This window comes from Scyliorhinus canicula, chromosome 7, assembly GCF_902713615.1.
Source record: "Scyliorhinus canicula chromosome 7, sScyCan1.1, whole genome shotgun sequence".
Classification (NCBI taxonomy): domain Eukaryota; kingdom Metazoa; phylum Chordata; class Chondrichthyes; order Carcharhiniformes; family Scyliorhinidae; genus Scyliorhinus; species Scyliorhinus canicula.
Window position 1 is genome coordinate 75193197 of NC_052152.1, and position 144179 is coordinate 75337375.

At 47.3% G+C, this 144179-nt stretch overlaps 1 long non-coding RNA gene across 1 annotated transcript; it reads left to right on the top strand.

Annotated features, from left to right (window-relative positions):
* The first annotated feature begins 15971 nt into the window (after positions 1–15971).
* On the top strand, positions 15972–92994 carry LOC119968616. The gene is made up of 3 exons (XR_005461154.1): positions 15972–16010; positions 22786–22999; positions 92761–92994. It is a non-coding gene; the product is annotated as an uncharacterized LOC119968616 (long non-coding RNA).
* Positions 92995–144179: the final 51185 nt, after the last annotated feature.

The window sequence follows — 144179 nt, forward strand, 5'->3', positions numbered from 1 at the left end:
TAACAACATGGGTGAGGTTAGTTAATGGCCTGCGATTTGCACTTATGGCCCAGCCAACTTTGTATTTCTGCCTTTTAATACTGATGGGGAGAGTATGTCAAGTTGTTGAATGTAAACACTTGTAGCGCAAGGCCAATCTGTTTTGGTGCCATTGGTTGTGTTGTGTTATGCTGCTTTGGATAACACAAGCTGCTACTTGATGCAGTCTTAACTAAAGGATGCTCCAGACTCTGAAATGAGTTCAACGTGTTTATTGAACTATTAACACAGTTCTCAAATGAGTTTGACTCTCTGCTAATCTAACTGTAGCAACTCAGTCTAACTGTACCAGCTTGCTCTAAGCCACGTGCTGGGGTGGGTGCTGCTGATCAACCCTGTCTAACTCTTAGATGTCTGTCTGTAGAAAGAGACCGGGTGTGAGTGCCTCCTCTCTTTTATAGTGTTTATGTCATGCCCCCTTGTGGTGATGCCACCTCTGAGTGTCCTGACTGCACATTGGTTGTGTCCTATTCTGAGTGTTCATTGGTTGTATGTTTGCACATCATGACATCTCCCTTTTTAAAAAAGTTATATATACATGTGAATGTGTCTACCAAATGTGACTGACTGAGGAATGCAGAACAGAACAAACAAAACAAATGTTCATAAGTCCAGTCTCTGAGGCTTGCGTCTGATCCTTGTCGTCCGCCGGAGAGGTGGTGGAGGGGATGATGGTGTCTTGACAGGCGAGAGGGAGGCATGACTGGCGGCCTTGTGGTTCGAGGTGTCTGGAGGTGGCAATGCAACATGTGGAAATGGGGGGGGAAAGTGGTTGTGGGCAAGCAACTTTTTGCAGTGCCCTTCGATTCCTTTGCACAATGGAGCCATCAGCCATACGTATGACATAGGATCCGGGCGCGGCCTGTCAAACAACGACAGCTGAAGCAGACCACCCACTATCCGGTATCTTGATCCTGACTGTGTCTGCTGGAGATAGCATGTCCAGATCGGTGGCATGTGCGTCATTGCCCTACTTCTGGCTGTCGCGAAGCTGCTGCATCTTCTGCAGTACCGGGAGGTGATCAAAGTTGGGGAGGTGTCTGGCTAGAAGCGTCGTTCGCAGGTCCCTGTTCATCAGCAGTTGAGCTGATGACATGCCAGTGGACAAGGGAGTTGCCCGGTACGTAAGCAGTGCAAGGTGTATGTTGGAAGCGGAGCCCGAGGCCTTGCGGATGAGCTGCTTAACGATGTGCACCCCTTTTTCGACTTTGCCATTGGACTGCGGATAGTGCGGACTGGAGGTGACATGCCTGAAATTGTAGCTCTTGGCAAACGTGGACCATTGTCAACTGTGGAAGCACGGGCCATTGTCGCTCATGACGGTGTTTGGGATGCCATGGCATGAGAATGTCTCTTTACAGGCTTTGATGACGGTCCATGAGGTGAGGTCTGGCAGCTTCAGCACCTCAGGATAGTTCGAAAAGTAATCGATGATTAAGATATAGTCGCGACCATTCGCGTGGAATAGGTCAATGCCTTGGACCACGGAGAGGTCTCTAGGTCATGTGGTTGGAGCGTCTCCTTGCTCTGTGCTGGTTGGAACCTCTGACAGGTTTCGCAGTTCAGGACCATACCCGTGATGTCCTGGTTGATGCCTGGCCAGTAGACAGCTTGCCGGGCCCTGCGTCTGCACTTTTCTATGCCCTGGTGTCCCTCATGAATCTGCCGCAGCACCATGCTCTGGAGACGTAGCGGGATGACTATCCTGTCCAACTTGAGCAGGATGCGGTCGATCAGCGCCAGGTCGTCCTTGAGGTTATAGAATTGAGGGCATTGCCCTTTCTGCCAACCATTGCTGAGGTTGTGGATGACTCGCTGTATCAGGGGTCTTTGGCCGTCTCTTCTCGGATGAGAACGATCTTCTCATCTGTTGCCGGGAGAGTGCTTGCACACAGATGTACCTGCAATTCAATGTGCTGGATGATCTCCGGTGGTTCACTGGGTGAGTTGACGGAGCGGGACAATGCATCGACGATGATAAGCTCCTTGCCAGGTGTGTACACCAAATTGAAATCATACCTCTGGAGTTTGAGCAGAATTCTCTGCAAACGAGGTGTCATGTCGTTCAGATCCTTTTGGATGATGTGGACCAGAGGTCTATGACCCATCTCAACAGTAAATGGGCGCACACCGTGTTGCAAAATGTAAGTGCCCAGGAACTTCGGCGTGGATGTCCTAAAACAGCACTTGGACCTGTTTAGCTTGAGGTCATGTTCATGCGTCGGAAGGGGAAATCATTGCCTTCAAAGCGCAAAGAGATAGGGAGGAAAGGGTGGCTCGGCAGAAGCTAATCGACTCCATACTGGAGGTAGACCGTAAATACTCCGAGGCCCCGAACGTAGAGCTCCTGGCGGAGAGGACAGAACTACAAAGGAACTTTGACCTGCTCTCCACCAGGAAAGCAGTGCACCAACTCCGCCAGGTGCGCGGGACCCTGTACGAACACGGAGACAAAGCCAGCCGCCTGTTGGCACACCAGCTGAGAAAGCAGGCAGCCACCAGTGAAATTGCGCAAATCAGGGATACCGGAGGCATGTTGGAAACAGAACCAGAGAGGAGTAACAAAAACTTCAAGGCCTTCTGCCAAGAGCTGTACACCTCAGAGCCCCCAACGGGGAAGGCTGGGATGAACTGGTTCCTTGATGGACTGGACATACCAGTCGTGGGAGAGGGCAGAAAGCGGGACCTGAAAGCACCACTAGCACTGGGAGAGATCATGGACAGCATTAGCTCCATGCAGACGGGGAAGGCGCCGGGACCGGACGGATTCCCGGCGGACTTCTACAAAAAATGTGCAACAGCGCTGGCCCCGCACCTGCGGGAGATGTTCACAGACTCGCTAGCTAGGGGCACACTGCCACCCACGTTAGCACAGGCCTCAATCTCGCTGATACCTAAGAAAGACAAAGACCCAATGGAATGTGGGTCATATAGACCCATCTCTCTGCTGAACGTAGACGCCAAAATACTGGCCAAAATCCTAGCCAAAAGGCTAGAAGACTGTGTACCCGAAGTGGTCGCAGAGGACCAGACAGGCTTCGTCAAAGGTAGACAGCTTACCTCGAACATCAGGCGCCTGCTGAACGTGATAATGACCCCCACCAGGGAGAGAACACAAGAGGTGATCGTCTCCCTGGACGCTGAAAAGGCCTTCGAGAGAGTCGAATGGAAATACCTCATAGAGGTACTGGAGCGGTTCGTGCTTGGAACAGGGTTCACCGCTTGGGTAAAGCTCCTATACAACGCTCCCATGGCGGGTGTACGGACCAACAATACCAACTCCCAATACTTCCAGCTGCACCAGACAAGGATGCCCACTGTCCCCGCTGCTGTTCGCACTAGCAATCGAACCGCTAGCAATCGCGCTCAGCGCAGCAAAATATTGGAGGGGGATCCGAAGGGAAGGCAGAGAGCACAGAGTTTCACTCTATGCAGATGACCTGCTCCTCTACATCTCGGACCCACAAAGCAGCATGGACGGAATCATTGCGCTCCTGAAAGAGTTTGGAGCCTTCTCGGGCTACAAACTCAACATGAGCAAAAGCGAGATCTTCCCAGCACACCCGCAAGGGGGGGGGGGGGGGGGGGGGGGGGGCGCACTAAAGGGGCTGCCGTTCAAATAAGCCCCACACAAATTCCACTACCTGGGGATCCAAATAGCCCATGACTGGAAAGGGATCCACAAATGGAACCTCACCAGCCTGGCGGAGGAAGTAAAAAAGGACCTGCAAAGATGGAACACACTCCCACTCTCCCTCGCGGGGAGAGTCCAGACGATCAAAATGAACGTACTGCCCAGGTTCCTCTTCCTGTTTAGATCTATTCCGATCTACATCCCCAATGCCTTTTTCAAAGCGCTGGACAAACTAATCATGGCGTTCGTATGGGGGGGGTAAAAATGCTAGGATCCCAAAGAAGGTCCTACAAAAAACAAAATCCAGGGGGGGGGCTAGCCCTCCCAAATCTACAATTCCACCACTGGGTGGCAACAGCCGAGCGAGTAAGGGGATGGATCCAGGAACCAGAGGCCGAGTGGGTGCATGCGGAGGAGGCCTCCTGCATGGGGACCTCCCTCCGGGCCCTCGCCACGGCAGCACTCCCATCCCCACCCAAAAAACACTCCAGCAGCCCAGTGGTCACAGCCACCCTCCAATCCTGGAACCAACTGCGGCAGCAATTTGGCCTGACCAAAATGTCGGACAAGGCTCCCATCTGCAATAACCATAGGTTCACACCAGCACTGACTGATGCCACCTTCAAAAGTTGGAGGCAGGACGGAGGGACACTGACAGTCAGGGACCCCCATACACGGACGTCAGGATCGCAACACTGGATGAACTGACAGAGGAATTTCGGCTAGCCAGGGGGAACGAGCTACGGTATCTGCAGCTCAAAAACTTCTTACGAAAGGAGACAAGGACGTATCCACAACCGCCATGATAGACACTACTGGAAGACCTACTGGACGCAAGTATCCTAGATAAAAGGAACTGTAGCGACATGTATGACCGACTGGTAGAAAGGCCGACACCGCATTGGACGCAACAAGAAAGAAATGGGAGGATGACCTGGGGATGGAAATAGGGTGGGGACTCTGGAGCAAAGCACTACATAGGGCCAACTCCACCTCCACATGCGCAAGACTCAGCCTGACGCAACTAAAAGTGGTACATAGAGCCCACTTAACAAGAAACCGTATGAGTAGGTTCTTCCCGGAGGTGGAGGACAGATGTGAACGGTGCCAAAGAGGCCCAGCCAACCATGCCCACATGTTCTGGTCTTGCCCCAGACTTGTGGAAGTCTGGACAGCCTTCTTCGAGGCTATGTCCAAAGTGGTGGGGGTGAGGGTGGAGCCATGCCCGATAGTGGCGGTCATCGGGGTTTCAGACCAGCCAGATCTATTCCTGGGGAGGAGGGCGGACGCCCTTGCCTTTGCCTCCCTGATCGCCCGCCGTAGAATCCTGTTTGGCTGGCGGTCAGCAGCACCATCCAGAGCTGCAGACTGGCTGTCCGACCTCTCGGAATCTCTCCAAATGGAGAAAATCAAATTCGCCATGCTAGGGTCAGACGACGGCTTCCACAGAATGTGGGAGCCATTCATGCAATTGTTCCGGGACCTGTTTGTGGCCAACGAACAAGAGGAAGAATAGTCGGGTGGCCAAGAATCAGAGGAAAATGGACGGGAATCGGGGGAAGGTAGCCAGAGCGGGGGTGGGGCGTGGGGGGGGCTAGGGGTTCGTTATGGGGGTTTGTTCTCATGGTTTTATGCTTATTTCTTTTTCTTGTTAATTTATTGTTTTTGTATTGGAGGGGAGGGATTACTGTTTTTCTCTGTTGTGATAAAACTTGTTGTTGAAAACTTGAATAAAAATTATTCCAAAAAAAAGGAAGGACAAAGCCACAAGCGACAGTCTGATGGCAAGCTAAGGCCCAAAACCAAATTGTAAATAAATGCCTATAAACATGTGCCTCGGCCATATTGGGGAATGTAAAATATGTATGCCGGTTAAAGGGGGTGGCCACAGTTGTTATTATGAAGATGCTTGCCTGTAAATATACATGTTAATTTTTGCGTGTTTTTTTTCTAATAATTTGTAATTTGTTGGATATAAAATATGAAAACTCAATAAAAAACATTTCCAAAAAAAAAAATGTATGCGTCGGAATGCTTTCTTGAGTCGCGGCACATGTTCCTCTGGGGTTGTGGACGAGATTATGATATCATCAACGTAGACACGAACCCCTTCTATTCCCTCCATCATTTGTTCCATAATGCAATGGAAAATTTCTGATGCTGAGATGATGCCAAATGGCATTCGTTGTACCAGAATCTGCCAAAAGGCGTGTTGAAGGTGCAGAGCCTTCTGCTGGCTTCTTCAAGTTAGATCTGCCAAAATCCTTGGGATGCGTCCAATTTTGTGAAGAAGCACATGTGTGCCATCTCACTCATGATTTCTTCCCTCTTTGGGATCGGGTAATGTTCCCACATAATGTTTTTGTTTAGTCCTTGGAGTCAATGCAGATGCGTAGGTCCCCCGAAGGCTTCTTTACGCACACCAGCGAGCTGACCCAGTCGGTTGGTTCAGTGACCTTGGAGATGATGCTTTTTTGTTGTATACTCGTGAACTCTGCCCTCAGGCGCTCTCTCAGTGGAGCAGGAACACGTCGTGGTGCGTGGACCACGGGCTTGGCATCAGACCGCAGTAGAATCTTGTACTCGTACGGCAGCGTGCCCATCCCGCTAAATACATCTGGGTACTGGGTTAGGGTGTTGTCGATGTTGGCCTGAAGATCTGAATGGGACGGCGCGTGGTGTAGACCCTTTGGGCGGGATTCTCCGACCCCCTGCCGGGTTGGAGAATCGCCCGGGGCCGGCGTCAATCCTGCCCCCTCCGTGTCCCGAATTCTCCGCCACCCGAGATTTGGCGGGGGCGGGAATCGCGCCGCGCCGTTCGGCGGGCCTCCCGCGGCGATTCTCCAGCCCGCTAGGGCCGAAGTCCCGCTGCTGACAAGCCTCTCCCGCCGCCGTGGATTAAACCACCTACCTTACCTGCGGGATTGGCAGCGCGGTAGGGGGCACTGGGGTCCTGGCAGGGGGCATGGGGCGATCTGACCCCGTGGGGTGCCCCCACAGTGGCCTGGCCCGCGATCAGGGCCCACCGATCGGTGGGCGGGCCTGTGCTGTGGGGGCACTCTTTTTCTTCTGCCTTCGCTATGATCGTCACCATGGCGGAGGCGAAGAGACCCCCTCCCCTGCGCGTGCGCCGGTATGACATCAGCAGCTGCTGACGCTCCGGCGCATGCCCGGACTTACGCCGGCCGGCAAAGTCCTTTCGGCCCTGGCTGCCGTGGCGCCAAAGGCCGTTCATACCAGCCGGCAGAGCGGGAACCACTCTAGCGTGGGCCTAGCCCCTCAATGTGAGGGCTTGACCCCTAAAGGTGCACCTTTGGGGCGGCCCGACGCCGATGTGGTTCATGCCACGCCAACACGCCGGGTCCCCCTGCACCGCTGGGTAGGGGAGAATCCCGGCCCTTGAATGAGGTTCAGTTGCTTGCAGGCGTGCGCACCTAACAGCGACGCCCTGGCTGGTTTAACAATCTCGAAGCGTAAGCTTGCTTGTGTGTGTCAGCTGGGCACCTGCAGATGGCAGAACCTCAGTGCCTTGATTGCGTTTACATTGTAGTCCAGGAGTATGCAGGCAGCTGGAAGGATTCTGAGGGGCTTCTTGATTCTCACGAAGTGCACCTGCGAAACCCGGTTGGCGGAGACACCTGTATCCAGTTTGAACTGGATGGGGCAGTGGTTGACCTTCATCACTGCATGCCATTCATCCTCGGAATCCACGGGCAGGATTGATTGGACTCGCGATGTGCCCGGGGTGGCGTATTCGCACTTCGTAATAATGCCCACTCGGTAAGTGTTGTCCAGGAATTCATCACCTGGATCTGTCGCACTGCCTGGATCAGAGTCATGCATTCGGTGTTGAACACTTCTGATGTGTCATTGTCAGAATTGGGAGCGCTGACTCCTGACTGGTGGTGCAGATCTGCACAGGGCTTCCTAGTGGTTTGGCTTCCCACAGTTTAAACAGCGTTTGCCTCTTGCAGGGCAGTTTTAAAAAAAGTGGGCGGTGCCGCAGTTCGCACACGTCATGACGCCGAAGTCATGACGCTCAGTGCGTCGTTGCACATGCGCGGTGCGGTTCTCGGACGTCTGCACCTGCGCAGTGTGGTTTCCGGCCGCTTCGTGTCCCCGATCGCATTGCGCATGCATCGGGACCCGGGAAGAGCGCGCGAAATGGCTGATTCCGTCAATGTGGAGGCGCTGCATCCGGGAGATGGCCTGAACGCTCTCCACATCTTGGGAGGCTTGTTTTTCACTTTCTGCCGTTTTGTACTGTGAATAGCGATTTTTAGAGTGCTCATGCACAGTACACAATTCAATCGCGACTGGCAGGATCATGTGCTTGATTTTTCAACAATTGCTATCGCAGAGGATCAGAGTGGACTCCAAAAACAATTTGGTCTCTGATCATGGAGTCAGTGATAGCACCGAAGTTGCAGGATTGCGCTAGCAGCCTAAGGTTAGTTAGTTAGGAGTTGTAGGATTTGTCTTTACCTTCCATCTTCTGCTTGAAGATGTAGCACTCGAACATTTTGTTGGTGTCCACCTCGAGTGGCTGTCGAATTTGTCCAGGATGGTTTGGTACTTTGTTTTGTCCACCTCCCCACCTTTGGGGGCCAGCCCCGCGCTGGAGCGGTCGGCACCAGAAGACTGGCGCAAAAAACCGGCGCCCCCGGCAGCGGGGCTGTCTGAAAGGCTTTCGCCGGTCGGCGCATGCGCGATGTGGGTTTCTCTTCCACTTCCGCCATGGCGGAGGTCGTGGCGGCCGCAGAGGGACAAAGAGTGCTGCCAGGGCACTGGCCCGGAGTCTGAGCGGAGGGCCCCGATTGCGGGCCAGGCCACCGTGGGGGCACCCCCCGGGGTTCGATCGCCCCCCCCCCTTCCCCCCCCCAGGACCCCGGGGCCCGCTCACGCCGCTAATCCCGCCGTTACAGAGGTGGTTCGAACCTCGGCGGCTGGAGAGGCCTCCCAGCGGCGGGACTTCGGCCCATCCGGGCCGGAGAATCACCGCAGGGGCCTCACTGATCGGAGTGGCGAGATGCCCACCACCGCCACTTCCCGGGTGGCGGAGAATCTCTGCCACGGCGGGGGCGGGGTTTTAGGCGGCCCCAGGCCATTCGCCGACCCTGCTGGGTGTCGGAGAATTTCGCCCCATACATGCAACCAGAAAATGTTCAGCTTTTAATGTGGCACCAGAGGACATAGAAACATAGAAAATAGGAGCAAGAGGAGGCCGTTCGGCCCTTCGAGTCTGCTCCGCCATTCATTATGTTGATGGCTGATCATCTAATTCAATAGTTGGGAAGTTAGTTCAGTGGGAATGGAGGCTAGGGCAGTTGAATGTTCCTCCTGCAGAATGTGGGAGGAAAGGGTCACCTCTAGTGTCCCTTCTGACTGCATCTGCGGGAAGTGCACCCAACTCCAGCTCCTCGAGAGCCGTGTTAGGGACCTGGAGCTGGAGCTGGATGAACTTCGGATCATTCGGGAGGCGGAGGAGGTTATTGAGAGGAGTTATAGGGAGGTAGTAAAACACCTCAGGTAAAAGAAGAAGGTAGATGGGTTACCGTCAGGGGAGGGAGAGGGAACCGGCAGGCAGTGCAGGTATCCCCTGTGGTCGTTCCCCTCTATAACAAGTATACCGTTTTGGATACTGTTGCGGGGGATGACTTACCAGGGGTAAGCAATAGGGCACAGGTCTCTGGCACAGAGTCTGTCCCTGTTGCTCAGAAGGGAAGGGAGAAGAGGAACAGAGCACTTGTCATTGGGGACTCCATAGTTAGAGGAACAGACAGGAGGTTCTGTGGGAACGAAAGAGACTCACGGTTGGTGTGTTGCCTCCCAGGTGCCAGGGTTCGTGATGTCTCTGATCGTGTTTTTGGGATCCTTAAGGGGGAGGGGGAGCAGCCCCAAGTCGTGGTCCACATAGGTACCAACGACATAGGTAGGAAGAGAGATGGGGATTTGAGACAGAAATTCAGGGAGCTAGGGTGGAAGCTGAGAGCTAGAACAAACAGAGTTGTTATCTCTGGGTTGTTACCCGTGCCACGTGCTAGCGAAGTGAGAAATAAGGAGAGAGAGGAGTTGAACACGTGGCTACAGGGATGGTGCAGGAGGGAGGGTTTTGGTTTCCTGGATAATTGGGGCTCATTCTGGGGTAGGTGGGACCTCTACAAACAGGATGGTCTTCACCTGAACCAGAGGGGTACCAATATCCTGGGGGGGAGATTTGCTAGTGCTCTTCGGGGGGGTTTAAACTAATTCAGCAGGGGGATGGGAACCTAAATTGTAGTCCCAGTGTACAGGATGTTGAGAGTAGTGAGGTCAGGGATAGGGTTAAAAGTTCGAAAGAGGGCACCGGCAAGCAGGACGCTGGTTTGAAGTGTGTCTACTTCAACGCCAGGAGCATCCGGAATAAGGTGGGTGAGCTTGCAGCATGGGTTGGTACCTGGGATCTCGATGTTGTGGCGATTTTGGAAACATGGGTAGAGCAGGGACAGGAATGGTTGTTGCAGGTTCCAGGATTTAGATGTTTCTGTAAGAACAGAGAAGATGGTAAAAGAGGGGGGGGTGTGGCATTGTTAATCAAGGAAAGTATTACGGCGGTAGAAAGGACGCTTGAGGACTCGTCTACTGAGGCAGTATGGGCCGAGGTTAGGAACAGTAGAGGAGAGGTCACCCTGTTGGGAGCTGTCTATAGACCTCCGAATAGTTCCAGAGACGGAGAGGAAAGGATTGCAAAGATGATTCTTGACAGGAGCGAGAGTAACAGGGTAGTTGTTATGGGGGACTTTAACTTTCCAAATATTGACTGGAAATACTATAGTTCGAGTACTATAGATGGGTCAGTTTTTGTGCAGTGTGTGCAGGAGGGTTTTCTGACACAATATGTAGACAGGCCAACAAGGGGCGAGGTCACATTGGATTTGGTACTGGGTAATGAACCCGGCCAGGTGTTAGATTTAGATGTAGGTGAGCACTTTGGTGATAGTGATCACAACTCGGTTATGTTTACTTTAGCAATGGGCAGGGATAGGTATATACCGCAAGGCAAGAATTATAGCTGGGGGAAAGGCAATTATGATACTATTCGGCAAGATTTAGGATGTATAGGATGGGGAAGGAAACTGCAGGGGATGGGTAAAATCGAAATGTGGAGCTTTTTCAAGGAACAGCTACTGCGTGTCCTTGATAAGTATGTACCTGTCAGGCAGGGAGGAAGTTGTCGAGCAAGGGAACCGTGGTTTACTAAGGAAGTTGAAGCACTTGTCAAGAGGAAGAAGAAGGCTTATGTTAGGATGAGACATGAAGGCTCAGTTAGGGCACTTGAGAGTTACAAGTTAGCCAGGAAGGACCTAAAGGGAGAGTGAAGAAGAGCGAGGAGAGGACACAAAAAGTCGTTGGCGGATAGGATCAAGGAAAACCCTAAGGCTTTCTATAGATATATCAGGAACAAAAGAATGACTAGAGTAAGATTAGGGCCAATCAAGGATAGTAGTGGAAAGTTGTGTGTGGAATCAGAGGAGATAGGGGAAGCATTAAATGGGTATTTTTCGTCAGTGTTTACACTGGAGAAAGACAATGTTGTCGAGGAGAACACTCAGGTTCAGTCGACCAGGCTAGATGGAATTGAGGTTCAAAAGGAGGAGGTGTTAGCAATTTTGGAAAATGTCAAAATAGATAAGTCCCCTGGGCCAGATGGGATTTATCCTAGGATTCTCTGGGAAGCCAGGGAGGAGATTGCAGGGCCTTTGTCCTTGATCTTTATGTCGTCTTTGTCAACAGGAATAGTGCCGGAAGACTGGAGGATAGCAAATGTTGTCCCCTTGTTCAAGAAGGGGAGTAGAGACAACCCTGGTAATTATAGACCTGTGAGCCTTACTTCGGTTGTGGGTAAAATGTTGGAAAAGGTTATAAGAGATAGGGTTTATAATCATCTTGAAAAGAACAAGTTGATTAGCGATAGTCAACACGGTTTTGTGAAGGGTAGGTCATGCCTCACAAACCTTATTGAGTTTTTTGAGAAGGTGACCAAACAGGTGGATGAGGGTAAAGCTGTTGATGTGGTGTATATGGATTTCAGTAAGGCGTTTGATAAGGTTCCCCACGGTAGGCTATTGCAGAAAATAAGGAAGTATGGAATTGAAGGTGATTTAGCGGTTTGGATCAGTAATTGGCTAGCTGAAAGAAGACAGAGGGTGGTGGTTGATGGCAAATGTTCATCCTGGAGTTCAGTTACTAGTGGTGTACCGCAAGGATCTGTTTTGGGGCCACTGCTGTTTGTCATTTTTATAAATGACCTGGAAGAGGGTGTAGAAGGATGGGTTAGTAAATTTGCAGATGACACGAAGGTCGGTGGAGTTGTGGATAGTGCTGAAGGATGTTATAGGATACAGAGGGACATAGATAAGCTGCAGGGCTGGGCTGAGAGGTGGCAGATGGAGTTTAATGCGGAAAAGTGTGAGGTGGTTCACTTTGGAAGGCGTAACAGGAATGCAGAGTACTGGGCTAATGGCAAGATTCTTGGTAGTGTAGATGAACAGAGATATCTCGGCATCCAGGTACATAAATCCCTGAAAGTTGCCACCCAGGTTAATAGGGCTGTTAAGAAGGCATATGGTGTGCTAGCCTTTATAAGCAGGGGGATTGAGTTTCTGAACCACAAGGTCATGCTGCAGCTGTACATAACTCTGGTGCGGCCGCACCTGGAGTACTGCGTGCAGTTCTGGTCACCACATTATAGGAAGGAAGTGGAAGCTTTGGAAAGGGTTCAGAGGAGATTTACTAGGATATTGCCTGGTATGGAGGGAAGGTCTTACGAGGAAAGGCTCAGGGAATTGAGGTTGTTTTCGTTAGAGAGGAGAAGGCTGACAGGTGACTTAATAGAGACATATAAGATAGTCAGAGGGTTAGATAGGGTGGACAGTCAGAGGGTTAGATAGGGTGGACAGTGAGAGTCTCTTTCCTCGGATGGCGATGACCAACATGAGGGGACATAGCTTTAAATTGAGGGGTGATAGATATAGGACAGATGTCAGAGGCAGTTTCTTTACTCAGAGAGTAGTAGGGGTGTGGAACGCCCTGCCTGCAACAGTAGTAGACTCGCCAACTTTAAGGGCATTTAAGTGGTCACTGGATAGACATATGGATGAAAATGGAATAGTGAAGGTCAGATAGGCTTCAGATGGTTTCACAGGTCGGCGCAACATCGAGGGCCGAAGGGCCCGTACTGCGCTGTAGTGTTCTATGTTCTATGTTCTAATAGCCTAATCCCGCCAACCCCATATCCTTTGATCCCTTTTGCCCCAGGTGCTATATCCAACTGCTTCTTGAAAACATACAGGGCGGGATTCTCCGACCGCCCGGCGGGTGGGAGAATCGCCGAGGGTTGGCGTGAATCCTGCCCCTAACGTCCTCCCAATTCTCCCGCCCCCCAAAAACCGGCCCGGCGTGAGTCGCGCCGCCCGCCTCGGAGAATGGCAGGGTCCGGCGCGACTCAATGGGCGCTGGGGCCACCCGAATTCTCCGGCCCGCGATGAGCCAAAGTCGCGCCCGTCTGTACTGGTCCCACTGGTGTAAATCAGAGTACGTCCCTTACCGGCGGGACCTGCCGGCGCGGGCGGGTTCCTGGGTACCTGGGGGGTCGCGGGAGGATCTGGCCCCGGGAGGTGTCCCTACGGTGGCCTGGCCCGCGGTCAGGCCACACCGATCTGCGGGTGGACCTGTGTCGTGGGGGGCACTCGATTTCTCTGCATCGGCCGCTGTGGTCCTCCGCGATGACCGATGCGGAGATGAACCATCCCGCACATGCGCGGGGATGACGCCAGCACGTGCTGGCACTCCCACGCATACGCTGACTCGCGCCGGCCGGCGGAGGCCTTTCAGCGCCGGTTGACGAGGCGCCAAGTCCCTATCCTGCCAGCCGGCGGGGCGCAAAACACTCCGGGGAGGGCCTAGCCCCTGAAGGTGCGGAGGATTCTGCACCTTTGGGGTGGCCCGACGCCGGAGTGGTTCACTGGACCTCCCGCCCCGCCAGGTACGGGAGAATCCTGTCCACAATGTTTTGGCCTCAGCTACTTCCTCTGGTAAAGAATTCCACGGGCTTTTCACTTTCTGGGTGAAGACATTTATCCTCATCTCTGTCCTAAATGGTCTACTCCTTATCCTCCGACTGTGACCCCTAGTTCTGGACACCCCCACCACCGAGAACAATCTTCTTGCATCTACCCTGTCTATTCCTGTTAGAATTTTCTAGGTTTCTATGAGATCCACTCTCATTCTTCTGAACTCCAGCGAATACAATCCTAACTGATTCAATCTCTCCTCACACGGCAGTCCCACCATTCCAGGAATCAGTCTGGTAAACCTTTACTGCACTCCCTCTATAGCAAGAACATCCTTCCTCAGATAAGAAGACCAAAACTGCACACAATATTCCAGGTGTGGCCTCATCAAGGCCCTGTATAATTGCAGCCATGATGTGGAGATGCCGGCGTTGGACTGGGGTGGGCACAGTAAGAAGTCTTACAACACCAGGTTAAAGTCCAACAGGTTTGTTTCAAACACGAGCTTTCGGAGCGCAGCTCCTTCCTCAGGTGAATGGAGAGGTATGTTCCAGAAACATTTATATAGGTCTTACTGTATAATTGCAGCAAGAATCCCTGCTCCTGTACTTTAATCCTCTCGCAATGAAGGCCAGTTTACCATTTACCGTCTGCTGTATCTACATGCTCACTTTCAGTGACTGGTGTACAAGGATACCTAGGTCTCGTTGCACATTCCCTCCTCCTAATTTATAGCCATTCAGATAATAGTCTGCCTTCCCGTTTTTGCTACCATAGTGGATAACCTCGTATTTATCCAGATTATACTGCATCTGCCATTCATTTGCCCGCTCACTCAACTTGTCCAAATTACACTGAAGGATCTCTGCATCTTCCTCATAGACCACCCTCCCACCCAACTTTGTGTCATCTGCAAATTTGGAGATATTACATTTTGCTCCCTCATCTAAATTAGTAACATATATTGTGAATAGCTGAGGTCCCAGCACCGATCCCTGTGGCACACCACTAGTCACTGCCTGCCAATTTGAAAAAGAGTAGTTAATTCCTACCCTTTGTTTCCTGTCTGCCAACCAGTTTTCTATTCACTAAACTACCCCTAATCCCATGTGCTTTAATTTTACACGCTAAATCTTTTATGCGGGACTTTGTCAAAAGCATTATGAAAGTTCAAATAAACCACATTCCCTCATCAACTCTACTGGTTACATCCAGTAGATTTGTCAAGCATGATTTCCCTTTCATAAATCCAGGCTGACCCTGTCCGATCCTGCCACTGTTTTCTAAGTGCTCTGCTATAAAATCTTTGATAATGGATTCAAGAATTTTCCCCACTACCAAAGTCAGGCTGACTGGTCTATAATTCCCTGTTTTCTCTCTACCTCCCTCTTTAAATGGTGGAAACATTGGAAATAGCAATGTAAAACGCAAAGGTCTAAACAAGTGGTTCAACATCATGAGAATTCACATACAAAGGCCAGACAGGCACACCATTCTAACCAAAAGTGCATACCAAATAGCATAAAGACCAAATCCACGCAATGGCTTGGAGACTCCATCCCTGGGATCCATTACATCAGGTGTAGCTACAACATATTCTGGTCACCCCACATATTCTATGTTGTGAGCACCATGCATGTAATGATTGCAGGCCTACCAGTGTACAGAAACCATCCATGGTCACCATCCATGGTATCATTAAGATGATGGCAAAGGATACAGACCACAGGGAATGCCATTGCAAAACCCATGCTTACACTAACTTTGCCACACAGATCATCACCCAACAAGCTGAGCGGCACAATTGAACAGAATATGTGGAACAAGTCTGAACATGTAGACTTCACCCTTAAGAACCAATGCAGAATTACTCTTTGGCAGATAGTGTGAACAATACATCTCATTCATCACTCTTCGACACTCCCAGCTGGACACAATGCATTACTCAAAAAACAGGGTCAGATGAAAGATATACATGTTCGGCAAGTGGTTAATGAATTACTCAACCTGAACATTGGAAAGGAAGTTTGTGTACAACTCCCTCTGAATGCACCGATAGTCAGCATATGCCCAGAACCAAGGCCGTATCAGATATGAACACTAACTGCCATGCCAATGTGATCAAACTGATGGCAAATCAGAACAATACCACAACCTGAAATTCTGAGCAGGCCTATTGTGACTCAAGCAATCTCTGAGATTCAACACAAACAAAGCACCCCAACCAACATTCTGAAAACAGCCAGCAGCTTTCAGCAATGGTCACCGTAGTTACGTCTGGAAGGGTAAGCAAATTGCCGATACGTTTCAGAGGCTGTATTGTTTTACATAATGATTCATTCAGACACAATTAATTTAGCTGGCATGAAACCAGTTTGATTCTTTAAAGATAAACATTTAGTTCAGAAAAAGGGGGTTGTTGAGGTGTGAGGGGCATGTGCCTGAAAGAAAATGTTTCTGCAACTGTTGTCAATCACAACTGTAGAATCCAACAGAAGAGACACGGGAATGCATGGTAGGATAGAAATGAACTACAGTTTATTAAGGTATCCTCAATATTACTAAGCACCAACTCCTCTCCCCAAAAGGCCAAATTCCCCAACCTGGACCAAGGTTGGAATTTTTATACTCTAAGCTTTCCCCGTGTTAAGGGGAACCCCTTATTGCCGGGGAGTTCATACTCTGAGGTAAACATGGGAATCTTATTGAGCATATTCCGTGGCCCCCAAGGAGATCGTAACACCACCCCCCACCACCACCAAAGTCCAGAGAGACGTCCATGTCTGTTGGCCAAGGTGGAGGCCCTCTTGCCTTTGTTTGCCTAGGGAGCGGACGACCATCTAGCATCGATGGAGCTGGGCCGGATGGCATGTATCTCACCAGTGGCTGCAACGTTTGTGCGGAATATCGGGCCGGGAATGGTAAAGCTGGTAAGAGCACTGGCATTGGCGTTGACTGTACGACTACATCCAGGTTGATAGAGGTAGTTAAGAAGGCGGATGGTGTGTTGGCTTTCATTAACAGGGGGATTGAGTTTAAGAGCTGCGAGATTTTGCTGCAGATTTATAAAACCCTGGTTACACCACACTTGGAATATTGTGTCCAGTTCTGGTCGCCTCATTATAGGAAGGATGTGGAGCTTTAGAGAGGGTACAGAGGAGATTAACCAGGATGCGGCCTGGACTGGAGGGCATGTCTTATGAAGAAAGGTTGAGGAAGCTTGGGCTTTTCTCACTGGAGCGAAGAAGGAAGACTGGTGTCTTGATAGAGGTGTACAATGTGATGAGAGGCATGGATAGGGTGGATAGCCAGAGACATTTCCCCAGGGCGGAAATGGCTGTCATGAGGGGGCATAATTTTAGGGTGATTGGAGGAAGGTATAGGGGAGATGCCAGAGGTATGTTTTTTACACAGAGAGTGGTGGGTGTGTGGAATGCACTGCCAGCAGAGGTGGTGGAGTCAGAGTCATTAGCGCCATTTAAGTGACTCTTGGACAGGCACATGGACAGCAGTAAATTGAAGGGTATAGGTTAGGTTGATCTTAGATGAGGATAAATGGTCGGCACAACATCATGGGCCGAAGGGCCTGCACTGTGCTGTACTGTTCTATGTTCTATGTTCTACATCGGATGGCCCAGTGTCCATATTGGAGTAGGTGTCTGAATTCTCCAAGGAGAAGTTCAGCATCATGGCCTCCTGGGCGTTGATGGGTGAAGGAGACAGTGATCGGGGCAGCGATCTGGGCAGCGCTCTAGGCATTGAAGGGGACCACAGGTGGTCCCGGAACGGTACATCCTGCGCCAGATCCAGAGATTCCTCCGTGCAGCGGCGAATGTGGTCCACGTGGTGGCTGGCTTCATGTCCCCGAACCCAGACCGAAAAGGAGAGCAGACCAGGTGATCTGGGCAGCGCTCAAGGGGGTGACGGGCACTGCAGCAGTCCAAGACCAGTACATTCTGAGCCAGCTCGGGAGGTTCCTGCATGCGGCGGTGGATGTGATCCAAGTGGCGGCTGGTTTCATGTCCCTGCACGAATAGGAGACGGGACCAGTTGCCCTGAGCACCAGGCCTGGCGTCCATGCTGCACTGGTGCTGAAATTCCAAATGTAGACGTCGTTGACACAGTCCCCTGGCTTGATGTTGCGGAGCTGCGTGTGCCAACCAGTGCCTGTCTCGGAGCGGTTCTGTCGCTGGCGGATCTGTGCTGTTCACCAATGTCTGTGATGATGAGGCTGAAGCATGTCCTGAGCCAACGTTCCATCATAAATTCTGCCGATGCCACTCCTATGGTGACATGAGGGGTGGCCCGGTAACTGAAAAGGAACTGTGCCAGACGTGCCTCCCAGGATCCCAAGGTCAACTTCTTCATGGCCCGCTTGAAGGGTTGGACTGCCTGTTCGGCCAATCTGTTCAAAGCCGGGTGATACAGGGCAGGCTGCACGTGCTGGAGGCTATTCAACGCCACAAACAACTTGAATTCCCAGCTGGTGAAGGTCATGCCATTATCGGACATCAATACTTCGGAGATGCCATGGGTACTGAACGTTTGCCTCAGCTCATCTATGGTCACCTTCCTGGTGATGGTCTGTACCTTATGGACCTCGAGCCACTTTGAGTAGCCGTCCCCCATGACAAAGAACATCCCCCTTTGGAATAGGCCAGCGAAGTCTATTTTGTTGTTGGGCCACAGTTATGCAGACCACGCCCAGGTGCATCGGAACCACAAGTGGGGCCTTCTGGCTCTCCTGGCAAGGGCCACAGTGCTGGCCACTTTCTCAATGTTGGAGTAATTCCCAGGCCACCAATTGTAGCTGTGGGTGAGCATCTTCATCTTGGATACCCCTGGGTGTCCATTGTGGAGGACCTGCAACAATGGTTGCTGACCACATTCCGTGGCGATGACCCAAGTCCCCCACAACAAAACGGCGTTCTCCACGCTAGTTCCGGGAGCTTTATTGTTTAAGCCTGCAGGTCGACGGGCAGGGCTCTGTGCTGGGCTCCATACTGGACCATGTGCTGGACCCGGGATAACTGTTGGTCCGCCTGGTCCACTCTTTGATGTGAGCAGCCATGATTGGCAAAGAGTCCCGAAGTAGAGAGCTGCTATGACTTCCCCAAGCTCTGCACTCTCCCAGGTAATGGTGCTGTCCACCGCCCGTTAGAGGGATAAGTGAGCCTCTGTCGGAAGCCCACAGATGAAACATCCATCAGTGATTTGGGCAGTGCACGCCAAACTTACAAAAGGCAGCACGCCAAAAAGCCGCCACTGGATTCCCCTTGGGCCTGCGAGGCCGTGTGGAAACGGAACCTGCAAGATCATTATTGGGGGCTGTGAGTTCTGATGTGCCTTGACCAGGCTACAGATGTGGCAAAAGACTTGTGGCGGAATTCTCCATTCCTGAGACTAAGTGTTGATGCCAAGGCAGGATTCGTGGACTTCCATCACATCAAAACTGGCGCAGTACATGGACCAATTCAATGACCGTTGGGGGCTAGCATCAGTGCCATGTGGAGCACAATCGATTCCAATGAGAAACGGTGCAGGTTTCGCCGGGTCTGAGATTGATGCTCGAGAGGTTGACAAGCTGCAGCCGTGCATATACACTACACTCCCCACTCATCCCTGCCAACAAGATGGCATTGGTAGCATTGGTAGCGCTGGTAGCGCTGGAGCCTGCCCATCCCGCTGATGGGTCAGCTGGGGCCAGAGGTTGGCCTGGGGGACACCCATACGGTAGCACAAGTGGATAGCACTGTGGCTTCACAGCGCCAGGGTCCCAGGTTCGATTCCCCGCTGGGTCACTGTCTGTGCGGAGTCTGCACGTTCTCCCCGTGTCTGCGTGGGTTTCCTCCGGGTGCTCCGGTTTCCTCCCACAGCCCAAAAACGTGCAGGTTAGGTGGATTGGCCATGATAAATTGCCCTTAGTGACCAAATAAAAGGTCAGGAGGAGTTGTTGGATTACAGGGATAGGGTGGAATTGAGGGCTTAAGTGGTTCCGTGCAGACTCGATGGGCCGAATGGCCTCCTTCTGCATTGTATGTTCTATGTTCATACGACCTGTGGCCCTAAGTTCACAGTGGGCAGTCAGCGGCGTACGCAGCTCCATGGCTACCTTGCAGGCCGTGGCAATGGTGTTCCGTGTCCATCCACCCCAACCTCACAGCCCACCTTCTTGCCATCCCCCACTACTCCCCCAGCCCTGGCTGAAGCCCCCTGACCAGTGGCACAATTGTCGGCAAACTATGGCGATCTTGGACCCCCTCTCTCTCCCTCAGCAGCCACGCCACCCGTTTCATGATTTTTAAAAGCACCAGTGAACCTCGCCATCAGGAACTCGCCCCAGTGGAGGCGAAGAATCGTGAAGGCCCCAGGGAATAATGGGTGGGGCCCGCTAATGATATGCCAAGGGTGTTTACTGTACCTGCGTTCTGCAAGGCATCGACTTCGCTGTCGAGTCAACGGAGAACTGTGATTTGCCGTGAGACCGGCGCCAGCCACGATTTTGGCGATTCCGGCATCAGCTGATGGAGAATCCCCCCCTTGGAGTCCGGCCTGTCCGGTTGGGTGAGGCTTTTGATTTGCGCATAGGTCGTTCCCCCAACTGTGGTCTGTAATATAACGGTTACTCATCTCCTACAATGGCTTGAGACCGAAAAAAATACAGTACCCACTCAACGTACTGGATCCAGTCATCGGTACCTGCATCGAATGTTCAAGTTTTCTGCTGTGTGGCTTCTCTCCGGTCAGAGTGGCGGTCTCTCTGGGCCTGGACGACGTGGCCTGGTGGTATAATGTAGGATGGCTGCGACAGCTCTACTTCACCCTTGTCGCCAGTGTAGAATCCAACAGTAGAGACACAGGAAAGCACGGTAGAATAGAAATTAACTAAAGTTTATTAAGGTATACACAATATTATTGAGCAACAACTCCTTTCCCCGAAAGGCCACCCTTCACAACCTGTACCCAAGTTGCGTTTTATACTGAGAGGTTCTCCCTTGTTAAGGGAAAACCCGCCCCCAATTACCAGGGGAGTTCAAACTCCGAGGTGAACGCAAAAAATCTTAGTGAGCATAATCTGTTGCCCCCAAGGGGGTCATAACAGCTATCACCTTGGCGGGATGTGATGTACTTGTCCCATGACTTGCATTTAGCAGCTGAGGTCAGATGCATATGCCTCTTCAATAACCTTACTTGAATAGAAGCAAATTACTGCGGATGCTGGAATCTGAAACCAAAAAGATAATGCTGGAAAATCTCAACAGGTCTGGCAGCATCTGTAGGGAGTTAAAAGAGCTTATGTTTTGAGTCCAAATGACCCTTTGTCAAAGCTTTTGAGGGTGAACCTTAATTGTATGTTGTTTTACCTTCAGATGAAGAACCCTCATTATTGTTTCACCTTCTGCACTGTAAATTCTATGAAAAAAAATCCTTGCTGTATGATTTTTAATGTGCACTATATATAATTTAAAAAAAATAAATGTTTCTTTATTGGGTTTTTGAACAAGGTATAATTACCGTTATGTACACAGGATAAGTAACATATATGTATATATATATACACATATATAGAAGAGAAGGGCACATCCAAACATACCAAAGAGAAGAAAATAGTACATAGTAAAAAAAAACCAATATAAAATGAAATAGAATAACTGGTAGGGTATTGTGCACCAGCTCGACAGTGGCAGCTCTGTACACCTGGCCAAAATTATTTACAACACGTAAGTAGGCAACTGTTTGCGGGCGGGGGGAGGGGGGGGGGGGGATTGGGGGGGCAAATATACATTTGGGTGCCGGGGAGATAATTACAGTGTGCGATACTTGGCTGTGTTTCGTGTTGTTGTCGCCTGCTTCTCCTGGACGGATCTCGCTGTGGTCTCGCGCTCGCCTCCACTTCTGCTGCTCCTCCCATCCTCCGTCTTTATTTTCCTCGTTCCCCGCTCCTGGAGATGTCATGCTCGTTTTGGTATCCCGTGCCTTCCTTCCGGCTCTTCTGGAAGATTGTTTAATTGTCAAAATGCTTTATTGACCAATAATTTAACAACATATTTGTGACCTAATTCAGAGTGGAAATTCACAATTGTGTGTTCATGAAAATATTCTAGTGTGTGAAAATGAAAAAAAAAAGCTTCAGGCCAAAAGTATGGGAAAATATACCTCCTTCATGTAGAGTGGTAAAGAAACTGAACAGATGTCCAATAGAAGCGGTTGAAGCTAATTTGGTACATCTCTGGTTATAGGAATAAACAGCATGACATATTGGAGATTGGTTGTCTTTCATATCATAAAAGACATTAATAGTTCAATATTTCTTTTATGTGTTTCGGTATGACATTTATTTGCCTGAAATTATTTTCTTCTGAAGAAAGATTCCCCACATTGGACTGGCTTCTGTAACTTTATTTAACCTACTTAATTGTGACCATTGGCTGCACAGCTGGTCTTTGCTTTTGTGATCATAGAATGCTTACAGTGCAGAAGGAGGCCATTTGGCCTATTGAGTCTCCACCGACCCTCTGAAAGAATACTCCATCCCATGTAACCCCGTAACCCCATTGAACCTAAACTGCCTCTGGAGACTATTCACCAAGGCCAATCTACCTAACCTGCACATCTTTGGACTGTGGGAGCAAACCCGAGCACCCGGAGGAAACCCATGCAGACACTGGGAGAATGTGCATACTCCGCACAGACAGTCACCTGAGGCCAGATTTCAACCTGGGTTCCTGGCACTGTGAGGCAGCAGTGCTAACCACTGTGCCACCTTGCCACCCCTTTTGGTTACAATAATGAAATATCTCCAACAGCAGCAAGTCAGGAGAGTGGGCAACAGTGCACTAATTGTCTGTAATATCAACATACCAAATTACTCCACATTAATGTAGGCATTAGCTTATACATGCTGAGGAATTGTATCTTCAGACCATAAATGAAGATGTTATATTTGAAATTTGCCTGTTGAACTATAGATGAAGGCCTCGCTTGAGTTCCCAGGAAATGGTGTGTTGGATGACGAAGCTTGAATGATAACGTGAAACGCCCTAATTATTTTCCTATTAGGTGGTGCTATGTGGATCTGGAGGCTGGAGGAGTAGATGAAGAGGATACTGTTTGGAGAACAGCAGGCCAGTAGTGAACATGTGAGGAAGGATGAGTATCCATGAATTACTTGTCATTACCATGGACTTCAGTGGATTGCCACAGAGAGAGCATTCTCTGGAGAAGACTGCAATCGCATGACAAGTTTTACTGCAGCAACATTATAATGTCTCTGGTAAAATATCGGAAAGAGGATTTTCACACAAACATATTTGGCTTTGAGGGTTAAATTGCCTGATCAGCTTTTCCTGGCATACAGCAGCATTTGGCATAACTGCTATTATTTTGTTTTATCTATTTGCTCATGAGATGTGGGTGTCATTGGTTAGATCAACATTTATTTCCCTTGATAAGGTGGTGGTGAGCTGTCTTCTTGAAGTCCATGTGTTGTAGGAACAAACAAAGTGTTATTAGGAAGGATTTCTAGAATTTTGACCCAGCTACAATGAAGGAAGAGTGATTATAGTTCCAAGTCAGCTTGGTGTGCGGCTTGGAGGGGAACATGAAGATGGTGGTGTTCCCATGCCCCTGCTCCCCTTGAACAGGTCACGAGTTTGGAAGGTGTTGTCAAAGGAAACTTGAAGAGTTGCTGCAGTGCACCTTGCAGATGGTACACACTGCTGCCACTGTGTTGGGTGGAAGGAGTGAATGTTGTAGGTGGTGAACGGGGTGCAAATCAAGCTGTCAGATTTGTCCTGGATGGTATCGAGCTTCTTGAGTGTTGTTGAACTGCACTCAACCAGGCAAGTGGGGAGTACTCCATCGCACCCCTGACTTGTGCCTTGTAGATGGTGGACAGGCTTTGGGGAGTCAGGAGATGAGTTATCTGCCATAGGATTCCTAGCCTCTGACCTGCCCTGGTAGCCACAGTATTAATATGGCTAGTCCAGTTTAGTTTGTAGTTAATGGTAATCCCAGGATATTGATAATATATGAATTCAGCAATGGTAATGCCATTGAATATTAAGGAGAGGTGGTTTGATTCTCTTGTTGGAGATGGTCATTGCCTGGCACCTCTGTGGCACAAATATTACTTGCCACGTATCATCCCAAATTTGAATAGTGTTCATGTCTTGTTACATATGGGCACAAACTGCTTCAATATCTAAAGAGTAATGAATGGTGCGGAACATTGTGCAGTAATCGGCGAACATCCCCACTTCTGATCTTATGATTGAGGGAAGGTCACTAATGAAGCAGTTGAAGATAGTTTGGGCCTCGGACACCAGCCTGACGAACTCCGACAGTGTTGTTCTAGGATTGACATGATTTACCTCTCATAACCATACCATCTTTCTTTGGACTAAGAATGCCTCTAACCAGTGGAGAGTTTTCCCTCTGATTCTCATTGACTCCAATTTTCCTAAGGCTCCTTGAATGCTACATTCGGTCAAATGTTGCCTTGATGTCAAAAGCAGTCAGTCTCACATCACCTCTGGAAATTAGCTCTTTTGTCCACGTCAGAGGAGTGGGGATCAAGTTGACGGGATGGAGGGGGTGGGGGGGGGCGGTGAGGACAGGTCAGGTTGTGGTATCGGCCTGACATTTGGGCCAGTGGGTGGCAAACTCCCATGGGGGAGTTGGGGTGTGGGGGGGTCAGGTGCAGGTTTGGACAATCACCAATGGTTTTACTGTGTGTAGATTCCACATGGACTTAATGATATGGAACAAACAGGTTTAATACACAAACAATAAGTTACACTCACCACTCCCCGAAGGGTCTCCCGGCCCAACATACACTTGGATCGAGGTTTTTATGTCCACAGAGTGTCCCGGTTCAGAGTTTGCCCTGCCCCCTCGTCAGGGAAAATCATTTTCAGATGAGGCCAGAGGGAACCTGGCCAGACCCCCTGACCTCTGTGCGGGTTATAATATATAGACTAGCTTTTAATTCCAGATTTACTAGTGTCATGGTTACTAGGTTATTAGGACCTCTGGATTACGGGTCTAGTGACAGTACCATGACACCACCAACTCCCTTGCTAGGTTTTTGGCCCATTGTCACTGAATGAATGGAAAATCAATGCCTACAGGTCTATGATTTCCTGACCAACCCTCATTCAGTGTTCACCTGACTGATTGTGCTCTGCTGGTTTCAACCATGTTGACACCCTCTTTATGGACCCCATTTCAGCAGATTACTGGAGATTTTTTTTCTTTACTCAATTATGGGATGTGGGCATCGCTGGTTAGGCCAGCATTTATTGCCCATCCCTATTTGCCTTTCAGAAGGTGGTGGGGAGTTGCCTTCTTGAATCGCTGCAATCCTTGAGGTGTAGGTACACCCACAGTGCAGTTCGGGAGAGAGTTCCGTTTTTCACGGTGACCGGCGATTCTCCGACCTGGATGGGCCGAGCGGCCTGCCGTTCGCGACCATTTCACGACGCCGGCAACCACACCTGGTCACTGCCGTCGTGAACATGGGCGCCAAAGGCCCGTTTGAAGCTTGTGGGTGGCGGAGAGGGGTGTGAACACCACGGCCGTGCGTCAAGGCCCGGCGGCCGAGAATAACGGAGCGCCGCTCCTAGCCCCCCGGGTGGGGGTGAATACGGTGAGAGGAGCGGCCTCTGAAGCTGTCGTGAAACTCGGCCGAGTTCACGGCGGCCTTCCCGATTTTTCCCGGGACCGGAGAATTCCGCCCCTCATCTTTGTCTTGTTCTGGGTGAGTGTGCTTAACACTCAATTTGGCTCTGTTTTTTTACTTAGCTCTGGACTCGCCAGGTATCATTAAGACACCGCCACAAGTTCAAGGTGAAGTTCAAAGCAATAAAACCATACACCGATTAGTAAGTCCAAACAACTGAGTTTATTATAATACAATTATAATAACTACCCATGCACACGCTAAAAGGATTACACTTATTCCTACCGCTAAATAAACTAATACTTATCTCGAAGGAACTGCCGGGTCAGGGAACAAGGCCTCTTGCTCTGCTCTGGTCTGCAGACTTCAGGTTGGTATAAGTTAAAAGGGGTCAGGAGTGTCTATCTCTGGTAGCGATCGTTGTGAGGCACTTACTTGCTGGCGGCTGCTGTCCGAACCCTCTCCTCTCTCTCGTTCAAGGTCTTCTTGGCAAAAGCTGGTCGAGGTGCCGGTCCACGGAGGAGTGCTGGTCAAAGAGAGAGGAGGGCTGGACGAGAAGACTGAACCATGTGTGGGACCTGTCTTTTATAGGTCCCAGGGATCCGCGCCCCTTTGGGCGGACTCCCTTACCTGCTTGGAATCGATTGGGTCTCTTCCCAATCGATATGTTTGAATCCCCCCAATAATGAGGCTGTTCCTTAGCTACTGGGCGGGCTTCCAGGCTCTTTGTTTTCGAACCTTGCTGGTGCCTGAGTGTCTGGTATCCTTTACAATGTTGCAGTTGCTTCCCCAATTGTGTCCATTGTCTCTGGAATCGTTCCATTAACATGCTAATGCTAATTATCCCGGTGATTGCCTCATTAGTATGTGGAATGTTCGTTTCGGTGCTGTCTGCTTTCTTAGCAGACAGAATCCACACCTGCTAGGTGCAGCCTGCTGGCGCTGCAAACATTGTCCATTTTATCCTATATGCTTTGCGTTCCTCCATTTTGTATTCAGGGAAATGGCCAACTTCGTTGGCTACAGCCTTTATGCACATATGTGCTGGGCCCCTCCATCATTGAGGGTGGGGATATTTGTGGAGCCTCCTCCTCCAGTGAGTTAATTGTCCACCACCATTCACGGCTGGATGTGGCAAGACTACAGAACTTAGATCTGATGTGTTCATTGTGGAATTGCTTAGCCCTGTCTATTACTTGTGGCTTATGCTGTTTGACACACAAGTATTCCTGAGTTGTAGCTTCACCAGGTCAACACCTAGTTTTTTGGTATTCCTGATGTTGCTCCATGCATGCTCTCATGCACTCTTTTTTGAAACAGGGTTGATTCCAGTAATGAAGCTTATTAATAGTCAGGTGGTCAAACAAAGTTGACTGATCTCTTGAACCCAAATTGTAAATAGTGAGAACCTACTTACACCGCCACCTCCACAGATTTTCTTTTGCTTACTTTCATTTCTCACTGGCACTTTTCGTAAAGCCCTGATATCTTCTATGTATCCTTCTGTAACATGATTCTGCATTGACTTCCTGTCTGATGACTTCCCAAGCCTGTTTCACCCTTTAGACATTTGTGGCTTGTTGCTCTAGTATTTAGAGAGCACTCTCCCAGGCTCTCTCACTCTACCATAACTTACAAACCACGATCTATAAATCTTGTTCCACGCCTTCTGCACTTTCCATTATTTCTCTCAGAAATTGCACACTTTGCAGTCACTTTGGCCCACAATGTGCTATTTATACCGGTTAAGTGGTTATTAAACTAGTTTACTATTATTTGCAGGTGCTTTCCAACTGGATCCTCAGTCATGTGTTTATTTAAAGTATGTCCCAATGCACTTGGGTTACTAAACAACACAGTACTTTTGGCATTCTTACGCAGGCGTTAAGAAGTGCCTCAAAGTTTTAAGTACCATTTAACACACTAAAAGTCATTTCATTCCATAGCGATTCTTCATAGATTGGCACCAAGCAGAGATTAGGTTCGTCCCCAGATGTCAGGTGCATTACGTTATGCATGATGTACGATCTGTAAAAAGGAATTTGGGAAGAAGGGAACAGTACAGCTAAAGTGTTCTTTCAAAGAGCGAACTTTGATCTTTGCAAAGAATGTATCACTGCCATTATCGGCATCATTTTCTTTGTAACGAGCAATAGGTTGAGAGGCAGCTTCTTTAGAGCTTTGAACGTTAGCTATGCAATTGTTTCTGAACACAGAACATAGTTGCTCATCCTGGATATCCACCAGTATCTCTGCAAGAAGATGGTTCTGCCTGTTCCTATGCAAACCTGAATAGATTATTTTTTGGCCCTACTGCCTTCCTGTTGGTTAAACAAATATATTAAGTAAGTAGTTAAATCATACAGATTAGCCAACTCTGAGGTTTGATCCATGCTCAATGCTGAATCAATGCTAATAATAAGCCATAATTTGCTCCAACAGGGCATCTAGCATAGTCTGCCGTTACTTTGACTTGCCCTTGCGTGTTTCGGTTCCTCAATTTTTTGTGCTTTGTTTAAAGTGTGAGCTGATAACAACAGTGAGGGAAATCAGGTATCCTAATGAAGGCAATTGTGTTTCCTCTTAACATAATAGGTTGACAGGTTGTGAAATTAAGAGCACAGAGACTGAGGAGGAAGAGTAAATTAAAATGGCTGCTATTAATTTCAAATAAGGCATTGAAAGAGGTGTAAAAAAATGGACTGAGAGAAGGAAAGCATCAGTTTAAAAAAAATATATATTTTCAAATATCTAGGAGAACCTGAACTAATTAAATTTCCACATTTGCAATACTTAAGTTTTCAGTGCCATGGAGGTTTATTTGGCAGGGGTTAATGGTTATTACTTCATTAAAAGAATGCTTAAGCTTGAAATAATAAGGTTTAACTCTCAGTGGTAAGTTTAGTTCATATTTACTGCACAAATATAGGGTAACGTCTCCCAAATGGAGAATTATGTTCTCCCGCCGGAGCTGAATTGCTCCTGATCTCAATCCTCAGCCATACAAATTCAGGCATGGTGTGGATTGTGAGGGATTCAAATCCTGCTATCAAGCAGCCATTTTGAGTGGGAGCCTTGATAGCAAGATCCTGCCCCCCCCCCCAAATCGCATCAGCTCCTCCCCCATTCTGCGCAATTCAGCCCCACATCCCCGGATTTTCTCGGTTCTCCCCCAGTACAAGGGTGAACCAACCAGCCCCCGCTCACAGCGACCCCAAAATAAAAATACCCCTAAATAAAGAAACCACTCCCCACAGACTCTGCAAAGACCCCTGTCAGGAAGTCCCTCCCAGAAGAGAGACCCCTACCTAGAAGGTAGAAAGCAGTCCATACAGAGCAGTGAAAAAGATTACTGCTTTGATGCTCACCTGGCTATACACCTGCTGGCTCAGAAACAGGAAGCACCACTTGTCAATTCGGGAAAGATAAAACCAGTCAGCTGTGTTTAAACCCCCTTAGATATTTGAGCTGCAAGCCATTCATCCATTTCTCTTTATTGATTTTACCAGGCTGTGCTTGACAGCTTCCACACATACCCAGCTGCTTGTATTGTTCCGTCATCTCCCTTCACACTTGAGTGACTCTGAAGTATTCTAATTAGAATGTTTATAAACACAGGCTTTGATTGACGGCTCCTGGACCACTTCAAATATAGTTAAGTGCTGTCAATTTCCAGCTGACCACTTCAAAATCACTCAAGAGTGAGGGGAGGTGATTTAAAAGCATTTAATGCTGTTTGAAGTTGTCCAGGAGCTGTTAATTAGAGCTTAATGTTGATATGAAGTGCTCCAATTGCAGTGGGGGGAGGGGTCTCCAACCCCTATGGGGGATCTCCTTATTTAGGGTGTCGTGGTGGAGGGTCTCCTTATTTAGGGGTGTCTGTGGGGAAATCCTTACTTCGGGGATCTCGGGGGGGGGGGGGGCTGGATTCCAATGGGGGTGGGAAGTTCTTGCATTTTGGGAGGGAGAGGTGGCCCTTGGATGGACTTTGGGGGCAGCTCCCTTAAAGAGTTACCCGCTTGGCACATGGCGAGGTCCATTTTGTCAGGGCCGCACTTGGCAAGACCTGTTGTAATTCTCACCCACATGATTCCCGGCCCATACCCGGAGAATCAAGTAGGCCTGGAGAATATGGTCTGTTAAATCATTAAGGCCCATTTGCATCCTCCCACTGGCGGGGGGTGGGGGTGGGGGTGCAAACCTCAATCTCAACGGCAACAGAGGGCCGGAGCATCAGAAATGGATCAGTGCTGTTTCTTCACAACTGGTGGGTTCTCCGCTCATTAGGAACTCCTCTACCAGTGCACGAGCCAGAGAATTTCCCCCATAGTAACTTCATGGCATTCAATACATTTCAATAGTATACCAGTCAGTAAGCTAGGTGTGATTTTTGCAATGTTAATAGTAGGGTGACACAACTCCAGACAGTAACTTTTGGATATTTGTGTTTAACTGTGCTTCAACCACAACCTGAAATTGATTTGCTGTTTGCGCACAAATATTCATAGAATCATAGAATCCCTACAATGCAGAAGGACGCCATTTGGCCCATCAAGTCTGCACTGACCCGGCAGCATGGTGGCGCCGTGGATTAGCACTGCTGCCTCACAGCGCCGAGGTCCCAGGTTCGATCCCGGCTCTGGGTCACTGTCCGTATGGAGTTTGCACATTCTCCCTGTGTTTGCATGTGTCTCACCCCCACAACCCAAAGATGTGCAGGCTAGGTGGATTGGCAATGCTAAATTGCCCCTTGATTGGAAAAAATGAATTGGGTACTCTAAATTTATAAAACAAAGTCTGCACTGACCTTCCGAAAGAGCACCCTAACCTCGGCCCAACCCACCTCCCCCACCCTATCCCCGTCAACCCACCTAACCTTTAGACACTAAGGGGCAATTTAGTATGGCCAATCAACCTAATCTGCACATCTTTGGAAGGTGGGAGGAAAACGGAGCACCTGGACAAAATCCATGCAGACACAGGGAGAATGTGAAAACTCCACACAGTCACCCAAGGCCGGAATCTAACCTGGGTCCCTGGTGTTGTGAGGCAGTGCTAGCCACTGTGCTACCGTGCCACCCACAATGGTGAGAACCATTAGCTTCAGTTATTTGGACAAGAAATGTGGGTCAGCATTTTCCACTTCATTGAAGTTGGTGTCATTTTGAATGTTAAATCTGATACAACATGCAAAACGTACTACAAAAATGCTGCTGCTATACAAGGAAAATCAGTATGCGAGTTTAATTTGCATATTTGATTGCTACGTTTTGCTTTCCTTGGTGGTAGCTTTTGCTCTCTGCTCTCAGCTGGAGTGCCAAGGCCACTCGTCGATTTAAAGTATATATTTTCTTTGAGGATAAAAATTATTGTGTGAGGCCTCCTTTACTCCGACTGGAGAGAAAGCTTGAAAAGAACACAGGCAAATTCAACATTTTTTGGTCATCACTTGGCCGTTTTCTTTTACCAGAGTGAAGTGCAAATACGATACCAGCTTTCTTTTTGTACTGCTAGCTCAAAATTGGAACAAATATCCTGCACAACATGAACATTTATTTTTCCATTGCTAATGGAAGGAAAGGTTCTGCTTGTTTCATGCTAACACCAACTGAGGTTGCCCTTGTACCAAGTGAGAATATTCTTCATTGCTTCACTTAACTTAAAACACAAGACTAATTACAGTTTTGATCAGGAGGAGCTTCACGTATCAAATACTGACTTTGCTTTCATATGAATTAAAATAGCCATTGATATCTGAAACCGATCATAACTAAATTAGAATTTTCAGAAAATTGCAGACTTTGCCCCCTTGTCTTTTTTGGGGTAGAGATTTGAATGCATTATGTCCCTTTTCAGTTGTTGAACAAGAGTAAACATAACAAATTAATATTTGAATGGCAAGCATCCTAACTTGTGTAGGCATCAGTTCCATTGCTAAATTTTTGCAGTCCATATTTTAGTTGTAGCAGGTGTGGCCATCTAAAATGGCCGCCCGCAAAGGATAATGGAAATTGTGTTTAGGTTGGGACACAGACGATACACAGCCCCTGTGTATTGTGCATAGGAAAACCAGACCTGTACAGAAACTCACACCTGCTAAAGTTTAATCACCGATTTCCCCAGGACAATGGGACACACATAGAAACATAGCGGCAGTAACAGATTCGGGGGTGCCTATTTACCTTATTTGGGAGTGCACACGTACCTTGGACAATAGCAGCTAGGACCCGCCCAGCCATCCAGGTACCCGCCCCTAATTGGCCAGATAGATTCGGGCAGTGTTCTTCAAACTTTTTTTCCGGGCACAGTTTTTACCAACCGGCCAACCTTCGCGACCCACGCCGGCCGACCTTCGCGACCCACGCCGGCCGACCTGCGTGACCCACCATTTTCTCTTACCTTGTTTGCTGCTGACAAAAAGAGACAAAATGGTTTTGGGTCCCTTTGGCCCTCGTACACGCTCTTCCAATGGAGCCTGTTGGATGAAGGTGAAGCCTTCCGGTGTCGGAAAGTATGGAGTCTCCATCTGTCCAAAGTTCTGAATTTTTTCCTGTAAAATTTTATCAAATAACATCCCCCCCGAACTTATAAAAACAAAATAAAGTGAGTAAAATAAATGAAAAAAATGAATAAACCCCCCCGAACTTGTAAAAAAAAATGAAAAAAATGAATAAACCCCCCCCCGAACTTGTAAAAAATATAAAATTAATATAATAAATGAAAACAAAAAATTAAATGAATAAAATAAATGAATAAATGAATAAAAACCACTGCAGAACTTGTAAAACAAAAAGCTGCAACCGGTTCATAAAATAACGGCCGCACTGCGCAAGCGTGCCTGATTACAGGCGCATGCGCGCCGATCATCATGCGTGCATGCGCAATGCGGCTGAATTTTTAAACAAGTTTGCGGAATGCGCATGCGCGCCGGTCATCGCATGCGCATGCGCAGTCCCCGGACATGTTTAAAAAATTCACGCATGCGCAATGCGGCCAAGCTTTTTTTTTTAACATGTTCGTGGCCGCTTGCAGCCGGCGTTATGAAAAGCCGGCTGCTGCGTGGGGATTTGCGCGTTCGGGACGCCGCGGACAACAGCTCCGCGATCCTCCCGACACCCGCCCATGACCCACCCGCGGGTCGCGCCCCCGACTTTGAAGAACACTGAATTAGGGTGATTGAATCCCTATCGATCCATTGGATCCTGAGTTCGGACTGCCCAAATGAGCGTGTAAGATCGGAGGATAAGAAGAACTGCGCAATCAACATTCTGTCTCTTTTGGGACCGGCCTCTGCCTCTACCAACTGTAGCACCTCGACCAGCCAAGACACACTTGACAACTTCCAGCCGTCACACGTGGGGATTTAGACAAAGGCCTTGTCTAACCTGCACAGAGCCGGTCACTTGAAAGTTAAGTAAAGGTAATTTAAACTGTTAGGTATAGTTCAAAGTGTTGTCACATGTAGATTATTATGCACAGAACCAAACCTGTGTTTAATAATAAACAATAATTGAACTAATATACTGGTTGTGTGGTCATTTGACCAGTACAAGAAACATACTCACGTTTTGTGGTTCTGATAAAAGAGCAACACAGGCGATGACTAAAACAAGAGCCAGGCCCAATGCCTCTTGAAAAACCCCTTTGAGAAATGAGTTGCTGATGTTTGTGCCAGTCATTGATTCTCAGTGGCCACAACGGTTGCCAACTGAAGGTAGGTTTAAAAAGCAGTTTTGCAAATGAACAATCCTGTGGAGTCAGGCAAAGTAAGATAACTCCTGTATTGTAATAGGAGTAGTCAGCGGGCCCTCTCCGTAACCCACTCCAATCCCACTTCCTGGGATTTACTTAGCGTGCGCTGTCTGTCAGGCAGACATCCTGGCATTGACTTGAGTCAGCTGCCTGTAGAGGTGGACTAGAGGTGGCAGCAGCACATGTGAAACACTCCCATCACACCCGAGGAACCATTTCCATCGAGCTTTCAGCCTCCTTGCTTCAAGTGCATGCTATTTGGAAATCGACATAGGCCAAAGTCTAATATTTATCCAGCTTCTATAGGTTACATGTAAGACAGTTTGGGGCAGCAAATTCTTACACATTTCTTAAGTAATAAATGTTTTTTGTATCACATCATTAGGAATATTTAACGCCTTTGACCGACACTAATTTTTACTTGATGAGACCGAACACCGAAGGAATGTAAAGGGTAACTCTGAAGCATTAACAAGATGTGCTGCTACTTTCTCCCATGGGAGAGTATGCAATTTTAGCTGCTTTGCTCAGTGAGACCGAGAGAAAGTTTCACTATCGAGGGAAGTGACCTTCCAGCTGATCCACAATTACAGCAGTGTCAGGCTATTAAGCAGAGATGCGATCTACTTGATCCATAGAACAGCATCACTGTGAAAACCCGGGCGAATTTTATAACAAGAATTCTCCAGCAGAAGGATTATTGTGATGCCATCAAGACGCTGCAGAAGTTAAAAGACTTAAAAATAAATTGTAAATACACTCAGAACGTTCCTTAAAAATGCCAGTCAGAATTTTATTAATTGATCCCTTTCAACAGACTGGAACTCTTTCATCCTTTAAGTGCAAGGAGAATCAGCAGCTGAGCAACAAAAAAATAACTTTATTTATTAATTTCTTCAGTTCGATAGAAAGCCAGTGATGTGACCATCAATTCACAAGACACGTGATTGGAAGTGAACAGTGGTTTTAATAATCTTACAACAGAGCCTGCCTGCGACGAGATGAACTGGCAGCAGGCTCACGACTGCAGAGCTTTATACTTCTGGTTAGTGGGAGGAGCCCTGGGCGGAGCCATGGGCGGAGCCAAGGGTGGAGCCCAGTACAAACTCCTCATCTCCCCCTATGGGCAGAGCCGCGCAACGGCTCGTATACAGAGCCCACAAGGACACAATACATATAATGGAACACAGTGTATAAAGTATAAAGCATAGCTTTATACTTCCGGTTAGTGGGAGGAGCCATGGGCGGAGCCATGGGCGGAGCCAAGGGTGGAGCCCAGTACAAACTCCTCATCTCCCCCTATGGGCAGAGCCGTGCAATGGCTTATATACAGAGCCCACAAGGACACAATACATATAATGGAACACAGTGTGAATTACTAGGTTTATAATTCACCACAGCCAGAAAAACCTGTATCTGTATAGTACCTTCCATAATGGCAGAATCAACGCAAAGTGCTTTCCAACCAATGAAGTACTTTGAGCTGAAGTCACTATTACAATGTAGAAATCACAAATGACAATTGATGCACAGAAAGACTCCAAAAGCAGAAATTAGATAATTAGGTCACTTCAGTTGTCTTGTTGAGGGTAAATCTTGGCCAGGACACAGAGGACAACGTCCCTGCTCTTGTTTGATTAGTATCCTGGGAACGTTTCCTTTCATCCGAGAGAGCAGATGGGGCCTCAGCTTTAGCATCTCTTCCAAAGTATAGCATGGGAGACAGCGCAGCAATCCATCAGTACTGAAGTGTCAGTACTAGCACTGAAGTACCAGCTGAGATTATGTGCTCAAGCACCCTGAGTGGGTCTGTGAACCTGCAGCCTTTTGACTCCGAGGCAAGAATGTCATTCTGAGATAAGGTGCTACGCTGACACACTATTTGAATTAACATTCTGTTTCTCTGCACAATATATTGTTGTATTAACCCTTATCCTGCTGGCAAAAGCAAGGAATTCTTGGCAAGCTGACCATTTTTTAAGGATCTGAACTCGTAAATTGTGTTGAAAAAGTACCTAACATTACAGCAGTAATGCTAGTCAGACATCAGGAGGAGCTGTATGATTGTAACATTGAGGTGAACTACTAAAATGTCCATATTCTTTAAAAAAACGTAACGATATTTATGAAATCTATTTTGCACTGTCTCTTTTGTCTCTCGCCTCCATTGGTTTAGCTCACTGGGCTAAATCACTGGCTTTTAAAGCAGACAAAGCAGGCCAGCAGCACGGTTCAATTCCCGTACCAGCCTCCCCGGACAGGCGCCGGAATGTAGCGACTAGGGGCTTTTCGCAGTAACTTCATTGAAGCCTACTCGTGACAATAAGCGATTTTCATTCATTTCATTTTCATTCTATCTAGTTTATCCAGGCCCATCTTTTATTTTTATTATTTGCATTTGGAACTTATTTTTTTTAAATGAAATTATTTATTCTTATTTTTTTTCATAAACAAAAGTCTATTTTTCTCTCTGCATTGTCCTGCACTTTGGTATTGAGACCCACACCCTTTAAACCCAGTCCCATCTGGTTAAAAGTAGCCCCAATGACCAGGTCGCTTTACACATCATGTACTAGAGTTTGATGTGGTTGCATCATCAGAGTGAGCAGTATTAACTCCGCCTTTGTAAACACGCTGCTCCACCAGAGAGTGGGCAGTGCAATAAAGGAATGGCATTGTTGGCAGTTGTCGAAATGTTCAGGAGGATTGTTCTCATGAAACGTAGTTAGCCAATATTGTGAGGCTATAAGATCATGGACAATGCCTGAAAGCCACAGATGTGCAATAAATACTGGTATTTAAAACAGAATCTATGTTTTCTTGGGAAGCAAGGGAATTAAGGAATATGGAGCGAGGATGGTACATTTAATTAAAAAGATAGAACTGCATTAGTCAGCAAAATAATGGATCTGGCTCAATGGGCTGAAGGAGATCATATACCACGCTCTTTAGCCGGACCAAATAGAATCACCACCCAATTGACATCATCATGAAAAACATACTTGAACATGATTATTCTAGAATATTATTATCAAAAGATCCAGAAGCCTTTTTAGATTTGAACCCCAAACTGGTCAGGTGACAGTTCATTACTAAATGGGTTCCTGAATTTCACAAAATGTGATATCAAGTTAAATCAAAACCAAATTAAAATACAATTTTTTTTCTATCAATTTAGAGTACCTAATTATTTATTTTCCAATTAAGGGACAATTTAGCGTGGCCAATCCACCTAACGTGCACATCTTTGGGTTGTGGGGGTGAAACCCACGCAGACACGGGGAGAATGTGCAAACTCCTCACAGACAGTGACCCAGAGCCGGGATTTGAACCCGAGTCCTCAGCGCCGTAGGCATCAATGCTAACCACTGTGCCAATTAAAATACAATTTCAAGGTTAAGTTACAAGCTTTTAATATAGACATGGCAATAAAAGAGGAATCTTATTTTGCTGAAATTTTGATATAATTGGACATAATACAGGTTTGGCACTGCCACCTTTGTAGCAGCAGCGATTGGCAAGGGTGGCAAGTGTTATGTTTTCATAACAATACAGAACCATAAATAGTTTCAGCACAGAAGGAGGCCATTCGGCCCATCATGTCCACGCCCGAGGACACCCAGGTGTGCTTTCTAATGCCACCTTCCTGCACCCGGCCCATAGCCCTGCAGCTTCCAGCACTTAAGGTGTAGATCCAGGTACTTTTTAAAAGGGTTTATTGTCACTGCCTCCACCACCAGCTCAGGCAGCGTATTCCAGAATCCCACTATCTTCTGCGTAAAAAAAGATTCTTCCACATGTCCCCTCTACAACTTCTGCCACTTATCTTGAGCCGATGCCCGCTGGTTCTAGAACTCTCCATCGAGGGAAACAATTTTATTCTGTCCACTCTAACTCTTCCCCTCATAATTTTGTACACCTCAATCAAGTCTTCCTTTAGCCTTCTTTGTTCCAAGGAAAATAACCCCAACCGATCCAATCCCTCCACGTAGCTCTACTTTTCTAGCCCTGGCAACATTCTGGTAAACCTCCTCTGCATTCTATCCAGAGCAATTACGTCCTTCCTGTAATTTGGTGACAAGGAATGCGCACAATACTCCAGTTGTGGCCTCACCAGTGTTTTATACAAATCCAACAATATGAGCACAATGAAACAAAAATGAGAGTCCCCTTTCGGTTGCATTTCTTGGGGTGTTTCCTGGCACCTGCAGCGCCAAGAATGACCCCGTGATTATATTTTGTGCCTTGGTGAGGAACGCCTTGCTGAGGCTGCATTTATCTTCATTGAAGATAAATGTGGCCTCAACGTGGCATTCCTCATTGAGGCCTGAAAAATAAATAGAGTCCCTTTTAATTGTGGGTCATTCTCAGCGCTGCAACCAGCAAGAAACACCCACTAAACTCAGCTCAGTTCATCAGTGCAGCAAGAGATCGGGGTGCCATTTGTTAAATGCCACTCTAATCTCGCTGATCTCTGGACTTCCAGACCGTGGCCTCCAGACCCACCTAATGCCCCACCTTGCTGATTGGTGGGTCCTTGAGCCAAACCTCATAAGGGCAGGACACCCTTGGGTTCAATCCCCAGCACAGGCAAACTAACACCTGGGCATCCAGGCACCTTGGCACTGCCAGCCTGGCACCCTGGCACTGCCATGTGAACACCCTGGAAGTGCTAGAGTACCAGGGTGGCAGTGACAAGGTGGCACTACTATAGTGCCCAGGTGGCATCGGGGTGCTAGGGTACCGCCCTGTCCAGAGCTCGATTAGCTGGGGACCTCCAAACACCTGGTAGAACCCCAAGTGCCGTTACGCCTGGTCCATGTTTGTGGAATCCAGTGCTAAATGGCACGGTCTCCCAGGCATGGGCGTTCGATCCCGTGCCTCGGGATATTCCAGCACAGACATATTCAAGGGCTAGTACCTACTCACTTGAATATACAAATCTGGATCCCGCCCAATGAGATCCTGTTAGATCTCGCGAGGTGTCCCAAGGGTTGTGAATCTCGATTTACCGGCCTCGCTGTGTCACCAGTTTGGCAAAGCCAAGGCTGTACTATCGTGCCCTATGTCCTTACTTTTATATTCTATACCTCTGTGATTGAAGGAGAGCATTCCACATGCCTTATTTACAGCATTGTCTATTTGAAATGCTGCCTTTAGTGATCTGTGCACTTGCATGCCAAGATGTCTCACTTCATCTACACTTCTTAGTATATTCCCATTTATTGTGTACTCTCTGTAACTATTTAACCTCCCTAAATGCATTACTTTACACTTCTCTGTGTTAAAATCCACCTGCCACTTTACCGCCTACTCCACCAACCCATCTATATCATTTTGGAGATTATTGCTGTCCTCTACACTATCCACTATTCGGCCAGGTAAGACTAACTGGCCTATAATTGTTTGACAATTCCTTCGATCCCCTTCTAAACAATGGAGCTGTGTTTTCATTTCTCTAGTCCTGAGAGTCACTTTGACTGTGACCTTTTAACTTAAACTTCTGTTTCAACTTCAGAGTCATCGCACCTTAATCTTATCATGACTCCCTAGGACATGATTTGTTTCAATGGCTGTGGGGATCTTTCTTTAAAAACAAACACAATGGGGTGGAAATCTACTGCCCCCTGGGTGGTGGGAATGGAAGTGGTGGTGAGGGGTGGGGGAGAGTAATAATTGCCAGGAACACTGTTGGTGGAGCTCTGGTTCAATGCAGCTGCTTGGCAAGTTTCTAAGCAGTGGGAATGGCAACAGCTTAGCTGTCTGTTGAACAGAGACAGGCAAACAATTGGAAAGATTAATGGCTCCTTTAAGGGCAGCAGTTTTCCTGGGCTGCTGGCATTTTGCCATTGGTGGAGTGGCTCTCATGCCCCACTGTGTGGAGAGGAGACCAACCATATGGAGACAGTCTCGCAGCAGCTTCATGGGGTGGGGCAGGGGGAGGGGGTTTGCAATTGGAATTGGAGGCTCTTTGGCATAGGGAGAGGGTCACCCACCTCAAATGACATGCCCACAGCTACAACAATGCCACTGGAGGGATGAACTCTCCGTTCTCCAGGTCCTGCTTTTTTGGCCCAAATAAAAAATTATTTAATTCTGACACTTTGGGGAGTGCTTCAAAATGGAGGCACCCTCCATTTTCTAACTGCCTCACCAATGGCCACCTCTCTCAGTGACGCTGCTGAGGCTCCACAGCTGTCAGTCCTCTTATTAGCCGGCTGTCCTCAATTGACCACTTCCCTGTCTGCTGGGTATTAATTGTTACCTCCTGACAATAACCGTTGGGGAAGTCCTGCCGGCTAGCTGAAAAGCACCCAGACAGTTACACCTCCACCACTTCAGCAAAATCCTGCCCATGCTTTCAGTTTAGCATTTAATATCAGAAGCACTGTTATAACCAACACACATTAAGTACCCTTGATGCGAATGGGTGAGTACAGAGAATGCAAGTAGATTTTAGGGATCAATGAATTTTGGTGCTAAAATATGGAACAGTCCTGAGAGGTGAAGGACGCCATTCTTTTGACACTCATTCAGCTACAGTCGAAGATTAAGAGATAAGGCTGTTAGTGGTTGTGGAGCATGGAGTGAAGGGTTGGGATGTATGCGCGTTCAATGATTGGTGCCTGTACAGGACAGACATTCCTTTCCATGAATATTATTAACTATAGCATTGTTCTCCCACAATCCATGTGAATGGGAGATCGTTGTGCCATACTTGCAGCATATTCCTGTATTCTCTGCCGACATTTTGTCATAGTACACTCTTTGCACACAATGGGCGTGATGTTCTTACCGCGTTGTGCCCAGCACTGATGCCTTTATGCCTTATGCATAGCATAAGGGGCCAAAAATGGGTTTCGGCCAGACACTGAGCTGTGCATAATGCACATGACCCGCTACACCTTATGCAATCTGGATCACACCCTCGCTGGCCTCATGAGGGACATTTAAATATGTGCAGCCCATTTGAGGCTGCATTGTCGTGGCTCCTGGTAGTCACCGGCTGCACTGGCTGACGGTGCTCATTAGTACTCGCCTCCAAAAACAGAGCCCATATGTGATGGCCATGCCAGAGGGCTTGGAGGCAATTGGAGCATCTGGGATCTCAGGGACAGGGTAGGGCAGTGTCATGGTGGTGCTGACTTGGCACCCTTGCATCGCTGACCCGGTACTCTGGCACTGCCGGCCTGGCACCACAGGGATGCCAGGTTAGCACTGCAGGGGTGCTTGGGTCAGTGTCTGCATGCCAGGTTGGCACGGCCAAGAGGTGGAGCCTGAGGGAGACCATGCCCATGGAAGGAAGGGTATGAAGGGTGGGGAGGTGAAGGGGGAGAAATGGGAGCATGTTGGGTGGGGTCTTAAAGGTGGGTGGCCTTAAAGGGGCATGACCTTGAACTAGGGTAGGCCCTCTGCTCCCCATAGGGGTGCATGCCAACTTGATGGGGGAGGGTGGGGGCAATGCCCCGTGTCGACGAGGATAGATGGGTGTGGGGCTAAGTCACCCTCATGCCTGGGTGGTGTGGGGGGTTCGTGCGGACTTTTAGTGATGAGACGGGGGAGGTTGTGCAGCCGGGGTTGAGGGCTGGAGGTGTTGCCCTTCTCTGTGGGGGTTTGTGATGTCTCTTTGGTGGGGCGTGTGCGGGACCTCAGTCTCACCTTGAAACCCTTTAAAATTGGCACCGTAATCTCTGAGGAGCTGGTCTTGCCAGGGTGTTTAGTTCCCGACTGCCGAAAGAAATTCTAAGGGAGCGATTTTCCCATCGCTTTGCGCACGGCTCGTAAATCACAGGAGAGGCCCAAATCAATATTCCCGCCAGCTGCAAACTATTTTGCAATTCACCCACCCAGCTCCCAATGGCGCAATCCTGATCTCGCCCAAAAAGGTGAGAAGACCATTAAGGCTAATTTGCATTCATATCAATCTCATTAGTGAGATTGAAGTCGAATGCAGTATCCTCCTAGAAGTCACCCAATTCCCCAGTGAGAAAGGGTGTCGTTTAGTACTCCTCCACAAAAACGGGAACCTGGTGCAATGGCTACCGAGGGGAATCATAGAACCCTATAGTGCAGAAGGGGGCCTCACAGACGCAAAGCTCCTCACTCTTCCAGCCCAGGGGCGACCCTGACCTGGACCCTACCCCCCCTGAAGACCCACCCCCACTGCCATTGTCTCCTTGGTGGCAGGTCCCGGGTTGGCCTCCAGTGCTTCCTCCAACCTGAGGGTGTCACTGGTGCCTTGGGTGACTCCATGGGATGGAGCAGCAGTTGGGGTGAGCTCCAGAGGCTTCCGAGTCATCTGGCACTGCCAATCCTGGAGGCAGCCCATTGTCTGCAACTTGGAATCGATGCCCACACTGGTGGTCCTCAGTGGCCAAGCTTTGTAGTGCCTTGTCAATGTCCACCTACATCTGGGACATGTTCCTCAGTGACTGGGACATGATTGTGAGGCCCTCAGCCATTGTCGTCACAGACAGAGCCATGCCTTGGACAATACCATTTTAAGATGTGGACGTCACGCTACAGGATTTCCACTGAGGTCGCCACCCAAGCAGTGCTGGCCTTGGAGCCATGCAATTCCGGCACCATCTCCAGTGCTTGAAGGTGTTGGGACTCCTCCATCGGCCTTGCAGTTGCTGGAATGTCGCTGACACTCCCTGCTGAATGTCACAGCTGTTTCCCATCATCTGCATCGGCTCTTGGAAAATCTTGTCCAGAGACTCGGCATCTGACTGGAATCCAGCAGACATCCCTGGGAAATTGAAGTGTGCCAGGCAGGACTGTGGCCAGGAGAGAGGTGGTAACTTACTTTTGCAGCTCGTCGGAGGTCATTCATCGCCTTCCTACACAGGACAGTGGTCCTCCTGGTCATGCTGCCTGCACTCAGCAGCTGATACTGCCTTCCAGGCAGCATTGCTAACCCTACTACTGGCTCTGCAATTGAGAATCACCCTGCTACACAACAGGGTGGGATTCTTCGTTAGCTGACGATGAAATCGGGAAACGCGATTGGACGGAGAATAGGTTCCGACGCCAAAATCGTAGCGGGCATCGATTTGCCGCAAAATCGCAATGCTCTGTCACGGCGACAGCAGAATGCGGTCCACAACGCACGTACAGTAAACACGTTTACATATTATTAACGGGCCTGACCCGGCATTCTCTGGGGCCTCCACGATGCTCCGTGTCCAATGGGCCGAGTTCCCGACGGTGCAGTTCACTTGTGCTTTTAAAAATCGTGAAACCGGCATCGTGACTGATGAGGGAGAGAAAGGGGTTATGAAAAGTTCCCAACATCTCCATAGTTTGCTGACAGTTGTACCGCTGGCAGGGGAGCTGCTGCCAAAGCCAGGGGAAGTCGTGGAGAGTGGCCAGGAGACGGCTGTGTGGTCGGGGTGCACGGGCATGGAACACTGTTGCTGCAGCCGGAAAGACAGCAATGCAACTGCGCACACATCTAACAGCCCACTGTGAACTTATGGCCACGGGTCGTAAGGGTGTCCCCCCAGGCCACCCCCAGGTGTCCTCTGGCCCCAACCGACCCATCAGCACAACCAGTGCCATCTTGCTGGCTTGGATGAATGTGCACCTTGTCAGTCTGTCGAGTGTCAATCACGGCCCCGAAGAATCTCCTACTGTTTCTCATTGGAATCGATTGTGTTCCACATGGCGCCAGTGCTAGCCCCTCCACAGTTGTTGAATTGGTCCAGGCTCGGCCCAGGTTTTACTGTCGTGAAAATCCACAAATCCTGCCCTGGTGTCAACACTAGTCTCAGGAACGGAGAACCCAGCCCCAGTACTTTGTCGTTCTGTTTGGCCTTGGGGAGTTTCTCCCTGCCAATGACACACTTTCGTTGATTTCCTGCTGGCGAGCTAGAAAACAGGAATGGCTCCTTGCAAATCGGGCTGTCATTTGAAGGGCAACCATGGAACCCCCTCCAGTGGGCAAACCCCCCCATCCCACCCCCCTCGGCCTGATTCCTGGCAACGCCAACCTGGCAGCCAGGGCGGCACTGCCAGCATGCCAGATTGGCAGTATCAAGACGACCAGGTGCCAGGGGGTCTGCTAGAGCTCACTTAAATATATAGATCTGGATCTCTCCCAGTCATGTGACTCATGATCAGCCCGGCGCCTGGCGAGGTGATTCACCCAGTGCACATGGATCCATGCCGGGTGCAATGCGATCGGCCCCTTAGTCATTTATCGGGTGAATCAAACCCGAAGGGTGCAATTCAATGGCCAAGCTGCTTTGGAAACCCAGCTCACCGCAGTGCAGCCTCACTCTAATGTGCCAATTTGGCACCCGCCATTTGGTACCCACAAACGGGGACCAATTGGAACAGCAATTGTGGGGGTCTCCCAGGGAATTGAAGGCCCCCAGCTGCATGCCCTTTGAGCAGCATGGTGCCCTGGCACTGGAAGTGCTACCTGGGTGACAGTATGACACTGCCAATGTGCCCAGCTTGCACTGCCATATGGCATGGGCAGTGCCAGGGTGTCAGGTCGGCATTTTTGCGTGCGAGTGATCGGGCTAGGGTTGCCGGCATGGGTGTTGGGTTGGGCCTCCCATATTGCATTCAGGCTGGGCGGGGAGACCGGGGATTGTTGCATGGGCCCTGGAGATCAGGAAGACATTTTTAAATGGCGTCCCAATCTCTCGCTACAATGGGGAGATCCGGCGAGCAGAGCTCCCCATTGTCAACTACGGGCCAAGTGCAGACTTGGCTGTGCCTCGCCTGTTCAGGCGCCTTATTCAGCGTGAGCCGTGTTGAATGTGTTTCTCGGCACGTGGCTAAACGTGCTCGCTAAGGGCTTTGTTTCTTTTGAGAAAATTGCGCACTAAGAAACTCCCCAACCGGAAAAAATGAATAAATGGGGCAGCACTGTAGCACAAGTGGATAGCACTGTGGCTTCACAACGCCAGGGTCCCAGGTTCGATTCCCTGCTGGGTCACTGTCTGTGCGGAGTCTGCACGTTCTCCCCGTGCCTGCGTGGGTTCCTTCCGGGTGCTCCGGTTTCCTCCCACAGTCCAAAGATGTGCAGGTTAGGTGCATTGGCCATGATAAATTGCCCTTAGTGACCAAAACATTTAGGAGGGGTTATTGGGTTACGGGGATAGGGTTCAAGTGTAGACTCGATGGGCTGAATGGCCCCCTTCTGCACTGTATGGTCATGTATATAATACCGGTCTGGACCACGGCCAAAGACCCAGCAGTAATCACCTCGTCAAACCAGCTCAAAATTACACTTAGGGCTCGATTCAATCAAATGGGAACAAAGTCCGATAGCAAGCATGTTTAGCCACTTGTTTCCAGGTGCTCACAGTGCTGAGAAACACATGGCTATACAACATGACACGCACGGTATAAGGGTCGTCAATGGGGAACATGCAGCCGGGGCCGCACATAGCCCCATTTTTAAATGGTGCCCCGGTCTCTCAGGCCCTCAAGCCGATCCAGAAAGTCCCCAATCTGGACAGCACTATGGGAGGGCCGCCAGCAGTGCCAACCCAGCAGCGCCCATACCAGATGGCACAACAGTACCCAGCTGGCACCCAAGTGATTGCCAGGGTGCCAAGCTGGTACTGCCAAAGTGCCAAGCTTGCACTACCAGGGTGCCCATGTGGCACCAGCAGCGCCAGGGCACCACCCTGCCCAAAGAGCGTGTAGCTGGGGCCATCCAACCCTCCAGGAGACCCCCATGAATGCAGCTCCGTCCACAAATGGGGACCAGTGTTAAACAGTGCTTACCCAAGTTCTTTGATGTAAAGGGGATGAATTCCAAAGCCGCAGGTAGCTTGGGAATCTGCACCTTGGAGACTAGCTGCCTCGCTCTAATATGCAGATTTGCCAAAAAGTGATCCTACCCACAGTGGCTGGGATTTACATCGCACTGGATCTCGTGAGGTGTTGCAAGCTGGGTAGATCCTGGGATTGGGGTCTCCCGGCTTCTATCGGCTTTTATCGGTCTTCCTGCACCGTGTGGCCATTGGATCGCGCCCTTTATTTGCTTGGGAGAATTGCTTCCAATCAGTTAAGTGACACTGTCAAATCTTTAAACAAGAGCACATACAAACGCTGTGCACAGCGCAACTAGACAGTTTTTTTTTGCACTCTAGTATTTTCATAGATCTTGCTAACAAGTGACCACTGATATTGTTTTTTTACAATAATCATTTGCTCTTGTTTCCACAAACCAGCACCAGTAAAATAAAACCAAATCCGAAATGTCATGACTGAATTGAGAACAGGAATCCAAACACTTGCTTGTAAGTTCAAGCATATAATTGTTGGCTAACACTTCAGAGCAACTCTGGAAGGAGCGCTGCAGTGTTGGAGGCACCATCGTTTGGATGAGATATTAAATCAGGTCACGTGAAAGGTCTCTCAGCACTGTTGGAAGAAGAACAGAGATGATCTTTTGGTGTCTTGACCAATATTTATCCCTTAACCAATGCTTAAAAGCAGATGATTCATTTCATTATTGTTTGTACACAATTTGGCTGCTGCATTTCATATGTTACAGCAGTGACTATATCTCAAAAATATTTCATTAGCTGCAAAGTGTTTTGGGACATCTTGAGGGGATGAAAGACGCTAAATGAATGGAGGTTCTCCCTTTCTTGTAGATGCAGTTGCCGTTGAAGTGAGAATTTGAAGACAAACAGATGGACGCACGGCAAGAGCAGGACAAATTCCACTCTCTATTCTCTTGCAACCACTTGAAACAGCTGTTCTTTCTGCTGAAGTGGTTTGCTCCTTTGCCCTTGTCAATTTGCAAAATTCTACAAAACAGACTGCTATCTGAAGCATTAATCATTCTTCTCATAGTAACGAGTTAAAACAGCTCCAGCATCTTGCCGGTCATCAGCAGTTAAATGTGACCATTCCATATTGCAACCTCGACACAATTAACTGGCTGTTGCCTTAAATACTTTAAAAAATAAATACTTTCCATCCAGCTGTCGCAGAGGTTGGTATCTGAACATTTCACTTCAGGGTCCATACTTTAATGGTTTGTACATTTTTGCATGTCAGTAATTGAGCGGAATCAAGATAAAGCAGTTTTAAAAAAGCACTTGTATAGGTTATTGACTAGAAGGGCGCAATCTTCTGGCCTTGTTGCATGCGCTCAATCGTAACGAGGCTGGTGAATAGCGGGAGAGGCCAAAAGTGGGAACTGCGCCAGGTGTCGTACCTGTTCCCACCACTTCCCCAGGCAGCGCGTTCCATATACTTACCACCGTCTGTGCAAAAACATTTGCCTCGCACATCTGTTCTAAACTTTTCCCCACGCACTTTAAACCTATGTCCCCTAGTACTTGACTCTCCTACCCTAGGAAAGAGCACTCTGTCCATGCTACTCATAATCTTGTCGTCCTCTATCAGGTCGCCTCTCAACCTCCGTCGTTCCAGTGAGAACAGACGGAGCTTATCTAACCTCTCCTCATAGCTAATGCCATCCATACCAGGCAACATCCTAGTAAACCACTTCTGTACCCTCTCTAAAGCATCCACATCCTTCTGGTAATGTGGTCTACAGAATTGTCCACAATCTTCCAAATGACGCCTAACTAAGATCCTGTGCAGCTGCAATACACCACAGTCGAGTGGGAGCATGCTGCTGGCCGGGTGGGGGGCTTCCATGAGGGCTGGGGGTCTGGTGGGAGGTGGCCTGTGGGTGCTGAGGGAGTGACCAGGGGGGCACTATCTGGCAGGTCAGGTCCACGCACAGCCAGCGCCATGTTGTTCGGTTCGACTGCTGCAAGCCGTCACCGTGCGCATGCGCCGCCACGAACCCGCCAATTCTACGCCCGGTTATTTCATAGAGGCAGGGTGTTTTACGTGTCACGGCATCACCGGTTGCAGCATTGGTGCCGCCGATTCTTTTCACGTAAAACGCCACGGATCCTCCGCACTTCACCTCAGAATCGGAGCATCTGGCCCGTGGTCCATCGTTTTTAGCTCTTCAACTGAAGCTATGTAATCTCATCCCATTCGCATGCTCTTCCATCTTTCATGTTCTCTTTGAGATACCTGTCTAATTCATTCATGTTATCATTCTCATGCATCTTCAATTTATCATCTTCATGGTTCCAAAACACTTGAAATGCTTTATCTGAATTTTACAGAGTACTTCAGTTTTGGCCGACCAAAGTCATGTACAAATGAAAAATACTTACTTGCTCTTATATTCAATCCCCTTACTTATAAAACGCAGAATTCAGTTGGCTTTTTAGTGTTTGGAATTGTAATAAACTGTCACTTCTTCAAAGTTTGAATGAAGAGCTTTGGTCCATATACTTACCTGCTGGCCAAATTGAAATATATATATAAATGATGTGTGTGCGTGTGTTACATGGTTTTAAATTAAGCACAGCTACAGAAAATCCTCTGGAGATAAAAGCAGATTTTCCAATTACCATTATTTTAACAGCTGTAGTAAAACATTTTGGGTTACCACTGACAACGTAACGATGCTTGGCAAAGCCAGCTGAAACATCCATTTGCCAGGGATAATATGAAAGAGAATAATTTGGTTGAATTAGCTCTTGCTAGGCTATCCAATTTCTATTTGGGTGAGAATCTAGGTCATTATGATCACTACACCATCTGATTTAATATAGTTAGTCAAATTACTTTTGATGTATTTTTCCCACTTTAAGGGCCTCAGTTGGGGGGAGGACAACTGTCCTGAGCCTCGCCCAATAGCCCCCCCCCCCCCATAAAATTGTTGCCATGCAGGCCAGTGGTGGGCATGTAGGCGTTGGAAGGGATAAGGGATATACAAATAATTTTACAGGCCCCCACATATGCACACTTGTCATCAGGATACTGTAAAATTCTGTGCCTGAACCTACAGAAGAAATCATTGGGTGGTAACAGGACCTGTCTTTTTCCCTATCAGGACCAGAGCCTTTGGGGTAGAATGTCATTGATCTCGGTGCCTTTGCCGCATCATCCCTCTTCTTCCAGCCGAACCCATGAGCTCACTGCCTCCTCACCTGAGGGATTATATTGCCACAGTTTCCATTAGGGAAACAGCTGTAGATTCATTGAAACACCCTACTCCTTTGGTTCCCTCATGCCCAATGAATCGCTCAGTGTAATATCCTCATCACTACTATCAGATTGCTCTTCATGAAAGTCCCAGAGCTGGTGTGTGGGAGAGAATGTGTATGCAAAGGTATTAGAAAAGTTGGGATGGGAATGCAAGGGGTACATTGGAAAGGAGAATCAACATTAAGAAACTGGTCTTTGTCAACATTGTGATATTCACTCATATGCTAAGCTGGCATTTTTTGCACACATGTGATTGGGCCGGGGGTTCCCGGTGTGGGTCTTGGGGGATGTGGGGTGGGGCTCTCATAGTGCATTCGAGCTGGGGGGGGGGGGGGGGGGGGCAGGTCCTGGATCATTTTGGAGGTCTTGGAGATTGGCACGCCATTTTTAAATGGCGTCCCGATCTCTCACTACATTGGGGAGCTCTGGCGAGTGGAGCTCCCCACTGTACTCAATGGAGCTATGTGCGGCCTTGGTCCACAGTCCCCGTTCAGGCTCCTTATACAACGTGACTCGTGTTGAATAGCATCGCGCTCGCTCGGGGACTTTGTTCCCTTTCGGGAGAATCGCGCCCGATGTTTCATGGGCATTTCCCAGCTTTTAGCAAACTTCTGTTGCCACCTCACTTCCAACCACAGTCTCTTGCACAGGTTCTCCTTCCTGCCATGTTTGACATGTACACTCCTCAACAAATTTACACAAGGTTTTCAGTATTGCTGCTCCTCTCCTGGTTGTACCTCTGCACTGCTGGCAGCAGTGTACTTTGGGTGGGGTCAAGACAATGTTAATTGCATTTAAGTGAAGTGATAGTTCCACCCCCCACCCCACCTTTTGAGTGCATACATCTCATGATGCGGAGATATGCATTGAAGAAATAATCTTCAATGAAACCTTAGTACAAGGGTGTAACAGCAGCCTATATGGTATTACATTTCGACTGTAATATTGAGTAATGAGAGACTTGAGTCTTTGCAGAGGCTTCCATTTTCACAAGTGACATTAATGAAGGCTAAATTAATGGTGAAGTTTGTGTTTTGTCATGAGTGTGTAGTCTTGTAGACTTACCTTTGTCCCATTTATTAGGTAATTGAACCCTTTCTTCTATGGAGCGGAGTGGTTTTCGCAGGTTACCTATGCCACCATCTTCCAGACAGCCTGCAGCATTCTCCCAGGGGGATTTGAAATGAAATGAAATGAAATGAAATTTCTGTCTTTGGTATCCAGAAGTCTGTATATTTTAACCCTCACTTCAGTCAGTGACATGTTGTCGTGCTTGTGGTGACTGTCACTTTATGGCAGTACAGCAGTAAAGGGTCACTTGACTTGAGGCACCAGTGGAAATTGACGGTAAGTGATCACCCCAGAGGGGGAGTCCTCCCTTAGGCAGAATACATCAGCAGTCATGTAGTCAGCATATAAGGAATTTGAGCTGCTACTCCAAGGCAGCTTAGTGCTGCCAAACCTCCTGTACCAAGTTACTCTTCATTAATAAACATCTTCTTGTTCCCAACCAAGTCTGAAGTCTCTTGACAACACCAGAAATGTGCCACAATTCATAGCATATTGGCGACGAGGATGGGATCAATTGGATGGCACACCATACCAGTGAGTACCCAAATTAACTGAAGTTTGGAAAAGAAGGATAACTCACCCAAGTGCCTGCCTTTCGGTGAATAGACTCAGAGGGAGTTGTTGAGGCAATGTCAGACCCTGAGGAGCAGCCACAACTAACCCGGTGTGACCCACATGTTGAGGGTTTTGGAAAGATACAGAAAATTAAAATGTAGAGAGATTAGCTTTCGGGAGAAAGAGAAACAAAACTCGAGATAAAGAGAAGCTTAAAAAAAAGGACAGGATTGTTTAATGTAAAAATAAGATATACCTGGCTGGAAAAGAGCTGTGGTCCTGATTTAAAAAGAAGAAATAGAAGGCAGAGAATTTCTGCAGTTAAATAGGTTCAGAAGCTGAAAAGAGAAAAAGGGGAAGAAATGTCTCAGGGAGCTTTACAGATCTCCTGAATAGACCAGAACCTGCAAGGGGTCCAGGGAGAGAGGTCCCTGCATTGAGGGACTTCCAGCAGGAAAGGTCTGAAGTCTTGGGGAGATGAGAAGCCCCCAACCTGTTTTAAACAAAGCAAAGTTAAAATGTTTTAAAAAATTGGCTCCAAATGGAACATGCTTGATCTCCCAGTGCAACGGATAAAAGATTGGCATTAGAACAGGAGGGAAAAGCAGACTTTCCTTGAGCCAGAGAAAATGGAAAAACTGTAGAAATTTATGCAGGAATCTTGCACCAACAAAAAAAGTGGTTAAACAGTTCATAAAGGCTCCTAAAATGGAAGAGCTGCAGTTTTCCACCAAAACTCCAAAAATGCGGGAAAAGCGTCAGAGAAACGGCGACTGTGGCTGTTAAGAAAAGCTGGTGACAGTCTTAAAGCAGTAATTCTCTGTGAACCAGTCGGGGGGAGGGACAGGTCTGGGGGGACCGCCATTCTCAAACGGTCCCAGACCAAACTCCGCAACCGGGGATCCAAATAGCCACAACTAGACACGGATCCAGAAATGGAACCTGCAGGTGTGGTGGAGGAAATCAAAAAGGACCTGCAGAGGTGGGGCTCACTCCCACTCTCCCTAGCAGGGAGAATACAGACGATCAAAATGAACTTGCTACCCAGGTTTCTCTTCCTGTTCAGGTCCCTCCTGATCTACATCCCCAAGGCCTTTTCAATGCAGTTGACAGGTTAATCATGGTATGTGTGTGTGTGTGTACGGTGGGGGAGAAATGAAGAACCCAATGATTCAAAAGTCCTACAAAAGAGGAGGAATGTGGAAGGCCTGGGCTTGCCAAACCTACAGGTTTACCACTGGCCGGCCACAGCAGAAAGAGTAAGGGGATGGCTCATGGAACTGGGATTGGAGTTGGTGAGGATGGAGGAGAGTTCTTATGTAGGAACGTCCCAACTAGTGCTGGCCACAGCTGCGCTCCTATCCCCTCACCCCCGGCCAAATGCTCGAATAGCCCAGTGGTAGTTGCCAGGCTCCAAACTTGGCATCAAATGAGGCAGAATTTTGTTCTAACCATAACCCCTGTCTTCAACAATACAGGTTCACTCCCGCAACAATGGAAGCCCCCTTCAATAGGTGGAGACTGTGACATTATCATAAATGTAAGGAACTGTAAGAGTTAATGTAATGTCTAAATCAACCACTCGAGGGAGCTAGATGTACAATTATACAAGGCATCGCTGCTAAGCCTTGGGTGAAAAGTTGAGGAGAAACTTAGAGTACAGTCTGAAGGAAAGATAGTGTGAGTGAGTGTAGATCATAGTTCATATAACAATGCAGAGATTAGTAGTAGATGAGTGTAGATTATATAGAACATAGAACATAGAACAGTACAGCACAGAACAGGCCCTTCGGCCCTCAATGTTGTGCCGAGCCCTGATCACCCTACTCAAACCCACGTATCCACCCTATACCCGTAACCCAACAACCCCCCCCCTTAACCTTACTTTTTATTAGGACACTACGGGCAATTTAGCATGGCCAATCCACCTAACCCGCACATCTTTGGACTGTGGGAGGAAACCGGAGCACCCGGAGGAAACCCACGCACACAGTGGGGAGGACGTGCAGACTCCACACAGACAGTGACCCAGCCGGGAATCGAACCTGGGACCCTGGAGCTGTGAAGCATTTATGCTAACCACCATGCTACCCTGCTGCCCCTATATATATATTTATTGTCAACTGTGAATTAAATGAAATGAAAATTGCTTATTGTCACAAGTAGGCTTCAAATGAAGTTACTGTGAAAAGCCCCTAGTCACCAAATTCCGGTGCCTGTTTGGGGAGGCTGGTACGGCAATTGAACCATGTTACTGGCCTGCCTTGGTCTGCTTTCAAAGCCAGCGATTTAGCCCTGTGCTGAACCAGCCCCTATTATATAGGAGTAAGTGTTGAATCCAATTAAGTAGTGTTAATAAATCTATAGCTTTGTTAAATGTAAAAGCTATTTGTGGTCTTTGTGAACACTATGCCAACCATCCTAAAATTAGGAACACAAAGAACACCACATGGTACCAGGTGTGTTTTTCTACAAATTATAAGCAATTGGATTAGACAGGTTCGTTTTAAGAAGATTGAAGAAAACAGTCACACCACCACAATGATCAGAAAATCTACACAGAAGAAGAATCGTAAGATGGACAGTGGGTGGCACGGTAGCACAGTGGTAGCACTGTTGCTTCACAGCACAAGGGTCCCAGGTTAGATTTCCATTTGGTCACTGTCTGTGCGGAATCTGCACGTTATCCCTGTATCTGCGTGGGTTTCCTCCGGGTGCTCCGGTTTCCTCCCACAAATCCCGAAAGTCCTGCTGTTAGGTAATTTGGACATTCTGAATTCTCCCTTTGTGTCCCGAACAGGCACCGGAATGTGGCAACTTTGGGCTTTTCGCAGTAACTTCATTGCAGTCTTAATGTAAATCTACTTGTGACAATAAAGATTATTAAACATTATTAAAGAAGCCTAACTACTTCAGAACAAAGGGTAAACTATGTCAAAACTGGGCATTCTTTAAACAGCAGTTTGAAGTTTTCCTATCTGCCTCCACGTTAGAAAATTCTTCTGATCAGAAAAAAATTGCACTTCTTGTTAATTTGGCTGAACGCAAGAAATAAAACTTTATAACTCCTTTGAATTTCCTGAAGGTGAGGATAAACCAAAGTAAAATATAGTGCTCCAGAAATTCGATACTCACTGCAAAAAGCAAGTGAACGAGACCTATGAGCGCAACATGTTCAGAAAACGGCTGCAACTAAAAGGGGAATCAGTATATTCATTCATTGAAGCTTTAAAGTTAAGAGCGGGGTCATGTAACTTCTCTCCCAGTGCTGATTAAATGCTTCGCGATCAAGTTGTATTTGGGATTAATGATGAACGTTTACAAGAAAAAAAGTCTTAAACGACCGATTTTGCCGCTAGATGAGGCGATTAATATGTGCAAAGCCAGTGACCAAGCATCCTCTGAATATGCGAAGTTCAGGGCAAACAAAAATGGCGCAAAGTCGGAAAACGTGGCCGCGCCATTAATACTGTGTCACAGCACAGAAAACTGCGTACAACGGCGGGTGGCCATTTTGAGCGTGATGTCACGAGCGTGATGACGTGCATGCGCTGTGGCCATGCCCAAGTAAAAATAATTGTGCGGCAAAAGGCAAACAATGATCCAATTGTTGCAAATTCAATCACTTTACAGGAGTGTCGTTTCTCAACAACTTCTCCAGCAAACAAATTTATAAAATCCTACCATGGCTACAGAAAGATCCAAAGTGCGCAAGTAAAGAAAAAAGACATGCTATCTTACCTGATAATGATGATTCCTCTCTAATCACTCTACACACTAAAGGATACTTTCATGGTTGATGCAATTACTAGGATGAATGCACTGGATTGTAATAACAAACCAGTACAACAGCTCTCAAAGATTATTAAAGAGTGGACTGTACTACTTGATATAAATGGCTCAGAAATTCTATTTAAGATAGATACAAGAGCACACGTAAATTTAATATATGAGCATAACTTAAGATAAGCATACAGTACACCGTAGACCGACCTGTTGATTGACCGATATAATAGAAATACCACAGCCACGAGAGGTTCCTGCTGGTTCATTGTTCGGAATGGCGAATCGACTTTGAAATGGTGGAACATGATAAATCACGACTACTTGGGGTGGATGCTTGCGATAAATTAAACCTTGTTGAAAGGATACACACAACCAAGACTTTGAATGACTAGCTTCAAGAGCCAGGAAAATACTTATTTTTGCTGATATCCTATCAAGAGCTACAAATAATAGTGATACCACAATTTCAGATATAGTACACATTGTGGAAGCACAAGCTTCATTTGTTGCTGAGATGCGACCAGTGTCTGACAGAAAGTTATGAATCATAAGAGAAGAAACATAAAGGACTTGACACTTCAGAGGGTAAATAAATACCTCAAAGAAGGATGGCCCAATGGATGTTGCTCTGCTTTTCACAGTATCAAAGGTGTCCACGCTGTAATTAATGGATTCTTACTCAAAGGAGACAGAATAGTTGTTCCTTCATGCCTCTGATAAGGTATTTTGGAACAGATACACGAGGATCACCAAGGTATTGAAAAATGACGTGGACAAGCAAGGCAATCTGTGTTCTGGCCTGGAATCAACAAGGATGTGGACAATCATGTGCAGGGATGCAGTATTTGTCAGATATATCAATCTGCGCAATGCAAAGAGAGCTTGGAAGAAAATTAACTCATCACCAATCCATGGATAAAAGTTGGCATGAACCTATTAGACTTTAAAGGTCATGACTATCTAGTCATAATTGACTACTATTCCAGCTATTCCCTAGGTGATTACGCGGAATGATTCAACGACGAGATCTGTAACATGAAAAGCAAAATCTGTTTTTGCTCGCCATGTAATTCCATTACACTTTGTTTCTAACAATGGTCCTTGCTTCACCAGCTGGGAGTGGACACAATTTGCAGAATGTTATAATTTTAATTACATCATATCAAGCCCATTGTATCCTTAATCAAATGGCAAAGCAGAGAAAGGCGCAGGAATAGTCAAAAAAACTATTCAGTAAAGCACTCGATGACAACAAAGACTTATCTTTGGCACTGTTGACATACAGAGCTACCCCATTGTCATCAGGTTTGTCGCCAGCCCAGATGTTGATGGGAAGAAACATTTGCACCACATTACCAGAGATCACGGTTCATAACATGGATGATCAAGAAATACATAACCATCTAAGGTTACAAAAACAAAAACAAAAAGAGTACTACAACAAGTACACAAAACCTTTATCAATGTTAAAAGAAGGAGACTATGTTCGTTTACAAAATCCTGATGGTGGACGGCAACAGATAGCTAAAGTTGTAAGAAAAGTTGCAACCAGGTGTGGTTTGGACTGAACAAGGTTCAATGTTTAGAAGAAATAGAACAGCATTACTGCAAATATAAAATCATGTTCTATCTCAAACTCAGAACATCGTAGCTCAGGATGCCATCTTCAAAGAGATTGACTTTCCTAATCCTTCATTATTACCACATCAAGACAATTTGGAAGATAATTTGCAAACTTTGACGAAACCACTGAGAAGATCAACAAGAACGAGCAAACCACCAAACAGATTAAATTTGTAATGATTGTAATAACTATTTATCTGTTGTCACCAATGTGACTTAACATTTATTTTTGCAACTGATTGTAAACAAACACAAGTTAATGATTTATGCTCACTGATGTAATGCTCAAAGAAAAAATGTTACAAATAAACTTTATAACCTTTTTTTTTCAAAGAAAGAGGGATGTGACATTATCATAAATGCAAGGAACTGTGAAGGTTAATGTAATGTCTAAATCAACCATCAGAGGGACCTAGATGTACAACTATATAAGGCATCAATGCTAAGCCTTGGGGGTGAGAGGTTGAGGAGAAAACAAGAGTACAGACTGAAGGAAAGATAGTGTGAGTGCAGTTCATAGTTAATGTAATAGTGTAGAGATTAGTAGTAGATGAGTGTAGATTATATGTTTATTATCAACTGTATTATATAGGAGTAAGTGTCAAATCCAATTAAGTAGTGTTAATAAATCTATAGCTTTGTTCAATTTAAAAGCTATTTGCAGTCTTTGTGAACACCACGCCAACTATCCTAATATTAGCAACACAAAGAACACCACACAGACAGGACGAGGACAGGTGGGACATGTACACAGATGGTAGAGATCCTAGGGGAACCCATGACAAAATTCCAGCTCCCAAGAGGAAACAACCTGAGATATATTCAGGTCAAAAGCTTCCTCCACAAAGAAACACTGATGCACCCCTAGATACCAGGAAACTCATGAGTAGAAAGACTGCTGGGCACGGGCAACCTAGGGCAGGGGAACTATGCGGATATGTATGGGAGACTGTGGAGGAGGTACACACACCCCTGGATGAGACAAGGAAAAAATGGGAGGAGGAACTAGACCATAGGCAAAAGTCCACAAAGTTGTCATTGATGTCATGCCACTGGGCTCTTAAAGAGACATTGCACACAACTAGGATAACCCACAGATGTCACACCATCCATGGCAAAATGCTGTTAAGGCGGTGAACTCCCCCCTAATTGCAGCCTTAGCCATGTTAATTGGCTGCCAGCTGCCTATTCCCAGACTGCTTTTGAAATTTTTCCCAGTGGCAGGAATATGTTGGGGAGCCTACATATCTCCCCCTATTTTCCCCGATCTCCGCCTCCAAGCCCCCACCACAGAGTTCAGGAAATTCAACTTGATATCTTTGCTGGGGTCAAGTGTTATATGAGTTCTTAAATTTGAGTGTGGGGGTATTTAAAAAGTGAGGTATTATAGTAATCCAGTAGACACGAAGAAGGCGGCTAAACAGGTTTATTTTAACTCAAAATCTAAAGTCGTTGCCGAAGCGTACACACAATTGTCCGATCTCGGAACTTTTAGAATTATTCACCTGGGTCTGGGAGCAGTATTTACAGGACCCACTAATGAGTGCCAGCTTGGTGGGCCTCCGCCCACTACCACGGCAACTCATACTCTACGAGCCCCATAGAGAGATCAATTAGTGATGCCCCTTGATCCTCGTGATGGATATCACAGGTATGTTGGGCACAGCAATATAAATTTTGACATAAACCGATGCCTCATTATTTTCGTGGAAGGGTATGGTCATAACCTAAAGCAAAAAATCCCCACAATATTTTAATATGGCAATTTTCTGTCTTCACTTCCAAAAACACTAGTCTTTGCAGAATATGCATCCTCAGGCACTAATTGCCCGCTAGAAATTTGCTAAGCAGCTATTTTTCATCTGTGAGCCTTAACAGAAAGTGTTGGTAGTATATTTGACCAACGTGTGGATTGGAACACCAAAGCTGAGCTTCATCATTTTACCATCTATTCCAATTCTCTTCCCACATCTAGTGGTGCACTATAGTAGACGTGTGTCTGTTTCCATTGCTAGTAAGTTCCAGAAATGTCACTTGTCTGTCTCTAGGGGCCTAAAGCTTGAGGGGCACCACTCCACATAAAACATGGCTGACCAGGAGTCTCTCCCATTCTTACCACCAGCCATTGACATGTTGGACATGAAGTGAATGCACTTTCCTCGGCCATCAACATCTGGGGTGGGAATTGAACTTAGAGCTTCTGATTCAGAGGCAGGGATACCACCCACTGTGGAACAAGACCTACTCTATGTCTGATGCCTGAACATAAGCACTTGGAACCGGGATGACTGGATAGCAATCAGGAGTGGAAAACCTAACTCATTTTCCCATTCCTTTTTGGAGGCATGAAACCAATTGAAACACCCTTATCACTCCACTGCTTTTTATGATGTGGAGATGCCGGCGTTGGACTGGGGTGAGCACAGTAAGAAGTCTTACAACACCAGGTTAAAGTCCAACAGGTTTGTTTCAAACACGAGCTTTCGGAGCACGGCTCCTTCTTCAGGTGAATGGAAAGGCTTGTTCCAGAAATGTTTATATAGACACAGTCAGAGATGCCCCGGAATGCGAGCACCTGCAGGCAATCAAATCATCAAAGATGCAGAGAGAGAGGTAACTCCAGGTTAAAGAGGTGTGAATTGTCCCAAGCCAGTTCAGTCGGTAGGCCTCTGCAAGTCCAGGCTTGTTGGTGGGGGCCGAATGTAATGCGACATGAATCCCAGATCCCGGTTGAGTCCGCATTCATGCGTGCGGAACTTAGCTATAAGTTTTTGCTCAGCAATTTTGCGTTGTCGCGTCTCCTGAAGGCCTCCTTGTAGAATGCTGACCCGGAGATCAGAGGCTGAATGTCCTTGACTGCTGAAGTGTTCCCCAACTGGAAGGGAACAGTCCTGCCTGTTGATAGTCGCACGATGCCCGTTTATTCGTTGTCGCAGTGTCTGCATGGTCTCGCCAATGTACCACGCTTCGGGACATCCTTTCCTGCAGCGTATGAGGTAGACTACATTGGTCGAGTCGCACGAGTATGCGCCGCGTACCTGGTGGGTGGTGTTTCCACGTGTAATGGTGGTGTCCATGTCGATGATCTGGCATGTCTTGCAGAGATTACCCTGGCAGGGTTTTGTGGTGTTGTGGTTGCTGTTCTGAAGGCTGGGTAATTTGCTGCAAACAATGGTTTGTTTGAGGTTGCGCGGTTGTTTGAAGGCCAGTAGTGGGGGTGTGGGGATGACCTTGGCAAGATGTCCATCCTCGCTGATGATGTGTTGGAGGCTGCGAAGAAGATGTCGTAGTTTCTCCGCCCCAGGAAAGTACTGGACGACGAAGGGTACTCTGTCAGTGGTGTCCCGTGTTTGTCTTCTGAGGAGGTCGGTGCGGTTTTTTGCTGTGGCGCGGTGGAACTGTCGATCAATGAGTCGAGCGCCAGGGGGAGCGCAACAGACACCTACAGATGCTGAAAGATGCCCTCGTACGAACGGGATATGGCGCTCGACTCATTGATCGACAGTTCCACCGCGCCACAGCAAAAAACCGCACCGACCTCCTCAGAAGACAAACACGGGACACCACTGACAGAGTACCCTTCGTCGTCCAGTACTTTCCTGGGGCGGAGAAACTACGACATCTTCTTCGCAGCCTCCAACACATCATCAGCGAGGATGGACATCTTGCCAAGGTCATCCCCACACCCCCACTACTGGCCTTCAAACAACCGCGCAACCTCAAACAAACCATTGTTTGCAGCAAATTACCCAGCCTTCAGAACAGCAACCACAACACCACAAAACCCTGCCAGGGTAATCTCTGCAAGACATGCCAGATCATCGACATGGACACCACCATTACACATGGAAACACCACCCACCAGGTACGCGGCGCATACTCGTGCGACTCGACCAATGTAGTCTACCTCATACGCTGCAGGAAAGGATGTCCCGAAGCGTGGTACATTGGCGAGACCATGCAGACACTGCGACAACGAATAAACGGGCATCGTGCGACTATCAACAGGCAGGACTGTTCCCTTCCAGTTGGGGAACACTTCAGCAGTCAGGGACATTCAGCCTCTGATCTCCGGGTCAGCATTCTACAAGGAGGCCTTCAGGAGACGCGACAACGCAAAATTGCTGAGCAAAAACTTATAGCTAAGTTCCGCACGCATGAATGCGGACTCAACCGGGATCTGGGATTCATGTCGCATTACATTCGGCCCCCACCAACAAGCCTGGACTTGCAGAGGCCTACCGACTGAACTGGCTTGGGACAATTCACACCTCTTTGACCTGGAGTTACCTCTCTCTCTGCATCTTTGATGATTTGATTGCCTGCAGGTGCTCGCATTCCGGGGCATCTCTGACTGTGTCTATATAAACATTTCTGGAACAAGCCTTTCCATTCACCTGAAGAAGGAGCCGTGCTCCGAAAGCTCGTGTTTGAAACAAACCTGTTGGACTTTAACCTGGTGTTGTAAGACTTCTTACTGCACTGCTTTTTAGGCATCTGCTAAATCAACTTTGAACCTACCTGATTTGAATGGTTCAACTGCACATGGAGCTACAAAGGAAGCTATTTCTAAACAGTTGGGGCAGCAGGGTAGCATGGTGGTTAGCATAAATGCTTCACAGCTCCAGGGTCCCAGGTTCGATTCCCGGCTGGGTCACTGTCTGTGTGGAGTCTGCACGTCCTCCCCCTGTGTGCGTGGGTTTCCTCCGGGTGCTCCGGTTTCCTCCCACAGTCCAAAGATGTGCGGGTTAGGTGGATTGGCCATGCTAAATTGCCCGTAGTGTCCTAATAAAAGTAAGGTTGGGGGGGGGGGGTTGTTGGGTTATGGGTATAGGGTGGATACGTGGGTTTGAGTAAGGTGATCATGGCTCGGTGCAACATTGAGGGCCGAAGGGCATGTTCTGTGCTGTACTGTTCTATGATTCTATATATTACACAAAAAATTGATTGCCCATTTAAGCAGCTTGAACAGGAAGATAATTTCTACTTGAAAGACATAAAAGGAAACATTGTGCCTGCTAGATATCATGAGTAAAAATAGAAAATCACAATTTGGTCAGCATCCTACAGTGAAATAAAGTTTGCCTAATTTTGAATGTTAACACAACCAACGAGAGTAAATTAATATTTTGGTTGCCCTTGGTTTAGGTTACACCGACAATGCTGACTTACATTCCAACTTCACATGTTGACAGACCTGCTGTGCCATTTCACACTTCAGTAATCAGAATGCAGAGTACAGCCATTGAGTTCTGGAGGAAAATGACTGCTGGAAGGCTAATCCTTGCAGTAAAAGGTCAATGATTTTGTGATGAGTCTCTGATATCACATTAAAATTTGGACAAATGTTTAATACACATTGCTGGTTATACTGGAACTGTATAAAATGTTGGTTAGGCCACAGCTAGAGTATTCTGTGCAGTTCTAGAATCTACATGATGGGAGGGATGCGATAGCATTAGAAAGGGTGCAGAGGAGATTTACCAGGATGTTGCTGCACTGGGAAGTTACAGCTATGAACAGAGATTGGATAGACTGGGTTTGTTTTCCCTGGAAGAAAGGAGATTGAGGCAGGGGGGACGACAAGATTGAGAAGTATAAAATTATGAGGGGCATAGATAGAGTAGACAGGAAGAAACATTTCCCTTTGATGGAGGGATCAATGAGCAGGGAGTATAGATTTACAGTAAGGGACAGGAGGTTTGGAGGAAAACTGGAGGAAAGTCTGGAATTCACTGCCTGGTGGAGGCAGAGACCCTCATAACATTTAAGAAGTATTTAGATGTGCACTTGTGAAGTCAAGGCATCATCTGTACCAATGGGATTTTAATACTTAGGTGGTTGTTTTTGACCAGCGTAAACCTGATGGACTGAAGGGCCTTTTCTGTGCTGTCAACCTCTATGACTAACATAAGAAAGAAATATGTGTATTTATATACCTTTTATATCCCAGTGGATGCTTCAAAGTGCTTTACAGCCAACAAGGTACTTTTGAAGTGAAACCATTGTTGTAAATACAGGAGGCAATTTATGCATAGTACATTCCCACAAATAACAATATGATAATGACCAGATAATCTGCTTTAATGATGTTTGCCAAGTTGCTGGTTAGTATGGAAATGATGACAAAGAACTAACAGGTTGAATCATTTACGTTGAGATCTTAGCAGCTCTTACAAATTATGTGTCTGTCCAGGCTGGAGGAGAACTTCTGCACTGAGGGGAGGCGGTGGCATAGTGGTATTGTCACCGGACTTGTAAACCAGAGACCTAGAGTATTGCTCTGGGGACCCAGGTTCAAATCCCACCACTGTAGATGGTGAAAAAATTTAATAAAAATCTGGAACCAAAAGTCTAATCACGACCATTGCTGGAAAAACCCTTCTGGTTCACTAATGTACTTTACAGAAGGAAATCTGCCATCCTTACCTGGTTCTGACCTACATGTAACTCTTAACTGCCTCCTCAAGGGCAATAAATGCTGGCACAGCCAGTGATGCCCATTTGCCATGAATGAATTAAAAAAAACTGCCAACACGTATCACATGTCCACCTGATGAGGTATCAGTTCAACATGTCAGGTGTGATTCATCCCCAAAATTCTCTGGGATTCTCTATGTCCGCTGGTGACTGTAAATTCCTGCCCGAGGTCAATGGACCTTTACATGGTCCGTGTCCCATCCATGGTGATCTTGCGGTGGGTGGAGCAGAAGAATCCATCCCAAAGTGTGATTTAGGGCTAGATTGGTGGGGTGACCCTCGGCACTTTTTTTGTGCGATCCAGAGCACACTTAGTACGTGATCTAACTCAATTCTGGGTTGGAATAGCAGGGTTGTTCCTGACACTTTGTTTTTTCATGAACTGGCAGGAAACTCCCCCTTCCTGAGGCCACACTCAGCCATTTTTAAATGGCTCCCGATCTCTTGACCTGACTTGATCCCCGAACCTTTCCAATGTCCCAACTCACCTATAAGGGGTTCTGCATTCCATCTCACAAATTCAGTGCACCCCTGGGCCCAATACCTGGTGTGGGCAAAATGCCAGCCTGGCACCTTGGCACTGATAGCCGGCACCCTGGCAGTGCCCCTGCCAACTTGGCAGTGCCACATGGGCACCCTGACAATGCCAGACTGGCACCATGGCAGCAATGCCAGTGTGCAGGATGGCAGTGCCAAGGTGCCTAGATGGCACCAGTGTCAGGTGCCACCCTGCCCCACGCCAACCACCTGGGGACCTCCGATTGGCGCCCATATGATTGGTGTCACTCTGCAGAACAAGGGCTAGGGTGGGTAGTTAGTGGAGTGCGCAGCAGGATAGCTGCCTTGCAGCCCACGGTAATGGCGATCCATGCCTGGACACTGCCCCAGTCCCGTGGGGAGTCACCCCTGCTACTCGTCCTGTAGCCCCCATTCCCCACCCTCCCCAGCCCCGACAGGGCCCCCACCCCAGCCAGCATGGCCATTGTCCAGCCTGGCAGCCTGTTGTCACTCCTCTCCTTGTCCCACTTCCTCTCTCTCCCTCAGCAGCCACAACGCCAGCTTCATGATTTTTAAAAGCACAAGTGAACATCTGGAACTCGGCTCATCGGAGGCAGAGAATCACGGAGGCCCCAGAGAATACCAGGTTGGGCATGCTAATGATGGGCAAATGGTGTTTACTGTGCGTGCATTCCTGACCGCATTGACGCCACTGTTGAGATGACAGAAATCACGATTTGGCGTCAATCCGGCACCCGCCGCGAGTGAGGTGTCGGAACCTATTTTCCACCTAATCGTCTTTCCCAATTTCACCATCAGCCAATGGAGAATCCCGCCCAGTATATTTCAGTGCAGTATAAAATTTGGGAATGTGGTTCCCATAGGCGACATATACCATTTTACATCAAGACAAAGCAGTTTCAAATGTGAATCGCTAACGTGCCTTCGAAATCAATCCGGCAAATTGACAGCTGTAAAATAACTTGATATCACTAGGAGAGAGGAGTTATGCTGTAAGAAGTCACACATATTTTGCTCACCGGCCAATTTTTTTCGTGATGCCTTCCTTCCAAAAGACAGCCCTTGACACAAAACGATGAATACTTTAGGGTAAATAAATGCGAAATGACCTGTTATCAAAACAACAATGGATGGAATTCTCCCATTCGGGACTAAGTCCCATGGCAGGGATGGGGGCCGGGAGGGGGATGGGGGTGGGGAGTTTTGGGAGATCACGCCATATCTTCCATCCCTGCCGTAATTAATTATGAAATGAAAATGAAAATCACTATTTGTCACGAGTATGCTTCAATGAAGTTACTGTGAAAAGCCCCTAGTCGCCACATTCTGGCGCCTGTCCGGGGAGGCTGATACGGGAATCGAACCGTGCTGCTGGCCTGCTTGGTCTGCTTCAAAAGCCAGCGATTTAGCCCAGTGAGCTAAATCAGCCCCTTATGCATCCAGGGTTTTGCGCCATCTTTTGGGGTGGGCTTGACGGCATACTGTCATAACTGGGCGCTATCTTTAAAAGTCACCTGACGTCACTGACCCACGATTAAAGAAGGAAGGTGGATCTCCAGGAATAGTTGGAGGCTGGAAAATGGACCTCACATGGTGTCGCAGGCAATCAGGCTTGGGGGGGGGGGGGGGGGGAGGGGGCAGTGCCAAAATTCTGGTTGGACCTTCATTAGCATCCCATCAACGGGATACAAATTAGTTTTGGGCTGCCCTCCAGTGGGAATCATGTCTGCCGTGGCAGGCAGCATTGGAAGATCCTGCTGTAATTTCACATGGGGTGAAACCTATTTGTTTTGGGCCTCCCAACGAATTCTCCCCCTGCCCACCGTTGATCCTGCGGAAGGGGCATGGGAGAATTCCACTCAATGTTATCTTTATAAATAGCGAGGAATAATAAAAGATCTGGCATAGGAGAGACAGACTGCACCGTAATCACACAGGAACACAGAGGAAACAATTTTTAAATCATTTAGACTACGTAATTGTGGGGAGGGCAAAGAGATAAAGGGATCCCAGGCAGGGTAGATTGTTGAGTAGAAGCTAGTCAACAGCCAGTTGAATGTTGAATGACACATCCAAAATAATAGGATACAACAAAGTCAAAGGATATTTTGATCAAATTATTTAGTGTTGTAGTCAGATCGCACGTCAAGTACTATTTCCAGCTTTGGTCATCGCAAAATGAGGGAAGCATTAAAACAGTGGAGGCAGTGTAGAGAAGAACCATCAGGCTGATCGCTGATGTCAGGGCTCAGGGGCACGAGGAAAGTCTTGGGCTCCTTAACCTGTGTCTTGGAGGTGAAGTAAACAATAAAAAATTAGAAAGTTAATTAAGAATACTACTTTGAATTAAACTGAGAGAGTAGACCAATAGAAACAAATTCAAACTAATAAGTTACTTTAGAACAGTTATCAGGAGATTTATAGATACATAAAAGATAGTAGCAGGAGGAGGCCTTCTGGCCCTTCGAGCCTGCTCCACCATTCATCATGATCATGGCTGATCATCCAACTCAATAGCCTAATCCTGCTTTCTCCCCATCGCCTTTGATCCCATTCTCCCCAAGTGCTATATCTAGCCGTCTCTTATATTCAGAGTTTTAGCATCAACTACTTCCTGTGGTAATGAATTCCACAGGCTCACCATTCTTTGTGTGAAGAAATTTCTCCTCATATCTGTCCGAAATGGTTGACCCGGAATCCTCAGACTGTGACCCCTGATTCTGGACACACCCATTATCGGTAACATCTTCCCTGCATCTACCCTCTCTAGTCCCGTTAAAATTTGAAAGTCTCGATGAGATCCCCTTCATTCTTCTGAACTCCAGCGAGAATAATCTCAACCTAGTCAATCTCATCTCATATGACAGTCCCGCCATCCCTGGAATCAGTCTGGTAAACTTTTGCTGCACTCCCTTCCTCAGAGAAGGAGACCAAAACTGCACACAATACTCCAGGTGTGGCCTCAACAAGGCCCTGAAAATTGCACATCCCTGCTTCTATTCTGGAAACCTCTCGCAATGAAGGCCAACATACCATTAGCCTTTTTTACTGCCTGCTGCACCTACATGCTTACCTTCAGCGAATGGTGCACAAGGACACCCAGGTCCCACTGCACACTCCCCTCTCCTAATTTACAATCATTCAGGTAGTAATCTGCCTTCCTGTTTAGCTTCCAAAGTGAATAACCTCACACTTATCCAAATTATACTGCATCTGCCATTGATTTTGCCCACTTGCCCAACCTGTCCAGATCTTGCTGTAGGATCCCTATAATCTTGTCGCGATTCACCCTCCCACCTAACTTGGCTTCATCTGCAAACTTTGAGATGTTACATTTTGTTCCTTCATCCAAATCAGTAATATATATTGTGAATAGTTGGGGTCCCAGCACCAATCCCAGTGGTACCCCACTAGTTACTGTTTACCAATTTGAAAAGACCCATTAATCCTTACTCTTTGATTCCTCTCTGCCAACCAGTTTTCTATCCATCTCAATACATTTTCCCTAATCCCATGCGCTTTAATTTTACACAATAATCTCTTATGCGGGACTTTGTCAAATGCCTTCTGAAAGTCCATATATATCGCATCGACTGACTCCCCCTTGTAACTGTGCTGGTTATATCTTCAAAGAATTCCAACAGATTTGTCAAGCATGGTTTTCCCTTCATAAATCCATGCTGTCTCTGACTGATCCTGCCATTGCTTTCTAAATGTTCCGCTATAAAGTCCTTCATAATGGATTCAAGCATTTTCCTCACTACCGATGTTAGGCTTACTGATCTATAATTCCCTGCTATCTCTCTACCTCCCTTTTTGAATTTCGGAGTGACGTGAGCTACCCTCCAATCTGCAAGGACAATTCCAGAGTCGATAGAATCCCAGAAGATGACCACCAATGCATCCACTATTTCCAGAGCCACCTCCTTAAGCACTCTGGGATGCAGATTCTCAAGCCCTGGGGATTTGCCCGCCTTCAATCCCATCAATTTTCCCGGCACCATTTCTCTACTAATGTTGATCTCCCTCAGTTCTTCCCTCTCAATAAACCTTTCATTTTGAAGCATTTCTGGGATCTGATTTGTGTCCTCTTTTGTGAAGCCAGAACCAAAGTATGTATTCAATTTCTCAGCCAGTTCTTTGTCCCTTAGTATGAATTCCCCTGTTTCTGTCTATAGGGGGCCTACATTTCTCTTTACCAATCTCTTTCTCTTCACATATCGAGAGAAACTTTTAGTGTTAGTCTTTATGTTCCCTGCCAGCTTCATTTCGTATTGTATTTTCCCCTTCTTAATCAATCCCTTTGTCCTTCTTTGATGAATTCTAAACTGCTCCTAATCCTCAGACATTATTATTTCTCTTGGCCAATCTATTATTCTTCCTTGGATTGGATACTATTCCTAATTTCCTTTGTAAGCCATGGATTGGCCCTCTTACCCCCTTTGCTTTTCTTCTTTGGAATAATTCCGAAAACAAAAATGCAGGCATGTAGCGCTGCAGTCGATGGATAAATTAAGATTAGTTAAATGGCCTTCTTCATCAATTTGTTTCATGTGATTCTTTGCCTTTAACGTATTGTTCATTAGAAGCAGAATTTCAGGCCGCAGTTGTGGTTGTACTTCCTTTCTCACCCTATACATATTAAACTGCTTGATGTGTGCATAGATATAAACTATTTTTATATGGATCTATGTTAACCTTTTCAATCAAGGGGCAATTTAGCTTGGCCTATCCACCTACCCTGCACATCTTTGGGTTGTGGGGGTGGGACCCATGCAGACACGGGGGAATGTGCAAACTCCACATGGACAGTGACCCAGGGCCGGGATCGAACCCGGGTCCTCAGTGCCGTGAGGGAGCAGTGCAGGTTTTATCATTTCTAATGATGTATATGGAAACAATTGCAAGAATATTAGTTATCTGTAACAATATTTAGGACCATATGGATACATAATATAATAATGGATCAGAACAGGGAAGCACGGTAGCACAGTGGTTAGCACAGTTGCTTCACAGCTCCAGGGTCCCAGGTTCGATTCCCGGCTTGGGTCACTATCTGTGCGGAGGCTGCATGTTGTCTGCGTGGGTTTCCTCCGGGTGCTCCGGTTTCCTCCCACAGTCCAAAGGTGTGCAGGTTATGTGGATTGGCTGTGATAACTTGCCCTTAGTGTCGAAAAAGGTTGGGTGGGGTTAGTGGGTTATGGGGTTACAGCGATAGGGTGGAGGTGCAGGCTTAAATTGGGTGCTCTTTCCAAGGGCTGGTGTAGACTCGATGGGTCGAATGGCCTCCTTCTCCACTCTAAGTTCTATTAAACAATGTCTGTCATCTCCTGGATTTGCAGGTGAAAGACAATAATAGGATGAATTCCAATTTATCTGATGGCTATGAAAGGCCTTAAATCTAATGTGTTTTGACAGCCTCAACCATCTGCTGCAGTGGAGTTGTTAGATATTATTGAAGGCTGTTGGAGCTTAAATTAAAAAAAAAGACAAATGTTTTAAATACATTGCACCTCTCGGGTTTAATTGCCATTCAGGAAACATTAACTAGTTTTCCAGCTACTGATATGTCGGCAATTATCTTGCACGCAGGAGTTTGTTATTCTGTTCTGTTTTTGCAAATTATGTAGGAACGTATTAAAGAAAGCCAATTTTAGTGTTCAGAATTAAATCACTATAGATCCAGTGAATTAATCCACAAATTATGTTACTGTGAGAAGTACAAACAGTTTATCAAAGGAAATTGGGAGTCCTTATTCATCTCATTAGTCTTAGAAAAGTATGTTGATGACCAGCAGAAGCTGCAATTACCATGTCATCATTAGAATGAAGCATGACAGTATTTTATTGTCATCAGATATTTATTTAAACACATTAATTACACAGTGAAAGCTCAAGCAGTCGCACTTCATCTGTAACACTCTAATTCCTAGAAAAGCTGCCCAAGCAGTGATTAATACCGGCATGTTAAGCACATTGTAAAAATTAACAAAGCTGTTCTTTGTGATTTTTTTTTCAAAACCACTAAGTAATGAATGCATCCTGAAACTGAAAACTGTGTTTGACTTGCGAGGTTTGTCAGTAAATTCATATCTTACGTTTGATACTCGATTCTGAAAATGCAATTAAATTAACAAGAATCAAAGTAATTTTGCTTTCACAAAATGGAATTACTTTACATTTCAGTTCTACAGAAAGATTTGTCAGTCAATCGCATCAGTTAGTGATCATTTGATTTAGTTGCTGTCATCTGAATTCACAGCATTCTATGTCGAATCAGGCGCTATTCCATAGACTCTGACCTTTAATTGCCCTTCCTAAGCTCTTAACGCGCTGCGCTGGCTCCATGCTAGATGTGGGTGGATAGCCCTGCTATCCTATTGGGGGGCAGGATAGAACTGTGAAACTGGCCCTGATGGGCCCAAACATCAGGTCCCACATGTTCGAATGAGGCCACTCGTACTCCTGTCAGACCCCTGCTAATCTCTTTGAACATTGTTATCTGTAACCATGGTAGCAGCAATTTGAGCTTGCTGGGCCTTCAGTTTGAGTTCCACTACAGCACTCAGAAGTCGGGTATCTGTTGCTCGTGCTGCACTGGAAGCCATCAGAAGCTGCATCATGTTTGGATCCGCAAGTGTTTTCATGGAGTTAGCCACCAATTCCATTTTGAAAGGTTGGTCTTTTATATTCTGTGAAAAGCCTGGTGCCAAGTTGGTGCTGGACTCCTCCAAACTCCTTGACAGTTGACAGCTGTCTTTTTCGCAGATCAGTTGATGCATCAGGCTTTTCACTGTGCATATCCAGTCACTTTTCTCTGAATGCTGTCCAAGATCCTCACTTGAGTCCTCTGCAGCAGAACGTATATGTGACCTTTTTCTTTGGGGAACTGGTACTTGCGTGACATTTATCTCCTTCCCTGGCTGCAAGCCATTCATGCCTGGTGTCTCATCATACTTTGTCCATGTACAGCCTCTCTGCAACATCATTCACAAACCTGGGGCCAACTTTCACACCTATGCCCATGACAGCAGCATTTCCTCTGTGCTATCTTACCTGTTTCCCCATCAACTACCATGTTTATCCACTATCAGGTCCTAGATAATCAATGACTTCTTCAACCCAACACCGATGCCATTCCATTTGGCTGCTCCTATAATTCTGCAGCTGATGGCCTCCCCCTTGCCTGCAACTTGCTCAAACTGAGCAATGACTTGATCAGAGCTGAACTTCAAATTCTATATCCTTGCCGCAAGGACTCCCTTTTTTCACCTTTGCAAAATATTTTACCTCTATTCCACTTCACTTCCGACTGCCAAAATGTTTATCCAACCCATTGTCAATCTCAGATCTGTTTACTCCAATGTTTGCTGACCTGTTGAGTTGGTTTCTTCACAAATTGTGGTGTGTCCTAATTCCTCTGCCTGCAGTGCCTACCAAATGCCTGATCCTTTGATAAAATCAATGAGTCAAGGTCAGACGCAGTGATAGGTTCCATGTTTGTTTGTAGTCCACCTGAAACATATAATCCAACATATTCCTATTGGACAGATCTTGCTGCAGTTGTTTTTTTTGCCATAGAACAGGTAAGACTATTCAGCTCTATACCATTGAAAATCTAATTTGAATTATCAGCAGGAATGCAGTAAAACAAAATCCATAATGATAGATACAGGTTTTTTTATTGCCTGTCTTGAGCTTCTTGCAAAAGCACTGTCACTCATCCAGTTACTTGTCCAAGTAGTCACACATGATGTGCGTGTTTATCTGAGTCTTGGCAGGCTAATCAATTTGGAAAGACATTAGAAAGCTGTGTGGCTTGAGGCAATACTAGGGAGGCTTCCCGAAAAATGGAACAAGGATTTATTGGTAACAAGTAAAGGCAAACTATGCACAGGCAGAGAGTCTTCACTCTCTGGCCCCAGGGTTCACTCTGCCCGTTGATGAAGGTTTGCGTGCTCCCGTGCAATAGGCACCAAGCGGGCCATGTGGACCGTAAGAGCTTATCCGTTAAAGGGGCCACGCCAACACATCCCTCCCGGCTTAGGACTCTCAATTACATATTCACAGAACAGGTTATGCACAGTAACTATATATAATAAAATTGTTGACAAACACAAGGGGAGAGAGTCCATAACAGTTCATCACTATGCCGATTAGTCAGAGGATTCTCTGGGTCTCGTAGACGGCCTTAGTCCCCCAACTGGCTCCTCCAAAACCGAGGTAGCAATGTTGTCATTCATGGAAGATTTTCTCTGAGGTTCGACCACCACAGCAGGGGCATTCCCTTCTCCAGCTCTATCCTGGGTCATTGACCGGGACTCCACAGAACTGCTAGATTCCCGCTGTTCCGGCTGCACCACAGGAGCACTGGTGCTTCCTGCTGATTCAAACTGTTCCGAGATTAGGGTTGTGGTCCCCCAGCTTCTTACGTGGTCAACGTGTTTTCGCACTGTCCTGTTGTCCAAATCCACTGTATACAAAACTGGACCTGACTTTGATACAATTTTGCCTTGCAGCCAAAGCAGACCTGAGGCAAAATTCCTGGCGAAGACCAGGTTCCCATGTAAAATGACCCGTCTCCTTTTTGCGAAAAGTGCTTTTTCTCTGGGAGGTTTGCCATGTGTCCACCTTCCCTGCCAAATTCAGGAAAACAAAGTCCAATCGGGTCCAGAGGCAAAGGCCCATGAGTAATTCCGATGGTGTGATGCCCATGGTTGCGTGAGAGGGCCATGTTATAATATAGAAGCAAGTTGGCCAACCTAAGATACAGTGGTCTGCTGGTCTGCTTCTTCGTAACTTTTTAAAATGTTTGCACAGGTCTCTCCGCTTACCTGTTTGAGGCAGGGTGACAGGGCGCTGTTGTCGCTTGACAATGCTATTTATTTGGACAAAATGCTGAAACTCTTCTCCAATACACAGAATGCAATTGTCAGACAATATTACTTAAGGGAGGCCTGGGTAGCAGAAATGCACCCAAGGCATGCATGTGTCTGTTGAGGTTCTCGTTCCCATCTCTTGAATGTCCAACTGTTCTGAATGGGCATCCACTGTACTCTCGCCCATGGATTATCAGGCCATTCCCATGGAGGCTGGTTGTGGGTGGCAATGTCTGCTGTCACTAGCAGGGGTGGCAATGGCGCACCCTGAGTTCGATATTCTTATCTATGCCGGGCCACCAAATGTAGCTCCTAGCTAGCATTTTCATTTCCGTTTGGCCCAGATGGGCACTGTGCAATTCTTGCAACCGTAGCTCTCCTGCTGAGAGTGGTCCAACCACTCCAGAATCCTTCATTCTCGATCTGTGCATATTTCCGCTCAGCATCGGAAAGAGTTCTGGAGAAGAAAGCAGTTGGTCTCTCTGAGCCACCTTCCATTTTATGGGGTAAGACCGCCCCTATTCTATACGGCAACATATCTCCATTTACGATGATTGGCTTACCCGGGTCAAGTGAACCAATAGACTTGATGACCATAAGAGCTGCTTAGTGTGCTGGAAGGCCTGCTCCTGTGATTCCTTTTTTTGGCAAAGCTGGTGTTTTCTTAAGAGTAAGTGTAGTGGCGCAATTGTTTGGTTGGGAATAAAATGGCCAAAGCAGTTTATCATCCCGAGGAAGGACTTTAATTCTGCCACATTCTTTGGAGCTGTGCTTCTCTTATGGCTCTCACCTTATCTTCGAGTGGGTGCAGGCCTTTTGAGTCCACTTTGAACCCTAGGTGATTGACCTTACTAGTTTGAAAACTGCACTCCTTGCGCTTCAGTCGGATTCCAGCATCTCTAAATCTTCTTAGCACATCTTCTTGACTTGCTAGGTGCTCTTCATGTGATGTACCTGTTACTTGTACATCATCCAGGCAGACCACAACATCCTTCAAAGCAGATTCTCCATTGTGAGCTGGAACATTGCTCATACCAAGGAGGTGCCAAAGGGTAATCTGGTGTATTGCAGCCTACCTTTATATGTATTAATTGTCACAAATCTGCAGGAATAGTCACCCAGTTTTAGCTGCAAAGAGGCATGACTGAGGTCGAGTTTGGTGTACGTGAGGTCTCCTTCCAACTTTGTACAAAGGTCTTCAATTTGTGGAATTCTTTGTCTATTGGGCTGCCTGGTTTATTGTAACTTGTAATCTCCACAAATTCTAACTAAGCGGTCTGGTTTTGGCACAGGAACGATGGGGCTGCCCATTCAGAAAATTGCACAGCTCTGATAATCCCCAATTCGTCCAGGTGTTTAAGTTCAGCCTCCAATTTTTGGTGTAAGGGACTGGTCTCCCCCTGAAAAATCTTGGTGCAGGATTAGGGTTGATGTAAATCTTGGCCTCTACTCCCTGTATTCAACCCAACTTGTCCTGGAATACGTCACAAGATTTCCTGGAAATCACTATCCAAAATTTAGAAAATATACAACCAGTTCAACTTGATTTGCTGCAACCAATCCTGTCCCATAAGACCTGGTCGATGTTCCTCAACAATGACCATAGTTATCTGGGCATTCTGTTGCTTGGATAACACTGGCATCCTGGTTGTCCCCAAAATTTTCAGTATTTCCCCCATATATGTCGCCAACTTGTCCATTGTGGACTTCCGGTGTCAGCCATAGAGTGGTTACACATAGGGCAGGTTCGGCTTGAAAGCGTTGGTGTGGGCACTTTATACCCAGTAGTGGGGTAGCTCCAGCAGTAAAGTGGTGCAGAAGGTGTAGAGGGAGAGGTTCTCCCCAGGATTGACAGGTCTACTGGTTACCAGACCTGGCAAAAAGCTGTCAAAGATCTGGCTAAGGATTTGGAGGGGGTGTGTGGTGCAGCAACAATTGTGAAGATGGCGGAGGGGGAAGGCTCGCCGTCAGTGGGAAAGCCCCAGATGGAACAGTTGATGGCTTTCATCAAAGATTAATTTTGATAGCAAAGGAATGAGATGCATGGGGACTGGTCGAAGACCATTGAGGAAGCATTAGCACCTCTGTGAGGATCGCTGGACCAAGTAGAGAGGTGCCTTGAAGCACAAGGGTCAAAGAGACGAGAGATGGAGATTGTGGTGTCCAACCGGAGTAATCGGATTGTGTTCTTGGAGGTGGAGTTGGGGGCCCTGGCGGAGCTGTGTAAGTCACTGAGGGTGAAGGTGGAGGAGCAAGAAAACAGGTCGTGGCAGCAGAAGCTATAAATTGTGGGGCCACCCAGAGGGTAAGGAAGGAAGAAGCGCCTCAAAATATGTGTCAAGGATGTTGGTCAGGCTGGTGGAGAAGGCAGTGCTGGACATGGCCCCAGAGATGGACAGGGCCCACAGGTCTTTAATGCAGAGGCTGAGAGCGGGCGAGCCACTAACGACTATGATTGTGCGGTTGCACAAATTCGTGGAGCCAGAACAAATCTTACGATGGGCCAGGGAGAAGCAAGACTGTGAATGGGAGGGGAACGGTATCCGAAATTATTGGTGCGGAGTTGACGAAGAAGCTTGCAGGATTCAACAGGGCCAAGGCGGTGTTGTACTGAAGGCAGATCCGATTTGGAGTGTTGTACCCGGCGAAACTGTGGGTCACTTTTGAAGGCTGGGAGTACTGTTTTGAAATGCCAGAAGAGGCGAATGACTTTATAAGGAACCATAAACTGGGGGAGTATTAAGAGTTGGTGTGAGACAGGGGAGCTGAATCTGTCAAGGTTGGAGGTTGTGGTTGCTGTATGTTCTCCTTTCTAGTCCTGTTAGAATTTTACAGGTTTCAATGAGATCCAGCCCTCATTATTCTAAACTCCAACAAATCTAATCCTAACCGACTCAATCTGTCCTCATATGTCAGTCCAGCCATCCCAGGAATCAATCTGGTAAACTTTTGCTGCACTCCCTCCATAGCAAGAACATCCTTCCTCAGAGAAGGAGACCAAAACTGCACACAATATTCTAGATGTGGCCTCGCCAAGGCACTGTATAATTGCAGGAAGACATCCCTGCTCCTGTACTCAAATCCTCTTGCTATGAAGGCCAACATATCATTTTCCTTCTATAGTGCTTGTTGCATTTCCAAGCTTACTTTCAGTGACTGGTGTACAAGGACACCCAGGTCTCATTGCACATTCCCCTCTCTCAATCTACAACCATGCAGATAATTTTCTGCCATCCTGTTTTTGCTACGAAAGTGGATAACCTCCGATTTATCCACATTTTATTGCATCTGTCATGCATTTACCCACTTGCTGAACTTGTCCAAATCACATTGAAGCATCTCTGCATCCTCCTCACAACTTATCCTCCCACCCAGCTTTGTGTCATCTGCAAATTAGGAGATATTGCATTTAGTTCCCTAGATCATTATTATACATTTTGAAAAGCAGGGGTCCTGGCATTGATCCCTGCTATAACCCACTTGTCCCTGCCTGCCACTTGGAAAAAGATAGGTTTATTCATACTCCTTGTTTCCTGTCTGCCAACCAGTTTTCTATCCATCACAGAACACTACTCCAATCCACGCACTTTAATTTTACATGCTAATCTCTTCTGTGGGACCGTGTCGCAAGCCTTCTGAAAGTCCAAATAGTCAAGTAGCTTGGAAAAAAAAACACAGTTCTTTCAATCTTTGTGAACCAAGTGCTTTTGTTCACGGTAGAATATTTTTAGACCAGTAACTAATTTATCTTGCCATTCTGATAGTGCAGCAAATTTAAATGAGGAATATTTTCATTTAACAGTTGCTGAGATGATGGGAATATAACGCACATCAATTCTATATTCATCTCCACACAGAAGCTGCTGTGACATCTCAGTTAACACAAGCTGTCGAGCTGCCAACTTGGCGTTCGACCAAACCATTCAATTTGTGGGTGTTTACAATCTCTGCGCTCAGAAATGGAGTGATTTTCTTTGTGACAAACATAAACGCAGCAAATTCATTCAGCACTTTCCATTCATTTGACTGTATGGAATCCTAACCTCATTATGGTTATTCTACTGGTAATGACCTTGCACTGGTACCTTTCGGCAATGATGCAAAGAGGGCAGACCATTGTGACAGTGCACAAATACCTCAGGCTGATTGGCATTAAGGTGCCTTGACAACAGAGCACTGTGCAGGCCTGTTACCTGTGCAATGTTTTGCTTCTGGTGGGGTGGGTGGTGAATGTTAAAGTTATGGCAGACATTTGGAAATTCCAGATGATAATTTCAATGTAACCTCAGTAGGCGCCCAAGAAAAAAAAGTGTGTTCTTTTACACGGTTTCGCCAGGGTTTCCATTGACGCCATGTCACTGTTGGCAATCGGCAAGACACAAAAGTTTAAATCCCATACCATTATGATTAAATTCCCAGTCAGCATTTTGCTGATTTTTCAGAAGCTGATCATCAGAGGGCGTAGTTTAAAAGTACAAGCAAAGATTTCACTCAATTGTTCTCAAAGTGTTTGGAGTGCTCAGGGAGGGAAACATGAGGCCCCAAAGAGTAATAATGTTAATAATAAAAGAAAAACAATAACTTCCATTTATATATCTTTAACATGGGGGATGCATCCCAAAAGTCTCATAGAAATGTAATCAGACAATAATTGGCACAGTCAAAGATGAATATATAGCTTGGTAAAATGAATACATTAGATTGGAAAGAGGAGAGAGGTCATGGAGTCATGCAATACAGAAGGGGACTGTTTGGTCCATCACAAATGCTCAGACTCTCTGCAGAGCAATGCAGTCAGACCCAGTTCCTTCTCTATCCCGTAACCCTGCATGTTTATTTCCTTCAGGTAAAACAAGAGCACAAGTTCTCAAGAATTGAAGACAAAGCAACCAATGTGTGCAGACGATGGGATCATATAAAAAGGCAGAGTTGGGGAAACACATGAGGATTTTAAGGGTGGAGGAAGTTGTAGAGATCATGGGGAGGAATTTGAACATGAGGATGGGAATGTTAAATTGGCTTCTGGTTTCCCAGTGTAGGTCAATGAACATTGAAGTGATGAGCAAGCAAAACCTTTTGCAGGTTAATATACAGATGAAGTTTTGGATGAGTGACATTTAGAGGATGGCAAGTAGACCATTAAAATTATTGGGCAGGGCAGCACGGTGGCGCAGTGGGTTAGCCCTGCGGTCTCACGGCGCCGAGGTCCCAGGTTCGATCCGGCTCTGGGTCAATGTCCGTGTGGAGTTTGCACATTCTCCCCGTGTTTGTGTGGGTTTCGCCCCCACAACTCAAAGATGTGCAGGGTAGGTGGATTGGCCACGCTAAATTGCCTCTTAATTGGAAAAAATGAATTGGGTATTCTAAATTTATAAAAAAAAATAAAAAATTATTGGGCAGAATTCTCCAAAGTCCCTGCCACAGGTTCGTTGGTGGGCGTGAGGGAAGAGTATGGCGGGAGACCCATAAATCAGTTTCATGTAGGGGTGAATTTACAGTGGGATCTTCTGAGTTGGGAAATCCACCAGAGGTTAGCATGAACCTTGTTTGCCATCCCATTAATGGGATGCAGGTGAAGGCCTGCCGCTCCCCACAGCACAATTCCTGTGATGCTGGTGGGAAAACACACTGTTGTGAAATACATTTGGGACAACGCGGTGTGCAACTTCGGGACTCACCTGAACAATGCCTGCCGTTATCTGGAGTATTTGTAGTGTTTTCCTGTCAGCCTCTCCAGCGGGAAATAATCCATGTTCCTATCCCGACAGCCACTTAGCCTCAAAATGGAAGAATTCTGCCCATTTAGTTTGAAAGCAAAAGAGTCTGCAGTGAGAGTTTTGGCAGTGGATGGTCAAAAATGAGAAAGAGATTGATAATGTTAACCAGGATGTGTGACAATATGTGTATCGTAAGAATAATAAAGGGTTAACAATTTACTGTAACTACATCCAACCACTAGATGGCGATCAAGCTCATACATGTGGATCACGTGATACTCTTGATTCGGGGAGTAGGTTGTTCGGCGAGACAGTGAATAGTCATGTCATCAGGAGCTCTATAGTTAGTATCATAGTTTTAGTCAATTTCTTGGGTGATCAACTATCACCTCAAGAAGTCCACCCAGACAATGAGAAGATAGCAGCCATTATCAGAATGTCATGTCCAAAAGACAAGAAGGCCATCCTAAGGATGCTAGGTATTGTCAATTATTTGGGAAAATTCATATCAAACTTGGCATCACACATCACGGCGCTAAGACAGCTTATCCGAAAGAATGTGACGTTCAATTGGTCTGATGAACACAAGAGAGAATGGTCTGATCTGAAAAGAGCGCTCACTACAGCATCTGTTCTGTCATTCTTCGATCCGAAAAGCAGTATGAAGATCTCGACAGATGCCAGGAGCGACAGCATAGGCGCAGTGCTGTTACAACAGACAAGTGAGGGGCTATGGCAACCAGTTGCATATGCCTCAAGAGCGATGACACTAACCGAACAGCGCTATGCACAGATTGAAAAGGATTGTTTGGGTCTACTCAAGTGTATGGACAAATTCCATGACTACAAGTACGGGTTACCCACATTCACAGTGGAAACTGATCATCATCCTCTCGTCTCTATTATAAAAAAGAATTTAAACAACATGTCTCCACAATGACAGGGAATGGTCATGAAACTTTAAAGATATGATTTTGAGTTAGTCTACACGCCAGGAAAGGAGATAGGCTAAGAAGGGAGTGCATCTTGCCAAGAAGTTACTGAAGAAGGCTTGGGATTCAAACAGCCACCCAAACTTAGCTTTGTTAAGCTACAGAGTGTTGCCTGTTTTCGATCCCAACAGCATCACCGATACTGTTGCTCTATTAATAATGTTGGTGAACCACAAGCATTCCTTTATATCAATCAAATGACCACACAACCAGTTAGTTAGTTCAAAAGATGGTTTATTTACATACACAAGAGTTACCTCGACATGTAAACACAATATCTACTATCTGTTAAACTACACCTATCAGCTACAATAACCTATACTTAACTTCAAGGCGACTGGCACTGTGCAAATGGATAAGGCCTTTATCTGGATTTCACTTGGCTGGTTCAAAGAAAGTGGCTCTGTCTCTGCTGGGCTCATCCGTCAGGTCATGATCGTTGGTCTTGAACTGGCTACAATTGGTTTGGCACAGGCCAGATCCAAAACTGACAGAACACAAGGCTGTGCTCTCTTTTATCCCTCTGGGATTTTGTGCTCTTTGGGGCGGTCCTTAACTCGGACCCAATGGTTTGACAGGGTTCTGATCACCGTCTTCGATTTCAGCCAATAAAGGGCCGGGTGCCTTGGTAGCTGGGTGGGTCCTTCTCGGTCATTGACCTTGACAGTTGGGCTTTCTGAGTAAAGGAAGTGGTGCCGATCAGTCTGTGGCTGTACCGGTTTCTTGATTGGAGTTCTATTGTCCTGGGAAAATAGGCCATTAAAATGCAAACGAGCGGGGTGGTTTCGATCAGGCCTGGTTACCTGTGTTTCAGATACACATAGGCTCATATCTATCTGAGTCCTGGGTTGGCCATATTTCCCATGGTACTTTGCAGGTGGCCATCTTAGATGGCTACATCCCATCCACTTGATCCTGAACCCGAAGCGTGGTGGATCACATTATCGATCCCTGTTCATCCTTGGTGGACTGGTCACCCTTGGTTAAGGCAACATTCTACTCTACTCTATCTTATGGTTTGGGACATTTACCAAATATTTCATTAATACATCCATAAGTTAATTCTTCTCTGATGGTTACTTTAATTCAGGTCATTACAAAACATTTAATTTATCCGCACAGTTGATCTCTAGCTAACACTTTCTAAGCTACTCTCATGCTGCTGGTGAATGTCAAAGAACTTATATACAGTACAAAATTTAAACAGCAGCATCACATTTCTACTTAATCCTAATAAAGTAAAGAGAGGTACATGGTTTATTCTTAGCAGTGATTAATACATGCGTTTAATTTTGTTGAATTCCAAAGAAGGGGGATTGGACTGTATATATCGGGGAGCAGGAGGCTTTTGCTCGCCATTTACAGAGTCGGAGTGTTTGAATGACACTGCAGATTATTGCTATTACTAGAAGGGCCTCCACTATGTATGAAAGGGGGTTCCATTTGGCAATGTTTTCGCACCAGGTGGGTTTCAATTTCTGTCTTTATGTGTGGTGTAGTATCCGGGCTGGTGGTGGCCTGTTGTGTGGTAGTGTTCGGGGCTGGTGTGGGGTCTGTTAAAACAGTCCATTGCGCGCGCAGTTGCAGACGTCCAGCGATGATCCAAACGCATGTCAGCAGTCCTTGCTTCATCCTGTGTTATCTGTTTTCCGGGTAATCCTGGGGGTGCAAGCATAGTGTCTGTTATTCTCTTTAGTTAATATCTCATTTTATTAGTCTTTCTCTCCTTACTCCAATTACCCATTATGATTGTCACCATGTGTGACTCCCTCATTTTTATTTGAAATACCATTTTGGAGAGACAAGAAATGCAAATATTAAAAGTACAGAGACTCTCGCAGCTTGTGGTCGATGCGGGGAGTGGCATGACAATTTCCTCGACCAGTCTTTTCTTCACTTGCAACCAGTGGTGGTTGAGGCTTACCTGAGGACCCCAAATGCATCCGGTCAGTTAAGCTCGGGTAGTGGAGTAACGGCACTAATCCCTGCCCTACCCGGGGATTCCACCCATTCTTATCCTGCAGCAGCCGAATTTCAGGGCAGCCAGCTTTATAGAGTTTGTCCCAGGGTTCAAAGGTAGTTCACGTGTAGCAGCGTGTACAGCAACTAATCGTGTCATATGTGTAAATAGCATGTGGGGAGCGACCAGGGGGTTGCGGAAAGTAAAGGAAAGAAGGGGTGAGCGTACAGATCGTGGCAAAATGCATTCTTTAAACCACAATCAAAGAGAGAGTAGAGAAGGTGAAGCTAAGGCCTGCAAAAGGCAGTCCGGAGCGTATGAAGTGAAGGGAACATGAGGTGCGTGTGGGCCGCTGCAGGATAAGAATGGGTGGAATCCCCGGGTAGGGCAGGGATTAGTGCCGTTACTCCACTACCCGAGCTTAACTGACCGGATGCATTTGGGGTCCTCAGGTAGGGCAGGGACCAGTGCCGTTACTCCCTACCTGGGTGACCTGGGTGGACGGTAAGAGTTTGTAGTCGTGTGGAAACTTGTCACAAAGACTGGGAGAACAGTGATCTGTTTTCCGACAAACTTGTGCCTTTAACTGACATTGGATATCATACCCACGAATCAGAAGAATAATTGTGTGTCGGGCGACATGAATTAAACCATGTATTAGAAAAATGAAGAAGGAAAAAGGTGGGCAGGCTCCATCAGAACCTGGACACCTTAATACTTAGGCGTTGTCTCTTTCTCATCATCTGGACACCTCAGGGTTCTGTACCAAAGAGTGTTGTAAAAGCATTACCGAAAAGAGAGTCAGTATCTGAATCACCACCATCTCCCGGTTGCCAGATTTGTGTCTGCCGTTTCTGTGCCCTGGCCACGTGGGCCGTCGGATGGTCCGAATTGTTGTGCCTTACTAGTCTGCAACAGTTGTTGCGGTGCCAAAGAGGGGCTTGTTTGTCGTAAGGCGTGGGATCAGTAGGAGTGGAAGGCAAGTTACTGTGGTCGGGCGGTGGCTGTGGCGGTGGTTGGGGGAGGGAATATAGGGGGTTAAAGATATCTAAGTCATGGTTCCGGGGTCTGGGGTGACTGGGAGCAGAGAGATTGCACCAGTGTTCAGGGATGGTAATCAAATCCGGGAGGCTCTCGCTGTCATTGGTGTCAAGTTCATGGTGAAAGTCTGTACCTGTGGGTGGAGACAAGTCCAGGTCTGTGGGGGTGGACAAGGGATAAATGCCGGCATGGCTGGGGGAGGTTTGGCGTAGGGGTCGGACTAGGTTGTCGATGGGTGGGCGTGATCGTCTCCTATTGCCAGAGAGGTGTGGTGGGAGTGGCTACATTGGGATCCATAGACTTTGAGTTGGTTGATGTGGAACCAACCAGTTTTACCACTGGGGTACGTTATCTTGTACACGGAGGGGCTCACTTTGTCGGAACTGGACAAGGGTCCTGCAAATTTGGGGGAGAGGAAAGTACTGGGGTTGTAAAGTGAAACCATTACTTGCTGACTGACTGTGAACTCTACAGGGTGGACGGTTTTGTCAAAGCAGGCTTTACTCTGCTTCCTTCTAGCGCCTAATCGGACAGCTGCAGCGAGTTGTGCTGCTTTAATGTTATCTGTAACCTGTTGGACTGCTTTTCCGTGGGTGAGGGCGGTTACTGTGGGGCTTGCCAAATCAAAGCCTAATAAATGTTCAATACCCTTCATGGGCTGCGCAGTCATGAGAGTTGGGGGGGGGGGCGGGGGTGTGAAACCTGTGGAACTGGAAACGGTGTTCCAAATAAACAAACATAAGAGCAAATGGGAGGACTGTGTCCCACGTGGTAGTGTTCTGTTGCACCATCTTCCTAATGGTCGCTTATAAAGTTCAATTCATTCTCTCGACAATGCCGCTGGATTGGGGGTGATATGCTATATGGAATTTCTGCCTGATCCCAAAATTGTTTAAACATTTTGCATGACTCTGCTGGTGAAGTGGGAACCTTGGTCTGACTCAATGCTGCGGGGGAGACCCCAGCGTGTGAATATCTGTTGGGTCAAAATCTTAGCGGTGGCCTTTGCTGTATTTGTCTGTGAGGGAAGTGGTTCTACCCATTCAGCAAAGGTGTTGATTACAACCAGCACATGCTGGTTTTGCAAGGGGAAGGGGGCCAATGTAATTGAGTTGCAAATTTGTCCAAGGGCCATTCACAGGTCGGGTGTGACCTAATTGTCCTTTCTTTGAGTAACGTTCAGGATTGTTCTGAGCACAGATAAGGCAATTCTCAACATAATGGGTTCCATCGCTTTTTAAATCGGGCCACCAACACAAAGGTCTTAAATGGGCAATGGTATTGTCTATCCCCTGATGTCCGTGTCCGTCATGAAATTGGTAAATGAGCTGGTTTCTGCCCTGGGTGGGGACCACATAAATTCCAGTTTTTAAAACTATGCCATCCTGTACAGTCAGTGCGTCCTTCCATTTATCATAGGGGCCTGGGAAGGTGCTGTCTAAAACCTGTTTGAGGGTGTCGTCTGCTTTTTGGGCTTGTGATTGATCTTCAATATTAGTCTGGGAAAACTGGACTTGGACTGATTGTTGAGTGTATCGGTTGTATGAGGCATTCGGGTCAGGAAAATTTAGGAAGTCCTGCAGCCATCTGGGATGGCCACTTTCAGTATACGAAATGGACACTTGCAGAGCCGATAGGGAAAAATAGACAATACTAAGCAACAAGCAGGCACAGAGCCTGAATGTATATTTGGAAGACAGTCAGCAGACGGAATCGAAACTCTGGGTCAATTTACATATTGATGGCCCATCTCCAGGAAACAAAGGACGAGTGCTCAGGTAGTCGATGCCGTCCCAGACAGTCTGGCAACACTACCCCAACCAAAAGACACAAACAAAGCAAGGCCAACTGCCACCTAGGACACGCCCAGCCATCAAGGCACCCACCCCTTTATTGGTTTAGATCGATGGCAGTGATCAAGAAGCTGCCCAATTAATTGGGACCAAGTTTAAGGCCCGCCTAAAAGCACGCAAAGCCCCTCCAAGTATAAGAAGGAACCCCGGCCAAAGGTTCAGCCTCTTGGCTTTGGCTCTCAAACAGAGAGACCCTTTCACCAGCACCACCAGAAGCAAATAAGTTCAAGTTCAACCCTTGCTACCAGACTGACGACCTTAGCTGTACTCCTGTTACCTCTTCGAACCCAACAGCCTCAGATCCGAACAATGGCCATTGTTCCACTGACCTAAGTGGGCACCCGAAGTTAAGTATAGGCGTTAGTGATAGATATAGTTTAGCCTGTAGTGTTATTGTACATGAGTAGATCATACTGTGTGTCAATAAAGTATCATTGACTTTGAACTAACTAACTGATGTATTGGCTCTTTGATCCGTATTCGGGTTGAACCTTGTGGCGGTATCGAGAGATACCTGGCGACTCTGAAAGTATACTCATAATTAGGATTGAGCAAGGCGACCTTATTAACCACCATATTTATAGCAAGTCCGTTGGCCACCTGTCGGTGGAAAATGGAAGGGGATTTATGGAATCCTTGTGGGAGGCATGTCGACGTGTACTGCTGCCCTTAAAACGTAAACGCGAACTTATACTGGCAGGCCCTGCCTAATGGGATAGACCAAAAGCCATTGCTGATGTCCAGCGCTGTTAAATCTTTTGCCTGTACTCCCTGTTTGAGCATGGTCTCGGGTCTTGTGGCAACAGTGGGAACTGCTGAAGGGGATGCCATGAACCATTGAGCTTTTTCATGGGCCAAATTAGGGCATTATTTGTGGATACTATGGGTCGAATAATTCCTTGGTCTAACAAACTTAATAACCTTCAAAATCTCACCCTCGGCTTGCTGTGGGAAACCGTATTTCTTTTGTGGCTTTGGATCGGGGCCTGAAATCTTTACTGTACCTGGGATCTTCCCACAATCGTGTTTTTATTGTGCGAACAACGCTTTGTTTGATGAGGACCTCTCTAATCATCTGGTCTGCACTAATTGTTTGCGGATTAAACCAATAGTCCCCTACTGAGCAAATCCTGTTTTCATAATCCCCTACTGTGAGCGTAGCGTGAGTCCTAGATGTTTTGGCCATTCGCCAGACACATTTGTTTACTGGGTCAAATGAAAGGTTATGTGAGCTCATAAACTCAATGCCTAAAATGTGCTCTGTGGTTTGGGGTAAGTCAACTAAAACAACGAGGTGTCTGGTGCTAATGTTCCCTATCTGAATGGGTACTGGAGCTGTGATATATCCTTGCTATATGTGGCCTGTGAATCCACTCAGGATGATGGTGTTTGTGGTGGGCCATTTGTCAAGTTGAAACATGGTGGAGGAGTTTAAAGTGCGGAATCCTCCTGTGTCTCAAAGAAAATTGACTGTATGTCCCCTGACTGTGCCTGTAACTACGGTCTGCCTGATTTGTCCCAGCGTGTGCCACAGACCCAAGTTGGGGAGTCCAAACACCGTCAATCTGTGGAATTAAACCCTAAATCATCTGAACGGGCTCTAACATTATGCATGGGCCTAACATTGTTCCTAGGTGGGGGGTTTGGTTGTTGGTATCGGTACTGTTTTGGCGGGTTTTGTTGGCAATCGCGGGCGTAATGTCCCATATGGTCACAATTGTAACAACCTCGTGGTGCCTGTGCTCTGGGGTGATGTCCCTCGTGTCTACCCTCGTTTATCCATGCTGGGTCCTGGCTAGTCCGAAGTGGGTGCATGTTTGCTTCTATCTTGTCCAGATCTGTTTGTCAGTGTAGGGTTTATTCCCATGCCCTAGAGAGTTGTTTCAATACCCAAACTTCATTGCTTGTGCAGTCTGCGGGATTGTAGTTTACACAAGCCTTTTGACCTATGTCTGTGGCATGCGAGACTAAGGTGCGGGACCAATTAGTGGTGTCCTCTTCATTTAGCTGTGCGCGGTTCAAATGTCCGTAGACTGCTGTAAAATGAATCCGTAGGTGACCAGCAACTGGATCTCCTTTGTTATACCCGATGGCATCTAATATGGCTCGTTTCATTTCCTACATTTTGGGGTTCTGGCAAAGCTGATCTTGTGAACTGGCTAAGGCGCATAACTATAGCTTTACTTCCTCTCTCTCATCTAGGCCGTACATAACTTTTTGTTTGCCCACTTCCTCAAAGAAGCTGTGCGCGTCTGCAGTGGGCTGGAATGGACTAATTTTCGTGCAAGCTTCTCTTGGGTTATGGATAGCGGGGTGGTGTAAACGCTATCAGGCTCATCCCGATCCGATGACTTGTGTCGTGTGGTAACCGGAACCGGATTCATGGGGGTCGAATTGTGAGTGGGGGTATGTGCTGCCTGTGCAGTCGGTGGTGCGGGTGCTTTTCCTTTTGGGGCGTGCGGGGTTCGATTTTGATTTCCTGTGTCCTCGACGTATCTTTGGGCGCTTTCGTTTAATTCTTGCCAATCGGGAGCATCTTCCTCATCTAAATCCTGCCCGAAAGTGTACCTGAAGCCATCCTGTACTGAGAGTAGCAACTGTAACTTTTCTATCTTCTGTCGGCATTGAGCATGGCCAACAGTACTCTGCCTCTGTTCCTTAGTGGAGCTGTGGAGCGCTCTCAAAGCTGCTGTTAAATCTGCGCATTTGCTAGTTAGCTGGGCAACCTGTTCTGTTTCTTCTCTCACCAGGACTGCGTGCTGTGTATCTTGGTAGGCTTTATCGTACTGGATCTGGAAGCTACTAAGGTGAACTCGACAAGATTGATGTGCAAGTTTTACAATGGCCATTTCCTTATTCTTAGCTGCTAACTGTTCCCGGAGTTGCTCAATTATCTTCCCGCTTTCATTGCAGTTTCCCTCGTTCTTTTCTTCCTTCTTAATTAACTGCCTACGGAGGGTCTTCACAACCTTTTCTGTGCCTCGCAACTGTGCCAAACAGGACACTATTGCCACCGGCTTTCTGACTATCCTTACATTTTTATGTGGACCTCGCTTAGGTTCTCCCACCACGTTTGTCCTATCGTTTCTGGACTTGACTCATCACTAGTGCAAAAATTTGACCAAAGGGGCCATCCTTTCCCCTTTAAGTATTTCCATAACTCTTCCTCCCATATGGGGCATTGCTCTGCTCTGTTGGTCGCTGCGACCTCGGGTTCCTGTGGATTCATCAATCTTTCCATTGCTTTGGTGGCCATTACTTCTCTTATCTCTTGCTCTACTTTTAATATCTCTTTCTCTACTTTTAATTTGGGACAGGGGAATAAGGCGGTGAATTGAACAGCGGGTATGGCTTCAGCTATTTTCCGGCTCACAATCCCTCACTAGTTGGACAAAATTCTAACGAGTTTACCGTACTCTTCCTGTTAGGTACGCATGCGGGTTCATATATATTAGAACAGCAAAAAATCTATCACCGCTAGAACAAGGTGATACTATCAGGGTACAACTTCCAAATGGATGATCGAGCATGGCACATGTTATATGCCAGGCAGCTCCACATTCCTATGTAATAATCAGAGGATTCTATCATGAGGAGCAACTGCAGAGCACTTCTTAAGGTAAAGATGACTCAATCCGGGCAGCACGGTGGCCTAGTGGTTAGCACAACCGCCTCACGGCGCTGAGGTCCCAGGTTCGATCCCGGCTCTGGGTCACTGGCCGTGTGGAGTTTGCACATTCTCCCCGTGTCTGCGTGGGTTTCGCCCCCACAACCCAAAAAAAAAATGTGCAGAGTAGGTGGATTGGCCACGCTAAATTGCCCCTTAATAGAAAAAATAATTGGGTAATCTAAATTTATTTTAAAAAAAGATGACTCAATCCACATTTCCAAACAACACAGCAGCTACTCAAAGCAACTCCAACAGTATGTCAGGAGGGCATCAATCCAGTAGCGAACACAACAGCAGCAGCATTGGAACAACACCATGCAGCCGCATTGGAGAATATGCAAACACAACTGCAAGACAAGATTGCATTGTGAAAATCTACACTTCACAGGGCAAAAGCCAGACAGATTTAATTTGTAAAAAACAAAATTTTTTTGAATTGTTAACTGATGCACTATAAAATTGTGAAACCATGTACAGACTCAGCAAGCATCATGCACTGTAAATATCTTTGAATGCATATCCAAACAACCTCAAAGGAAGAGGGATGTGACAATGTGTCTATTGTAAGAACAATGAAGGGTTAACAATTTACTGTAACTACATCCAAACACTAGACGATGATCAAGCGCATACAGGTGGATCACGTGATACTCTTGATTCAAGGAATAGGTTGTTCGGCAAGATAGTGAATCGTTGTGTTTTCAGCTCTGTAGTTCGTACCATAGTTTTAGTCAATCTGCAATCTTTTATATCTTAGCAAGCAAGATGAATCTATTTATTTTGTCGTGTAACTAAATTAGCTATGTTCAAAACATAGCTTGATGTTCTTTGTGAGATACTACACTTCAAAGCCATCCTCATTAAGAAATCAAAGAACATCACAGGATGGAGCCAAGGATGGGAAATTGAATAGTCAGCAGTCTAGTGGCAATGGGAGCAACAGAGTCTCATGGACAAGATGAACTCAGAAAAGATATGAATGGGGATGTGAGAGAAATTAGAGAGCGATGTGTGTTCAGGACTCGATAATTGGAAGCCTTAAGGCATATTTGGCTTCCTGGGAAAGGGGAAAGCAAGAAATGGTTAGTAACAGGGAAAAGAAGCCAGGAATTATTTTGCATTCATAGAACATAGAACTTACAATGCAGACGGAGGCTATTTGGCCCCTCGAGTCTGCACCGACCCACTTAACCCTCACTTCCACCCTATCCCTGCAACCCAGTAACCCCTCCTAGCCTTTTTGGTCACTGAGGGCAATTTATCATGGCCAATCTACCTAACCTGCACGTCTTTGGACTGTGGGAGGAAACCGGAGCACTCGGAGGAAACCCACGCAGACACGGGGAGAAAGTGCAGACTCCGCACAGACAGTGATCCAGCGGGGAATTGAAATTGGGACCCTGATGATGTGAAGCCACAGTGCTAGTCATTGGTGCTACCATGCTGCCCACTGTCAGAGTGGGCATCCCTGAATGATTCTGGTGAACAGATTTTTAAGAAAAGAGTAGGATAAATTAGTGGTCCAGCCAGATCTTGCGATTGACACCTAGAAGTTGTGTGGTATTTGGGTCTGAATCACTCAAATTTGAGAGCGATTATGGGAGCCGAACTGGGGAGACGACAAGGGTCATCGACAGTAGCGGTTTGTCTGGGACAAGGGCTTCAATATCAAAGGTGAGAGAGTGATTGAGAATGACAGCCAGGGAAATATCATGGACAAAACATTACAAATACTTCCTCTTCCTGATCTGTGATTGAGAATCATTCTGTTGTTTCTTGCCTAAATCACCAGCCCTCTCATCCATAACAGTGTTACTGTTCTGCCCTTGGTTGAGATGTAAGATGGTGTTTTCCTGGGAGGTACTACTGGAAACAATGAATGTAAAGGAAAAAAAGCAAAGCAAAGCATCACGAAAGAGTCTTTGCCTAAATTTAAATTGCATTGCTAATTAGGAAAAATCAAGAGGGAAAATAGTTATTAAAATATTAAATCTGTTATTTGTGCAGTATGGAAATGTATTTGAGGTTTCAGAGGCTTGGCTTTACTCTCTATTTTCAACAATGGCTTTTATGGCTTTTATCAAAATGCTTTTTATTTGATGAGAATATCAAATACAGATGGTTGACTTCCCATCTGAGACACACTACAGCACTTCAGGGAGACAAGGACAGGACTGGACTGAGCAGACATTATTTGGTGGACTGGATTCTCCGGTACCCCAGTCCCGGGTTTCTCGGCAACGTGACATTCAATAGCAGTGGAATTCTCTTGTTCTGCCTCTTGTCAATGGGATTGTCCATTAAAGCCATCCCATGGCGCCAGGAAAACGGGGGGCGGGGTTGCGCTGCTGGCAGGAAGAGAATCCTAACGGCTGGAGAATTCGAGCCGATATCTTCGGAACTCAAAAGAAATTCTAAAAACAGAAAATTCATGGTCCAACTCATGTCTACAATATAGATGTGCAATGCTCCTCTACGTACATCTCAATTCCATGGTTTGCTAATTTTACTATCAATGGAAAAACGCGTTAACATAGTGGTTTAATGTAAAAATACCCTACATGTAGTTCACACAAGCATTAAAAAAATATATGCAAATAAAGGAAGGAGAGATTGGGAGTGATGATGAAAGGCTTTGTCGAAGATTTGAGTGAAATTTAGTTTAGGTGACAGGGGGTTCTGCAACTCAGTTGGAGAACGGTAGGAATCCCGCAATGCTTTTTCAGAGGAGGCCTGATGTTATTTCAATGCGGACACTTGCTTGGACTAATATCTTATCAGATCCAGTCTCCAGTTAGGCACAGATCCCACCCTGACAGCTGCTGCTCAATCAGTCTTCCCATATGGGATGTCTTCCCATATCAGCAGCACATGCTGGAGCAGTGGCTACTTCTGGTATTACACTCAGGCCTGCAGAAGGGATCGGCAATGGATTCCCAGCGTAAATATGAATGGGTTGGGGATGGCAGAGGCCGTTACCAGTGCAGGTCCCTCAGTCAGCCACTTTCTCCCCACTACAGCCCAGCCGAAGATGCCTGAAAGCAAGTTGGCCAGGATTTGTCATCAGGCCCCTGCAAGGTGAGACATTCACCTCTCATTGGATAAATATCAGCATATTGGGATGAAACATTTAAGTGGAATTATCCACACAACATTCTTTAAAAAAAATAATCAATTCGTTACAACATTTCAGCGTCTGGATCTGGAACTATGCCTTTGTCAAAAATTAATCACTTCTTCCTTGGTCCATACCCTGTCTATGCACAGGTTTTGTTGAGAGACCTGTTCCTGGTGGCCGTCAAGGCAGCCCTGAACTTACGGCCCCAGGCAGCTGACAATCTAAACTTTGACCTGGACCAGGCCCATCAGGACGCCCAGGCAGCAGAATTCTCGGCCATCGCCTGGGTGCCCTCGATCCAGGGGGTAATAGATGGCATGCATATCACCTTGCATGCACTGGATGGCCAGGAAGGGGTTCCACTCCCTGAACTTGTCTGCAGTGAAGATCATGCACTCGTGTGCACGCTTCCCAGGGAGTGCCCATGACAGACACATCCCGGGCAATCGAAGATCCCTGGCATCTTTGAGGGACACTCCAGGATAACCGGTTGTCTCTTGGGGGATAAAGGGTACCTGCTGAGGTCCTGGCTAATGATGCCAGTATGGAGGCTAGAGACCGATGAGGAGACCCGATATAACGAGACACATGTGGCCACCTGGGCTGTCTTTGAACGGTGCATCAGATAGCTGAAATTGTGGTTCTGATGCCTCGACTGCTCTGGTGGTGCCCTGCAGTACACCCCCAGAGGGTCACCCACTTTGTGGTGCTCTGCTGTGCCCTCCACAAGCTGGCACAGCGGCTTGCTGGAGGTAGAGGAGAAGGAACATGTGGCTTCATCAGAGGAGGAGGACGAGGGGGAGATGAGGAGGACGAGGCTGGAGCTCGAGCCAAGGGAAGGACCCAAAGGAGCAGCAGGAGGATAGAGGACAGGCTGTGGCGAATGTCTGCTCCCCGCTGGATATTCCTGCCTCCGCGATGTGCATCAGCAACTGTGTGGTGCTCATCAGATTGTGCCTCAGAAGCCTGTTTGCTACATTCACCTGTTACTCTGTTTACTTGTTATAAATATGGTGGTTAATAAGGTCGCCTTTCTTAATCCTAATTATGAGTATACTTTCAGAGTCGCCAGGTATCTCTCGATACCACCACAAGGTTCAACCGAATACCGATCAAAGATCCAATACACCAGTTAGTTAGTTCAAAGTCAATGATACTTTATTTACACACAGTATGATCTACTCATGCACAATAACACTACAGGCTAAACTATATCTATCACTAACGCCTATACTTAACTTCGGGTGCCCACTTAGGTCAGAGGAACAATGGCCATTGTTCGGATCTGAGGCTGTTGGGTTCGAAGAGGTAACAGGAATACAGCTAAGGTCATCCGTCTGGTAGCGAGCGTTGAACTTGAACTTTCTTGCTTCTAGTGGTGCTGGTGGAAGGGTCTCTCCGCTTTGGAGCCGAATCCAAGAGAGTGAACCTTTGGCAGGGGTTCCTTCTTATACTTGGAGGGGCTTTGCGTGCTTTTAGGCGGGCCTTAAACTTGGTCCCAATTAATTGGGCAGCTTCTTGATCACCACCATCGATCTGAGCCAATAAAGGGGTTGGTTCCTTGATGGCTGGGCGTGTCCTAAGTGGCCGCTGGCCTTGCTTTGTTTGTGTCTTCTGGTTGGGGTAGTGGCGCCGGACTGTCTGGAACAATATCGGCTACCTGAGCACTCGTTCTTTGTTTCCCGGAGATGGGCCATCAATATGTAAATCGACCCAGAGTTTTGGTTCCGTCTACAGTCTGCCTTCCAAATATACATTCAGGCTCTGTGCCTGCTTGTTGCTTAGTATTGTCCATTTTTCCTTATGGCTCTGCGAGTGTCCATTTTATATACTGAAAGTGGCCATCCCAGATGGCTACACGCCCACCGAGGTTTGTGCCTCTGCGCTGGCTGAGGGTGGGGGTGACAGCTGCGATGCCTCAATAGTGGCACCCTCAGAGATTTTCTCCGAGGTGTTGTCTTGGAAGACAGGAGGGAGCATCCCGGATGGGCCAGCACCATCAGATGGAGATCCTGCGGGAGAATGGGCATGTGGTCAGTAGTGGGAGGGGAGGATCATTATTCTGGCATGAACAACACTTGTGTGACAGATCATCTGGGTGGGGCCCCTGGATACTCACCTCTGCGGCGCAGGCCAAGATTGACATTGGTGACTGCTTTGTTCTCAGCCACCCCTGCAACCTCCAGGGCTCGATCCTCGTTGGGGGTGAGGACTCTGCTGTCCTGCACTACGCGGCCCGTCTCGGGCTTCTCCCATCTGTAATTAGCCAACTTCTCCTGCAAGGATAAAGAGAGAGCATCGTGAGTCACACACTTCATGCATCGTGGGGGGAAGGGTACTGTGCCCGGGACTGGCATGGGCACCGCTGCTACTGATGGCTGGGGCATTCTAGTGGGTGCCAGGGTGTGCTGGGGCAGAGGCATGGTAATATTTTGCGGGAGGCGGTGTGGTATGGTGCCAATCGCAAGGTTGGCAGGTTGCTGCCAACTCATCCTTGAGGCCTGCTGGAGGCCTTTGAGTTTCTTGGGCCACTTCCTGATGGTCCTCCTGGTGACAGTCCCCACGCTGACAGCTGCTGGCACTGCCACTACCTTGCAGGCGGAACTGGCTGCCCCGTGGTTGACCCTCAAATCCCCTTGGGGGAACAGGGTAACCCGTCTGGACTCCACCGTGCCCAACAGTTTGGCCAGGTCAGCATCTCTGAATCGTGTGGCTGGTCTGCGTGGTGGCATGGCTGCCTGCTGTCTGGGGTTTGCTCTGCGGGATCAGTTTAAGTTCTGCTCCCCTTCAGTAGCAGGAAGCTGCCGGCTGTGGTCCCAGTGAATCAGCTGGCAGGACAGTCATTTCCGATGTGAGGCCCATGGGGCATCATCAGCATTAGATACTGATAGTGGACTCACCGGATCGGCTGTCATGAAGCACCCAGCAATTCCCGCTCGCCACCACACTTCAAAACCTTTCCGTTGGATCATGCCCTTGGTATTTTTAAAATCATTTATTTAGAAGATGCCGTGAATAATTTAAATTCGCTACAATGTCTCAGGTTTAACCAAACTCTCAACTTTAGTAGCATGTGCAGTCATTCTGGTGACCTACACTGTGCAAAGCATACATCAAGCCAACATAAAATGACAGGGAAGACAATAATAATTAAATATAACAAGAAAGAGCAGAGATTTAATTTTAAATTAATCAGTTATTCTGATCACATAAACATAGTTACATGCACATATGAAATAAATAGATTTCACGACTGTGCATTTACCTTTTCAGCTTTACTTCAGGACGAACACAGTAACTTATTTACGATGGTGAAAAGTCAAAGTCGATTTTTATTATAAACACATAAAAGCCCATGCACAAGGTGGAATGAATGCATTTCCAAGGCCTGTCAGTAACCCTTATCATGAAGTCTGTGAAGCAACTGACTGAGTGCATAATCATCAAGTATTTCAGTGTTTCTTGAGGTTGAATCAATCGAGCTGAGGTGCCATGAATGTGACTTTAATCAATGCAATTTGAAGCATCTCCCAATTCCAGGTGAGTGACGTTATTACCTATCTTTTTTTTTATAAATGTTTTTTATTGAGTTTTCATATTTTATATATGACAAATTACAAATTATTAGAGAAAAAAAAAAGAAAACACAAAAATTTAACATGAATATTTACAGGTAAGCATCTTCATAACAACAATTGTGGCCGCCCCCTTTAGCCAGCATACATATTTTACATTCCCCAATATGGCCGAGGCACATGTTTATAGGCATTTATTTATAGTTTGTTTTTGGGCCTTGGCTTGCCATCAAACCCCCATAACGAGCCCGTAACCCCCCCCCCCCCCCCCACCTTCCCCCTATTCCCGTCCATTTTCCCCTGATTCTTGGCCACCCGACTATTCTTCCTCTTGTACGTTGGCCACAAACAGATCCCGGAACAGTTGCATGAATGGCTCCCACGTTCTGTGGAAGCCGTCGTCCGACCCTCGGATGGCGACGTTACCTATCTAATAGTGAACTAACACCCATACCCAGTATTACAGCCTCAAAGGTAAGAGCTGCCTTCTTGAAAGTTAACCCGCAGAAAGCGAAAGGCCCCGATGGAATCCCTGGGCGAGCACTCAGAGCCTGCGCAGACCAGCTGGCGAGTGTACTCGCAGACATCTTCAACACCTCACTCCTCCCCACCTCCTTCAAGAACACCACCATAATGCAAGTACCAAAGAAGAACAAGATAGCGTGCCTCAACAACTACCGACCTGTGGCCCTGATGTCTGTTACTATGAAATGTTTCGAGCGGCTAGTCATGAGACGGATCAACGCCAACCTCCCAGACGGTCTCGATCCATTGCAGTTCACCTATCACCACAACCGGTCCACGGCAGACGCTATCTCCCTGGCTCAACAATCAACACTCGAACACCTCGACAACAAGGACACCTATGTGAGACTGCTGTTCATAGACTATAACTCCGCCTTCAACACTATTATCCCGACAAGACTTATAACCAAACACTGCAATCTTGGACTTGACCCCTGCTTGTGCAGCTGGATCCTTGACTTCCTCACCAATAGACCTCAATCTGTCAGGATAGGCAACAGCACCTCCTCCACAATAGTCCTCAACACCGGGGCCACGCAAGGCTGTGTGCTCAGTCCTCCACTGTACTCCCTATACACACACGACTGTGGCAAGATTTAACTTCAACTCAATCTATAAGTTTTCAGATTATACGACTGTGTGGGTCGTATCTCAAACAATGGTGAATCAGACTACAGAAGGGAGATAGATTGCTTGGTTGCATGTGAACCGAAAACAACCTCTCTCTAAATGTCGGAAAGACCAAGGTACTGATCATCAACTTCAAGAAGCGTAGCACATCCCCCCCCCCCCCCCCCCCCCCCCACCACCCCCACCTTCTCCCCCCCCCCCCCCCCCCATGTCTGCATCAATGGCTCTGAAGTGGAGATGGTCGATAGTTTAAGTTCCTTGAGGTCACCAACAGTCTGTCCTGATCCACTCACGTTGATACAAGTCAAGAAAGCCCCACAATGTCTCTACTTCCTATGGAAGCGAAATAAATTCGGCATGTCTGCATCGACTCTCACAAACTTCTACAGGTGTGCCAGAGAGAGCATCCTATCCAGCTGCATCACAGCTTGGTATGGCAACTGCTTGGCCCAAGATAGCAAGAAACTGCAGAGTGTGGTGAACTCAGCCCAATGCGTCACACAAGCTTGCCACCCTCCCACTGATTCTGTATACACCTCCTGCTGCCTCAGGAAGGCAGAGAGCATTATCAGAGATGCCTCCCACCCAGATCCTTTCAACAGGCAGAAGATACAAAAGTCTGAAGACCCGCACATCTAGACATAGGAACAGCGTCTTCCCCACAGCTACTAGACTCCTCAACGACTCCCCCTCGGACTGATCTGTTCCCTGTAAGAACACAATTCATGACGCCCTATGCTGCTCTTGCTCATGTATTTGCTTTGTTTGGCTCCTTGTTCCATTCTGTAACCAATCATTGTTTGTCGATGAACCATTTGTCAATGTATTCTGTCGATTATTCTTTTTTTGTCTACTATGTACATACTGTGTACATAGTGACCTCCCTTGGCCACAGAAAAATACTTTTCACTGTACTTCAGTACATGTCACAATAAATCAAATCATCATCGTTAATGCAAACTCAGGTAAGATAGGAAGTGCTTACAGGTACTTGTATTATGGGTTCGTTTGATGTCATAGAATTTACAGTGCAGAAGGAGGCTATTCGGCCCATCGAGTCTGCAGCGGCTCTTAGAAAGAGCACCCTACACAAGGTCAACACCTCCACCCTATCCCCATAACCCAGTAACCCCACCCAACACTAAGGGTAATTTTGGACACTAAGGGCAATTTATCATGGCCAATCCACCTAACCTGCACACCTTTGGACTGTGGGAGGAAACCGGAGCACCCGGAGGAAACCCACGCACACACGGGGAGGATGTGCAGACTCCGCACAGACAGTGACCCAAGCCGGAATCGAACCTGGGACCCTGGAGCTGTGAAGCATTTGTGTTATCCACAATGCTACCGTGCTGCCCAAATGTCTCAATTATGAAACTTTGTGACTTGTATGTTTAAACATGAACCATTTATTTTTCATCTTTAAGTATTGACAGATTCCAATTAAGGTTTTGCACGGTGTTGCTTCTCCCAGACAGGTTGCTTCTAGAATGTTTTCTCAGATTTCACATCATATCTTGGGCAGTGTTATTTTCTAGTCCTATGTTAACCCATGCTCTGCTGAGCATCTTTACATCACAATGGCATGCAGGCAGATACAACATTATGCAAAGGTACTCATCATGTTGATGGGATGATATGAAAGATACAGAAAATATATTCTTTATAACTTATGTTGAAAGAGACCTCGAGTGTAGTACTCCTTCAGGTTCAGTTGTACATTTTTTAAAAAACTCATTGTTTACATGCTTAACAATTTCCCTTTATAGTTCTTGGTTTTCAAATTCAGATTTCAAGTGCTTTACTTATGTGCTCCTATCTTTGCTTCTCAAAGGGCAAAAGCACTCAGATCAGATCTCTTACTTACTTTCTGAGTGGATTTGAGACTAGACTGTCAATACATAGGGTTTGTTCTTGTCTGTGGACAACTGTTATCAAACACCATGGGTCGGATTCTCCATATCAGTGACTAAATGCTGACGCCGGGACAGAATCGGTTGACTTCTACGACAGCAAAATTGGGACCGGTCCCGGAGCGATTCAACAAGTGTTAATGGACTAGCACCGGTGCCACGTGGAACATGAGCAATTCCAATGAAAAATGGTATTCGAATCGCCGGGGTCGGGATTGACACTCGAGAGGCTGACAAACTGCAGTGGTATATCAGCACCCCACTCCCCACACATACTCATCCCATGAACAAGATGGCAGCATGGAGAGCGGCACCAAGGTTTGTGGAGCTGGAGACCTTGCTGGATGCCGTGGAGGAGAGGTAAGCTACTCTGCTACCAGAGGGTGGTGGCACAGTCACTGGCTGATGTGGCAAAGTTCCAGAGGAAGGTGGTCCACTCCCTGTGTTCCATGGCCGTGATCATTGAGACCCTGGTCAAGATGGGAGCGGGTCACCAGAACTGGCAGCACCAGGTATCGGGTGAGCCTCAGGGGTTAGCTCCGCTCGCACCCCCATCCCATGGAATAGCCCTGGGCTATCGGGCACCCCGAGGATGAGGAGGTGATGGTGACTCCCACAGAGGTGGTACTGGAATACCACATCACCTTGGACACCCACTCTCATGTCCATACTGCATCTGATGGGCTGTGCGCAGATCAAGGTGGCACCACGCCATCTAGAACACCCGGACATCCTGGCCCAGTCGCTCCAGAATACAGCCCCCAAAAGGGAACCCAGGTCACAGGGCAGGAACCACAGCAGGCCACCTCCACTCCTGATGTCCCACCTGGGAATCCACAGAGACATAGCGTTTGGGCCCGTAAGGCCAGAAAGGTAGACACCATTTAAGGTGACACAGGTGCAGCACACAGTATAGCAATAGGGGCTAGGGCACAAACCTGGACATAAATGTTCACTGGTTCACAATAAACACCTATTCACAATGTTTCAATCTGCCTCGGTGCTCTGTCAGAGCACCTGGGGGTGGCCTGGGCTGGGCTGGCTGCAGAGGGAGTGCTGGGGGGGAGGGATTGGGTGAACATTGAGGGTGGGCTTGGGCCAGAGACCACAGATCAGCCAGAGCTCATTGCCCCGGTGCCCCACCCCCATCCCTCTCCACCCCATATCCCCCCGCCTCTCACCACTACTCTCCCCACCTCCACCACCCCAGGAGTTCGATGGGACCATGTGATGGAATGGCCGGCTCGCATGCAGGGATCATCCAGGCGGACGGTGGTAAGTGCTACCGTGGCCAGGAGTCAGACATTGGTAGATGATGCGGAGCACCAGAGCTCACCGCAGAGCAGGTTGTCATCATCCTCCACCCCATTGACCAGACCCACTGTTACTGCAAACCCAGGGCCCCCACCCCGTAGTGAGGCAGCTAGGAATCATGGAGGGGGTTGCAAAGTCGGGGGGAGGGAGGGTTGCACAGGGAGGGCGGTCATGGGAGGGGGCGGTTGGCCGAGGAACATGTGGCATTGGGATGGGGTGTCTGTGCTGCTGGCCAGGCCCCATAGTCGGTGTACCTGGAGGTTATGAGAGCGTCCCGTTTCACGCCGGTCCAGGCACACATGTTGTGAGGCCACCTGTGCCTGTCTGGTTCCCATGTCCTGCCCATCATCACCTTCTCCTGCGTCCTCCTCACCGGGTGACACCTGCCATTTATCCTCCTTCTCCAGCACGTTTCCCCTCTGCTGCGTGGTTTTGTGGAGGATGCAGTAGGTCACCACGATGTGGGAGACTCTCCCAGTGCTTTATTGGAGGGCCCCTCCAGTGTGGTCCAGACTCCTGAACTTCACCTTCAGGATGGCGATGCACTGCTTGATCACACCCCTGGTTGCTGCATGGGCTTCATTGTATCAGGCCTCTGCATTAGTCTGTGGCCTCTGGATAGGAGTCATCAGCCACGACCACAGCAGATAACCCCTGGGAGATAACCCCCCAGCCGGATGTGCACCTCGCAGATGTCAGGAACCAGTGTGTACCAGGATGAAGGCGTAGTGCACACTGCCTTGGCATCAGGCGTAGAAGTGCATGATGTGCATCACATGGTCACACACCAACTGCACATTCATCGGGTGGAACCCCTTTCACTCTCTCCTTGGGGGCTGTATTTAAGGGGACCATTTGACAAGTTCTCCATTTTACAGTCTGAATCCTTGATGTCATGCCGGTGGGTGAGGAGTGGAAATCTCTACACGGGGAGACCTGCTTAGTATATGGCAATGTCTGGAAATGGGATTCCCGAGATTTCATGGCAGGAACCCCATTACATCATTGGGGGGGTCACAGGACAATTGAGTGGGGAAACCCCATTGGATTGAAAGCTGTTTTGGGACTCCCCTCGATTCTCTGCCCCCGCGCCATTCCCGTCTGCTGAAAATAGGGGTGGAAAATACCCCCACCTGCCCTACAATATTTGAGGATGTTGACACTTTCTGATAATCTCCTGGTTGTTTTGATGAAAGACACACCATTAACAAAAGTCTCATCAAACAGATAAGAGAAACTCTCAAGTCTGGTTTCAAATAGCCAGATAAATCTGGTGTGTCCTGCAGTAGAGTTGAGTGAGAGTGTCTAGAACAGAGGATCAAAATAAAGCAAGGCTGCAGGCAACGATGATGAAGAGAGGTGGAGGCATTGGTCTGCTCACAGCATGTAGGGTTATCAGAATAAACTTTCAGAAATCATTAAGTTCTCAAACGGGCTTTCTAATTTTACTTCATTATTTACTGAAACAAGCCATTAAAATACAGTGAATTAAGCTTTTTGACATGACCTTCGGTAATGCTTTGTTGTGAAACCTTGTCACAATGTACGCATAAACCCAGGTGAAAATGCAGATTCTGAGTTTGTCGCTAAGACGAAAAGCAGGAAACTTCTGCCAGGTGATCCTGCTGAACTGCTGATGAACTTTGGGCTAATGATGAGTTCAGTGTGAACCAATTAGGTTACATGATGGTAAAGGTATTGGGCGGGGTTCTCCGAGACTCTTCGTGAAATCGCGTTCAGCGCAGGGGCGGAGAATCGGCATTCGCCCGGGAATCGTAACGGGCGCCGCTGAAGTGATTCTTCGGTCCCCGGAGAATCGCCGCTAATCATGCGTGCGCGGTGTATTCGGCACGAATAGGAGGCCATTGACAGAGGCCCCCCCTGCGATTCTCCAAGTGTAACTGGCCGAGTTCCCGATGGCATGGTTCTAACCGCATATCGGCCGTCGGGAACCTCGGTGGGGGGCGGGGGGATCCTTCACCGGGGGTGTGGGGGGGGGGGGGGGGGTTGTGGGGGTTGCCTTATGGACGGCCAGGCAAGCGATTGGGCAGTATCGATCCACGGGCACGTGCGATCGCTGGGGACCTACGTCTTGCATCAGGGTCCACGGTTTGAGTCTGCCATGTCGCACAGGGCGGCTGCCACAGGCCGCCGCCGTGCGCACGCATGGACTCCCGACCGGAAGTGCAAGGCTCCACAGCCGCAGCTAGAGCTGCAAGAAGCACTCCAGGGCCCTGCTAGCCCCCTGCAGGTTGTGGAATCACTCTGGACTTTCTTAAGGAGCCCATTGGCTTTTCAAAAGGACAAGAGGAAAGTTCTGGTCATTGTTGGTGAAATTTGAAGATGGGCCCCAGGATGGGATAAGAAGAGAGAAGATCCAGGGGAATATAGTGCTTCAGTGACTTTGTGAAGCAAGTACTAGAAGCTGATGATTGACATGTGCTGTTTATTAGGTATCAGTTTGTGCATATTCATGGGATTCAGTAAACTCATTTTCGTAAATCACTTAAAGTCTGTGCCCAGTGTGCTTCAGAGCAGTAAAGATCCTGAAATCTGACAGAAGTCTGACAAATATGAGGATGATTGCACAGGAAGGAGCGGAAGAGGGATAAGGCAGCCAATACATAGAGAAAGGAACAGATCAGCCAATGCTTTCAGTGCACCAAATAAAGTCACATTGCACATTCCTGTATTTTGCCTCCTGCCAAAAGCCTCATGAAATCTCTCACTGACAAAGGCTTCAACCAATTTCATTCATAAACCTGAAGTCTACTTTTCTCCTGCTGTCCTCATGATGCCCAAGAGGTGAAAGCACACATAGAAATGAACTCCAAACTCAAGGCACATAAATAATATTTGAACTTAAGTCCAGCATTTTCTCCAAACGATGCTCAAAATCCAATCATCCCAACTACAACCATTTCTAAGCCACCTATTCCTGAAATTTGCACCGTGAGGGAGGTTAGGATGAAAGGTTGGAGGCAGAGATGGTCATCCTGGAGCCTAGAAGGGTCAGTTTATTGTGGCATTTGACAAGATGGCCAGATCCATCTTTCGTGTAGACATTGAAAAAGGCCTTCAGCTTAGTGCCACTCTGGAGGGTCAGCAACATCCGTGTCCACACATTGAAGCCACTGGTGCTGGGCGTGAGCTCAAAGGAGCTAGTCGATGATGTCTGTGCAGATCGAGTAGTCCCAACCATGTCTTGAAAGCCCCGGAGAGTGCGCTGTTGAACGCATCTGACAAGTGGAAAACACAGGCCACAAAAGCCTAAATTCAGTGAAAATCACAAGTCACTATTGCTTCTGATTATGGAAAGTGTTTTATCATTATTGGAATACAAGAATGTAAAAAATATGAGAAATAGGATCAGGAGTAGTTTATCTGGCCCCTCAATCCTGCACGACAATTCACTAAGTTCATGGATGAACTTATACGTCATCTCCACTTTTTCACCATATCCCTTGGTTCACTAAGTGCTCAAAAAATCTATCCTTCTCAGTTTTGAATGTGCTGAACTGAGCAGCCTTTGCCCTCTCAGGTCCTGAATTCTAAAGATTCATGACCTCTCTGAGTGAATACGTTTTCCCTCATTTCCATCCTAAATGGCTTACCCACACCCTGACATTAAGATGTTTTGGACTCTCCATCAAAAGGACAATGGCCTCCCAGCATCTACCCTATTCTTCTAAGAATTTTCCAAAGTTCTCTAAGAACTCCCTTCCTAAGAGCAGTGCAGATGTACCTACATCTCATGGACTGCAGCGGTTCAAGAAGATGACACACAACTACATTTTCAAGGGCAGTTAGGTATGGGCAATAATAGTGGTCTAGCCAGTGACACACACCTGCCTTGAAAGAAATTAAATGTGAACATTTCTCATTCTTCTAAATTCCACAGCTTGTAGACTCAACCAAAATGAGGAAACACGTAAAGTATTGTTCCAATTCATATTTTATTCTGATGCTCACAAAATCTGTTCACCAGAGGTCAGAAATGAAGCTGTGTTGGTGAACGTTGTTCATGTTACTTCACTACTGGGTGAATTGCAGAGCAGTACTGGCACTTCATTTCTCCATTCTGGAGGCTACAAGGGCCTTCACTCCAGGCAGCAGGCTGTTCTCTCCCTCTGGGGTTTTAAGCAAATTAGAGAACTATCAACAACTGTGTTGGCAAATACTTGTGGAATTGAGCCTATGAATACCATCGCAAAATGAAAGATCAAATGGAACAGTAATCGAGAACCAAAGGGACCTGAAGCTCACTAAATCATGCCATGCCATTGTTGTTTTTAAGGATGTGCTTTTGGTCTCAAACAGTACGTCTATGCTTTGTGATCACAAAGAATAAAACAAAATCTCCAAGGGTTAGCATCAACTGCTTGCAGCAGTTCAGTGAAGAAATAATGTTGCAGACACATTTTATCAGCTGCTGACGGTAGGTACTGACTACATTATTAACCATCAACAGCTGCAGTCAGCTGATAGGCCTGACTGCTTTGCAAAATGCTCTCCAAGCACATTGTGCTTTACTTTATTGTGTCAGCATAATAACCGAGCGCATGGGATAAGTTAATAAGTTTTGTGTTTTATGGTTTCCAGTGGAATCAATTTATTTTTCCACAGTGCACTTAATTCATCTCCAAAGAATGCTAGTATTTATAGGAAGGAGAATCGGCATCTTCTCCATAAATAATTTAAAGCTAACTTAATCAGTGAATTAACATTTTAGAACAAGAAATCAGACAATGAATTAATCAGCACTGCAGGTTTTATGTAACCAGTCTTGAACTCATATTTAGTATTTTGCCCAGGCTAACTGTAAGTTTGAAAGCAACATTTTATATTCTGTAGATTAATACGTCACCAAATGCAGCTTTGGAAATAGCTTACCCTCCATCTTCAAAAACATTCAGCCACAAAAGTGTAACTGGTGCACACTAAGCAGTGAATCAGTAAATCAATTATTAATAGACTGTAGCTGTGGAGGACTCCTTTTGCATGACTAAGACCCATAACCTAGATCAACTGAAAAATTCTCCTGCCGAATATGAAAGTATTTCAAGTGTTTGTGTTGAAGTGCTGTGTGGCCAAATATTTAGTAAATGCTGTTGTACATGGTTAGTTTTCATCGCTGCACTTTGTGCTATATATGTAACAGTTGCTCTGTATTTAAGTAACATTTGCTTTTTCATTTTTTCCCTTTCCTTCCTCTGCTGAACACATTTGCAGGGAATTTTCTTCGGGTTTCTTCTGAACACTGAAACAAGTAGTGCAAATGTTCACAGGCTGCCATTCTCATTCACCAACATGCCCAAATTTGGGCAAAGTGGTGATACAGCAAGAGAATGGAGGCAGGAAGACCTTCTGCTGATCCCCCCCTAAAAAGAAATTGCTTCTCCAATTTTTCATTGCTTATCCTCCTAAAACTGTGACCTGTTTGCCTTCCCCTTGAAGGTAGAGGGGTGTGGCTTATTAACCTCTGACATTTTGGCAGCATGGTGGTACAGTGGTCAGCACTGCTGACTCACAGCGCCAGGGACCCGGGTTCAATTCCGGCCTTGGGTGTCTGTGTGGAGTTGGCACGCTCTCACCATGTCTGCATGGATTTCCTCCAGATACTCCGGCTCCCTCCCACAGTCCACAGATGTGCAGGTTAGGTGGACTGGCCATGATAGGCTGCCCCTTAGAGTCCATGGGAGCGGTGACCGCCAAGGTGGGCAGGATCAATTGATCCTGAGTTCACTTGACACCAGCATGGAACCGCTGCATTGCGGGGAGGGTGCGTGCATGGGAAAGTCTTGCCTATAGCATCTTCTCTGGGGCCTGGGGCCTTGCTAACAAATTGGTTGATGTCTTCAGGTCTTCTGCCTTTTCAAAGGGGCTTCTTGTGTTTGCTGGTCTTACAGCATTAGAATTCGCTCCAGCCCAATTGTGGGCCCAATTGCTATCTCTCAGCCTGCCTTGGATATATATTGACCACCGCTTGAGGCAACTGGGCCAGGAACATGATGGTTTGGGCAGTGGTCAAAAGGTTTGCCCAATCGTCTGGAAATGCAAAATGAAAAATGCAGTCATCAAAATCAGAATAACCATGCAACATAATAATGGATTTCGTCCTTGATACTGCACTTTTCTCTGAGGAAAAGAAAGAAAATCTTGCCTTTATATCTCCTCTTCTTCTTAGGCAGCCCCTTGGGATTGCGGATCACTTGCTTCCATTCCGGTTTGATGGGTTCTGGGATGGCTGATAAATCCAATGTGTGAAATGCAGATTATTCTTCATGTCGGACGGCTGCTGTTTGGAGGATTTGTAGACGGGCTGTTGGGAGGCTGCATGGATCAGGAGCAACAAAGCTGAAATTTCTGGTAGAATTATCAGTTACTTTAAAGCACAGAGAGAGAAAGTAACTACGAAAGTTCTATATGTAATTTAAGAGCAGAGTTCATTTTTAATAGAAAGGCAGATATGGAATTGAATCTAATCCGCAAAATAGCATAAGTAAAGAAAAGTGAATATAAATCAGGAGACTGTGAAGTAGACTTTCTGAAGTTACTTACAGGATTGAGAAAGATAAAACATATTATTGTAATACCAGAAGCTCAGAAGCGAAACCCATATGCTTTTATCCCCACAGAAAGGAGTAATTTCATCTGTAAAAGAGCCAATGAGCACCGTAGCACAGAGGTTAGCACTGCTGCCTCACAGCATCAGGGACCGTGTTCGATTCCCGCTCGGGTCATTGTCTGTGCTGAGTCTACACCTTCTCCCCATGTCTGCGTGGGTTTCCTCCGGGTGCTTTGGTCTCTGTGCGAGTTGGGTGGATTGAACATTCTGAATTCCCCCTCAGTGTACCCAAACAGGCACCACAATGTGGCGACTAGGGGATTTTCACAGTAACTTCATTGCAGTGTTTACGTAAGCCTACTTGTAACACTAATAAAGATTGTTATAATTATGTTCAGGACTGCTAGCAGTTCCATAAGAATAAGCGTTGATCTCAGACAATTCAATGAAGCTGTGAAAAGAGAAGTCCATCCAATAGTATCAACAGATGAGAGGGAATTAAGGAAAGCTCACGTTTCTCTAAATCAGATGCACACAACAGATTCTGCTTCAACAGGTAATTGCATCAGCGCCAGCGATCTTTGAGAAAACAATTTCAAATCTTTTAAAAGGCTTATATGGAGTTGTTTGCAACATGGTTATGGGTTGATACATGCGTCCACTCAAACTGAGCAAGATAGTGTGGTGATATGCCTATGGGCTACATCATAGTTGGAAGGTGTGCAACCTCCAACTAGCGTGTGGTGGTAAAGACACACCATGCGGTCTCTAGGCCAAGGTCATGTGACCTTTGACTCCACTACAAGGGGAGAAATATCCGGCCGTCTTCAAAAGAAGATTGAGAGGGTAATAAGACATACAAGTGAATGGTCAGTGCCAGCTGCAGATTCCAGAGGATTAATAAGCAGACTCCATGATAACGTGCTCTGTATCAAATTGTTATCTTACCACACGAGACTCAATAAAAGATTCTGATTTGGACAAGTTGCAGTGTTTGGTGAGTTCCTTCGTGAAGTACAAAGGACCAAACACAACAGATATGAGAGTGAGAGCAGTGCTGAGAAGAACACAAGAGGCAGAATTAACACTCAACAGTAAGTGATATGATCGTGGACCAGACCCTCAAGTTCTTGGTCTGATCCAGTTGTAGACAATTTCAGGGTGGGAAACCTACCATCTTTACCCAGTCTGGCCTACATGTGACTCCAGACCCACAAAGCGATGCGGTTAACTCTTAACTGCCCAAACTGAAAAGACCTAGCAAGCCGCTCAGTTCAAGGGTAATTAGGGACGGGCAACAAATGCTGGCCCAGCCAGCGATACCCACACCCCAAGAATACATTTTTAAAAAAGTTTGAGATTCAAGACACTTGCTAAGAGCATATAACCACCCAATGCCATGGGCTTTGACGAAACCAAAATAAACTATACGACACAAGGTCAGAAGGATAAAACAATTTAAATTAGCTGTCTTATGCTTTGAAATGACAGAGGGTGTAATTCTTTGTTAATGGGGCTATGTCTCCACGCCCGCGAGAAAATGGGCACGAATCACTCTGGACTTTCCTGGAGAAAGTCCAGAGTGATTCTCTGTTTTGAAGGGGGCTTGCAGGGCCCCGGAGTAGTCCACACAGCTCCGGCTGCCGATACAGTGCCTTGCAATTCCAGCCTGCGGCGGCAGTCCCACCAACATGGCAGACCCACACAGCAAGCCAGACCGAACAATATAGGCCTCCCCCCAGATTGTGCACCCGCCGATTGGTGGCCCTCGATCGCGAGTCTGGCTGTTCTGGAGGCCACCCCCCCCCCCCCCCCCCCCACTGATGGAACCCCCCAACCCCCCCCCTACCAGGACGGGCGCGGACTGGGTCCGCAGCTGTCAGTCCGAGCTCCCGCCGGGTGGAACCATGAGTGAACCTTGCCAGCGGGATCTCTGCCAGCTGCCGGCTGAGAATCGCCACGGGGACCTCGTTCAATGGCCCCCGACTGGTGCCGTGTCAAACGAGCGCGCATGACTGGCGGCGATTCTCCAGTCCGCGGACAATCAGGGGAAGGCATTGGAACAGATCGCGGGTCTGGTGCCCCATTCTCCATCCCCCACGGTGAGAGCGTGATTTTGGTGTGGAGGCTCGGAGAATCCCGCCCAGAAACACACAGGGCGCGATTCTACGCAAAGGCGGAGAGTCGTGAAGGCTGCCACGAAACCGGCCGTGTTTCACGGCAGCCTCCGCGCCCCCTCCCGGGACCCGATTTTGCTCCCCGGTCGGGGCTAGCATCGCGGCCCCGTGAGCTCCGGCATCGCGGGCTTAGTAAATTTCGCTAAGCCCGCGCGCCAAAGTTAGCGACGGCTGACGCATATGATGACATCAGCCGTGCATGCACGGATTGGACGACTCCAACCCGTGCATGCGCGGATGACGTCATCTGCGCATATGCGTCAGACCCGCACATGCACGGTCCGTAATGCCCCTCAGCCGCCCCGCGGACTTATCCTGCAGGGCGGCGGAGGGAGAAAGTGTGCGCGGGAATTGGACCCGCTGCCCGCGATCGGTGCCCACCGATTCCCGGGCCCATGCCACCCTTGGCACGGCCGTGATGCGGCCGTGCCAATCGGTGGCATGGTTGTGCAGAACGGCACTTTGCGGCCAGCGTCACCGTAAAAATTTGCGCCGCCCGCTATTCTCCGCCCCGTCGTGAGTGCGGAGAATCGCGCCCACAAGTTGCTAACTGCTGAATTCTCAGACTGCAGAGATAGAGGGGCGGGGTTCTCCCATCGGGCAGCTAAGTGTCGACGCCGGCGTAAAAACAGGAGTGTTTTACTCCGGCTTTGGCGCCCGTTCTGGGACTCCATTCTCCGGCCCACAGGGGGCTAGCACAGTGCTGGAATTGCCCATGCCGCTCCAGCTGCCGATCTCGGCATGAACACGGCGCCGAGGGGCCCGTGCATGCGCAGTTGGGTCGGCGCCACCTAGCGCATGCGCAGTGGCCTTCTTTCCCGCGCCGGCCCCAATGCCAAATGGCGCAGGCCTACAGGAGCCGGCACGGAGCGTAGGAGGCCCCCAGCCAGAGATGCCGGCCCGCCGATTGGTGGGCCCCGATCGCCAGCCAAGGCCACTACGGAGGCCGTCGGAGCCCCCAACCCCCCCACAGGCCGTTCCTGGACCCTTCAACGCCGAGTTCTGCCGGATCAGAAGATGTTAGAACGGCGCCGGCGGGACTTGGATTTTTTGTGAAGGCCGCTCGGCCCATTCGGGCCGGAGAATCGGCCTGCCGGAGAGTCGGAGCTTAACCCGACTGGCGGCGACCACGCTGGCGCCGGTGGCACCGATTCTCCGCTCTACGGAGAATTGCGTCCCAGCATTCGGGCGCGTGGTGTGATTCGCGCAGCGCCCTGCCAAGTCTCCAACCCGGCGGGGGGGGGGGGGGGGGGGGGGGGGGGGGGTCGGTGAATTCCACCCAAAGAACTTTGAAAAGGTGCTAGCTGTCTTAGTTTCAAGATGCCAACAGATAACTTTCAAGGACCATGTATTCCTTACTGTGTTTAATTACAAGGCAGGCTGAAGTCACAGTTTGCATATGAACATGCATTTGATCATTATGCAGCTTCAGCTGATATGTGTTCTTTAAAACAAGAGACAATGAGCAAGGGGTTGATAGATCACCAGTCAACATATTCTTATCAGACCTATGTCTGGAAATTAGCAGAAAATCTGAAAAATACATGCTTGGTGATATTATACATAGAACATAGAATAGTACAGTACAGAACAGGCCCTTCGGCCCTTGATGTTGTGCCGAGTATTGTCCGAAACCAAGATCAAGCTATCCCACTCCCTGTCATTCTAGTGTGCTCCATGTGCCTATCCAATAACCGCTTGAGAGTTCCTAAAGTGTCCGACTCCACTATCACAGCAGGCAGTCCATTCCACACCCTAATCGCTCTCTGAGTAAAGAACCTACCTTGGACATCCCTCCTATATCTCCCACCCTGAATCTTATAGTTATGCCCCCTTGTAACAGCTACATCCACCCGAGGAAATAGTCTCTGAACGTCCACTCTATCTATCCCCCCTCATCATCTTATAAACCTCTATTAAGTCGCCTCTCATCCTCCTCCGCTCCAAAGAGAAAAGCCCTAGCTCCCTCAACCTTTCCTCATAAGACCTATCCTGCAAACCAGGCAGCATCCTGGTAAATCTCCTTTGCACACTTTCCAATGCTTCCACATCCTTCCTATAATGAGGTGACCAGAACTGCAAACAATACTCCAAATGTGGTCCCACCAGGGTCATGTATAGTTGCAGCATAACCCCATGGCTCTTAAACTCAAGCCCCCTGTTAATAAACGCTAACACCCTATAAGCCTTCTTCACTGCTCTATCCACTTGAGTGGCAACCTTCAGAGGTCTGTGGACATGAACCCAAAGATCTCTCTGTTCCTCCACATTCCTCAGAACCTGCCATTGACCCTGTAATCTGCATTCAAATTTTTTCTACCAAAATGAATCACCTCGCACTTATCAGGGTTAAACTCCATCTGCCATTTTTCGGCCCAGCTCTGCATCCTATCAATGTCTCTTTGCAGCCTACAACAGCCCTCCACCTCATCCACTACTCCACTAATCTTGGTGTCATCAGTAAATTTACTGACCCACCCTTCAGCCCCCTCCTCCAAGTCATTGATAAAAATCACAAATAGCAGAGGACCCAGCACTGATCCCTGTGGTACACCGCTGGTAACTGGTCTCCAGTCTGAAAATTTTCCATCCACCACCGCACTCTGTCTTCTATGTGATAGCCAGTTACTTATCCAATTGGCCAAATTTCCCTCTATCCCACACCTCCTTACTTTCTTCATGAGCCGACCATGGGGAACCTTATCAAACGCTTTACTAAAATCCATGTATACGACATCAACTTCTCTACCTTCATCTGCACACTTAGTTACCTCCTCAAAGAATTCAATCAAATTTGTGAGGCAAGACTTACCCTTCAGGAATCCGTGTTGACTATCCCGGATTAAGCTGCATCTTTCCAAATAGTCATAAATCCTATCCTTCAGGACTTTTCCATTAATTTACCGACCACCAAAGTAAGACTAACCGGCCTATAATTACCAGAGTCATTCCTATTCCCTTTCTTGAACAGAGGAACAACATTCGCCACTCTCCAGTCATCTGGAACTATCCCCATGGACAGTGAGGACCCAAAGATCAAAGCCAAATGCTCTGCAATCTCATCCCTTGCCTCCCAAAGAATCCTTGGATATATCCCATCTGGCCCAGGGGACTTGTCGACCCTCAGGTTTTTCAAAATTGCTAATACATCCTTCCTCAGAACATCTACCTCTTCCAGCCTACCCGCCTGTATCACACTCTCATCCTCAAAAACATGGCCCCTCTCCTTGGTGAACACTGAAGAAAAGTATTCATTCAATGCCTCTCCTATTTCTTTTGACTCCATGCACAATATCCCACTACTGCCCTTGACCGGCCCTACCCTCACCCTGGCCATTCTTTTATTTCTCACATCAGAGTAAAAAGCCTTGGGGTTTTCCTTGATCCGACCCGCCAAGGACAATAATTAAGTAAATGTATCCAAATTGCAGTTGGATGACTATACATTATTTGTTATACATCATGTAATCTTAATTATTAGTTGTGAATGGACATGGATAATTTTGATTGGTGCATGTTAATTACTTATAGTTGAGTCTAAAGGTACAATTTCCACTGTATTCCATTGTTTGGGGAGCCAGCAGGCCACATGCTGGATGATTAGCTCTCATTTTATAACTTGAAATAAAAGCTGTTGTACTGGATTCTCCGCTGGCGGGTTTCTCCGTTGCTCTGGCAGCGTACCAACGCCCGGGGATTTCCCGACGACGAGGTGCTGCCCACAATGGGAAACCCCATTGGCTGGCTGGCGGGATGGAGAATACCACTGCCGGCAGGGGTGTGCCATGGAATGGAGAATCCCGCCCGTTATATTTAAAAATATATTTTATTTAAAGTTTACATTTTTACACTGTGACGATTGATGAGACGGTTACAGTTTACATGTTGTTCCCCTATGCGCCCCTTGCCCCCCCTCCCCACTTCTCTTCTGCTGTTTCCGGGTCTTATCCTAGGCCCTATATTTCACCATGGGTGGTTGTTCAGTCTGTCTATGGACAATGCCCTCCTTCTCCCTTCCCTCTTCCTGTCACTTGGCCTCTCCTCCTTTCTTTTCCGCCCTTCCCTCCTGTGCCTGCTTGCCCTTTGGGGGGTTATTTTTCATGTGGCCTTGTGTTGGGTCCTCTGGTCCCCATGTCAGTCTCTCTCTGTCCCCCTCCTTGGTGTTTCATCCAGTTTCTCCTCCCCTGTTTCCCCCTCTGGGGCAGGGCCAGAACAAATGGGCATGGTTGGCCGGGCCTCTCCCTGAACCATTCACATTTTGTCCTCCACCTCCAGGAAGAACCTGCTCATTCGGGTTCTTGTCGGGTGTACTCTGTGCACCACTTTAAGTTGCATGAGGCTTAGCCTTGCGCAGAAAGAGGTGGGATTTGTCCTGTTCAGTGCTTCGCTCCAGAGTCCCCACCCTACTTCCATCCCTAACTCTTCCTGCAATTTCTCCCTTGTTCCACCCAGTGAGGAGCATGTCCTTTCAAAACGTCTTCTGTATATGTCCCCGCAGATTTCCTTTCCCAGACTGTCCATGTCCAGTAACTCCTCCAACATTATGTCTTTCGGTGCCCTTTGGTATTTCGTCATCTCCTTGCGGAGAAAGTTTTTGATTTGCAGATATCAAAGTTCCTGTCCATTTGGCAGTTCTACTCTCTCCATCAGTTCTTCTTAAGTCGTTAGTCTGTCCCTTGTGGAAAAGTCCCTCACCATCAGTGTCCCCCTGTCCTGTCTCCATCTCTTAAAGGTGGTATCTGGCATGGCTGCTGGAAACCTGTGTTTGCCACAGATGGGGGCTTTGGTGCTGCCTTCATCTGGTTCCAGGTTCTCAGTGTTGCTACTATCACTGGGTTGGTTGAGTGTTATTCTGGCGGTGATGGAAGTGCTGTCGTGTTGAGGACCCTGAGGGTCGTTCCTGTGCAGGAGGACTCTTCCATTTTCACCCATTCCATGTTTGGTTACTTCACCCATCCCCTCACTCTCTGCCCAGTGGAAGTATTGCAAGTTCGGCAGGGCCAGGCCTCCCATGCTTCTTCTCCTTTGCAGTGTTGTCTTAGGGATTCTTGGGCTCTTCCTCCCACCACACAAATGCCATAATAATTTTGTCTATTGAATGGAAAAAGGCCTTGGGGATGTAGATTGGTATGGATCTGAACAAGAAGAAGAACATAAGAACATAAGAACATAAGAACTAGGAGCAGGAGTAGGCCATCTGGCCCCTCGAGCCTGCTCCGCCATTCAATTAGATCATGGCTGATCTTTTGTGGACTCAGCTCCACTTTCCGGCCCGAACACCATAACCCTTAATCCCTTTATTCTTCAAAAAACTATCTATCTTTACCTTAAAAACATGTAATGAAGGAGCCTCAACTGCTTCACTGGGCAAGGAATTCCATAGATTCACAACCCTTTGGGTGAAGAAGTTCCTCCTAAACTCAGTTCTAAATCTACTTCCCCTTATTTTGAGGCTATGCCCCCTAGTTCTGCTGTCACCCGCCAGTGGAAACAACCTGCCCGCATCTATCCTATCTATTCCCTTCATAATTCTAAATGTTTCTATAAGATCCCCCCTCATCCTTCTAAATTCCAACGAGTACAGTCCCAGTCTACTCAACCTCTCCTCATAATCCAACCCCTTCAGCTCTGGGATTAACCTAGTGAATCTCCTCTGCACACCCTCCAGCGCCAGTACGTCCTTTCTCAAGTAAGGAGACCAAAACTGAACACAATACTCCAGGTGTGGCCGCACTAACACCTTATACAATTGCAACATAACCTCCCTAGTCTTAAACTCCATCCCTCTAGCAATGAAGGACAAAATTCCATTTGCCTTCTTAATCACCTGTTGCACTTGTAAACCAACCTTCTGTGACTCATGCACTAGCACACCCAAGTCTCTCTGAACAGCGGCATGCTTTAATATTTTATCGTTTAAATAATAATCCCGTTTGCTGTTATTCCTACCAAAATGGATAACCTCACATTTGTCAACATTGTATTCCATCTGCCAGACCCGAGCCCATTCACTTAACCTATCCAAATCCCTCTGCAGACTTCCAGACTGCAGAACCTAGCCATTACGTTCATCTTGATCATCTGCATCCTGCCAACAGAGAAAGTGGGAGTCCATCCCATCTCTGTAGGTCCTTCAGATTCCACTTGTGGATCCATGTCTAGTCATGGGCTATCTGGATCCCCTGGTAGCGGAGTTTGTTTTGGGCTATTTTAAATGGTAGACCCTCCAGCTCTGCCCCTCCCCCTCTTGGGTTCACCGGGAGAACTTTGCTTTTGTCCAGGTTGAGTTTGTAGCTCAACCTCTCAGAACTCTCCCAGAAGCTTTGTGATTTCTTTCATGCTGTTTTGCGGGTTTGAGATGTAGAAGAGCAGGTCATCCGCTTTGAACGAGACTCTGTGCTCTCAGCCGTCTCTTCAGATTCCCCGCCAGCCTTTCGCATCTCACAGGGCGATCGTCAGCAGCTCAATTGCAAAGGCGAACAGGAACGGGGACAATGAGCATCCCTGCCTGATGCCTCTGTGCAGCTGGAAGTATTCAGAACTAATGATGTTGGTCCCAATGCTAGCCTTGGGCCATTGTACAGGAGTTTCACCCATGAGGTGAACCCTGTACCCAGCCCAAACCACTCCAGTACCTCAATGAGGCACTTCCATTCGATTCTGTCAAAGGCCTTTTCTGCATCCAGGGAGACAATCACCTCTGGTGTTCTCTCCCCAGAAGGGGCCATTATTACATTCATCAGCCGCCTGATGTTCCCAGTTAGCTGCCTACCCTTGACAAAGCCGTCTGGTCCTCTGCGACCACTTCTGGTATGCAGTCCTCCAGTCTCTTGGCCAGGACTTTTGGGATTATTTTCACGTCCACTTTGAGCAGCTAAATGGGTCTATATGATCCACATTCCACTGGGTCTTTGTCTTTTTTGGGTATCAGCAGTATGGTGGCCTGTCTTCCTTTAACAGACTGAGCAACAGTTTGTGGTTGGTGATGATGATGAAATGGCGGCAGTACACGTATTGGTGAAAGTTCTTTACTGCGAAAACCACCACAAGGCCCTCCTTTTCTATATGTGCATATTTTTATTCGGCCACAGCCAGTGTCTGGGAGGTGAAAGTGATCAGCCGCTCCCTGCCATCTGACATTCTAAGAGAGAACAGTCCCAATGCTGTACGGCGACGCACAACACGTGACAATGAGGGGCTTTGAGGGATCACATGAGTCAACAACCTGGAAGATGAAAGCTGTTTCTTCACTTGTCTGAAAGCTGTTTCCTGCGGCCTGCTCTTCACCCACTCTTGGTTTTTCTTCAAAGGTAGATACAGGAGGGTCAGCATCGTCGAGAGATCTGGGACCAACTTGACGTAGTTTACTCACCTATAAAACGATCAAAGCTCCATGCCGCTAGGAGAAGCAGGGACCTGCTGAATGACACAAAACATTCTCTGCGACTAGGTGTAGGCCATCACTGGCCACCTGATAGCCCATGTACACCACCTGTTTCATGTGAAAAACATACTTTTCATGATTCAATATCAAATTTATTAATTGAGAGTACATCTGCTAATTTAGTATCAAGGTCTTCAATGGAGGGCATCGGGTAGAGGTCCAAATTGAAACTGTATTTATCGCCAGCTTATAATTCCCACATAACCGAACCGTCTTGTCTGGCTTCAACACTGGAACCTATGGCGCCACCCAATCTTCAAAGCTCACGGGCTGGATGATCCCCAATCCTTCAAGCCAGCCGAGCACCGTCTCCACTTTTGCCAGCAACACATAAGGGATACTGTGGGTTCTGAAATATCTCAACTGCACATCCAAATCAACATGTAGTTTGGCTACAGCACCCTTTATTTTCCCCAATCCACTATGCAGGAAGTGTAGTGGAGAACATTCCCCTGTCTACATCAATGGGAATGAAGTAGAAAGGGTCGAGAGCTTCAAGTTTTCAGGTGTCCAGATCACCAACAACCTGTCGTGGTCCCTCCATGCTGACACGATAGTTGAGAAAGCCCACCAAACACTCTACTTTCTGAGAAGACTAAGGAAATTTGGCATGTCAGCTACGACTCTCACCAACTTCTACAGATGCACCATTGAAAACATTCTTTCGATTGTATCACAGCTTGGTATGGATCCTGCTCTGCCCAAGACCACAGGAAACGACAAAAGGTTGTGAATATAGCTCAATCCATCACGCAAACCACCTCCCATCAATTGACTCTATCTACAATTCCTGCTGCCTCGGAAAGGCAGCCAACATAATTAAGGACCCCACGCATCCCTCTTCCACCTTCTTCCGTCAGGAAAATGATACCAAAGTTTGAGGTCACGTACCAACCGACTCAAGAACAGGTTTTTCCCTACTGCCATCAGACCTTTGAATGGAACTACCTCGTATTAAGTTGATCTTTTCTCTACACCTTTGTACAACTGTAACATTATATTCTGCAGTCTCTCCTTCCTTCTCTATGTAGGGCATGCATTGTTTGTACAGCATACACGAAACAATACTTTTCACTTTATACTAATACATGTGACAATAATAAATCAAATCAAATCAAATCAATCCAGGCTGAAAGACTTCATGGTACTTTCCCAATACTTAGCTCAGGCCCCCAAATTCCATTTGGAAGATGTGTTGCCAATCAAGATATAGGCGGCTCGTGCATCATGGTGATGCAGTGGTTAGCACTGCTGCCCCATGGCACCGAGGACTCGGGTTTGATCCCAGCCCGGGTCACTGCCCATGTGGAGTTTACATATTCCCCCCGTGTCTGCGTGGACTCACCCCCACAACCCAATGATATGCAAGGTAGATGGATTGGCCACACTAAATTGCCCCTTAATTGGGAAAACAAAATTTAGGTACTTTAAATTTATTTATTTATATAAAATAAATTTAGAGTACCCAATTCATTTTTTCCCTATTAAGGGGCAATTTAGTGTGGCCAATCCACCTACCCTGCACATCTTATAGAACATAGAACGGTACAGCACAGAACAGGCCCTTCGGCCCTCGATGTTGTGCCGAGCCATGACCATCCTACTCAAACCCACGTATCCACCCTATACCCCCAACAACCCCCTCCCCTAACCTTACGTTTTAGGACACTACGGGCAATTTAGCATGGCCAATCCACCTAACCAGCACATTTTGGACTGTGGGAGGAAACCGGAGCACCCGGAGGAAACCCACGCACACACGGGGAGGACGTGCAAACTCCGCACAGACAGTGACCCAAGCCAGGAATCGAACCAGGGACCCTGGAGCTGTGAAGCATTTATGCTAACCACCATACTACCGTGCTGCCGTGTTGTGGGTGCGAAACTACGCAAACACGGGGAGAATGTGCAAACTCCACATGGACAGTGACCCAGAGCCGGGATCAAACCTGGGATCTCGGCACCATGAGGCAGCAGTGCTAACCACTGTGCCACCGTGCTCCCCTAGGTATTTAAAATTTATATTAAAAAAAGATGTAGCCGGCTCAACCAATCGTGGCCTAACAAGCTGGGGCTATGTTCCATCACTACAATTTGTGGGAGGTCCACCGACTGCCGTCCATAAACCACCAGGCCATGATGATTCCCGCATGTCCAGAGTTTAGCCAGTATAAGTGGCCAATCGAGCCTCAGTGTCCCTCAAATCCAAGAGTTGTACCCTTTTCTTAATGTTGTCAAAAGTTTGCCTTCCTACAATGGTAAACGAAATACACGTATCAAGCTCCATATCCAATAGATGTCTACTCACTTGCCCTGTGATTTTGATGGTGGCAACCCAAAGTGCCGCCATGCAGTTGAACTGCATGCAGCCTTCCTTGTCTACTTCATCCAGATGGACAGTAGGGGCCTACTCAGGTGCCTATCTCTAGCAGTGCTCTGAGACCTCTGGCCACCCTGCGGCTTGTGCTCACATTGGGGCCTAGACCACATGCCCCACAATGTCCCGGTTTTCCCTCTGTAGATTCTGGGTAGGTATCCCATCGGAACGACTCGGTCTTCAAGCAACGGACCAGGCCTGTATGGCGCTCGGTAGAGGGCGGGGTATTGCCCTTGGGAGGGGCTGATTGTTGAGAGGGGGGCGTCCTAAGGTGTTAACTTCCATTCTCTGGATTTCCTGCACCCCTCGGTGAGCACTCTCGCGACATAGTGACATTTGCTCAGTTTGTTAAATAAATAAATGAACGATTTCCACCTCCAGGTGAAGCCCTCTTCTGACCACTGCAAAACCAGCTTGACCCTGTCTGACCGAAGGAATTTTGTCAGGTTGCTCACCCATACCCCGCGGTTCCGTGGCTGTCAGGGAGACATGGGCCTTTCTCCCCACCTGGACTCCCAGCTCTTCCCACACCCCGAATATCACAACCTCCAGAACCAGGGCACCCCCACACCCGAAATCTTGGACATAACGTCCAAACTCCCCGACCAGAACCCCATCAGCTTTTGACCGGCCGAAAACATGTGGCCATGATTCACCCCCCCCCCCTCCCCCCTCCCCGCACACCGGCCCCATCTATCCTCCACCCCTTCAAAGGACCAGCTCATCCTCTCAACAGTCATGTGGGTCCCATGTATCACCTTAAACTGGATGAGGCTTCACCTCGCACACAAAGGGGAAGCCTTCACTTTCTGCAGGGCCTCCTTTCACGTACCAGCCCCCACCTCCCTGCCCAACTCCTCCTCCCATTTAGGCTTAATCACCTCCACTGGAGCGCCCTCCCTCTCCATTAATTCACTGCAGGTGCCCGACACCCTCCCCTCTCCAATATCAACCTCCGACAACAACTTGCCCTGCAAAACTGGAGGTGGCAGCCGCAGGAAAGACGGCACCTCCCTCCTCACAAAATCCCTCACCTGCAGGTGTCTGAAATCATTTCCTTTGGACGGCTCATACGTTTCCAGTCAAATTCCCTCAAGATCTATCTCCATGATCCTTTCAAAGTTGCCCACCGGGTCCGAAATATATAGCAACAGATCGTCTGCTTACAGTGAGTCTCTGTGCTCATCCCCCACCCCCCCGCTCAATCCCTTTCCAATCCCTCAACGCCCAAATTTCCATTGCCAATGGCTCTATTGCCAAGATGGAAAGCAACGGGGAGAGCAGGCACTCCTGCCTTGTCCCCTGATGTAGCCTGAAGTACCCCAAACTCATCCTGTCCGAAAACTCATCATTGGAGTCATGTACAGCAGCTGAACACAGTCCACGAACCCCTGGCCAGACCCAAATTGACCCAACACCTCGAACAAATACGCCTACTCCACCCGGTTGAAGGTCTTCTTCACAGCCATTAATCATATTTATTAATCGATAGACAAAAATGATGCAGAGCAAATGAAAAGGATACATTAGCAGCCACACTAGCATGTGAAAAATCTGCTGATTATATTTCAGCTCGTCACATTATGATGGAAAAGACCATAAATCTTTTGTCCCACTATTAAATTAAAGCTTGTAACAATGCTATCAAGAGTTCAAAGGTTTAAATTAAGATTGATGAGTTTTGTTACTCATACAGTATATGCTCAGGGGAAACAACAGAGGACAACAGATGCATTTAAACACAGAATCCAGAAAAACCGCAATGTTGAATTTGTGGAAGAATTTGAGATGTTTGCTATAATGACAGTCCATATGTTATGGGCAGCTATCAAAAATTGAGTGAAATCAAAGAAGCTCAAAAAACAGATGAAGGATGTGAGGAAATCAGAAAATTTTGCATTAGCGAATGACCAATCTATATACCAAATTGTCTAGTTCGAAAGCCATGGGCTGTATTTTATGTGCCCCCACTGTTTTTTTTTACAGGAGGGCACTTTACATAAGGTGGGTGCATGGCTTCCCATCCCTGAGCTCAGCCCCATAACATGACATGTGGGAGGGTGTCAAAATTGGCAGCCTGTCTGCAATGTTTAAAAAAATAATTAAGGGGCAATTGAGCTTGCTAATGTTTCATCTGACCCCAATAGTACGTTGCCCAAGTCATAATACAGTTGCTTTGGCAGATGTGCAGGAGCGGGAAAGTTGCTTTAAAAAGAAATATTTTTGAAAGTCTGGGAAACAAGGGGGGTGGGTACTACCTTTGGAAGGCCTATGCTTCCCATCAAATCTTTCTTCCTAACCTCCTGCTATCAAAACCTAGCACTCCCAACCCCTGCCTCCTCCCTCAGCTGGCCAATCTCTCCCCATCTAATACCCTGGTTCCACTTGGCCGACTTTTTTGGACTGGTTGCAGTTAGCAGTGCCCAGAACTTATTCTTGGTGCAGCTGTGACTGCTGGAGCCAATCTGATTGGCTGGAAGCTCCTGAGAGCAGCATTTCCCCCAGTGAGTGGGGCAAGCCCCCCAGTTTACCAATTTATTTCATAGAATTTACAGTGCAGAAGGAGGCCATTTGGCCCATCGATTCTGCACCAGCTCTTGGAAAGAGAACCCCACCCAAGGTCAACACCTCCACCCTATCCCCATAACCGAGTAACCCCACCCAACACTAAGGGCAATTTTGGACACCAAGGGCAATTTATCATGGCCAATCCACCTAACCTGCACATCTTGATGACTGTGGGAGGAAACCGGAGCACCCGGAGGAAACCCACGCACACACGGGGAGGATGTGCAGACTCCTCACAGACAGTGACCCAAGTCGGAATTGAACCTGGGACCCTGGAGCTGTGAAGCGATTGTGCTATCCACAATGCTACCGTGCTGCCATTTAGCCTGCCCACAGCGTATTACGGCAACAGGGCAGGTTTGTACAGAGTGGGTAAGCGTCCACCAACTTACCTTTTTTCCTGCCAGTAAAATGCAGCCCATGTCTTAAACAACGGCAGATCGGACAGTTGACAGTGATTGATGATTTACTGGTATATAATTATAGAATAGTAATCCCAAAGGCATTGAGACTGAAAAACCTACAACAGCTGCAGCAAAAGTCATTTTGACATTACCAGGTGCAGAGACAAAGCATGGTATTCAACTTGGTGGCTATGTCTCTCGAAGTCACTGGAAGAAATTATGTCGAGATGAGTCACATTCAGAGACTCAAATCAAAAGAACCACCAATATCACCTTTTCCTACAAGTGTTCCTCGGAATGGATTTATTTGAGCAACAGTGTGAGCAACAGAGACCAGCGTGGTTGTAATCATCACAAATGTAAGAAGACACTGAAGTAGGTGATCCTGATTCATCATAATAAAAGGAAATTACTGCGGATGCTGGAATCTGAAACGAAAGGGACAATGCTAGAAAATCTCAGCAAGTCTGGCAGCATCTGTAGGGAGAGAAAAGAGCTAATGTTTCGAGCCCGTTGACTCTGTCAAAGCTTTGACAAAGAGTCATCGGACTCGAAACGTTCGATCTTTTCTCTCCCTACAGATGCTGCCAGACTTGCTGAGATTTTCCAACATTTTCCCTTTCGATCCTGATTCATCTACTAGTTTGAATTTTGTTCATCAATATCCAGATGCCAACAGCAGAATGAAAATGCTTTATTCCCTATAAACAAGAGGAAAGTGAAGTACAGTAGACTGGCCAGGACACCACAATACTAATCGATGAAAGAGAACATGGAGGAGAGAGATGAGAGAACATAAAGAGGACATGGAACAAGAAAGAGAAACATTTATATAAGAGAGCAAAATGGGGCGACATTTCCCATGAGATTTTAAAACACTGAACTGTTCAGTATGACAGGGAGACTAAAGCATTGGGCTTCCAGGAATGTCAGAGAACATTAAAGTTTGAACAGAGACTTTGGGGAGTCAAATGGAATATATTAGACTATGTCCTATAGAGGGTTAACTGTAATAGTCTTCTGTGACATTATAGTAAGTGAGCTGTGATCGGAGAGTCCAGCAGAAAGAGCATGGAAAAAAGCTAGGGTAAAGGGAGTGTTCTCATTATTGTAGTATGTTAAGAAACATTAGCGTTTGCAGAGTTATTGAAACTATTCTAACCTAACAACACAATAATACACAAGTCTCCAAAACCTATAGTAGTGCAAGACATACTGCTGCCTGATAAACCAATTCTATAATCTTGAGTTTGAGATCCATCAGTTGGCTGAAGTTTACGCTGATGCATTGGAGGTGATGATGAATTTGGGTCTGTCTGCCTTCATCAACAGGAGGCTCCGAAAATATGGAAAAGGGTTCACATTTTCAAGAATCTCAACATTGATTTCAGTGGAGGGACATGTTGCACTGTGGGAGATGGTTGGAAAAGGACCTTAGTTTTCTGGCTGCTTAATCCAAGGTGCATTTTTTCATGTGCCTTGGAAAAGTTGTCCAAAATGACCTGGAGCTCAGTTTCTGAGTGAGTGCACGTACAAGCATCATCTGAATTTATACAGCACTTTTTACAACCTCCCTCAAAATATCTCATAATGCTTTCCAGCCAATGGAGTAGTTTTAAAGTATAATCACCAGTTGTAATGCAGGATGACAATGTGAGCAGGGAAGAGGGGGCAGCCAAACCCTGAGAATCCAATTACAAGTATGTAGCAACCACCTGGAAGGTAGATCCCAACACCGGAGATTTTCCATGGGCTTTTTCTCAAAGGCAGTGTGTGTGTGAAAGCTATGGTTTCTTTCAGGAGTGGTTAGTGAGTTGTGCTCACTGGTAGCACCAGACCCAAACTTTCATTCTATCCGGAGCAAAACCATTTCTGCGACTGGAAAGGGAGTAACAATTCTAAATGTTGTGCCATGTGCAATTGACTGATGCCCTATACAGGGTGGCCATAGATTTTTATATCCGTGCTCGAACAACATAACATAGCATTCTGCTTTAGTTATTGTTCCTCCATATTTGCGTGACATGCTAAATGCCAAATTTTGCTATTCATCTTTAGCTATTTCTACAGCTTTTATAAGATAATAATAGCATCTATTTTGTCTTCTAAAAGTACTGTACTTTCCATTCTTCAATATTAAATTAAATTTACCACTAAATTATGCATTTGAAGCTTAGATTTAAATAATTCTCTAGGTTTCTGTCTGCATTGTTTAATTTAATAATCCCTCCTCTTTTATAACATCATCCGTATTGTGTTTCCTAAGACAGGTCACTAAAATCAATTTGTCACTCAGCACCATTACAAAGATCTCGGTCCCCACTCTGGCCCACTCCCTCAACAAGTACAGGCTACATCAATTCCTTATTCCTTGCCTTGAATTCCCACTGCTTTCAGTTTCAGTGGTGTTTTTTTATGAACAGCTTCAGCAGAGGCTTTGGGCGGGATTTATCGACTCTTCAAGCCGGCAGGAAATTCTGGTCCCACTCCGGCACACGGGTTTCCCGGTGATGAGGGGTGCTGTCGCTGGGAAATCCCGTTGACAACAGTGGGACCGGTAGATCCGGCTGGCGGGCTGCCTCCGCTGCTGAAAAATATGCTGCGGGGCGGTCAATAAACCGCGCACCCTGAAAATATGCAGTTCATTGGATTATTTTCTATGTCTATTTGGAACATCTCTTCCCCAAAAAGCTGCAGGAGGCCCTAGAGCTAGAATTCCTTTTTCTTTCTATAGCTGTTCTTTATTTACCAGATTCTTCTTATATGGGAAATCCTCAAGGTTCCAAGAGATTTGTTTTTATTCAAATTTGAAATGTGAGCTTTGTTAGCAAGGTCAGCAATTATTGTCCATTTCTACTTGTCCGGAATATATGGTGGTGGGCCATCTTCTTGATCCGTGGAAGTTGTTCGAGGCTAATTCCGAATCACCCATGTTGATTGGAATTAGTCACATACAGTATGTGCAAGAGGAGTATTTCTTTAGGTATTTCTTTACCTAAAGTTCATTAGTCACTGTTTTTACAGCAATTTGATAGCTTAATGAACATTTTTATTGATACTAGCTTTTCATTTCTATATTTTTTTAACATGAATTCAACTGCTCAAATTGCTATCGCCATCCAGGTTCTCTTGATTATTAGTCCAGGCCTCTGTATTACTACCCAGGAATAATCACGACTGTACCAGCTCCCTAATGTTAATTAATTTGATGGGATTAGTAATAATTAATGCAAGACTTATGGGCTGTATTTATCCTAATTAGATTTATTGTTTTAACAAATATAGGTACTGTATTGGTTTGTTTCCAATGCAGTGATACTTATCCAACATTAAATGAACTCCTCCATGATGATTGTCATTATTGTACAAGCTGGTCAGCTGGTGCATGGTATCCTATAGATTTGTCATTTTTGGGCCCTTAAGAACATCCAAATTTGTTTTGTTGATGCCAGTGTCCATAGACCTGACTTTAATTAAATCCACCTGGGATATAAGAACTGGTTTGGGTCAGATGCCCATTTTACAACTTGTTCTTGACTTTATCAGTTGGAGCAATTGAATCCTCCTTGAGGTTAGCCATCCATATATACGCACCCACCTATTCCAAAACAGAAAGCTAGCCTGAGCAAGGAGTCATAGCTAAAGGTACAGGCTCCAGAATCCTGCTGAATTCCTAAAAGGACCTGCTGCTGACTAAACCTAATGCATCAACTTAGATTCCTCACAGTAGTGTGTAGAAATACAATTATACGACTCTCAGTTCATGTACCTTCATCGATACTATATCATGATCTATTAGGTGATATGTACTGTATCAAGTACTCTAGTCACAGCATGTTCTGAGACGATGTGCAACATTCTTGCAGAAAACAATTAGAAAATGACAGCAAGGCGGTTCAAACTTATTCTCAGGAGTAAACTGTCAATTAACTCATTTCATAATGAGGAAGCACAATTGGAGCTAAGGAGCCAACATGATATTCATTGCTGTGGACTTTCTATGATTCCCCTAATCATTGACAGGCTGTCTCTTCTTTTTCAAAGTTCTGATGATGGATTTTGGGACAGGCAGTATGAGATATGAAACTATCCCAGGGCTGCCAACAGTTTGAATAATAATATAACTTGATGGGAGAAATCATAAAAATATTATAAATGCAATTTATAAGTCAATTTTTCTTTCAAGGTTCTTCCTATTTTACAAATAGAATTGTGTAAGGTTTTATTACATGTTTGAACAAGGAACTCGGCCAATTCACAAACTGCTGTGAATCTGCTCTCTACAATACAATAGAAGAAGCAGCCAGGTTGACTTAATTATACATAAACAAGTCTCTTGTTTGCGTTTGCTGAAAACAAATTTCGAGGATTTGAGTATCATTTAACAGGTTTATATTATCCAGGTTATTAGAATATGCCAAGCTCTAAGATTTTAATCTTTTACTCACTAATGTGATTGAGTTATAGTTACAAGATGCTTGTAATCTGAAATTAAAAAACCAGAAATAATGGAGAAAAAAAAGCATCATTTGTGGAAAGTGAAGGCTGGATTACATGCCCCCCGTATCCTACCATAAACGTTGGGGGTGAGTCTACTGCCTGTTGTTCCGCTTGCTCCGATTTAATTTTTCAGCTGACGGGCCTTTAATTATTGTGAGGCGAGATTTCCACCTTTCTTAAGTTGGGAGTCTCGCCTCATAGAATTGTTGGAGAATCAGAACTGGCAGCTCTGCTGTATGAGCAATGCCACCAGGAGCAGCTAGGCCAAGGAGGTGGTCAGAAATGGACCCAGACCTCCAGGGATCTCTGGCAAGCCCTGACGAGAGGAGTGCAGGGGGTGAGGGTACGTTGGACAGGGGAGTGGGAATAGGTGGACATGGAAGAGAGAATTGTTGGGTGGGAGACTCCATCTGGGACCCGCAAAGGAGGCATATTCCCTTTCACTGGCCAGCAGATTGCAGGGTCACACCTACCAGACCGCGTGTTGGATGCAGACTTTTCCTGCTGCCTGGTAAATCTGAACAGTAGTGGGATAAGGCTCTTAAGTGGACATGGATTACCCACTTAGCCTTATTGGGCCACACCAGAGTGGGGTGCAGCCTCGTCCGCTGATAAAATTGTGGTGGAGTGTGCAGACCCATCTGTTTTCCTGTCGGTGGGTGGCCCATAGATTCCCGCCATGAGTGGACATTTCAGGTCCCTGACCTTTCATCAGAACATAGAGTCATAGAGTCAGACGGCACAGCAAAGGCCCTTCAGCTCATCGTGTCTGCACTGGATAAATACAACCACCGAACTATTCGAATCCCATTTTCCGTCACTTGGCCCATAGCCTTGTATGCCTGGACATCGCAGGTGCACATCTAAATACTTCTTAAATGTTATGAGGGTTTCTGCCTCCACCATCCTTTCGCACAGCGAATTCCAAACTCCCATCACCCTCTGGGTAAAACATTTTCCCTCACATCCCCTCTAAACCTCCTGCCCCTTACCTTAAATCTTTGCCCCTGGTCATTGACCACTTCAACAAGGGGAAAAGCTATTGTTGTCAACCCTATCTATGCCCCTCATAATTTTATACATATCAATCATGTCTCCCTCAGCATCGTGCACACAATACTCTAACTGTGACCTAACCAACGATTTGTACAGTTCCAGCATAAACTCCCTGCTCTTTAACTATAGGCCTTGGTTAATAGAGCCAAGTATACCAGATGCCTTCTTAACCACTGAATCCACCTGCTCAAAAGACCAATGTACTTACACACCAATATCCCTCTGGTCCTCAGTGCTTCCAAGGGTTCTGACGTTTATCATATATTCCTTTGCCTTGTTTGTCCTGTCAAGTGCATCACCTCACACTTACCCAGATTGAATTCCATTTGCCACTGATCAGCCCATCTGACCAGCCTGACTATATACTCCTGTAATCTAAGACTATCCTGCTCACTATTTTCTATCTCACCAATTTTCAATTCATCCACAAACTTACCGATCAATCCTCCTGCATTCATACCTGAATCATTTTTTAAAATATAAATTTAGAGTACCCAATTCATTTTTTCCAATTAAGGGGCAATTTAGCATGGCCAATCCACCTACCCTGCACATCTTTGAGTTGTGGGGGCGAAACCCATGCAAACATGGGGAGAATGTGCAAACTCCACATGGACAGTAACCCAGAGCCGAGATCGAACCTAGGACCTCGGCGCCATGAGACAGCAGTGCTACCCACTTCGCCACCGTGTTGCCTTACCAAAATCATTTGTATAAACCACAAATAGCAAGGGCCCCAACACTGATTGCACTGGACACAGGCTTCCAGTCAGGAAAACACCCCTCGACCATCACCCTGCCACTCAGCCAATTTTGGGATCCAATTTGCCAAATTTCCTTGCATCCCATGCGCTTTGCCATCAGTCTCCGATGTGGACCTTATCAAAAGCCTTGCTGAAGTCCAAGTAGACTACGTCAAATGCATTTCCCTCATCTACACACATGGCCACATCTTAGAAAAATTCAATCAAGTTGGTCAGACATGACTTCCGGTGATGACATTGGCTGAGCAGTCGCACGTCATGTGGCTCTCCTCCTGCGGAACTGTAAAACAACCACTGTTCATTAAAACTCGCCAAAAATCCCACCGATTTGTTCCCCAACCGGTAAGAGGATGGGGGACAAAAGAAGGAGAAAGAAAATTACGGGAAAAAGCCAGTTCAGGGGCCTCACGGAGACCAGGGGCGAAATTCTCCGACCCCCAGCAGGGTCGAAAATCCCGCCCCCGCCGTGGCAGAGATTCTCCGCCACCCGGGAAGTGGCGGTGGCGGGAATCTTGCCACTCCGATCGGAGAGGCCCCTGCGGTGATTCTCCGGCCCGGATGGGCCGAAGTCCCGCCGCTGGGAGGCCTCTCCCACCGCTGAGGTTTGAACCACCTCTGAAACGGCGGGATCAGCGGCGCGAGCAGGCCCTGGGGTCCTGGGGGGGGGGGGCGGGGGCGATTGAACCCCGGGGGGTGCCCCCACGGTGGCCTGGCCCGCGATCGGGGCCCCCCGCTCAGACTCCGGGCCAGTGCCCTGGGTGCACTATTTTCCTCCGCGGCCGCCACGGCCTTCGTCACTGACGTCACTGCCGGCGCATGCGCCGACCGGCGAAAGCCTTTCGGCCAGCCCCGCTGCCGGGGGCGCCGGTTCTTTGCGCCAGTCTTTTGGTGCAAACCGCTCCGGCGCGGGGCTGGCCCCCAAAGGTGGGGAGAATTCAGGATGAAAAAATCCTGAGTCTTCACCCACCTAAGAAACATGAAAGCCGACATAGTCTTCCTCCAAGAGACACACCTGAGAGAGCAGGACTGACAGCGAGTAAAGAAGGGCTGGGTGGGACAGACCAACCAATCCTGCTACGGGACGAAGGCTAGGGGGTAACGAATCTGATAAATAAGAGGACGATGTTTGTGGTATGGGGTATTACGGTACCTGGGAGTGTGAGCTGCCATTGGTGCAGAGGACTCGCTGCCCATTGGCCCAGGTATGTCATGTGCCTCTCAGCCGATTGGCTGAGAGGAAGGTAGCTCCGTCTACGAGGCGGGGTATAAGAACCCGTGTTCCCCGGCAGTCAGCCATTCTTCTGTACATCTGCTGCCGAGTCACTTCTTACGTATTAAAGCATATCGTTCGGACTTAATCTACGTTTCGTGTCCATTGATTGTGCTTCAATGTTTAAGATGATGAAGACGGTAACGGACGCAGGGGGACAGTACATCATGGTCAGCGGTGCCCTAGATAGGGCACCGGTAGTACATGTTAATGTGTACGCTCGCAACTGGGACAACACAAAATTCATTAAAAAGACCATGACAAAAATCCCCGACATAGCGTTGCACCGACTGATCATGGGGTGGAGGGGGGACTTTAACTGTGTACAGGACCCAAGGACAGACAGGTTGAACCACAAAACAGGGAAGACCTGAACATGGTAAAGGAACTCGGTTGTTTTATGGAGCAGATGGGGGCAGTGGACCCTTGGAGGTTCACCCACCCAGGGGAGAATGAGTTCTCCTTCTTCTCCCCAGTACACAATGTATACTCGAAGATTGACTTCTTTGTGGACGGGAAGTTGGTGCTCCCAGGGCTGGTCAAGGCGGAATACTCCGCAATCGTAATCTCTGGCCACACTCCACATGATATGGATGTGAGGTTGGAGACAGGCTGTGCCCAACGCCCCACATGGAGGTTGGACAACGGCTTACTAGCCGACAAGGTTTTCAGTGAGAGGGTATCACAGGTCATAGCTGAGTATACGAAAAACAACCAGAACGGGGAGGTCTCACCCTCCACGTTCTGGGAGGAGCTAAAGGCCGTGGTTAGAGGGAAAATTCTCGCCTTTAAAGCGCGAAGAGACAGGGAAGAGGGAGCAGCTCACCAGCAGCTGGTCGACTCCATACTGGAGATAGACCGTAAATACTCCAAGGCCCCGACCATAGAACTCCTGGCGGAGAGGAAAAAGCTACAAATGGAGTTTGACATACTTTCCATGAAGAAGACAGTACACCAACTCCGCCGTATAGGGGGATCCTCTACGAACACGGGGACAAAGCCAGCCGCCTGTTGGCACACCGACTGAGAAAGTAGGCAGCCGCCAGAGAGATTGCGCAAATTAGGGATAACAGAGGCACGCTAGAAACAGACCCAGACAAGGTCATCAAAACCTTTGAGACCTTTTACCGGGGACTGTGCACATCAGAGCCCCCACCAGAGCACTTGGGGTTGAACTAGTTCCTTGATGGACTGGACATGTCAGTCATGGGGGTGGACAGAAAATGGGGCCTGGAAGCACAGCCAGAACTGGGAGAGATCATGGAGAGTATTAGCTCCATGCAGGCGGGGAAGGCACCGGGACCGGATGGGTTTCTGGCAGACCCATACAAAATATTTGCGATAGCACTAGCCCCTCACATTCACAGACACGCTGGCGAGGGGCACACTACCACCTACGATAGCACTAGCCTCAATCTCGCTAATACCTAAGGAAGACCCAACTGAATGTGGTTCATACAGACCCATCTTGCTATTAAACGTAGACGCCAAAATATTGGCCAAGATCCTAACGAAAAGGCTAGAGAACTGCGTACCAGAAGTGGTCGCAGAGGATCAAACGAGCTTTGTCATGGGTAGCCAGCTAACATCAAACATCAGGCGCCTGATGAACATGATCATGACACTATCTGGGGAGAGAACAACTGAGGTGATCATCTCCGTGGATGCAGAAAAGGCCTTTGACAGAGTCGAGTGCAAGTACCTCATAGAGGTGCTGGAGCAGTTCGGGCTCGGAAAAGGATTTACCTCATGGGTGCAGCTCCTGTACAATGCTCCCATGGTGAGCATACAGACAAACAATGCCAGCTCCCAGTACCTCCAGCTGCACAGGAGCACCAGGCAGGGATGCCCATTGTCCCCGTTGCTGTTCACCCTAGCGATCGAACCATTAGCGATCGCGCTGAGAACAGCAAAACTGGAATGGATCCAAAGAGGAGGTAGAGACCATACAGCCTAGCTCTACGCGGGTGACCTGCTCCTCTACCTCTCGGACCCACAAAGCAGCATGGAATGAATTGTCGCACTCCTTAAAGAGTTTGGTGCCTTCTTGGGCTACAAACACGAGATGGGCAAAATCGAGATTTCCCCGGTGAACCCGCAAGGGGGAGGGGCAGCACTGGTGGGATTGCTATTTAAACAAGCCCAACACAAATTCCGCTACCTGGGGATCCAAATCGCTCATGACTGGGCAGGGATCCACAAATGGAGCCTGACCAGTCTGACAGAGGAAGTCAAAAAGGACCTGCAGAGATGGGACACACTCCCACTCTCCCTGACAGGGAGAGCACAGAGGACCAAAATGAACGTACTGTCCAGGTACCTCTTCCTACTGAGATCCATCCTGATCTATATCCCCAAGACTTTTTTCAATTAATTAGACAAGTTAATCATGGCGTTTGTATGGGGGGGGGGGGAAAGAATGCTAGCATCACAAATAAGGTCCTACAAAAAACAAAATCCAGGGGAGGGCTAGTTCAAGAGAACAAAAACGGAGGGGGGGGGGGAGGGGGGAGGAGCATAGAGGAAGACAACAGTGGCAGCAACCACAGCACGGTGAGAGAATGTGAGGACAAACGAGAAGGAGAAATGGGCAATGACCAATGCTGAGGCAACCGCACAAATGAATGTTAACAGAATGGAAAAAGCAACACGGGGTCCACTCAGGTGGCCCTCCACCCTTGTTATAAGATCTGCAAAAAGAAAGAGAGAATAGAAGAGATGGGAGGAAAGGCCCCCCTGTCCTGTTATATTTCCTAGATCCTATGTGCTTTGGAGTTGTGATGTATATAGTTGTGTATATAACATGTACAAAACCCAATGAAAACAATTTTGAAAAGAAGTCGGTCAGACATGATCTCCCCTTAACAAAACTATACTGACTGTCCTTGATGAATCCTTGCCTCTCCAAATGTAGATTAATTCTGTCTCTCAGAATTGCCTCCAATAGTTTCCCCACCAATTAGATTTGACTGACTGGCCTATAGTTTCCTGATTTATCCCTTCCCCCCCTCTTAAATAATGGCACCACATTGGTTATCCTCCAGTCCTCTGGTACCTCTCCTGTGGCCAGAGAGGAATTGAAAGTTATTGCCAGCTCCCCTGCTATTCCTCCCTTGCCTCACTCAGCAGCCTGGGATATATTTCATCTGGCCCTGGAGATTTGTCTACTTTTAAGCCGGCCTGACCACTAGCATAGACACTCCCTGTCTCTGTTAATCTCATTAATTTGTTACAGTCCTCCCTGATTTTGATACCCACACCAGCCCTCTCACTACACAAAGGATTCATGTAGAACCCTACCTATATCCTCCGGCTCCACACACAAATTACCACTGTGGTCCTTAATGGGACCTACTCTTTCCCTAGTTATCCTTTTACCCTTAATGTACTTGTAAAACAATTTTGGATTTTCCTTCATTTTACCTGCCAGTACCCTTTCATGTTCCCTTTATGCTCTCCTAATTTTCCTTTTAAGTTCCCTCTTGCACATGTTATATGCCTCTAGTTATGATCACTGTCTGCAAAATGCTCCGCCACTGATACTTCAACCACTTTCCCAGCTTTGTTACCAAAGTTTAAGTCCAGGACCACCTCCTCTCTTGTAGGTCCTTCTAAGTACTGGCGTAAAAGTCCTCCTGGATGCATTTTAAGAATTCCGCTCCCTCTAAATCTTTCACACTATGGCTATCCCAGTTAATATTGGGAAAGTTCAAATCCTCCACTATCACTACCCTATTACTTCTAAACTTCCCTGAAATTTGCCTACATATCTGCTCTTCTATTTCTCTTGGACTGTTAGGGGCCGATAGAACATTCCCAGCAATGTGTTTGCTCCATTTTAGTTTTTAAGTTATTCCCTTATGGCTTCAGTTGAAGACCCTTCTAAGCTGCCGTCCCTCTTTACAGCTGCAATTGATTACCTGATCAAAATTGTGACACCCACTCCTCTTTTACCTCCTTCCCTATCTAACCTGAAGATCCTGTATCCTGGAATACTGATCTTCCAATCCTGCCCCTCTCTCAGCCATGTCTCAGTGACAGCAATGACATCATACCCCCATGTTTTAATTTGTGACCTCAGTTCATCTGCCTAGTTCATCAGAATCCTCGCATTAAAATAAATGCAATCCAATTATGCCAAGCTCCCTTGTGACTTAACTAGTCTAGACAGTCTATGCCTTCCTGACTCACTTGATGTCTCCTCTAATTTTGCCTGTGCATCTATCCCTACTGAACCTTCTCTCAGAATGCCAGGCCGCTGCCAACATCATGGACTTGAGACTGGACCTGAGAGTGACAAGAACTGTGGTTCAGGGAATGCTGGACAGCTAAGAGATGGCTAATCATGGCTGGATCCAATCACACAAGGTGGAATTCCATTTGGAATCCACATGGAATAAGTCAGAGCCCGAGATGGTTGATAAAAGATGGAGGTGTGATTATGAAAGTGGGTTTCCGCTGATACTTGATCCAACAAGAGAAGGAAAATAGATAATCCTGTTCCTCTCTCCACAGAGGCTGGCAGGCCTTCTGGGTATTTCCAGCAATTCCTATTTTCATTTGAGTTCTAGTTCAGTGTGTTTTAAAACAAAGCAAATTCACAGATTTTGCAAGGTCACCAGAGAAGCAAGCTTGATGGAATGTTACAGCTCATAATCTATTTCTACCGAATACAACAAGGGTCAACTGTCTCATTCCAAGGTAACTGGCCATCTAGGATGATTCATTTATTTTGAGAATAGCAGGGGAGGACATGTAGCTGGTTTTATTGACAGGCTTAATGATAAAGCACTGAGTGTGGAGAAAGCTGATGCCACAGCTTTTCATGTGCTGTGAATGCAGAGAAAAAGAACATTGGCTGCCAGGTTTTAATCAGGAGGTAGGAACAGGCAGATAGCTAATTATTCTTTTCACCAATTTTTGAGAGACAGAAGAAAGTTTGGGTGTCATAAGTGGATTTATAAAATATGGTTCTTTTATGTTCATTTAGTATCTAAACTGAAGCATCATTCTACTTTAAGAAAGATTGAAAAAGCCTGGGTGGGATTCTCCGAGCCCGCGCCGGGTTGGAGAATCGGCGGGGGTGTGTGCGAATCACGCGACGCCACTCCGACGCCAGGCCACCGATTCTCCGGCGACTGGAGAATCGCCACCAATCGCGCCAGCGCGGATGCCATGCCTGCGATCGGGGTCAACCGATCAGCGGGCGCGCTCTTTCCGGGGAGGGGGGGGCCTATGTTCCTCCACGCCGGGTCCCTGTAGGGCTCCGCAATGCTGCCCGGGGGCCGCGCGGAGACAGCCGTGGTCCCGCGCTGGCCGTGGCGGGCCGCCTTTCACCGCCGGGGCAGCCGAATTCGGAGAATCCCGGCCACATGTGAAGGCATGTGCTTACAGAGTTATTACATTGTATCATTTGAATAACGGCTAATAGGGACATAAAAAATGAAAATTAAATTAAATGAAATGCTCAGATTAATTATTGAATTGTTAAATGTTACCAAATGGAATATCCTGAAATCTTTAACAATGTGTTTGATGATTCTTCTCTGTCGATAATTAGCACGGCTATTTAACTTATCCTGAGTAACACATATTTTATTAGTGATAACTGTAGTTCCTACCTGTACAATAATTATTTGGAAAAGGTGTACAGTTTTTCACTGAGAGAACCTGCACTTGGTCCCTCCACTTGGAAAATGTGGGAGTGTGAAATTTCAGTTCTTTTTGCAAACAAATGACTTCTGGGATTGGATTTTCATCATAGCAATCGGTATCGGGTCCCCTCCTCTTCCAAGAGGAACTTCTCTGCCTTATTTTCCTGTCAGGGAGTCAGGTATGGGCTGGAGATAGAACTTCTGCCATCTCTGGAGGCAATCATGTAGGCTGGTAGACAGTGAAGCTGGCAGGTTAGAAGGCCTGGCTCCATTTTTATTACCATTTGTTTGGTCATCTACTCTTCACTCCGTCACACCTACCCATCCTCCATGCCTTCTCAGACATCCTATGCCATCTCCATTTCCCCCATTCATCCTCCATGGCCATAGTATCCACCAGTTCTAGAAATCCCGAGTTATATAATAACACTGTCAAGTCTTTGAAATGCCTGAGAAATTAAAAAAACAAGCATTCATCATTCCTTTTGGAAAAGTTTCCTCTCTGACCTTTTTATAAACTATAGGTCAAACACAGCCAGCGAAAGCCCAATTGAGGAAACCTTTAATGCTGATCAAATACCACGATTGTCCTCAATACCGGGGCCCCGCAAGGCTGCGTACTTAGCCCCCTACTATACTTCCTGTGCACACCCGACCGCGTGGCAAAATTTGGCTCCAACTCCATCTACAGGTTTGCTGATAACACGACCATAGTGAGTCGGAACTCAAACAACAATGAGTCAGAGTACAAGAGTTAGATAGAGAACCTATTGGCATGGTGTAATGGCAACAATCTTTCCCTCAAAGTCTGAAAAACTAAGGAGCTGGCCAGTGACTTCAGTAAACGAAGAATCATACACAACCCTGTCTGCATCAATATGCCAAGGGGGAGATGATTGACAGCTTCAAATTCCTATCTGTACATCACCAACAACCTGTCCTGGTCCACCCATGTCAACGCTACGACCAAGAAAACACAACAGCGCCTCTATTTCCTCAGGAAACTAAGGAAATTCGGCATGTCGGCATTGACTCTTACCAATGTTTACAGGTGCACCAGAGAAAGCTTTCTATCTGGCTGCATCACAGCCTGGTATGGCAACTGCTCGGCCCAAGACCGTAAGGAACTACAGAGAGACGTGAACACAGCCCAGTCCATCACATGAACCTGCCTCCCATCCATTGACAGTCTACACTTCCCGCTGCCTTGAGAAAGTTGGCAGAATAATCAAAGTCTCCTCCCACTGGCTTATTCACCCGATGTCTGTGTCCATGTATTTACATTGTTTATTTATGTATCTCCTATATTTTTTCAGATATGGAATGATCTGTCTGGTCTGTGCGCAGAAAAATACTTTTCACTGTACCTTAGTACACTTGACAATAAATCAAATCCAAATCCAAATGAACACATGAGCAGTGCAAAACCACTTCAAAGAAAGATCATGTTACAGATAAAAGACTGTAATCAAACAAAGCTGTGAGTCCCTTTTGCACCTGTGGAAATATTCATGCCCCCCTCCCCCACACCCACAGAGTTAGTTGCATTAGTCATTCATAGAGCTCAGCCAAACATTCATAATGATACCATCCAGCAAAACATCTGGCCAACAATTCAGCTTGCTTCTTTTGAACACCATCCAAGAGAGCTCTGCCCAAAAGCATCCCTTGGTATCATCAGTTAAAATTAGAGAATCTCCCAACGCATTTGTTTTCATACCAAATATCCTTATTATTGACATGTTTCCATATCTTATCAAAATGAAATGATAGAATAACCAACAATGAAATGAGTAATATTAATTAATTGCATTTTAGTTCAGGACCATTGGGGGAAAAGGTTGGGTGGGATTATCCAATAATAGAAAGTCCGGGGTGATTCTCCATTTTTAAGGGGGCTTGCAGGGACCTGGAGTGCTCCACGCAGCTCCGGCTGCCGATACGGGGCCCTGCACTTCCAGCCGTGGGTCCGCGCATGCCTGCAGCGGCCGCCTGTGGCACTGGCCTCGCATGACATGGTGGATCCACACAGCGAGCTGGCGCCGAAGAAGTAGGCCCCCCCTAGATCGCGCGTGCCCGTCGTTTGGTGGCCCCTGATTGTGGGCCTGGCCGTTGTGGAGCCACCCCCCCGATGACGGATCCCCCGCCCTCCAACCAAGATTTCCACCGCAGCCGCGACTCCGAGCTCCCGCTAGGTGGAGCCATACGTGAACCACGCCAGCGGGAACTCGGCCAGTCGTCCATGGAGAATCGCCGTGGGGGCCTCTTTCAACGGCCCCCGACCTGCACCACGTCGACCGGGTCCAACGTCCCATTCTCCGCCCCCGTGCCGGGCGTGATTGCGGCGCAGAGGCACGAAGATCCCCAGCCGTTATTTTTCTAATAAAAGAAAAAATTGATTTAGCCAGGAAGAACTGCACATGAATCTTTCAATTTATTATTCATCCTATCCCATTCTTCAATTAGTTACAAAAGGTGTCTTATAAACGTCTGGTATATATAGGATTAAGTTGGGATTGAGTACAGTACTGCCCATACGGTGATGTAAGAAAATACATGACCTGCATTTAGCCACCAGTCTAGTATTGGGCAGTGCCATATGCTCAAGGAAGTATGTTGACCGCAGTAAGCTTGAATCATTTACTGTATATATGTATATAGTTCTTTCAGTTAAATACATATGTTTAATCTACTTAAGACTATGAAGACTTAATTAAGCCTCCACCGAACAGTATCCAACTTGGATATGGTAGCAGCTAATTGAAAGAAAACCTTACAAAAATTTCAGAGAAAAACTGAAGTCCTGCAGGTGACCAAACAGGTGGATGAGGGTAAAGCAGTTGATGTGGTGTATATGGATTTCAGTAAAGTGTTTGATAAGGTTCCCCACGGTAGGCTATTGCAGAAAATACAGAGGCGTGGGATTCAGGGTGATTTAGCAGTTTGGATCAGAAATTGGCTAGCTAATAGAAGACAAAGGGTGGTGGTTGATGGGAAATGTTCAGACTGGTGTCCAGTTTACTAGTGGTGTACCACAAGGATCTGTTTTGGGGCCGCCGCTGTTTGTCATTTTTATAAATGACCTGGAGGAGGGCGTAGAAGGATGGGTGGGTAAATTTGCAGATGACACTAAAGTCGGTGGAGTTGTGGACAGTGCAGAAGGATGTTACAAGTTACAGAGGGACATAGATAAGGTGGCAAATGGAGTTTAATGCAGAAAAGTGTGAGGTGATTCATTTTGGAAGGAATAACAGGAAGACAGAGTACTGGGCGAATGGTAAGATTCTTGGTAGTGTGGACGAGCAAGGAGATCTCGGTGTCCATGTTCATAGATCCCTGAAAGTTGCCACCCAAGTTGAAAGGGTTGTTAAGAAGACGTACGGTGTGTTAGCTTTTATTGGTAGAGGAATTGAGTTTCGGAGCCATGTTGCAGTTGTACAAAACTCTGGTGCGGCCGCATTTGGAGTATTGCGTGCAGTTCTGGTCGCCGAATTATGGGAAGGATGTGGAAGCATTGGAAAGGGTACAGAGGAGATTTACAAGGATGTTGCCTGGTATGGAGGGAAGATCTTACGTGGAAAGGCTGAAGGACTTGAGGCTGTTTTCGTTAGAGAGAAGAAGGTTAAGAGGTGACTTAATTGAGGCATACAAGATGATCAGAGGATTAGATAGGGTGGGCATTGAGAGCCTTTTTCCTCGGATGGTGATGTCCAGCACGAGGGGACATAGCTTTAAATTGAGGGGAGATAGATATAGGACAGATGTCAGAGGTAGATTCTTTACTCAGAGAGTAGTAAGGGCGTGGAATGCCCTGCCTGCAACAGTAGTGGACTCGCCAACACTAAACGCATTCAAATGGTCATTGGATAGGCATATGGACGATAAGGGAATAGTGTAGGTGGGCTTTAGAGTGGTTTTACAGGTCGGTGCAACATCGAGGGCCGAAGGGCCTGTACTCTGCTGTAATGTTCTATGTTCTATGCAGGACTAAAGAAAAATTTGGAGAAATACTCTGACCTGAAGAAAAGGCCAGGAAGCTGACATGCAGAGGAGAATCGCCAGGGAAAAGCTCCAGAGAAAGGCTTGGAAGCTGAAGGTAGACAATTAAAATTCCTAACTGCGGAAGAATACTTCATAGGATTTCTTGGAAGTCCAACTTCAATTCCCGGAGTTCAGGATCAGCAGACCGAGCAGGGCTGAGATAAAACTTTTAAATTCCAGAATATTGCAAGACCTGAGAAATTATTAAGTAACTCACTGGTCAGAAATTGCCACTTAAAAACTCCAAAAGAGAAATTAAATCAGTGCCTGAATGCACTCTGAAAAGAAAAAAATTCAGAAGTATTGCAATTATAAAATCAGCTTTGAAGTCCAGCAGAGTCCAGGATTTGGCACTTTCACAACCCTAATGCAGCCATTATTTAATATGTTCTCAAGTCTGAGTTTCAGCACTGCCATTACAGCGGGAGCCCTCCAAAACTAGCAAGCATAGGTCTTCAAATGAATAATCTCAGCAACCTCTTTAAGATGAACCTACACTTCCAAAAAAAATTAATGATGGATCCGAAATCAACTCTTGCAGATTAATTTGGACTTATCTAAATCTCAGATCAATCACATAATTGGAGACTTTGGAGAAAAAGATTCCTTAGACACATGATTCCTTCAGGTCTAGATAAAAGATAGGAACTCATCAAGTTAACATTCTGATTTATTTAGTCAGCTGGATAAAGCAGACCACATTACTCCTAGAGAAGAGATTGACGATCATTTGCTAAATTTGAAGAAGTACTAAAATCATTTGATGTTTATTTTAACGGAAGAAGCAACAAACGCCTCAAAAGGGCTGAATTATATAAGTGTGTCCAGCAGCCAGGAGAACGTGTCAACTTACTCATTAATGACCTGTCGTGGAAAGCTGAAGGCCAATAGAAAGACCTAAAATTGGACTTGATCAGGGAAAGAATATTTGTCGCATTAGCGGATGGTGCAGTCTCAGACATGCTGCAATCAAAGGAAGATCTGACCCTCGAGAAAGCTATCCAGATTGTCAGGCAGTCTGAATCCCATGTGCAGCAGAGATCCATTTTCAGTGGCGAAACTAAACTGTGGTCCAAAGGAAACCCCGCAGTCCAGTTTGTTAAACAACACAGAAGTAGGAACCCTCCAGACCAAGGGAAACAATACCTTGATTGACTGGTAAAGCGACTATTCCTGTGTTGTGGAGAAAAGTGTTCCCCCACTTAGGCAAGATCAAAGTCCTGCAGTTCCAGCCCAACGCTTGCAATGTAACAGAGTTGGAAACTTTTGCAAACTGCAAGTCTAATACATATAAACAAACAGAAATCTTGATGTCGAGATTGCACACCAGGAGGACACACAGCCATGCTTTTTGGGTGACGTCAAAGATTCAGGATTTTCAGTTTAGGAAGTGGACGTTTAAAAAAAAATAAAAATTTAGAGTATCCAATTCATTTTTTCCAATTAAGGGGCAATTCAGCATGGCCAATCCACCTACCCTGCACATCTTTGGGTTGTGGGGGCAAAACCCACGCAAACATGGGGAGAATGTGCAAACTCCACTCGGACAGTGAGCCAGAGCCGGGATTGTACCTGGGACCGCGGCACCGCGAGGCAGAAGTGCTAACCACTGCGCTGCCGTGCTGCCCTAGGATGTGGATATTTTGTTTGACGGTCATCTCACAAACTTTAAGTTGACCACTGGAGCCAGTTGCTTTGCTGCCAGACAAAGAACTGCAGCTGAGAGACCTTTGGCTGCAAACAACAGACATACCACTCTATGGGCCCAGGGGAATCAGACTTCTGGTCATAGTTCTGGAATCAGTAAAGTCAGACTGAAAACAAATCTTCGACCTGGTCCCTGGCTCACTGCACTTTCTGCAGCACCGTGAGGCGGTCAAGGTCTTGAACATGGATGGCTGGAACAGTCGTCCGCAGGTTGCAGTTCATGAACAGCTGAGCCAGAGACAAACCAGTCGACAGAGGCGTTGCCCTGTATGCCAACAGTGCCAGGTTAAAATCAGAGGCTGAGTCTGCAGCCTTGCAAAGCAGCCGCTTGACAATATGGACCCCCTTCTTGGCCTTCCCGTTTTATTGAGGGTAATGGGGACAGGATGTGATCTGCCTGAAGTGGTGGGATCGTGCAAAGTCGGACCACTCTTGGCTGTAGAAACATGGACCGTTGTCACTCATTACTGTGAGTGGTATCCCGTGCCTGGCAAACGTCTCTTTGCAGGCTTTGATGATGGACTTGGACGTGAGGTCCGACAATTTCACCACTTCCGGGTAGCTGGAGAAGTAGTCGTTTAAAAGCGCGCCCATTTGCGTGAAAGAGGTCTATCCCCCACCTTGGACCACGGAGAGGTCATGACGTGCTGTTGCAGTGTTTCCTTGGGCTGGGATGGTTGGATTTTCTGGCAAGTTGTGCAGTTGAGGACCATGTTGGCAATGTCTAGGCTGATGCCAGGCCAGTAAACTGCCTGCCGAGCTCTGCGTCGACATTTCTCGACCCCAAGGTGACCATCATGTATCTGTCTGAGCACCATGGTTTGCATGCTTTGGGGAATGATGATTCTATCCAGTTTCAGAAGGATACCTTCAACAACCGTTAACTTGTCCTTAACGGTGAAGAACTGGGGGCACTGCCCCTTTTGCCATCCATGGATGAGGTGTTGCATCACACGCTGCAGTAGAGGATCTTTGGCAGTTCCTTCGCGTATTTGGATAACTCATTCATCAGTGGCTGGGAGGTTGCTGGCACACAACTGTATCTGTGCCTCAATGTGGTGAATGAAGTCGCCCTGTTCACACGGTGTGGCGAAGGATCGGGATAGGGCATCCGTGATGATCAGCTTTTTACCGGGTGTGTAGACGAGTTCGAAGACATATCGGCGGAGATGAAGACGAATTCGCTGCAGCCAAGGTGTCATATCATTTAAATCCTTCTGGATTATGTGGACTAAGGGCCTGTGGTCTGTTTCCACCATGAACTTTGGCAGACCGCATACGTAGTCATGAAACTTAACTATTCCTGTCAGGAGACCCAAGCATTCTTTTTCGATCTGGGCATACCGTTGTTCGGTCGGAGTCATGGCCCTGGATGCGCATGCCACTGGAGCCCAGGACGAGGAGTCGTCTCTCTGGAGGAGCACCACACCAATGCCGTCCTGGCTTGCATCTCTGGATATCTTGTTATCCTTGGTTGTGTCAAAGAACGGCAATACTGGGGCTGTGGTGAGCTTCGCCTTCAGCTCAAGCTACTCCGCTTAATGTGCGGGAAGCCACTGGAACACTGTGGACTTTTTTACGAGATGCCGGAGGGCTGTGGTGTGGGATGCCATTTTAGGAATGAATTTTCCGAGAAAATTTACCATCCCAAGGAAACGTAGGACCGCCTTTAAACTTGATAGCAAACTGACTAAATGAGCATTTGGCCCTGTTGAGCTAGAGGCCATTTTCGTGGATCCTCTGGAAAACCTGTCTGAGGCGAGCGATGTGATCCTCGGGCGTCATGGACCAGATGATCACATCGTCCACATAGACTCGCATCTCCTCGATGCCCTCCATAATTTGTTCCATTATTCGGTGAAAGACTTCGGAAGCTGAAATGATGCCGAAAGGCATGCGGATGTAGCAATACCTGCCAAACGGATTGTTAAACGTGCACAGCTTCCTACTGGACTCATCCAGCTGTATCTGCCAGAACCCACGGGAGGCGTCCAGCTTGGTAAAGAATTTGGCATGAGCCATCTCACAGGATAATTCTTCTCGCTTCGGGATGGGGTAGTGCTCTCGCATGATGTTGCGATTCAGGTCTTTGGGATCAATGCAAATGCTGAGTTCACCAGAGGTTTTTTTTACGCAGACCATGGAGCTGACCCAGTCTGTTGGTTCCATGACCTTTGAAATGATGCCCTGGTGTTGGAGTTCTTGTAGCTGCGTTTTCAGACGATCCTTGAGAGGAGCTGGCACCCGGCGTGGTGCATGGATGACTGGGGTGGCATTCGGCTTGAGTAGTACCTTGTAGCGATATGGGAGCGTCCCCATCCCATCAAACACATTGTGGTATTGCGTGAGAATGTCACCTATCTCAGCCTGTAGGTTCGCATTGGGTGAGGCAGTCGCAGGTGTGGAGGACATGGCATGGACTCGCTGGACCAGATTTAGGAGTTTGTATGCGCGAGCAGTGAGCAGGGATGCCTTGTCAGGCCGGACGACCTCGAATCTTAACGTTGCCTACAGCGAGCTGGCATGATCCACTGGCAGTTATGGCATTGCCATTGTAGTCAAGGAGCTGGCAGGCTGGTGGAAGAATGCTAGGTTGCTTTCGGATACTGTCGAGGTCTGACTGTGATATGAGATTCGCAGACGTGCCAGTGTCCAATTTGAATCGGATGCAACACTGGTTGACCGTGATGACAGCACACCAGTCGTTGTCAGGATCCACACTCAGGGTTGAAAGGAGGTTTGCAGGCGCGGTGGAGACCAGCTTGCGTGTGGTGATGATGCCTATCCAATACGGAGACTCGACACAGTCAACATCGGGGTCTGTTGGGCTTTCGGGATCAGAATCCTGCATGCCTTGTTGTACGCAGCAGACACGTCTGCGCTGCAGCTGGGATCACTGGCTGTTGCTCAGTGGAGCAGACCTGCAGAGGGCCGCATAATGCCAGGCTTTCCACACTGTAGACATCGCCTGCCTTTGGCTGGACATTGCCGCTTTAAATGGGTGGAGCCACAATTTGGACACGTTATGACGTTGATGTCAGTGCGTTCTGTGCACCGTCACGCATGCGCAGTGGGTTCGGCCGATGTTCGTACATGCGCAGTAGGGTCTTCAGCCTCATCGTCCTTCCGGTCATGGTGCGCATGTGTAGGGACCCGGGAAAAGCGCATGAAACTGCCACTCTATTCGATGCTCAGGCCTTGCATTTTTGCCTTTCTGCCTCGTGGGAGACTAGTTTTGCATTTTCTGCTGCCCTGATGCGGGAGCAACGATTCCTGGCATGCTCATGGACAACGCACGTTTCGATGGCGATGGAGAGGGTCAACTGTTTGATTTTGAGTAGCTGCTCCCGCAGGGAGTCAGACTGGACCCCGAAAACGATCTGATCCCGGATCATGGAATCAGCCGCTGAGTCATAATTACATGACTGCGCTAGGATGTGGAGATGGGTCAAGAAGTTCTGAAAAGAAGCCTCTGTTGGAAGATGTACGGTTCAAAGCTCTCATTCACCTCGACTTCGCAGTGGCTGTCGAGTTTCAGCAGAACTGTCTTGAACTTCCGCTTGTGTTCGTCATCGGCAAACATGAGCAAGTTAAAGATGTAGATGGCGTGATCCCCCGCAGTCGACAGGAACAACGCGATCTTCCTGGCATCCAATGCTGCCTCGAGGTCGGAGGCCTCGATATACAGGAGGAACTTCTGTTTGAAGACCTTCCAGTTGGCGCCGAGGTTGCCGGAGATTCGGAGTTGCGGAGGGGGCTGCATCTTTTCCATGCCGCTGGATGTTTGCTTGCTGGTCGTTGCAGAGCCACTTGAGGTAGGTTCATTAGGGTTAATAGTTCCCTGGTACCATGATTTGTTATCTGAGTTGGTCTAACATCAACTGCAACTGGATGCAGTGAGACTCGAATCAGGCTTCCGATACAGGAGATGGTCCAACACTGTTTTATTGAACTTGCTTGTTGCTGTACATAATCTGCTGTGGGTTGACATTCTATTAATCTAAACTGATAACCTCAGACTGGTTTGACTAGACTAGCTCTCTGTCACATGGAGAAGGTGCTCATGGCCTTGTGCACTCTAACTATCTCTCTAGCTGTATCCAGTGAGAAGAGGCAGAGTCATAATGCCTCATGTGTTTTGTAGTGGTCGTGTCCTGTCTGGGGATTGGGTGTTCTGTGTTGTGTGTGTTCATTGGTTATCCTGCGTGTCAATCACTGCCTGTCTGCATCTCATTATATCCATGAGTGGATATTATGATAGTGCACTTTCGCACCTATGTCTGGAAAAATCATTCTGAGGCGAATATGAAGTCTCCGGCCCATCAGTAATTCCACAGGGGCCAATCCCAGTTACTGCGTGCAGAGTGGTCCTGTAGCTACATGAGAAACAAACCAGTCTGGTGTCCGTTAATCCCGAAGATTGTTTCTTAAAGTTGCATTTATAGGTTTTCCCTGGTGCTCTGCTAAACAATTTGACGGCGGATGGTATGGGGTGGTATGAATATGCCTTTCTGAAATCCGGAGAACTCCTCACTCGTGAAAGGAGAGTTGTTATCAGTGAGGCCGTGCGTGCAAAATGATAAACGTAACTTCTCAATGGTCGCCTGGGACATGTTTCTCGCCATCATGTGTATCCTAAACCACTTTAAATGTGTGTCAATAGCTAAGAGGAAAATGGACCCTGGAACGGACCTGCAAAGGCAGCATGCAACCGCTCTCTTGGCCATTCTCAATGACACAGGGGTGCTGCAGGCAGGAGCTTCTACTGCTCTTGGCAAACGGAGCACTCCTGGGCCACCTTCTCGATGTTCACGTCGAGCCCCAGCCACCATACTTAACTGTATGCAAGCATTTTCATCTTAGACATGCCTGGATGACCATTATGGAAGACTTTCAAGATTAACTCCTGTCCCTTGACTGTAGACATATTGATGAAAGTGTTTCATGGTGAATATCACCACCAGGGCTTCCTTCTCTATCTGTGTGTACTTTCTTTCAGCTGCAGCCAACGTACGGGAGGTGCAAGCGATCGGACATTCCCTCCATCCTCCATTCAATGGGACAGAATGGTTCCTACAGTACAAGGGGGAAGTGTCACATGTGATGAGCAAGGCCTTGGCAGCATCATAATGAGTCAGTAAACCGGAAGACGGCAACTTTTCTATTACCCGCCAAAAAGCTGTTTCCTGCGGCCAGCCCCAAGCCGACATGTGATCCTTTTTCAGAAGGAAGTGTAAGGGAACCAATGTGGTAGCCAGGTTTGAAAGGAAATTCCCGTAATAATTAATGAGACTAAGGAAAGATCGCAGTTCCAAGGCATTCTTCAGGGTGGGGGCTTGCTGGATCGTGCACACTTTCTCCGTGACGAAGGTGAAGACCTCCACGATCCACCCAATAGCTGGCTCCTTTGCATGAAGCACACACTTGGCTCTCCAGAGGCGGACACCAGCTTCAGCAAACCACTTCAACACAGCCTCTAGGTTATCCAAGTGCCCTTGTTCACAGGCACCTGTGACCAGCATGTCATATGAATAAATGGCTAGTCATGAGAGCCCCCTCAGGATGTTTTCTGTCGCTTGCTGAAAAATAGGGCAGGCAGAGGGAGGACACTCAGAAGGGTAACTGTGTATACTGGTTAAGCCTCTGTGCATGTTGATGGTGATTGATGTACCATCAATTGGACGCGAGACACGATGAAGATCCAAACTGTGGCTTTAATCAGCTAGTTGTTAGCCCGGTGGTCGACTACAGAGAAAGGCCGACCGCCGGGAAACCTGGGTACTTATACCCCGCCTCGGAGGTGGGGTCTACTTGCCTCTCGACCAATTGGTGAGCAGTCACATGACTAGTCCCAGCCAATCAGACGAGAGGCACATGACCAGCCAGAGCCAATGGGGAACCAATGCTCTGCAGCAATGGCAGTGCTCCCACTCATATCACCACATTCACCCCTTGTGGAGAAAGAAGGCTGGGGGGGGGGGGTGTGAGGGGAAGAGAGAGGGGGGGGGGTCCGAGGACTGGTGATATGAGTAGAGATGATCTAAGATATAGGCTGCCCACTGGCTCGTGGCAAAAATAAACAATACTACATACTACAAAAAATTACAATAGAGTCCAATAAAACCCCATGGCCGTTGCATCAGATGGTCACGATCAGCCTGTCGGGTGCCCGTAATGTTCTGGTGGACCGTCGCAGTGGAGC